The sequence below is a fragment of the Lepisosteus oculatus genome, chromosome 8, assembly GCF_040954835.1.
Source record: "Lepisosteus oculatus isolate fLepOcu1 chromosome 8, fLepOcu1.hap2, whole genome shotgun sequence".
Lineage (NCBI taxonomy): Eukaryota > Metazoa > Chordata > Actinopteri > Semionotiformes > Lepisosteidae > Lepisosteus > Lepisosteus oculatus.
In genome coordinates this window covers 14,808,687-14,952,865 of record NC_090703.1, presented here as the reverse complement: position 1 = coordinate 14,952,865, position 144,179 = coordinate 14,808,687, and the positions used below count along the sequence as shown (strand labels likewise).

The following is a 144,179-nucleotide window of genomic DNA, read 5'->3' as shown; positions in this document are numbered from 1 at the left end:
TGTCTGAGCCCAGTGACAGATTGAAGAGGAGAGGAGTCCAATCCTAGGACACCTACAGGCAGGTTCCTCAGTGTTTTGAAAGATGTTTTATTGTTTGAAGAGCAACTGCTTATGATCTCAGAAGATACTAGCAAGCAAATGAACATGTGATACTGTACTTTAAGAAGGAGATGGTGGACAGTTTTGAAACCATTATTGTGTCATCGGAAAGATGCATCTTTTCAGACACTTCTAGTCTGTTCAGGCAACTGCAGAAACAGCCCTTGAAGATTACAAGATTAGTGTCAGCATTGCTTTGAGTTGTGTACATGCAAAAGTATTGTATGTTCACAGGCCTTTTCAGACATCACATCTTATGCTCAGATGCGTTCAAGCTGAACTTTAATAGGATACCTAGTTAACCACCACATCAGATGTATTGAGATTTAGTGCACTCATAAACTCACCAAGCATCACTGGGACATCAATGATCATGGGACATCAAGACTTATGCTTCTTGAAGAGAACTAAAATCCTGTCAGCACTTGAGCAGGAGCTTATCAGAGCATGGGTCACATTCAAACTCTGATTAGTTCAGTGAGGCACACACAGGTCATACCTGCCAGGGGTGGACATGCCCTTTGCTGAAATTGTGACTTGTCAATTTTGTCAATGCAAAATATGCCCAAACAGCAACAGAGAAGTTGAAGTGTAGTTGAAATTTAACTATGATGATTGCCTCTGTGTCATAAAATAATTTCAAATATGAGATCCTGGGCAATGATATTGCACGTTATTTCTTTTGGTCATTGTTGATAAATCAGTAAAAAATTCAGACGGTTTAAACTAAAAAAAACCCTTATGGTTGCATGGTGTTTTCTTCTGTTGTTGGTTGCATGGGCAGTAACTGTGATGTGCAGTTCCTTTGGTGCAAAACTGGTGGAAGACACACCTAGTAAATGTGTTAACACTGTATATGCTGAGGTTGACCATTTTTCTTATTTTATTCAACCTGATACTCATTCAAGGGACATTTAATGATTTCATTTCAGATGATTGGCTGATGTGCTCTCTTAGATATATGAAATATGATATGTTGCATTGTAATTTAGCTCCACAATTCACTGGCAGATTCAATGGCCAAGTAAACATCCAAGACAAAAATATGGATAGCTAGATAGACAGAAAAATAAAATAATTTTAGGTTGGAAAAATAAAATGTGTAAGCGCCTACACATTGGAAACCTTTTATAGCACAGTGCCCCACGGTGGGAATGTTTCTTTCTCTCCAGATAATAGGTTTACTTTTTCTGCAGGGCATTAATGGGCAAAGTGCACACAGGCAAAATGGTGGAATAGCGACTGAGGTCTGTGGGTCTTAACAAAATTAGATGTCATTTATAATACAACTAGATGGTGGGAAATTATTTTTCATGGTGATGTATGGGAATGCGGTGCCACAGGGCCATTCAGTGCTGCTAATCTATGGTATTTAGTCTTGGTATCTCATGAGAACCCTTTTAAAGTTTTCTCTGCACTTAGGTAATATTTTCACTATGTTATTCCAGTGGATGAACTTGACTCATTGAAAGTATTGAAAGGATGTCATAGATGGATATTTTTTTACGAATTTCAGATATCTCAAAACAAAACAAAACAATGCCTGCTTATAATTTAGATCTAATTACTGAATCAACTAGTTTTAAATGTATGTACTGTATTTATTCAGAGCATCACCATTAAGGCATTGTCACATTTAGCTTATTGGTTCTTCTTCAACTTCTAAGCTAGTGAAACATTCTCATACATTATTGATGATTTACAATGAGAAATGCTGAATGAGACAGATATTGTGAATACGTGCGCAGTAGATTAATATCCAGACCTCCGGTGATTGATTTCTTTTGTCGTAGAGAAGCTGCATCATTTAATTCAGACTTCCCTTTTCCTGAGCTATTTATATAGTAGTGGGATTTATTAGACAAGTAGAGCATGGGGACTTTATGCTGATAGAGGAAGCCTTTTCAGTTTAGGATAGCCTCTACGATGGATATGAAGTGTTGTGCAGTATTTTCCTCAAACTCAAGTTTAATATACTTTTGCTACAGGCCTGTTAATACTTCGTCAGGTATCTTGGTGTTACAAACATGGGGCACAAAACCACAGTTCACATAACATACAGTATTAGCTCAAACTGCTAAAGCTTTGTTAATATCTGTGTCGAAATGCAGTACTTCAATTGCCCTGTCATTCAGCAATGACAGGGGATAGTGGGATGGGAGCTTTCTGGGTCAGCACCATGAGTTCATGAGGAAAACAGTAGGGACCCACTTCTTTCATAGACAAATCATTGAGTCATTGAGTCAGGAGTCACTGGAAGCCCTTTGTGTGTAAATTGTAGCTTTGCTGGAGCCTTGTTGTATATTTTCAGTTCTGAATTCGAAATCCTTTTTTTCTTTCTAGAAACAAACAACAAAAAAAGGGTGTTGTAGTAAGTGTTCTGGACTTGCAACTAGAAGGTTGTGGTTGTGAACCCCAGATGAGACACTGCTGTTTACTCTTGCAGTTATTTCTTTTTAAGAGATGTCAATTCAAAGATGTAATTTAAAAGATATCAAAATACTGTAGGGTTTTCTGTAGTAAGGTCATTGAGAACAAAATAATTACTTCTTCAATAGCATTTTGTGCTCTTGGTTCAAATAAACCATTAAAAAGGAAGGATTTCAATGCATATTTTAAAGTGGTTTATTTTATTTTCACTGCACTATGGTAATATAATTATTCAAGAATCACTGGCTTTTTTTGTGGCTGCCAATTATTTTTGGGAAATATTATTGTCACCGCTGAAACATAATGCAGAGGGCTATAGTATATCATTATTGAAGCTAGTGTAATAAATAATAATAATAATATCTCCTGTCCTTCAGTTTTTTCTTTGTAAAACTATGAGGAAGTGTTGTGTGAGAACAATATTGCAGATGCACAAAAACACAGATTACAGCTCATAATGATGAGAACAATATTGAGAAAAGACTATTCACAAGAAACAGGCCCGTATCTACCACTTGATTAATGAGGAGAACTCGCTTTTAAATTTAATCTCTCATTCTGAGATTGGTCTCCTTTGCTACGTTTGTGCGCAGTTCTCAAAATAAGGGATGCAGCTTGCCACTGTGTAATATCCTGTTTATTGTTCCATTCATTGCTTATAGATCATCACTGACTCATTGTATTGTTTACTGTTTAACTCAAGGTGAACTTTATCATTCTTTAAAATGGTACAAAACATTACAAATATTGTTGCAGATTGTTGCAATTTTGTACTTTGTGTGCAGTCTAGCAAAATAAATACAAACTTGCTTTTTATGTAACACCCATGTTCATCATTTAACTTGATGTGTGATTTAATTTGAATGTGTTGGAAGTTTTATCAAGTAAATATCCCATTTCTTATGCTATAATATACTCTTGACTTCTCGAGTTCTTTAAACAGATGTGTATCATAACCTCAGTAGTTCTGTTTACTGTGTGAATCCATTTGGGATTGATTATAAACCTAGTATTTGGTTTGTGCATTGTAACAAATTTCTCAGATGACTTTTAAAATGGTCTGATAGAGTAGTTTTCAAATCTGGTCTCAAGGATCAGAATCCAACAGGTGTTCCATGTCTGTTAAAGTTATAAACAGCTCTACACCTTGGGAGAATGGTTAAATTGATCCAATTAGGGTTTGAATTGTTCAGTGCGGTACTTTTCCATTGTTTTCAGCCATTGAGAATTTAAACAGGGATAAAAAATCTCTTGGGTTCTGGACACAAAGAGCTAGAGTTGAGAAACCATGTGTAAAGATTTGAGTTTTTTTTCAGTCTAGTCCTATCACAGTTCTAATTATTCTATTTTCTAAGAATATACCTTATTTTAATATGATTTGGCTATCGATTTTTCACAGTATTAAAGTTTGAAAATCAACAGTGTACATATGGAGAGGCTTTGGAGTTGTGCTTTAGGGCTGTATGCTCAATAAAAACTAAAATCAGCACTCTCTTTCCAGATAGTGTATAAACTGTGTCAAAGAAGTTGAAAACAGGGAAAACAAAAAAGTTAGAGGATGTTTCCCTGCATGTTTCCTTACAGTGTGCATTAGTTTCCTCTTTTGACTTGATACTAAAACCCCATTCCCGGGCGCCTCTACTCAGATGTGTAGCATTTTAGGAGAAATCAAAAAGTGTCTTGCTATTTCATTTTAAGAAGTAATGACAAAAACATAAGAGGCAGTAGCTTTCTTCCTTCATTTCTTTCCCTTTTTTATTAAAATCTGATCTTTTTTTTAAAGATCCAGGCTTTTTGATTTAGTATTAGTGTTTTGTTTTTTTTAATCTGCACCCAAGTCAAATCTGTCATAACCTAACAGCAGTCTGATGGCGCTGCCCACTTGCTGTGCTGCCTTCAGTGATCTTCTGTCTCGCTTATTTGCATTTGTACATAATTTTTCCATTGTGCTCGCACAGTGTGCATATTTCCATGTAGGAACTTCCACGAGCATATGACACTGGTGCATAAACTTAGGAAATATTATTTTTTGTTGATGTTGCGGTAGCGGCATGTTTATGTAATTTTACAAATGTCACTGGCATTATAACAACCAAGGACAAATAGAGACTCTTTAAGTCTTAGTGCAAATTCATTAGATATGTTGATGCTGACATATTTAGGCTCTCAACTTCTTATGAATATTACACAGAGTGTATAAAAAGATGGTTACCTAATTAGCTGCCCTCCGGACGTCTTGTCACTGGTATTACACAACTGAAACTGGAAGGCCATTGGTCCAGTTAGCCGAGCCAAGCTGATGATCATACTGTCTCCACATGTTTTTATTTGAAACTTATGGGCTGTTTACTACACACTGTATTCTATGGTCTAGTTCCAGCTGCCTGGAAACCTGTTTCTTTTATAAATAAGAGATATGAAGTGATGTCTGGGAATCCTTTTCGCTGTTTCGATTTCCCCCTAGGGCTCATGACACATGTACTGTAGCAATTAGACCGACTTCATAGACTCACTTTCTATAATAAATCTGTAAAGTTGTAGCTGGGGAAAGCAGTGCATACTTTGCCAGGCATTCTCTCAAGGCATCATGTGGAGTTCCTTAGTGCAGCCCAAACATGTAATTTAACTGTAAGCCCTGTAACACATCAGTGAAAAGCATTACTTGGGCGAAACTGCTTTAAAGTAATGATTCTGTACTTAAGCTGAAGTCTAGCACTAGTGCACCTGTGCCATTACTTTGAAGCAAGAGGACAGTAATAGTCTTTTACAGCTGACTACAGCTGCAGCAGTGTCATAGTCTGAACCATTATGTTCAGACTAACAACAAGTCAAGGTTAATTGTCCCTCGTCTGTAAGGGTTAAAAGGCTCCAGACTGTACATATTCTGCTTTATCATTTTTGTAAATTACCATTGAATGCAGACAGAACATTAATAATGGATGATTTTTTTTGTGTTAGGAGGCAAAGAGTGAGAGGGCAAGGGAGAGAGAGAGAGAGAAAGAAAAGGCTCTTAAGAGTGGCTCTGCAGAATTTGGTTTATTGAGTTTCAGGTCACTTTGTTACAGCAAGGTGATATCCTGTTTCTGAGCTGCGAGATAAAAACGTGACCAGCCAGTGAGGTGTATTGTCATCAGCAACCCCCCACCAAGCCCTTTTCCAAACTAATTTGCTTTGGAGCACTTTTTTTTGTTTCCATAGATACAGTACTTCTGGTAACAAGTGTTGGCTCATCAGTCCCCCCTCCCCCTGCCTCAGCCTTACCCTGAGCCTGGGAGCGGAATACTGGGAACATTTTTCCATGTGAAACACTGAGGTCCAGCAGAGGGGTGTGACGCCACTGCATTGTTCGAGCAGCAAAAAAAGGAACCGCTTGTGATGAGGCCAATTCCTGTTGAGTCCAAAAAAACAGGCACTTTCTCACACTGGCTTCCTTCCTCACTGGACAGCGCAAAACAATCCCAGACTTGCCAGCCGAGAGGAGAGAAGTCGGGATGGAGAACGAAGGGGAAACAGTGTTTTGTATCAGTCCATACAGACTGTTTATCGCCCATTGAAAAGTAACAAAACGCCAACCACAATCTCCATGATCCACCTGACACCCCCCCAACAAAAGACCAGCAAATTAGAATCCTGTCGGTTTGAACAGACAGAGCGTACGTGTGTGTTTTCCTATTAGTGCTTAACTGTCATGTTGACCACCAATAAGAACCTGATTTTACAAGCTGTGTGGAATGGTTGACAGCTATATCTGGTCGCATTGAACAAGAATTTAAACAGCAGTTAACTGTGGCCCCAGTACTGGTATATCACAATGAATCTTTCGCACAATCAGCCTGTTAAGGACATATTCAACTCTAGGTAATATAATCTGTATATTGTAATCATATTGAATGCATTTGATTATGCAAGCTTTGTATTTAATATGGTCATGTTTTATGAAGAAAAAAATCTTTTAACCTTTTTAAAATGTACAGTAGCTGTTCATTGCCTTTTCCTTTCTTTCTACAAATAGAACAATGTTTCTTTAATTTCAACTTTGTAAGAGTTTGTAAGAGTAGATTTGTAAGCAGATTTGTAAGAGTTAAATTGAGAATGAAGGCAAATATTATGGCAGTTTGAAGAGAGGCACAAATATCTATGCACAGTTTATGTTAGATTTTTAAACAATTTAAAAGTCCTATTGTAGGTCTGCGGCTTTTAGCAAAGCTACATTAAATTAACTGGACACGCATATTTTAATTTGCAGACATTTACTTTGATAGTACAAAAAAGTCGTTAGATCTTGTGTTTGCTTTTTTGTCTAGTTTTTGAGGCTTTGTTTAGAAGTTAAATAAACCAGGAAGATGTCTAGACCTGTTGGATTCATTTAGCAATTGCTGTCTTTCTTTTCAGTGATACTCAGGTCACAAGTTTAATGAGTTCAAAACATCTACATTAAGAGCGGTCATGCTGTGTATGTGCACATTACTGTCCTTATTCTTTTATTATGCAATGTATTCAATTGATGTTGGATTCCATTATTCCCTGCTGACTTCCCATCTTTCTACTGCAGAACGCACAGGACTTTATATTGAAAAAATGCCATGCAGATCTGGTGTGTAAAAAAAACACATCTCAGGCAACACTGTCATAGAAAGCTGTATTGTGCCCCATGTCCTTTCTTGAATTTAACATCAATTAAGATTGAAATAATAAATCACACTATATTCTGTTTTGAGCACTATGCCATATAAAGAATGTACAGGGAATTTTTTGCTCTTCTGACCTGTACTAATTAACTAATGTTTAGTTAAAATGTTTTGATTAAAAGCACCAGATTGGTATAGAGATTATCCTTCATCACTGGAAATTCTTAATCCGTTTCAAAATATGATCAATACTTTCTCCTCTAATCTGGTTTTGAAATGGAAAGAGTTTTCACTGAAAGTGTTGATGTCATGTTGATGCATCATAAACCTTATATTTAGGATATATTTTGGTGAGGTTTAGCCCATGGGTCAAAGGTAGCCCTCAACTGCAACTCTATTATACGTCAGTCATGCGTTTGAAATAAGTACACTCTGCATAACACTACTGTAACTTCAGTATTAAAAAAATGCAACTGTTGTTGCTTGCTTCAAGGACACAAGCCTAATAGTGATAGCAAATTATGAAACTTAAAAAAAAACTGTTATGAACTGCACTTATGCCAAGCTGGATAAGCATGAAACCTGCAATTCAAAAGCATCCTGTTGGTGATAGTGAGAGGAAGTATCAAGAGAAGTGGGGTATTTCTTTGTTGTCCAAAAATATGCAAAAGTCTTGATTTGCAAACAAAGGCTAACTGTGATGAAACACTGCAATGTGAATATTATACAACCGCAGGAACAAGTGAAGAAGCATGGCAATGAAGCACATTTCTTGGCTTGCAAATAGTTTCAAATCATTCAAAAAAGAGGTCAGTGCTTCTTGAATTTCAGGTCCCAAAATTTGTCATGTTTCAAGGTCCTTTAAAATTCGACTCGGAAAGAGCTCCAACAGATATGCAGTTAGAGCTCGTTGGCTTACAGGAGAGTGCCGAGGCAAAGCTATTATATCATAAAGAAAGCTGGCACAATTTTCTAAAAGCCTCTTACCATCAGCCTACCTAGCAATTTGTCAGCATGCCCCTTGAATGGCTTCTCTCTTTGGAAACAAAACACACTCTTGCAAGAAAAACATCTCCATCTTGAACAACAATAAATTGAGAGATCTTCATTCCATCCCTCTGAATATTTTAAATATTCCTTCCTTCGAATAATCCTTGCAGGCTTCGAGGATTCTGCAAAAATAGGTGAAAACAGTCAGCTTCCTAAATCCTACTCAGGTAGAAACCAAATAAGTTGCATGGAATAATAATGTCTTGCATCTTAGAATCATATGAAATGTTGTATTTTCTTTCTTCTCTTTTCAGCATGGAATAAACCTATTACCTGTTCCGCCATACAATGAGGCTTAACACACTTTAATTGAGACAAAATATTTGCACATTTTATAGTTATCAAGTATAATAACTCCCTGTGCTGTCTAAATACTACCGTTGTAATATGTCAGTGTTGAGTCATTTTAAGTGCTATTTATTTTTTCACATATTTTGTGATCAGTTCAGACAACATATCACTTTACAAATAATCTGAAGTTTTAAATCAAGGACTTACAAAGGATTTCAGAAAACAAATGCTAAACTTTGTCAAATTAAATACTGTTCAGTTTAAATTGTTAATAATTAGGATTAACGATCAATATTATTGTAGTCTGAGTGCAAATGAAATCCATAACATACTTCAGGATTGTATTGGGATGTGTTTAGCTTTAGCTTTAGCTTTTTAGGCCAGATCATCATCATCATCATAAATGATCAGGATGTAGTATGTACATTACAATTACAGAGATACTAGAGTTCTTTAGAATTTTAAAAATAATTTAGTTCATCCTGCAAAGTATCTATCAGGAAATAGATTTCTCACACTGGCGTCTGAAATTTTCAGGAATAATATATGAGTGAAAGCAATTCAAGGCTTTTTCACAGGATCATAGAGCAAAATCCAGACTGGAAGCACATTATTGCTCTCTCCCTGGATGGTCCAGTAAACCATCACAGGGCCATGCAACATGGGACAATTTAGGATAAGTAGTCAAATATTAGTAGCATGTCTCTGGGAAGGCAATGGGAGCACTCAGTGAAGCTTGGACAACATGCAGACTCCACACAGACAGATAACCAAGGCTGTGAGGCAGTAGCATGAGCTGTAATAGAGCTTAAAGCAATGGACTTAAAAGCAAGTGTCAAAACATTCTGTGAAGTTGTAACCCTGGAAGAACCTAATGCTGATTTACTGTAGTATGTTGGATTCAGATGCTGCTAAATCTGGAAAGATAACAATAGAACTAAATGAAAAGGTAATGTTCACTGTCTTAATCATTTGTGAATCATAATGTGCTTGTTCTGTCTTTCGTCTCGGAGTCATATCCCTTCTAAGGATACTGTGCCTTTAACGCAAATGAAAAAGGACATTGGGAAGCGGTTGTTTGGCAATTGATGTACGAAAGCGAGGTGGAACTGATTTAGTGCAGCCTGCAGGAAGCACCTGCCTGAGGGCCAAGCGGCGCGTTTATCTGACCTCAGTCACATCAGGTGGTTTCCTTGTTTACGTTAGCATGGACTCCCAGTGGCCTGGCCTTCATTGGCTGATCCGGCCACTCCTTTTTCCACCACGTTCATTGATCTTGAGAGAATTTTCACTTCCACACATTTTTTCCCAGCACATCAGCTTCACGGAATCTGTGTGATCTCTTCCTACCGAGCTTTCTCCTCTTGGCTAATGACTGTCTGCACCACATTCATAGAGGCTTGAAGTTCACATTGAAGTAAACCTTAATACAACCCATAACGCGTGCAAAACCCATTGAAAGAAAAACTGAGGGTTCGCTAGTCCCATTGAAAGCTCTTTCCGTATTTATTGAAGTTAAGGTTCTTGTCTGTGTACGATTTTGTACGTTGTACACAGTGCATTCTTAAAACAAGAAATGGTCATCAGAATATTTTTGTGATGTTCAAAATCTGTATGTTTCTTAGCCAGCATGTCACCACTGAATCTTTTGTATTTGTTTAGCTTTGAATATCTATTTACTTTTACTTTTCTGAAGGTAAGAAAAATAAGATGAAATTATTTTTCACGTCTAAATGAACAAAAATCCTAAATGTGTATTTAATCCTTACCGGCTATTGTGGTCTCAGCCATTAAAGTATTTGTTCATTTTATTTGTGAGTGTCTCTTCTCCCGCTTTTCTTGTACGTCTGAGTAATATGCCAATTTTATTTCTGGATTATCTAGTTAAGACTACAAATCTAATGGTGTCTGAAGAAACTGTGAGAGGTTTTTTTTTCAGATCGTTGGAATTGTTTTTAGTAAGGAGTAATTTTCTTATGTTGAATCAAGCTTGGGTGTAAGCACCTACAAGACCAACACAAATTAGCACAGGTATTGACAAAGAAAGGAGCATGACAACTTAAAGCAAATGAACTGTGCACAATTTCAGCATGTTTCTAAAATGGCAGATAATCAAGACTTGGCTGCTCATGTATTTGGCAGGTATTACACTGGTTAGAAAGAAAAGGTCTTTATCAACCAAAAAGCTGCAGTGAAGTACTGGGTTTATAATGTGTGATTGGTGTGTGAGGTACAGTTTTAATATTGTCTAGGCATATTTCTGAATACTTGTTTTTAGCTTGCAAGAACTGTAAATGAATAACAATATACAAAAAAGTCATTGTCTAAAATGCTAGGCAAAAAATGGCATGGAAACCATTACAGCATCAATCATATCACCTTTCAAGAAGCTGTAGCACCATTTGTAAGGTACAATACCGAAGATGAAGCTTCTTGAATAAGTCCGAGTCATCAGCAAATTAAGTAGCTTTGCAGGAACTGAGAGAAAATACTTAATAGCAAAATGAAAGTGAAGGTAACTTAATGTGTTAGCATTGTGAAGAGCACATAGGTAGCTGTTATCAGGGTGATCCATTTTGTGCTGTCTTTTCTTTAAATGCTAAGAAGGATGCTTTCCTAAAGTCTATTTAGTAACAAGGGAGCTGTAATTATATATGTGCTTAATGTAGCAATTCAATTACCTTCTTCTTGTCACTAACATTATCCCTTTAGCAATTTTAATTGCAGCTAATTGCAGGGAACATGTTAAATATAAAGAATGCAGGTGGTCCAGAATGCAGGTGCTACATTTAATCACCCAACTGATGATGAAGAAACCTTGAATTGCTGTATCATCACCTAAATATTATACAAATTTCACATTTTATGCTACTTAAAATTTATTATTATTATTATTGTTTTGTTGTTGCATAGATGTTGCATAGATTTTCATTTTTCAAATTTAAAAAATACTGTAATTTATTCCTTAATCTCATTTATATATACATACTGTATATATAAATACCTCAGGCCCGAAGAAGGCTCCACAGCCAAAACGTTGTGTTTCCTTGTGTTCCTTTGGAGCCTATGCATGCTGACGCTGCTATCCACCTACATACGTATAAGGATTTCTATATATACAGTATATACACATTTACAGTGTATATATACAGGACACACGAACACAGATAGGGCTTATATAACAACTGTTTTGAAGGGTGATCTTGAGGTGAACTATGTCAGTCCACACTGTTTGTCCTGGCAGAGGTTGGAATGTCATGATGTCACAGAACGCAGTTCAGCCAGGCAGAGGCCGAAGACACAAAAGTATTTTTGTGATAATAAAAATGGAATATATTTCTCCGTGGGACATGGAAGTCCCTCCTCCTATCACTGCACTGCCAAGACATGAAGTTGTTTCTCTGCAGTTTGTTCTTTCATCTCTGATATGGCTGGGCAGGCTGTTGTGTAAAACTTAGTCTTGGAGCCAAGTCCAATTATCTCTTTTCTTGCGATTTTCAATTAGCTTTGAAGCAAACAATAATAATTTCTGTCTTATATCTGTTTTGGTCATTTTAGTCATTCATTCAAGGGATCTATAATTGTAAACAATCATTGGCTTGGAACTGATATTAAGATTAAGCGCTTATTTGGATGGGCTAACTGCTGAATTGTAAGGTATAGCATGCAGCTGTGATATTTTTTGGAGGGACTGGGCTTAGAAGAGAACAGTACTATGAAGCGGGATGTTTCATAACCTTACTGTTTATGAGCTCAAGAATCCCCATTGAAGACAAAAAGCCTTTTTTATTTTCTTAATCAGTTATTTTAAGTTTAAACAGCTAACTATAATGTAAAGGAACAAGGAATAGGTTTATTCCATGCTGAAAAAAAGAAGAAAGAGAGCACAACGTTTCGGCCGTGGAGCCTTGAAGACACCTGAAGAAGGCTCCACGGCCGAAACGTTGTGCTCTCTTTCTTCTTTTTTTCAGCATGGAATAAACCTATTACTTGTTCCTTTGCAGCCTACGCATGCTGACGCAGCTACCAACCTAAGTATAATGTAGCTTTTAGTTTAATATCCCCTGGGTTATTATATTGAGATAAAAGAGTTTTCCAATTCCTGTCTGGACGAATCAGTTTAGAACTGAAAAATAAACAAAAATCAATTTTAGATATATCCACTTTAAAGACATTTATAAAAAAATGGAAGAGAAAAAGGTATCTTTCCCAAAATATACGATGTTCAAAGTTTTGGAATGTGAATTCGTCAATTAGTTTCATCCATCATCCATAGATACTTCATCCTATAATAAATTGCGTGAGGTGAAGCCTAGCCTAGCAAGACTCCCCCCTCCAAAAAGGCACCATGTGACACACACACCAATTAATCTACCCAGCATGCTATTGGAAAGTGTGAGAAAACCAGACCTCCCAAAGAAAAAACAAACAGAAAAACCAAGGGAGAACATGCAAACTCCTCACCGAATGCTCCTCAGCATGTAATTGTACACAAGTCGAAGACCTAAGAGGCAGCAGCTCTAACTGCCACACAACCATACCCCTGCTTCAGTTCTAGAAAATATGGAAATGTGTTGTTACTGAACATCACACAGTTTGAAAATACAACATTTTTCAGAATGCTACCAACATCATGAAGGTAATGTCAGTCGAACAAAATGGTTCTTAAAAGCATATGTGTCCAGTTTTACCAGTTTGACTAGTAGGTATAGTTAATACATAAATATCTCTACCAGCTTAAACCGGACAGACATATTTAGGTATTTAGTATTCTCTTAAATGTGGTCATTTACATTATTTCTTGCTGGCTTTGTTACTCTCCATTTCACAGAAATGGTGCTGCTTATTGCCCGCTAGAGACACACTGTAAAAAACAGGTTTGCTGATATTTCCCAACCTTTTCCTTCCTCTTCCGCACCATCTTCTCCAGCTTCCTTTATCTTGAGCAGTCGGTGCCCTCCCAGTGGTGCATCTTTCTTCACTATCTTGTTATCTCAGCAAGTGTTTCCTGAAGCCAGTTTTTTTTAACCATTTCTCTCCACATCTGTTCTGTGCTTCAGCCTCAGTGTGTTACTCTTTGTTCGTCAATGCAGTGGAGATTTACTACAAATGATTGCCCGGCTTTGTGAAGAAAACAAAATGGTAATTAGCTTCTCCTTTGAAAATGAACACTGATATGTAAACGGAGTGCTCTCTCAAAATGGTGTAATTTAGACCACTAAGAAATATAGAATATTGAACCTGGGCTAATTAGCTGTTTTTTTTTCTTTACCTTTCTAAGAATGTTTAACACTATTTGTTCAAATGAAGGCTGTAAGCTTTAATGGACCATTTTAGAATGGCTTAAGCCATAAAAGGCACTTGTAGTTTTAGTTGTTATTCATAAAACATTCAGACTCACTAAATACTCAATGATGATCACACTGCCAATGAATTCAAATTAAATCACAATAGTGTTGTTTCAATGCATGCTGATCATGCATTATTAAGGTTGTATAATTGGCTATAATCTGGAGCCATATAGTTGCTTGCCCTGCTCTCCCAGATCATAAACCTCTTTTCTCAGCATTGACTGGTGAAAGAAAGCCTTTGTGCTCTAAACTGGGTAACTTAAAGAAGAAGTTCAGCCAGACATAGTAGGGATCACATTTAACATACTTTACACATCCAGGTGCAGCACTGTTTTTATTAGTCGTAGCCGTAATATCAATAGTAGGAACAGAAGGAATAATAATACTGTAGAAATGGTGGTAATGTTTTTGTTGTTTATACTAAGCTTACTTAATGACCTATAATCACAGATTCTGTGGAATCCTCCTACTCAGCCCTTATTATGAATTATGCCTTTTAATGGTACACCGTCTTTAATAACTGACGATTGATTGTGACTTGCAGGTTTCTACTGATCCAAACGTTGCATCCCATAATGAAACTCCTAGAGTGAATTGTTTTGCAAGAACTGTCCTATGCTGTTTGGGATTTTGGGTGTTTGGGGAATATTTCATAAGGTAATACAGTATACATACACAAAAAAAAATTACAAAGTACAAAAAAAACATCCAAAAGGAAAGAATGTTAATCTGCTTAATTTATCAAAAAACATTATTTCATTACCATGTCCGACATAAAAGATGTCTTCAACCTTTTGAACTACAAAATATTTTTTTGTCAGGACAAAACAGTGCAGACAGCCTCCATTTTGACTTATTTATATACTATTGATTAAACACAGGTGAGAGAACAAATGTATAGGTAAATATATTATTTTTTCTGATGCCTTCGACTGTGTTCCCATGATTCAGAAGATTTCTCCTGGAAAGAAAGCATAACCTACAGCCAAGGGTAGCCAGAAGACTGGTCACTATATCATCTAATGTAACTAAATGCCTAAAAACTACAAACAGGGCATGCAATGAACCAACAAGCTAAGAGACGAAAGAACACTGTAGGTTTTGTTACTTTCAAACTATAACCCAGAGCCAGTATTTTCAGCTGCGGGTTGGAATAAATGTCCCTGGGGTGTCCCACAGTGGTTGAAATATTACAGCACAATTTTTCTTTCAACTCCTTTAGAATACCAGACAAAGCTATTATTGCCTTTCCAAACCAAAATTCTTTCAGCACTCTAGTTTTTAAATATGTTCTTGGCTGGGATAAAATTTCATTTGTTTCCTTCTTCACATTTTTGTGACTTAAATGTGCAATTTAGGGTGTGCTGATATACCTTATTCAATATTTTACACCATATTTGTGCTCTTTTACTCTTTGTATTTTAAGATCAATTAATCTTTCAATTTTATATGGCTAATATGATTTAATTTGTATTATTTAGGACTTTGTTGAAAAATAACATTTTAGAATACTTTTCTATTGTTTCACATGTCCCATTTATCATACAGATTGATCTAGATGTAACCTATGGGTTGTCTGAAATCCCACACAAGCATACGGATAATGTTGAAACTGCATATCAATAAGCATCGCGCATTTGGTCTGTTCCAGCTTATCTCTTGTTGTTCCTGTACAGTCATGCCAACTTCAAGTAGGTTTCTTTTCATGTACGATTCAAGTAATTTGTTTACTGAAAAGTGTCTGGTGAGTGCAGATTTGTGTTGGGGAATTGCTATAGAAGAAAAAATCAAGCTTCCGTCCATAATTTCTCTCTGAATAAAAAAGAGTATTTGTATAAACAAGCATAAATAGTGTTTGATTACAACCATACAAATATTGTACAAAATGTATAAAATATTTGATGGGATGGTTCTGTGTCTTCTGGAGGACAACACACTTCTCGTATTTCTTCCTTGTCTTTTTCAAATTTTCAAGTTTTTGCCTGTGTGTAAGGCCTTCTTTGCAGTATCTGTTGTCATTGGTTTTCTACATTTGTAAATAATGTTGCGTACAGTACATGTGAGGGGGTAGCATCTGTTTTAGCAACTGTTTTAGTAATTAACAATGTTTCAAATCTTTCTCATGGGTGGACATTTTGCTAAAATATCATTAGATAAGAATTAACATAATTCAGAAGTGCCAGTGGGAAAGAGAAATATACATTGCTTCTTAATGACATATTTGATTAAATAGTTTCAGATAGTTTATTTGTTCTCCCAAACTGTTCCTTCAAAAGAGATGACAGACAATTAATATCAAACTCAAGGCTATTTTATTTGGAGCCAAAATGTAAGAAAGTGAGATTGCTTTAAAAAATAGTTGAGCCAGTAATAAATTCCAGAACCCTGGAAAACTGCATTTTTTCATCTGGGATCCCAACCAAGACAAAATAAATCAAAAGTAATAAATACACTTTCCCCCTTAAAATACTACAACATAGCAAACTGAGGGGGAAAAACAATGGACAGACTCTTTCACGTCATTCCTTCATGACAACAAAATTAATTGGTTTTAGACAACTAATCAGTTTATAGGAGGCATTGTTTGCATCAAACCCTGACATTGTTGGTCTTGTTTGAAAATACAAAATGCGTATATTTTGATATACTACAACAGTTCTCTACAACATCATGCCTGTGGTTAATGTCAAGGATTTTACTAGGACATTTTTAATTTACGAACAATGTCTTTTAAATGAGAATTGCAAGTAAAACATTATATTAAATTACAAAGTAATCTTTGCTTAAAGCCATCTTTGTAATGGTACACTTGAGGCCTGTTAAGCGGATAACAGACACTAATGAAGCCTAACTGTTTTTCTCTAAACCTGTTTCATTTTTTCAATTTATCTTTCAAAGGAGGGCTTCTCACTACATATACTGTAGTTTTTGCAATATTTCAGAAAGCTAGACAAATATGGTGTGTGTCTTTAATTTACAACTCTGTTATTTATCTGTCTTGGCAAACACATTTAAAACAGATAAATGCCAAAAGAGGAAGCCTCCCATTTGGTACTGCACCAGGTTCTCTGGCCACTTTATTGTATTGGGACATATTGTATTTATATTAAACCATCTTCAATTGCCAGACACTCCCTTTTGTGAAAAGCCAGCTGCTGCTAACAGTGCATCTAACTCCCATCTGGCCATTTCTCTGGGCTGCTGCCCTTGTTGACAAGCTGCATATAGTGCCCACAGGAGGATGGGGTTTTGTTCCCCCCATTGATATCTCCAACATCTCTGCCAGGCATCTCAGCACCTGCTAGCTGTGGCAGCGGAGGTATGTTTCCACAGCCAAAGACTGCTTGCTACCACTTTTGCCATGATGTTAGTTTAAGCTGGAGAACTTCATATGTGCTGTTGGTCTTGCACTGGAATTGAGTTCTGAATTTCTCTCTATGGATCATGTCCTGAGTAGAAGGCATATCTGTGCATAAACCAGCAGCCTATCTGTCGCAGGCCTGGCTTGACCTGTGACTGTGCCATCATCCCTTGTTTCATTCTATTTGTGCCTACCTTCATCTGCTATAGTTAGCCAAAAGTTACAGTTGAAAATATTTTTTTTTTATCTTTGGGCAATTGCCAGTGCAAGAGGGGTGGTTTTACGACCCCAGCTTCTCTAGGGGTATAGGAGTGTGACATTCAAACTATTTGGACACTGGAGGGATTTGGAAGGGAACAAACAAATGAAAATCGGGTGCAAGGGTGATTTACTATACACAAGTGAATATGTGGAATATGAGACTATTTACAATATTTACATACAAACACACAAAGATACATGGGGAAAGGAACATGAGTGGTGCCAAAGAAAAGAAAATATCAAGACCAAACAAATCTAGCTAATATAGTGCAGTCTAACCTATCTATCCCAAACAAAACACAAACAAAAAGGTTTCAGCGTCTTGGGATGCCCTAACTTACCTACATTAACCAGTAAAACCTAAATACGAGGGTGGCACTTGTCCCTTAACCTAGTGTGTCTAGACAGTCGAAACCAAACCTACGTGTGTGCAAAGTGTATGTCACATGACCTTCGTACTTGTTCACTCCCCCAGGACGCACAAAGTCACAATCAACAAGAAATACATACCAGCAGAAAAATCACAGGTGACTAATATTTACAGTCACAGGTAACAGGTAACAGAAAACAGGTAACCCGCTGACATACAAAAAAAGCTAGCAAGGTAATAGTGATAATTAGCAAAAACCAAGAAAATGAAGACAAGCGAGCAAAAACCTGGGGGAGGGGGGAGTCAAAAGTTCTTCTGTTTTTTTAAACTTGCGGTCGTGGTTCTGATTGGCTGGGGGTAAGGTGGTGACAGCATCGCTAATGAAGAATGGCAGGAAGATGTAGGTGATGAATGAGGTACATGTACAGAGAATGTGAAGAGAGAGACTAAAAGAGAAAAAAACAAATACACACACACAAACACGTACAGGCATGTAACAGGTGGGAATGGAGCATTCCCAAAGCAACCAGTAGTGACTGTGGAACTACAGTGAAACAGAACCAAATGAGCTTAATGAACTTAATGGCCTTTCTTCAGCTGGTGTTCTGATGGCACTGTCAAGCTCCAGACCTCCTGCCCAAGATCTTTTAATAACCAACAGGCCGGCATGCTTTATGAACTGCATCTAAGTACTTCACTGAACATTGAATCAATCTAAGTGCATGTCCTGTGTGACAACACTGACCACCAGGTCTGAGCAAAGATGGAACTTTCATCAATTCCCCTTCCTAACATTTGATATTTTTTTACTTCTTAGCAATCACTCTTCAGATGACAGATTATATCTCACATGAGCACTTACTGCTATTCACCTTCATGACAGATGTTAATTCACAACCACTGCAAAGTCTTTCGGTGCTTATTTATATAAACTGTAGTACAATCATTTTTTTGCCTGTTTGGCATACCGGTACAACATTGATTCATACTGCATTGCATTTCATCCCTTCAATTTGATTGTACGACAGTGCCAGAATTCTGAGTAGTATGGTTTGTAGCCCCCTTCATTATACCACAATAATTATAACTGTATTTATAGTATGACTTGGTACTTTACAGATAATTACCTGAAGTGGTGATTAAAGATATTCAGCTCTTATGGAAATGTTGATAGCCTAAAGCACCATGATGCACAGGTTTTGGGCACTAAATCACAGTGTACATTATTCATTGTTGGAAAAACCTTTTTCATCTAATTTATTCACTATATGATTATTGGAGTCATCTCTTGGCCGAGTGTAAATGTAAACCCGTGTCCAGTTTCTTTATCTACATTTCGGCCATTACTCAAAACAGCCATTCACAGCTGTAGCATCCTTGAGGCACAATGTAGAATGAAGAAAACAGAGCTGAAGTCTTAAAATTACTATGATGCCCTTGGATCTGCCAACATGGTAAAGCCTGCCATTGCCTCAAGCCCTGTTTTTCCTTTATTGTTATGTTTGTGATGCCCTGGCTGAAGGGCCTACATACATCGTTACTATGGTATCCAGCAATTTTGAGCTTTTTAGGGAAAATGGCACGAGGACAAGAAACATTTGCCTTGTTGGGTGTCCAACATGCTGGCCCATTTCCCCCTGCCTCATATTACAGGTGCAGTGCTGTGATGAAAAAGAAAGCAACCACGCAATATGGTTTCATTCAGGCTGCTTGTGATAGGATTTAAAAATGAAGAGCGACGGAGAAAAAATTCATACAATAGCAGATGTAAAGCAGAATGTGCAGTGTAAGTAGAATTAAAATTAAAACTTACTGAACCAATGACAAAAATAATGTTGGGTGTATTAGGAATATTTTAGAGATCACATGGTGAACTGCAGCATGATTTCCACATTTGCATTTGGTGCTATTCATATGGTGAGGTGAGACAAAGGTATTAAAAGAGCCATTTTCTCCATTTAACAGAAGCCTTTTCCTCAAGGAACTGATGGAACTGTACACTCAGTCTGAAAATATAATTGAGCAGTTCTATTCCAAATGAATATAAAGTGATAGAATTTAGAAATTAGTACATTAACATTAAATGTGTTTTCTCAGCTGGTGTCCAGCACTGTTAGCATTCATTTCCTTCTCATCCTTTTTTTATTTCTAAATGAGTATGACCTGCATATGTAACAGCTATTTTATTCAGCCTGTTTGTAATTAATCCTTCATTACATTCTCAATCTATTCAGACTCTGGTTTTGTGAGGTAAAAAAAAATGTTTGTTTGTCCAGAAGAAGTGTTTTTAGTTTCCAGGGACCTATTGGGGGGAAAAAAGCTAATAACTTTTTTCTTAACACTATCCTCACCTAGTCTATCCAATCAGATATCTACAATCACCCCCATTAGGGGTCCTAAATCCATTTCATAAAGCCATTCTTGCTATTATCAATGATAAGCTTCAAAATAGTTTAATCAAAAGTCCCCTTTGAGAATGATTAACTTACAAACTACAAGGTGCTTTCCATCCCAAGCAAGGCAAGGTTAGCTTTATTGTGCTTATGTTTCAGTATCTGTCTGACTTCGGAAGTGGTTTTGCTACAGATTGTTAAGCAAGGACAAATGTTAGGTTCTCCATCATTAGGGGTATAATTAGGATGGCGATGCTGCAGAACATGGAGCTGGAAATGTGTAAGCTGAGGGAGAGACTGGGAAACGACAGAGTTCCGTGCTTGTCTTGCTTGGCTGCACCCATGCCATTCATTACCTCCAGCCATGTGGATGATCTCGATCCAGAGACTGACTATTTCTTGTCACGTAATGAGGGGAGAAAGCCTAAAGGGAAGCTGGCTGGTGCACGGTGCCAGTTTAGCAGCTGTCAGGTGCCAGTATGCTGTTCCTCCCACAAACCACGCCCACGTGTCCATATGAGTGACTGAACTGTATTATTAATGAGTTCCTAAAATGGGCTATACACATGCATACTATGTATACGTACATATTTTCTGTATGACTGTCACTTGATCCAGAGTTGGGTGAATGCCTCCTTGAGATTATTCCGTAGCCTATTCAGCCAAGTAGCTTGTGGAAATTTCGATTTTGTCTGACCATCATTGAGGAGATATTTTCTCAGTTTCTTCAGGCAGTGTTTCCTTCGTCCAATGATGTTCCATTCATTTTGCTGTATGTGCAGCCCCTTTCCTTTCTAGTCTCTTCAGTTTTCAAATAATGTCATCCATTTTAGTTTGTGCTCTAACCCATTCAGCATTTTTCTTCTGTACTGTCTGTGCTCACTTCAGTTCTAATGTACATATCAAGACATCAACATATCTCAAGCATACCAGCTCATGTTGGTTCTTTTTTAATTTTGCTATTTGGGCTTCAGCTGATGGTCTTAATTGACAAATGCAAAGAGATAAGGGTTGACTTCTTCTAGCTTTGTTCTATTTGACCCATTTAGATGTGGATGTTTGATAAATATATACAGTATTTTTTAGTTTGTTGTCTAACCAACTTTAATGCTACCTTCATGTAGTTTGTGGTTTCATAATTGTTTTTCTTTGGGCTTCACAGTAAATTTACTTACGTCATATGCAGTTGTGTCATCAGTGAATTGCGTATCCTTTACATTTCCATTTGTCTCCTGACCATCTTTCCTCCCATTCAAGTGATGAAATATTTTTCCAACATGAGCATAAACTGCTTTGGAAAATTGTACGTCTTTGGTGGAAATGTTTTTATTTCTAGTCTTTGTGCTCTCTTTTGTTTCTATCAATGACCTATTTGTTCTGGCATTTCAAAGGTTTTGTGTCAATCTAGATAATAATTTACATAAAACATACCTGTCTGTTGTTGGGTAATTCAGCTTAAATTAAAAGTGGGCAGAAGATGAGAGATAGCATGTAACTCTACGATTTAGCAGTGTATGTCTTAGAATTGATATTCATTGTTCGGGAACATGTATTCATCATAGTACTGTATACTGTATGTTTAAGAATGTGTTATTTACTGATTGGTAGCTAACTTGAAATTATTTAAGACATTAAGACTTTCACACTGTTTCATTCTCCCTGTTACACACCAAGAAGGAATGTCATTGAAAAGGGCAGGACTTTATCATAGGAAAAATACAAGACAATGCAGCAATCTGAGAGAAATTGTGTGTTGCTGTTAGCACTTACTGTAATATCCCTTGCTGGTATGAGAAACCCATGGGTGACTTATGTAATCTTGATCTGGCTAATTATGTAGATGATATTAATTAAAAACACAAGGTTAGCAACACTGCAGAGTTATAAGACTATCCAGTGCCAGAGAGTAATATAAGTTTTATGAACAAAATAAAATGTTTTTTTTTTAACCCCTTTAAAATTAAGGACCTTCTAGTGACACTCTGTTGATTGCTCTCTACATTATCTGAATATTGTCAAGGACAAAAGCAATAAATACATGAAAAAACAGGGAATATTCCTTTTTTCCACCAAGGGGTAGTGTCTCACAGAAGCGTTCTGAAAAGACAACTATTTGTGCAATTTAATATACACTTGCGAGTTTTTCTTCAGACTCCTTTTAATATTGACTGGACATATTTGTTCCTATTACCTTAATTTCAGATGTTCACTGACAAGTAACAATGAGCTGCATTTAAGTTCTGCTCTTTTGCTACTACAGTATCTATGACCTTGTGACCACTTCATCAGGGCTGCAGTTTATGTTTGTTTCTAAAGTGCGGAACCATTAACTGTTGAGAGTGGTGAAAGATCTCAGCTGAAGCATTTATTTTTCCAATAGCTTATAAAAATACACCAGGGGCCAGCCAAAAATGGATGAAATACTTTTTATATGGCCCATGGTGTCAATTTAAAGGGGAAAACCTTCATTGCATGTTCTTAACATAGCAGCAGTATACCAGCCAAATTTGTGAAATACATTTTTTAGCAGGGCATGGTTCCATTTTGGTGTTACATTTGCTACCAATCCCTAGAAAAAATACAAATTATACAATTTCTTAAAGGGAAAGTGCCTATGAAGAATTGCCTTGAAATGGCAGGCAATTTCAGTTTTCTAGCGCAAAGACATGCAAATATTCTTTATGATCAATGAAACTTAGTAATGAAAATTGAATTGAAGCCATAAAATTCTGTGACTCTCAAAAAATGATTTAGTTATATGGGACAGATATATACAATTTTCTCTTCATCATGTTTGACCAACCAAAGGTAATACTAATGATGCTAAAAACAGCAAGGTCAGAATTTCCACACATGTTCTGTACCTTGTGTGGTAGGAATGTTGTAACCATTAGTACCCTTTATGAATGTTAAATCTCTCAGTAAATCTAAAGACTTGGGAGTAGATATATATGAAAATATATTTGACTGATGTTTGGCTTCACAGACTATCAGTAAGTTAGGGTTTGTACCATCTATTACCGCTTTGGTCATAAAACAAATGATGAACAGGATTGTGATACCAATGTAGCAATTGATAAACAGAGAAATGATAAGCAAACTCCATTAGTCAAACATGTCCTCATCCATCTAAGTGTAAAATACATTATGGTTTATTGCACTTCTTGTCAAGCTGTAATGATATCAATCACACCTTAGTTTCACAGAATTACTACATTGCATATTATAGCCATCCAACAGCTATCTAAATTGAAAGCATACTGTATATCAAGTTAACAGCTACAATTATCTTTTAACACAGGAAAACCCTAATATAACAACACAAGAAATCTGTGCTGTTATATTAAGGCTAAAAATTATAATTATAAAAAATAATTTTCTTTTAATTAACTATTTCACTGGGAACCGCTCCGCCCGGGATCGCAAAGTACTGCAGAGGGTGGTGAAGTCAGCGCAGCTCATTACCGGCTGTGAGCTACCAAGCATCCAGGAGATCTAATCAGCTAGATGTCTGAAGAAGTCTGGGTCCATTCTCAAGGACCCCAGTCATCCCAGTCACAAACTGTTTTCCCTCCTACCGTCCAGTAAACGGTACCAAAGCATACGGTCAAAGTCCAACAGATTACAGAACAGCTTCTACCTCCAGGCAATAAGACTGTTAAATAGCCAAGCTTCAGCAAATCACCCATAATGGCTACATGGACATACAGTTTTCACTGTATTCGGCATACTGCACTACTTGGACATAATATATTGCATACACCCTGGACACATACAGTAGCAGCTCTATTTATATTGAGTATTGTCTGAGTTTATTTTATTCAATTTCTATTGTATTATTATGTAGTAGTATGTAACCTTCTTTTGAAACTTTAATTTTGAGATTTTTCTCCCCTCTTCCCCCTCCGGTGAGCTCGTAGAAAAGACATTTCATTGCCAGCTACTGCTGCTGCATGCTGTATTGTTGTGCATTTAATAAATAAACTTTGATTTGATTTATTTGTCATTGGGAAATAATATGGTATAAACAAATGTACTGTTTGATTCCATTTGGGGTGAAATTACTAGAAAGGTGATATTATAAGTGAAGCTATAATTATACTGCATGATAAAAAATACATTTAAATTGTACAACAAAAGGAGTGCAAGGTTAGTTGAATGAAATATTTATGTATTGCTTACAGATTATATATTGAATTAATCACATACTGTATGAGAGATTACAGAAATTTGGTGACGGCCTTGTTAGGTTGAACAATCAGGGCGGGATAGTATTTTTAGACTATAATATTTATGGATGAATATCTTAACCAATATATCATCGTATTATTTAATTCAAGAGCAGTTTAGTTTCACTCTATGAGGTGTTTTTCTGGGCTCTGAAGTGAGGAAGGAAACAGCTCATTGCGTTCCAGATTGTATTAGCACTCTCATGTGGAGAGACTTCACGAGTGTAATACAGTTATAGCAGAACACAGATACCAGCTTTTTGTTGTACTCAATGTTAATGGATCATATTGTGTCAGTGTGGAGTCCATTGGTTTGATTGAATTGTGACTTTCATTTTCACCTCCTCTGTGTCTTATTTCATTAGCAAAATCAAGATAAATGAGATGTCAGCATTAACTTGCAATCTGTTTCATTAAACCTTCCAGACTCAGCTGGACTTGGGACCAGCATGGTTCTGAATAAATTGTCGCCACAGAATAGTCTCTGTCTTCAGTAAGGCACCACAATGTAGAATGAAATATGTTAATAAAGATTAAGGATAGTATTCCAACCTTGAAACCTCAAGTTGCAAAAAATGTAATGTGAAATAATCGTCAAAACATAGGATCCAGTGACCTTCAGTATTTTGCTTATATATGTTCCCATTTATATTTAATTAATTTGTGAAAATGTACTACAGGAAAATGGCCTACCCTTGGTTGAATTGTCAAGTGACAATGCAACCTCAGATAAACCAAGAAAAACATTTATAGATGACATGCATTGATCTAATGCAAATCCTTTTCCAAAGAATTTCTTTTGCCTTGCTCTTTTTTCTTCAATGGGACCTTTGACGCCGTAATGAAGACTGTGCAACAAGATCGGCATCCTGTGGAAAAACTAGCTGGGCTTCTGTAGATAACATCTCCGAAGGTGCTGCCTAGTAATATTCACGTAACCTTTATCAGAATGATCTACTGTTTTCAATTACCGTTTCACAGAACAACCCAAGAATTGTAGTGGCATGAATTGTTTTGTTTGACATTGTTTTAAATTATTTGGGTGGTCCATTACAACATACTGAAGGAAAATATGTCTGCTGACTTTGTGCTTTTTATGAGTGGAGATATGCGTCTCTATATAAATTTATTTTGCAAGAATTACTCTAAATCTGTAAACCTATCAGTAAGAATTACATAAACCACAGACCCCCAGGGACTAACTGCTACCTCACTGAACAATGAAACTTCTCAAGGACATTGTGGCCTGGTAGCGTGACACAGTTATAACCCAATCAACATCAGGGTCATTGGGACAGTTATTTTTCAATGACGCTACAAGGTTTTATTAGGAAGTGGGTTTTAACGTGGTTTTTGAATTTAGAGGAGAAGAATGAATCTCATCTCTTGGCAGGTGGTTTCCTTGCTGACAAGGTCGTGCTGTTTTGTCCGAATTCATATCACCAGCAGTAAACACAGAGAGGTTTAAATGATGCTGAAAATGTTAAAGTCTTCACACTTTTGTTTCATTTGTGCTGCTTCAATACGTATGTTTCATTATAAATATGAATGCAGGCCCTGACCAAATCTTCAGAATTTAAAACAATTTTTATTTCAAAAGTGTTTTCAGTGGAATACAGTGTACGAATTAAGTTTAATACACCTATTATAAAAAAATAGGTGTTCTTTCTATTTGATAAATCATAGCCAAATTAATGCCTACTCCTCTTAAAATCTGTCTTTTTTGTTATTTTTTGGAACCAGGTTAACTGTTTTTCTTGCAGAACATTTTTCTTTCATGTCTTTGTAATTCATAAAAGCCACATGCTTACTGGAAAAGCTCTTTACTTCTTGTTTTTTGGCCAATTGAAAATAAGATCTTGCTGTAAACTATTAGTTTGACCAAAACACCATGCCCTACTATTCGTTTCTAGTTTGATGCCATATTTTACAAATAGGAAGGGAGCTACATGTTGATGAAATGAGGCAGAAACAGAAGGACCAATATGGTATAGCTGCTTAAAAAGTCACCATCTGAAGCAATCTGCACTTTGTCCCTTGTACTGTGTCCCCATATGTGCCCAATATGATCAAACATCTGGTACTTGGATCATGCCATAACAAACCTATTTAGGGAGAAGGAAAGGCTACATAATAAAGAAAGAAAAAGTTGGATTTATTGCTTGGAGTGAGGCTTGATTTCCTCCAAGAACACATATGCATGCTGAACAACATTAGTTAGATCAACAATATTCACCTAGGTCTCCCCATTTCTCATGTTGCCATGACAAGTGTGCGTCTTTCATAGATTAAGCTGTATCAGTAGTTTAACTGGCACCCTGGAGGGCCAGCAGCTGCATGGCTATTTGAGGACTGTAACTCACCCAGAGCTTTTCTTTTTAGGATCTTGCAGAAAAATTACCGTCCCCTACAAGTACTTAAACAGCCCCAATTCATCTCACATCAAAAAGGCTGCACTTATGCGTTGCTTTCCAAGTGATTAAAGGAAAACCTGAAAGCCATTTTACTTCCTAATTTTCACAAATCTTTTATAATAACCCGGAGGGTGGTTAAACAAAGGGAATGAAAGAGCAGACTTGAAAAAGAACAGGCTAGGGGTGAAGAAGAGGTCTCCTTGTGACTCTTAGTGTTTGCGGTAATAGTCAATTGCAATGGCAAGGCTGAGGCATTGGCTACCTGCAAAAGGCTATGGTATGTGGTTAAAGAAATGACTAACATTTTAAAAAACATTATGAACAGGCCTGCAAACATATGTGAAAAGGGTTACTGAAGGTATATGACTCTAAATCAGCAATTTCTAATTGGTATGAAAAATGCAATTAAGTTACTCTAATCTGTTTGAATAAAAAAAAAAACTGTTGAATGAGAACTATAAATTAAAACCAAAACATCCACTTTTTTAAATTTCTTTTGCAGTATCACATACAGTACTGTATCTATGAATACAACCCATGAGTTGTAACAACCCATTCACAGGATCTCTGATACTTTCCGACTACCTCCCTGACTGAACTGTAGGCTGCAGGTGCACAGGGTGGTGGCACTGACTAGGCTCACCATCTGCTACCTTCAGTTTTTAACATCACTGTAAATTACAAAGCAATTGATTGTAATTAAGATCTAAAGTGAGTTTGGAGCCCTTACTAAATGGATGTAATTATTTACCATAACTGTGTTGACATTCTTGAGTGGATTCCAAAAACCATTCATAAAAACCTGCTGGTTATAGTCTTTCAGTGCTAAAGCTATATTTGTATTGTATGTACTGTTTTATGTGAAACGCACCTCTGTTTTGTCTTGTGGTTTTTCAGATTTGAGAGCAACTACTGGTTGTAAGGACCTTTAGATGCTACTGTACCACACTACCTACAGAGGCAGAAAGAAGGAACTGAAAACACTCAAATAACTCTAAGAGCCCCGTCAATATTTTATAAATAAGTTCATAAACTAAGTTCTTACAGAGGTAACACAGTACATAGAATTAGACTCAATAAAAAGCTGATTTTGGTTAAGCCCTTTGGTATCTGGGTATAAGGTTCTGTATTTATGTAGCTTTGTAGTATAGACCTCAATCCAATTTATATCACAACCAGTCTGGCTCTATTTATTAAAACTCTGCTCAAACTCTGCTATGTATAACAGGCTGTGTTCTTAGCTTCCATAAATTCCTTTGACTGCACCCAGTTCTCTGCAGAGAATGTGTGTATATCGTGTGCTGGATGGGCTAATATGAAAAAGCCTAGTGACACAGTGTTTAAGGAGAGTGTATTGGTATGATGTTCCAGGTCTGTCACTGATCTACCATGTTAATCTTTGCAGATTTATTAATGATGAGGTCTGACCATGAGTGACTCTGTAAGAGCAGACGTTGATGCATAGTGTACGGTAGTCACTATAGACAAAAGTGTCAACTTAATGTGTGAAATAAACTGAGTAAGTCTGTGGTTGGACAAATGCAGTGCCAAGGTAGCCTGACTTTCCTACAGCTGGGAAAATTATATGGGATATGAGATATTTTATCAGGCAAAGTCAAACTTAATATATTGCGTTTTATTACAATTTTATTATAGTTTAAAGTATACTTAATTTAAGAAAACATGACTCCATTTTATTATAGTTTAAAGTATACTTAATTTAAGCAAAGTGAGAATATTTTAAAGGAATTGTTCTTTAATATTTTAAAAGGAATTTTAGAGACATTAGAACAGGTCAATTTGAACATTTTAATAATATTAAACACTAAATTTTACCTTTTCACTACTGGTTTTGAGTTTATAATTGTAGAGATGATGAAAATTAATCCATTATGGCAGGTGCATTATGCTAAGTGCCACTATAAACAATTTTCACACTTGGAGAAACTTGTGTTCACACAGCAGCCTCTATTTTCCATGCACACATCCATGATTCATTTGGCAACTGCTACCTAGGGAATCTCAAAACCTATTTATTGAATGTGCTTTTTACCTTGGAGGGCTGGTGGCTGATGAGACATTTTTCAATTTTGCCATATGGGGGTGTTGGGGAGGTGCTTTGGGGGTGGGAGGTGGGTTAAGGGGGTGGGGGTGATCCCTCTGGGATGGTGGTGTTGAATAAACAAATCTGCTAACAGTGAGGTCAAGCAGATTAAACAAACAGGTTGTGTTAAAAGGTTAAGTGCTCCTTTTATCTGTTCCCTTACAATGAGAACAATATAGATAATTCAGAATTGTCATCTGTTGGATAGGAGTAAGTCAATACATCGAAAAAGGGTTTTTCTAAAGTTATACCTCTTGGTTGTCTCAGATGATCATTGAGAAATATATAAACATAAATTGATTTATGTATCTAACTGGGAAAGTTAGCTCAAGTTGAAGCCAAGGCCAGTGTTGATAGAGTCTGTATGTTTCCCTTTCTTTATCACCAAACGTACTTTTTGTGCGATAGAAATTTATAGTCTGATAGGCCTATCCGTCATCATAACAATGTAAGAAATTATTCACTCTTCGTGTGATTTTATGTGTTCCCATGTTACGAGTTTGTTATGTTAAATCCGCAAGGGAAACATTAAGCAAGGCTTACCATTGTTTTTACTGAGTCTTTACGGTACTTAATGACTGACCAAGTCACAATAGAATAACTTAACACTTCTTCTGTTATAATGCTCTTTGGGTCCAAAAACTTAATTATTCCCTTAAATGCCTTGAGCAAAAAAAGGTCATAAATTGGAACTAACAATGTCACATTTATTTCAATACGAAACTTCATGTAGTCATCTAAGGTGGGGAAATTGTGACCCTACAATGAATTCTACAAGAACATACAATTGTGTTTAAAAACATCTAAACAGTGACTCTGGGCTTGAGTTAATGGTGGCATATTTCTAGCTGTGCATTAACTCATTTTATCCCTGAGATTACATTTGCTGATTGTCCTGCAGTACCTGGAAGCCAGGCTGCTGCTGCTGTAAATGGTGCTGGACATGTACTGTTGGTGGCACTTTTCCCTGAGGCTTTCTAATCCAATGCCTCTGCATGGTGCCTGGGCCATTACATTATAGTACATCCATCCTTTGTTTAAAGGAGTTCTTAAACAGAGGTCCTGACTTCTTGGCCATTAAATAATAAGTTGGTAGAGTAGGGGGCACTTTCCATATGTTAAACACTTTGGGCAATATGAGTGCTATTACATCTTATAATTAAATAGGAAGTTGAGCATTACCCTGCTCATAGCTTGGTCTGTTTTAATAATTATGTATCATATTTGCTTACACTTATATAGTGCTTTTCTGGACAATCCACTCAAAAGTGCTTTACAGATAATGGGGACCCCCCTCCACCACCACCAGTGTGCCACATCCACCTGGAGGATGTGACGGCAGCCATAGTGCGCCAGAACACTCACCACACATCAGCTATTACTGGGGAGAACAGAGTGATGAAGCCAATTCATAGTTTTGGTTCCTCCCTACTATTATAATAAATATTCTGTTGTTGATGAATGACGAGTTAAAGGAAAAACATTGATTTGATATTCAACTACTTTTCAACACAAATATTTGCTGCAAATGATCCTTTCCCCTTTTTTCCATGTTAGTGTGAAAAACCAACATGACTTTTCTCAGATATGGAAGTCATCTGCCTTTCTTAGACGTTGGAAGTGAAATTGGAGATTTTTTTCTCATCTGTCTCCCCATCTGGGAGGTGGCATAACACAGTGCACAGGCCTTTGGACTCACGGCTGTCAGGTTGGGGTTTTAATTCCCCAGTGTGACACTGCTGTTGTACTGCTGAATGAGGTACTCTAACCCAGTTTCTCCAGTCTATGTTTACCCATAGATTCCAGTATAAGTGGGGACCAGTATTATTGGGGCCAACCTCTGCAATGGACTAGCGTCCCATCCAGGGAGGGGGTCACATTCTCTCTAGTTCTCCTAATGGTACAGAAAGCAGAATGAGCTCTTGCCCAATTAGCTGCTGTAAGAGAGAGAAGCAACTTTCATTATAATAAAATAATGGATGAAAGAGTATAAAAAATATTAGTACAGTAATTTGGTGGGTTATTTATAAAGTTTCTACATACTACAAAGACTAAAGAGTAGTGCTGGTTTGTGATTTAAAAAACTAATCTTCATCAGAATGACCATAAATAAAAGAAGATACCTCAGCCCATCAAGCTTATCTGACTATTTCTCTGTAGTCCCAGAGCAACTACTGGCTGTATTGGGATCCCAACCCCATCCTTCTCACACACTACCAATCCCTGGATCAGGAAATGGGCCAAGGTTCATGGAGCTGTGAGGCATTAGTGCAAACCACTATGCCAACATTCTGCCCCAAACATGCACAGAGATGAGCAAATAATTGCGATTGCACCCTTGGATTAACTAAGTGGTCAAAGACAACTTTTGAACGTTTTGGACAATGTTGGACTTTTCATCAATATCAACCTTCTGTGAAAAATAAACCCCCAACGTTTAGAAAGTGCACTCCTTTTTTGAGACCCTCATTATGAATCTGGATTGATTTTTGCTGGGTTGTGTGCTTGTGGAGCTTAGTGATGAATAATTTTCTTCTGAATGTTAAGTCTTAGTCTAAGCTTTTCACATGCCTAAGGAAATATTGTATGTTAACAAATGTCTGTTAAGGCATATCTCAGATTATATCTTATCTTATATCTTAGTTATAATTATAAGAGGGTGACCATTCGCAGACTAGACAGTGGCACAGAAAATGTTATCAGGCATTTGTGCATGTACTTACATTGTTTTTTTCACAGAATGTTACCGTTGTTCCCTGGACATACACAGGACATTTAAGATCTGATTTCTGGAGAGCTTGAAACAACCCCATTCACCTTTGCAGACCATTTATACGTTCAGTTTATATGCGATAAACTCACTTCCCGAAACCAATCAGTGAATAATCCTCAGAACACTGAGTCATCTTTCAGCACTGTACTGTACATCAGTTCCAGCCCTATAGATGTTCAGGCATTTTAAATGTGGATCTGGTAGACGATTACATGGAAATGTTTTACTTTGTTCTTCTGAAAACCCCCAAATCTGAAAAAGTTCATTAAGTCCAGCTAATTTGTTTTGCGGTCACAAAAGCGCAGCACATAATGTTTTTCAGATGTGAACCTGACACTTTGTTTTTATTCTACAGCAGCTCTGTAAAAGACTGGTATTTGTGTCCAACATATTTTAGCTTTAATTTTTATTTTCCTGTTAAAGATAGTCCTATTAGACATTTAATGACCATTGCCTACAAAGGGATGTCTGCAAAAGCATTCCACATAAATAATTATTTCCCCCCAGACATGTTTTCATCAGTGCTTAACTCAGAGGCCAGACATGTGATAATGGTTCACACCATCTTAAAAAAAAAACAATTGACAAATCACAAAATTATGACAAATTTAAATGCTGTATATTGTAATGATAAGAAGTCTTATCATAAATTTCGTTTAGTTAAGTCATTTTAGTCATTTGAAATAATATAAACCTACCTAATATTTAAAAAATGAGTTAAGCTTCCAACAGCTACAACACAAGTGGTAATATTTTCAAAGTCATTTCTTATGATACATGTCCATCTTGTATTATCTCATGAAAAGCAATTATGAATGTTTAGATATCAGCATATACTTGGACTCTATTTATATTATTTTTGGATTACAATTTTAGTTGTCCATGTATTAAGAATAATGTTTTTGTTCTAAGTCTCAGCCTTACATTAGGGTTGGAGAAAAAGCCTTCTAGGCATTTCAGTCCTACATTACTTTAAGATTCTTTGTCTCTATGTTGTTATACAGAAGTACCTGACTGAAATGTTGCTTTTATCAGGATAGAACCATTAATTGATTTGAAGCAAATGTCCTTGGAAATGTTTGGTATTGATATTTTATTTAGCTTTTCTTGGTTTTAAACAATTAATAGGTTTAACTGTACAACTATTTTTGCATACATTGTGCACTTCAGTTTTCCAGATGCATAATCTGTGTTATGTGCAGTTTGTGCTGACTTTGTTCTTCTTTATGCACAAAAGTGTTTTATTAGAGCATTCTGGCTTTGATTAAAAATATTCACTTTAAAAAACCGTGAACACATCATTTGCAATTCAGAAAAATGACAGTGAATACTTTTTGCAAGACACTCTAGGTATTTTAGATTTATAGCATGTTGGTTCTGAACCATGAACTTTGTTGTCATCAATCTAATAATATTGTATTATAACAGATGCTCTCTGCATCTGAGTTTTGCGAAATTCTAAGTCAAATGTGAAGTGACAGTTTTTACAGCATCTAACTTTATATACGGTATAAATACATTTAGCTGTGCAAATGAGCTTTAATTAGAATGAAACACCTGGTTTTGGAGTTTGACAACATATATGCAAAAGCAGAATGAGAAGTCTTTTACACAACGTATTTAGCTTTCTAGCGTTGAGAAACGGCCAAAGCTAAATAATATTCCGATTTCCACAATTAATACTGAGTGCTTGCTCTTTAACACATCAATATATATTATAATTTGTGATCATGTAAATAGTAATTAACATATAATGTCATTTAGAAATGCATGACATGTATCTCTAGATGATTGCCATGTGTTCTGTATGTTTTTACATTACGTATGAAAAATGCATTTTATGAAAACAGCTGAGCTCTTGGTGAATGGAGCAATTTTGTTGTTGACTTTTTTAATGATCCACTAATCCATGGGGTCGTACTATATTTCAAGCATAGAATTTGCTCTTTCTGCTCCATAGGCGGTCTGATCTCACATTAATACAGCTAGAAATCCATCACCCAGTGCTTAACATTCAATATGATAATTTCCTTATTTGATTTGACTTCTCTTAATGCAGGTTTCTGTTTGTTAAACTCTATCTTCAGTCCTATAGCTATTAATACAGATCAAGAGGGTATAAAATCAATGTGTAAGACAGAGTAAAGTGAAAAACCATGGAGCGATTTTATCAATGGTCAAATACATCATCCCTAGTGAAAATTCCAGTTAGGTGCAGTACAAATGAACCATTGGTTTCTAATAGTATGAACAAGTTTAAACAGTGCACTTAGAGAATGTGCAATGTCTCTTTAACCGTTGTGTTGTAATAAACTGTTATTTCCACAAGGGATCTCAGGTTGTCAAACATGGTTTAAAAGAGTAACTGGAGTCAGTCTGTGGACTGTTGATAGACTGGGAATGAATGGGTCTTGATACAAATGGAGCTTGTTGGGGGAGTACAGTAAGTGCTCCATAAACTTAGACTTGCTTCTGGGTATGCATCCTGCCTATCAGAAAGTTGCACTTTGATTCTGAGTGAACAGGAAATACTTACACATAGGAAACAAGTCTGGGAGAGTGCCAGGTTGTTTTCCAGCATTACTCACTTTAGACATTAAACTAAGCAATTCTAGGATTTAGAGATTACCAGGGGATGCACGCTTTTTGAGGGGAATGAAGTTTCCCCGGACACCTGTACTTTTTTAATAGCAAAAATCCAAAGTCCTGAGATGACACATACAGTAATCGCTTCTCTGAAGGGGCCATTTCCACTATCTATTGTCCGTCAATAGTTAGTGTTTTTCCTGTCCAAAAATGTTATATGACAAACATCTTCCAAAGCAACAAAAAAAAAATACAATGATCATTACAGTACCTAAACAGATATAACTGTATATTCCTTTGTCTAGCTCTAGAAGGAAAAAACAACAACACTGGAAATAACAAGAATGAAGCTGAGATTTGAATATTGATATTTAGAGAGTTTTGTTTGTTAAAATTATAAGAATACATAAAATGTTTTAGTACCCTTGTTAGTGGTACTCTACCCTATGGACATTTCTGGGTTTTTGAGTGTGTTTCCTAAGTTTGTCTAAAAATCTATGAAAAATAGATACATGAAATTTCCTGATTGTATGACAAAGGCACTTAAGGTAAATGTCCCATTGCAGGGATCACTTTAAGTCTTATCAGACCTTGCTTTAGTTGTTTTTGAGGGTGACATATACTGCATCCGGACTGTTTATGTTCTCAAGCATAGACTCTCAAGCATTTCAACACAATTAAGATGCTAACTACGGGAATTTTAGCGGTGAGGAAGCATTTCCCAGAATACAAGGAATATTTTCCAATCCAAAACATAATGCATAATGCAGAACAAAATCCAAAAGAAGACAACAAAGAAGAAAATGTTTATAAAATTGTAAGAAATCTCAGTGTGATTAAAATGTTTTGTGTTCTTTGCTGTCTCAACATATTCAATCCAAAATTCTCAGAACATCTAACTTCACTGTAGATAGGAGTAAGCTTGGAGCCATATTACAGTGATACCGATTTTAAGTATAATTCATAATGTTGTCTTTTGCATAAGAATAAAGCCTAGGTTTTATTATTAAAGGTTCATCCTTGCATAACAACTAAAAATTGATTTTTTAACCAGTTTGTAATTGTAATTGACAATGCAGAAGACTATAGGCTATCTTCCATTGTGAACAAGAAAGTGGTATTTCAAGTTTCAGCACTTCATCAACCCTTCCATAGAAGTGATGATTTGAGGTTCATTTACAAATCAAATTAATCGATATTTTTTCTTGCCTCACGTATATTTCTCTTTTCGCATTCTGGATCACTCATTTATTTTTAACAAGTTATTTGGCAGTGAGAAGGTTGGGAAACAGTATTAAAATAAAATGGTAAAATTATTTTTTAGCTTTTCACTCCAGACTTCATACAAAGGATTGCATTAAAGAGCCAGCCAGAAATGCAGTTTAGCCAAGACATTCTTCCCTCTCATTAAACAATAAACCAGGTAGATGAGCCAATTGAACTGTTGGTGAGCTGTTTTAAGAAAAATGATCTTCCTTACCACTACTCTTTTACAAAAACCCTAACTGAACATACAGTATATGACATAGGACCAGCTGTATTAAATACTGGATAACACTACAGTATGTCCATTTACTCCATTGAAAGAGTTGGGTTTTAACAGCATGTTGTAGTGTATCAGATTAATTAGGTCGGCAATATTTTCCCCTAGATGCAACAGAATGTGACAGTAGGAGCAGGTGGCGGTATGCCTAGGGGTAGGAGCTGTTTATACAAGCAATTCTGTACAAAGCATTAACCTTTCAACCACCCTATTCCATCAATATGACAATGCATTACTGTACAATTCAATCTAATTCACTTTTATTTGGTTTATCAATACCTCTATGATTAATAAGACATATTACATTCAAAAGAGATCAACACTATTCCAATTAATGCTGTTTCTGTCTTATAGGATGTAGTAAACTCCAAACTTCCTAAGGCACTTACGGCATTTCATTAAAACAAAAGCTTACTGCCTTTTTTATTCTTACTCTTTCTCCTACATGTTGTCTGTGTTTCAGCCTTGTAGAGTGAAATAGGATTGGGAACAATATGATAGACTGTCAGTTTGGTTTGAGATTTCATGTTGTGATACCATAAATTCTGAAGGAGGCTGTGGTTTGTCTTTCTTGTGTGATTTTGTCCAACAGTGTGTTCTCACATCACCGAGAACGTCTCAAATGGACTTAAGAGTTGTAAAAGTATCTAGGGTCATACTAGTGAAATTCTGAACCACACCCAGTTTTCAGTTTCATAATGAAGACCATTGCACAAAAAGCTGAAGGTGTTTTGGCTTAGGCCACTTTACTATAATCATAAAGAAGGCTTTCTTCATCAATTTTGATACTACAAATAACAAAGCCTTAAGATTGATATGACTTTCTCTAGTACAGATGTCTATGACATTTCATGGTAAAAGACAAAAAAACAGTAAACTCACCAATAATGCATGATTGTGCCATTTTAGGCTTAAACTGAAGAGGAAAATGTAACAGAACTGTGCTACAGTTTAACTCAAGTTTTTTTAAAGAATAATGCAAAACAGACATATTATCAGGGTTTGGGGGTAATGGGTCACACATTTGTATTTATTCTGAAGTATATTTATTAGGATGTGGAAGCAGTGCAAGTAGCCAATAGACTCTAAATAATGAAAGGACATCTCATTTTCAAGTGTATGTTAGGATAGATACAGGTAGAAGCAAATGACAGAATCAAGTTGTTACATTACACTTGTACCAACATCAATTAACAACATTAAAGTACACTGTTGGCTATCGGGTGGCACAGCAGGAGAGCTGGAAGGACTATAAAGCCAGGAGGTGACATTATATAACCTGACATTTGAACCTGAAGTAGTGCTATGAAAAAGCTCATGGTGGAAGATGGAATTTTTTATCTGCATTTATTGCTGTTGAAAACTGGTGATTAATGCACAGCAATCAGCAATGATGTAAACGGAAAGTCAGAGATACTGTATTCCACTCTACCATGTTTTTCAGCTGAGAGCAGATTTTTTTTTAAAGATTTTTTTAAAGCAACCTATTGTATATCTTTTTTATTTTCACCAGTGTGGATGTCTGAAAGTTGAATTCAATTTCTTCATTGCGTTTTGCAGACTGCCTAACCACAGCATCACATTCTAAATGGGAAATTGTCTGAGAGGCCATTGGCTCTTGTTCACTGTGTTTGTAAATGAAGTAGTAACATTTAAATACTACCAGGTCTAAACTATCTTTATATCTGACATTTATTGAAGTTTTCACTCTCCTGGTATTAACAAAAAAATATATAATGTAATCACAGATACTTTGTGTGTAATACTCAATAGCTTTTCATAATGCTGGAGGTGATTGAGAAGAAAAAAAATCCTGTCAGTTTTTGGAGACTGCAGTCTTATAATAGTTCTTTATTCACCAGTATTGTATTTATTACCAACTAAAACAAAAGAAACTATTTAAAGTTTCACACTTTATTTTATTTAGTGTATTGGCTCTTGAAATGTCTACACATTTAAAAAGTTTAGTTGCTTATGCCAAATTGGGAATACATTTTACTCTGAAATAAAAACTGTTATTCATCCTATGACTGTAAGTTTTATTTTCTCGATGAGAAAAAATGCATTTTTACTTTACACTAATTAGAAAAGACAATTAAAATTAATTTGGAATGGGTGGTGGTAGCTAATTATTTCAATACTAAAAAATGAAAACAAAAAGTACTTAATTGCCATATATAATGCATCATTTATACACTCTATAGTTGAAACAGTCATAATTGTGTATAGTTAAAATATATACCAGACATCAAGTTTAAAATAGGATTGTAAGTGGAAGTCTAGTACATATGAATGGTGTGATTATGTGCTGATGAAGTATGTTAAGTGCTTTTTAGGTATTGTTAATTGTGCATCAAGTACAGACATCTAGATGCTGTCAGATAGCTTCTCATGATCACAGCAATTTGGAAAAGAATGAAGGAATGTATGCATGCAAGGTAATCCGAATCAATTGTCTTGGGAAAACTGAACCAGACTAAACCGCAAGAGTTATTAATTATTCAATGTACCTTGGCTTAAAACATGGCTACTTTAAATATCCATTAACTTCAGCAAGCACCATTACTTGTGACTGAACCACACTGAACTGATTTTCGGCAGATGTAATAGGAGACAAGGGGTTGTCATGTGTTTTAAATCAATAATGAAAATGTGGGTGTAAAAAACAAAGATTTTTATTATGGATTTATTCTTTGTCTATAGTAGTGTACATTATCCTCTGCAAAATGAAAACTATTTCTGAAACGTTATTTCAGCATTTTTTGTTCTACTAATGTGGAATTGACATTTAAGATGGAAAAGGGATTTCAAATTCTTAAATCCACTATTTGTAATGGTAATAATTCAGCAACATAATATACTTTTGTCTGTAATTATTGTTGGATTCAGAACAATGCCCAAAAGTACACGATTATAAAATAGAACTAGTAATAAATCAATTTATCACTTGTTGAGAGATAATCTAATTTTAAAAACATTAAAAGTTCTTCTGTGTCTTAAGTTGAACAAATATAGTTGTGTATTTACTTGACATATTTCCCCCTAGCATTCAAAACACTTGGCTTAATTCGAGGTTTAGTTGGAGATCCTTTAATCAGTAATACAGTTAACAGCAAGGACCAGGATGGATTCCAAATGTTCTGAGCCTTTCTTATGTTTTTTTGCTATTATCATGTTAAATGGGGTGCAAATTAATTACAGTATTAAACGATCCATGGCTTTGCATAGATTTATATAGCAACTCCTGACGTCATGCCTGCGGTACTGAGCCAGCTACAATAACTTTGACTAATTTTCTAGTGTCTGAAAAGGTAGTGCTGTAGATATGAGTGATGAGGATTATAAGGTGTATTAAAAAATATGAGCACCTATCAAAACCAACACTGTGTCCCCAAGCATTTATTAAATAATTTATGCTTTTCTAATGAAAAAACAGAAAAATCATTTTGACTTTTATTGCAAATCCTTCAACCTCTCTTGGGGTTCTGGGAGGCATTCTTCCCAAAACTTAATTTTCAGGGAAAAGCTGAGATCTGACCATCTGCTCTATCTAAATATTTCCTAGGATCTACTTTTCCCCCAGTCTAATGCACCAATTTCATGACTGTGCCCAGAAAATTACACTCCTAAATTAGCGTTCTATCCTTGTACACGAGGCTGGGTTTTATAGAAGGATGGCCAAGTTCTCAAAACAGATTGTTTGAAAGCAGCAATGCTCTGTTTGTAGTTTTTAACAGCTCGGCCAGGGTTCTTTTTCACAGCTTATTGCGCTATCTCCTGCAGGCAGAGAATTTTTTGGATCAGCAGTGCAAATGCTGGACAATTTACTGTTGCTACTCCTGAGTTCTTGTTTGGAAGGTTATTAACTGTTAAACATTGAGGCAGCATCTCAGCACCATGTACTGCCAGTATCTCCAATGATGTGAAAATCCGAGGATGAGCTCCTGCTCACCCAAAGAGAAGCAAAAATATACTGCACTGATTAAATTACAAATTCTAATGTGTAAAATAATTTTCAGATTTTTATGTATTTAAATGGAGTGAATAAGTAACTATCTGCAATCACCTGGTAAGCATTTGGCACAACAAGGCAAGTTCTGTGAAGGATTTTTGTGCAGTAGTACATAATTGAGAAAATTATCTACTGTAGTTGGTGCAGCAATAATATCCACTACACATTTACAGCCCATTCTGTGAGAGGGGCATTGAAATATCACCAGCAAAAGTGAAATGATTTGCTTTCAAGTACTAAACTACCAAAGAAAACATTGTAAAAATATTAAATCTTACTGTAGGTGCAGTGTATTGCTTTGCTTACCACTTGTAACTAGGATAATCTTCTCATTGATTCACATAAATAATAGATCACATGGAATAATTATTGAAACAATCAAACAAAATTCATACACAAAAGTGAAATCCTATCTCTTACATTTGTTTTGACAAATACCATATAATGTGACAACATTGTTTTGATACACACCAACAGTTGTAAGTATATATTCAGTGCTGGTACACTGTACAACTGACCTACTTTGGTTTGGAACAAAAAACAATGGGCAAATGTGAATCATTAAAAATGCTTTTTTGTTCAGGGAACTTTATTGGCATTTGGACACCAAATAAACAAACATTAATCTCTGCTTTTTATGAATATTCAGACACAGCTGTCTGTGACGGGGAGATAGCAGCTGGTGTGGCACTGCCTGCTGAAACCCTCATGATGTCCCTGGACAAGGGGCCCAGCATCTGGCCCTGCTGAGCGCCAGGCCTGTTCACTAATGCTTGGAGCTGTTAGATTGAGCCCCCCAGCACAGTTTACAAGCAGAAGGTCAAAGACTTAATCAGTGAAGTGAGGAAAGGGACTTGAATCCCACAGGGCTGACCAGAGATAATTTGAAAAGGGCACATCTGTAAAGCAGATAAGGAAAATTATTTTAAAGAGACTTGGAAATTCTTTTGCTTATGTAAGAACTAGAGGCAGAGATTAAAGATCACATCAAAATATGTGAGATACTTTTTTACAGTGTTAACACTGCTACAGTTTAACTTTTGAAACGGCAGTAATTGCAGAATTGTCACTGATGCTTTAGAGTACAATTTGGTGTGTGAAATCAGTCACATTCTCTGGAGTTTAATGTAGCCTCTCCAGGGTTTTATGTTCAGAATGCAAACTTAGAATGGCACATGTGCTTTCCTGCAGTCCAAAATCATACACTCCTAAATTTCATTGGTTAGGTTTAAGAGCAGAAAAGACTACAGTACAGTACAGAAGCAGTACAGTATATAACATACACGTCTTGTGTTTGGAACATTGGCAAGGTTCACAAAAACCTGTTTTTGGTTGCAGACCTGACATAAACACTTTATTATTGACCACTTGATGCTTGTGATGTAGAAAGACAAATGTTTTAGGGGAACAAGGGAGTTACTATTTGTGCTGATGTAACATGCAGTTACCTGCTAAGACTGGACCCACTTGAATACATAGATTGTCTCCTCTTACAGCAATCCAAAATTATATAAGAGGACAACACTTTGTAAGTCCAAATAGCCCCATACATTTTTGTGCTTCATCAAATATGTCCTTTACCTGGATTGCACTCTTAAAAACATATTGAACAGAAGCTAGAATAAATGGAATTAAGCTCTCTTTGGTAATAGATGTGATTCAAAGCCAAATGCATAAAAATGTACTACAGTAATTTCTGACAAAATAGTCTTGTGAAATTAGATGCACTTGTAACCACTTTTCCAGTAATCACTAAGAATGGCAGCTTGCAATTTCTGGAGATACAGCTGTGATTATGAATCACAGGATCAGACGATTTTGTAGCTTTGAAGTGTAAATTCGAAACTCTTTAAATAAATACCCAGTACAATACATTCCTATGTGTACCTTATTCTGGCTAGCTGAAACAGAGGCACCTTTTAAATGTATGTGTGTGGTTGGGGGTTTCATCTTGTTAAGCTTTATAGGCTGGATTAGATTCATATGTAGAGTCCTCAAGATTCAGGTGGAATGGAGTAGATCTATTCTGTATCAGGTTAGCTTTGTCTACAACAGTACTGTCATTTCAAATACACAGATATAACATTGCATATTTATGAGCCTCTGATAATACTGCTAATTATTGCTATAGTGAACAATGCAAATCCAAGCAGTGTCAATACTTCATAAGACAATTCTGAATTTAGTTATATAATTAATGATAATATAAATGACTACTAAGGTCAAGCTGGGACTATATTCTGTTTATCCATTTAAGATTGAGGACTGTTTATGCATAACATCAGAAGTAAATTGATGGTGTTCCAACCTCAGTTCTACAAAAGAGATGTTCTCTAAATTCCAGGATTATACAATATGCCCATTAACTATCTAGTTTTGCAAAGCTAATTCAGAATTCCAATTTTCTTTTTTTTTGGACGGGGGGGAATGTAACAAAGTGAACAAACTGAATCCAAATATAGAAAAATCAGGGCAATACAACCTTAAAACAGTACCAGCATGCTTACAACTTATTGCAGCAATTATATGGTTCTGTCGGTACAACTCAAACTGTGGTGAATGTTTGGTAGTGTATGCATGCTTATTAGAGCTGGGCTGATACAGTACATCTATTTTTTTAAATATCAAAAGCAGGGCCACTCCAGACATACTGGGTTGCACGGAATGAGGTCTAAAGGTTTAAACTCCAGGGGAAAAGCCTTCAGAACTCTCGGCTGCAAAACAGTGTCTTTACTTCTGTTCTGTTTAAAGCAAAAGAAGGTTTGCCTTGTAGTTATTCACGTTACCTTTAGTAAAAAATGCAAATGATGTTGTATTATCTTTAGTTCCATGTTTATCATATCTTGTGTATCACATCTACCTAGAAAAGGTATGGTTCACCTTATACTTCCTAGTATAAGGAAAATAGGTACACAATTATGCAGTTTGACGCCTTTGAAGTTTAAACCTATCATTTAAAAAAAAACACAAAACCTAAATCTGGTTGATTGTCCTTTGAGCAAGGAAAAAAAGAAGAAAATTAAAGGAAAGAAACAAAATGACAGCAAGTGCAATGGCTGCTAATCTGTTTTGTGTATCATCCTGCGCCCCACAGAATCACTGCAAGATGGCCTAGGTGTATTGGCTCCCATTCTCTCTCCTGTCAGCATGCCAGGCCTGAGATGTGCTCTGCCAGGCCTCAACAGCAGGCTTTAATTCATCCATCTGCAGCAAGCAGTTTGCAGCCCCTTTCCATCACAGCTCCCCACTTGGACAAAACAGGCTCTCTAATTACACAAACTCAATCTGCAGGCTCTGGCCAGAATCTAATCTACCGTTTTTTAATCAAACAAATTTGTAACAGAAGATGGTGCCAGCACGCAGGCTACTAATTACCAGACATTCTAGTGAATAAACACCTTCTCACCCTGTTTATCAACCGAACCATTTCGCAACACCCACCACTCCTCATGAAAAGCACTGGCAACACTTTTAATGCTGTTATGAGAAGAAACAACTCTCATTTACATATTTTATTGTTGTTGTCTTTTTCCAATGAAAGCGACTTAAGTTTGAAAAAATAACCGTCGGGGTGCATCTTTTTCAGTTTTTCTTCTCTCCAAAGTGAAATGGGGTGAAACTGCAAATGTTCATTTAGAAGTCGAAAATATCATAGTTTTAATCACGTAGAAAAATGTATCCTCTGAGAGGGACCAGCTATAAAATTATAATTTTGCCATCAAAATGTATTGTTGTAGAACTAATTGTGTACTGTTGTAGCCAGTTTGGATCTACTGTTGCACTGTTGTGTATTATTGTTTGATGCATCTTTGGACATGAAGAAAGTGATCATTATTATACATATTATACTGTTATATCATAACACATATATTGGACTTAAATGACGTTTTAACACTTTTTATTGATCGGCTGAAAAGAGAAATTGCTTTGGAAATAAATATGAATTCCTGAAGGATCTTCTTGAATGAAAAAAAAACACAATATGATTTCTCTTAATTCTGTATGACAATAGACACTTTCTACAAATCACCTTACGAAAATGTACCTTTATCAAAGTGCACATTTCAAATGACAACCTAGAATTAATTACTTAATAAACCTGCTCTTCTATGAAGATATCCAATTCACATTGTTCTTTCCTGGAAGGGGGCAGTTCATGTTTGAATTTCTAATCATAGCGTTGTGATTTGCACTTCAATCATTTAGCTAAGACAATATCCATAACGTTGTAAAAGGGGCATTTCATAATTTATTAGCTTGAACATCCAATATCCTGCATTTAAACAGGCATGCATTTAAATGCCAACAAAATCATAAAATTTATTCTTTAAACATTTTAGATACCCACACTTTTTCTCCTGGGTTGGGAAACAGATCTTATTTGATGGCTTTGTTAAGTGCTTTTTGGCAGTTTTTTTTTCTTCATGCTGTCAAACTTATCGAGTGCTCTTACGGTTCCTTTATAAAATAGCTGATGAATAATAATTGTGACCATGACAGCTAGCCACTCTAACAGACAAGTCTAACACCAGCACTTCTAGCCACTTCATGGTGCTAATTAGTTCCTACAATTAACAGAGAAAGGATGGCATTGATTGCTATGTCCCTTTGAGATGCATTTCACATTCCATTAACACAGCCTACCACCTTCACTGCACCTTGCTAGAATATTCCAGGTGGATTCATTATGTTGGTATGCCTGATACCAGCTCTATCTGTTTTTTTGTTTCCTCTCAGCAGAATTTCCCTTTGTGTCGACCACCGGGCATGGAATCACTGGAAATACTTTTTTGTTGTTTATTTGCTTTCTTTGTGGGTGCATCCATGCGCACAATCTGTGTCAGACATCAGACTTCATCCTGCTGTTTCGATTTATCAACTATTGAAAGAAATGAAGGAAGACAGCAAGTGGTGTTTTTTCTCATTAACTCTGATGCACTTAACTTGCTTGTGGGGTGTGAATGTGCTCGCATGGCACCCAGACAATGCAAAATATCACAGACTGACTATGCAAGGTATGTCTGCTGCCCTTGCACTTTGTGCTAAAAGCATATGCTCATTCAGTCTGAAATTTAGGACTTACGTCTACCCCATGTTGGTCTTTTTTAATAAATACAAGTTAAAATGTGTTTTTTGGAAAGAAAGCAACAGAAGCGAACCTCATATTAAAACCTTTGAATAACTCAATTTAGGATTTTTTAAAGTATGGCTAAATCTGAGAGATTTGGTTTAGTACCGATAGACTTCTTACATTCACTGACAACACCTCAGATGGTTATTATAACTGTATGCTCAATGTGTAGAAAAGTCATTCATTTACCCATCCAGGCACAGGTAAGAAAAGTAGTTGAAAAGGATTCATTTACATCTATTGCAAAGGGCTCTATGTATTTAGTTGATTGTTCATAGGGAATGTCATGTGTGAACAAAACAAAAAAGGAATTGAAGCAATAAAAAGCTGAATTTCAGGAGTTGTGTAGGATGCTGGAATGCACGAGCTGCCCATTTTATTGAAGCTACCCATTCAATTCCCCCTCCTAGATATGTGAACATTGAGCAAGTACTCTCCTCTAGGAAAGGTGAGATTTTGCGCTTGGTAGTTTTATAAAGGGAGGCAATTTGGATTTTCTTCTTTTTTAAGAATAATTGACTCAATATTTGATTTGATCCCAAACCATTTCTTTTACATATCATCCATGCTGAGAATTATTCTAAATGCATTTTGTGAAGGATGTACTGCATGGAAAGTGAACCTGTAGTAGTGGCTTCTTAACCTCATTATAAATGAATAAGATCTTCTGGTCTTGGCATGGTGAGATATTTTGAAAAACTTAATATTTTGTATACATTTGTGATATGTCCATACTAATGTATTGTTTGTTAAAATGGGTAAATCTGAAGCATTAAATCTGTCAATTTCTCAGAAATACTTAAGGGAGGGAGTTCATAATTATTGAATATATATTACATTTGGATAATACACATGTAAATACTGAAATGCATCTTGCACTATATTGTAATCAATTTCAAATTTTGTACTTTTTGTAATGTAAAATACTTTAGAAGAAAAAAAATGTTTCCATTAATTGGATATAGGATTTAATTGGCATTTAATTTAATTGAACTCTTATAAGTTGATGGTGTAGTGATTATGCATGAAGTTGTTTTAAATAGGGAAGATAAGTTTTCTAAGTGCCTCATTTTCACATGTGTTGTATATGGCTGGGCTGGTAACTGGAAAACTGAAACATCACTAGGTGATAAAATACTGTTGTGTTATGCACTTTTTTCATTCCCTGATGAAGGCCTGCTTCAACGTATCACGAGGAAGTGGAACAAAATATGTACAGTATGATTTATTTACCCCAGTTGTCTTTAGTGGAACAACACTGCTCAGCAACTCCTTCAGGCTGAGTGTGAGATTTTGTTATGGTTTTGTACTGTATGAGGCCAGCAACATGATCATGCCGGACCCTGCCTCACTCTGAAGAGCTCTCAGTAGCCCCCACGCCAGCACTTTTCATCACCATTGTTTCCCTTGATACTTTTCCATGTTTTTAAGAGTAAAGGACACGCAGCTGGTGATAATTAGTTCCTAGAGAATCAGTAACATAGGCCTTGTGAGTAATGAGTATCTATTATGAAAGATCAAAAAGAACTATTTCCTTATTTTGTGTTCCATTTTTTCAATGGAAAACATGCATCTATGCCATTTTCATGAGCAGCTCAGTTCTTTTTAAAAAAAAAAACAAGCCACACACCGACAGCATTTTGTCACTGTAATGCACAACAGCATCAAAATGTTTCTCATAGCTTGTTGGATGGCTTTGAGAAGATTAGTGGGAAGTAAATATGCAGAACGATGTACTAGCTTACTGATAATCCCTTCCTAAGATGTTGTAATTGTCCTAGTCCAACAATACCAGTCCAATTGCAGCTTTTACATTTTGAGAAGGAACACATTTTTCAGTACTCGAAAAATCCAGGGAAATGCACAATTTGTCAACATGAAAAGCTATATAGATGTTTCTATGTTTAACTTGCATTGCACAATATGTCATTCAATCTGTCATGCATTGGATTACATTGTTTTTAAACTATGCCTTATTTTTTGACAATTCAGACTTCGTGATTCCCATGTTCTCATTTGCATTATGTTTAAAAAATAAATGAACACATTGTAGAGCAGATGATGGAGAAATACCAAATGACCAGTGTGCCGGCAGCAACATTTTCCTGTGTTGCTTTAGTTTAGTTGCACAGTAATCAAAATGGTAAAAACAAAGTGATGCTTTATTCAAGGCTATTGCTTGCTTCAGTTCCAATGTGTTCAGCCAGTGTTAAGGACATTGGACGACATGGTGGAGTGCTAGTCAACACTGCAGCCTCTCAGCCCTAAAGGCCTGGGTTTGATGCTACCTTCTGTGTGGTGCTTGCATGTTCCCTCCACACGTTCTTGTTTTCTTCCCACCTCTTGGAGACATGCTGTTATCTAAGGTATCCACTTTGACCAGATGAGTAAAGCAGTTTGCTCCAGACACCTACAACCCTTTACACAAATGTTCTTGGTCTTCTTGTGTTTGTTGTCATCGGGCAGTTTTATAAAACCACCACCACCAGTTTTTATCCTGCAGAGGCTGATTTCATGGCATAAGCAAAGGAAGATGGACAAGGTACCTACGCATTTAGCCACAGGACAACAGCAGATGGCTATCAGTGCACAAAGTGTTTAAAACTGATGAAAAGGCTCAGCTGGCTGTGGGTCTAGAACAGAACTCTTTAATTTTACCAGAGTAATGAAACTTGTATCCCTGCCCTTCGTGTTTGCCATTACCTCGCTCCCTTTTAGTGTTGGAAGGGTACCACTTGTCCTGAAGCGTTTGAAATGTGGATTTTTGGTATGTTGCCACAGTTTCCATTAGTGAAAGCCTGCTGGTTCCTTCACTTGAGTTTCTTTCTATCAGGACGGCAAGCTGTGAGAAGAGTGTGGGTCTGGTCAAAGCTTCTAAATCATACTTTAGTTACAAGTTTCATCAGTTGCCTTTTCTCATTTAAAAATATGTATTAGGGATTCTGCAGCAGGTTGTGTAGCATCTACTGCAACACGTGCCACAGTCACCTGCTTTGTTAGGTCTTTCCCCTCTGGGGGGTCGGTGTTAAAATTTGATTCCAAGTGAAAAGAGTGGTGATTTCAGCTCAGCTGCCTCAATGGCAGGCAAGAGAGCATAATCTGGCAGTGTGTCTGGCGTACTGTCGTTGAATGGAAGAGGGTATTAAGGTCAAGAATGGATGGTGCTTACGAAGATGTCAGAGGCTGCTCTCACGTGCCACCTGCTGGCCCTTTGCTTGACAAGATAGCGCCATCATTCTACAGTACCTCATCAGAGCTCACAGTTCTAAAATCACAACTCGTATTATGTGCAAAGTCCTCGGGGGTTTCTAAACATTAATAAAATGTTTAGTGGCATGGCACTACCAAAACACTATTTTAATATTTTAACATTTAAAAAAAATGCTGAATGAATTTATTATGTAATCTGTGGAATTCTTTACATCTTAGATTTGCACGTGGCTACTGACTTAAAAAGTGAGAAACAAATTTGTCATAAAAATGTGTTCGTTTTTGGTACCTTCTATTTCAGTGCTTATTCAAAAAGTAGATAGTACATGAAAGTACATGAAATTTTAACTTTACTGTTGAGAATAAGACTTTTGGCACAAACATGGCCAAACATACTGTTCATATCAGAGCATACCTATTTAGGAAGATCAGTATGAAAGAGCACTGTGATGGCGTCAGTTTATTTTCTGCAGCTTTGCTCCAGCAGAGAGACACACCAAACCCTCAGATTGGGGCAATTACAAGTCTGTGTCCCAAACATGCCAGCATCATCTGCTTGGTTTTTGCACATATAGTTCAGGCGTCACCTGTTATTCAATCTGTCGGCACAAATGTTTGATCCTATGCAATTTAGTTTTTAATTAAAATATGGCAGTTTACTGTTTTGTAGGGCTTCTGTTCCAAACTGGTGGCTGTTGCATGACTTCATTACTTGTGCAAATCACAGGAGTAACACCAGACAATCACATACGACATTGCCTCTGCTGGCATGCTCTAATGAAAGGGCTCTTGCTGGAATTAATTTAAATTATTTCATACTATCATATAGAGGAGACCATCATTCTGTATTAGGATGGAAGTCTCAAGGGCTGATAAAGGGGCTTATTGATGCCTTTTTGCTAACACTTGAATAATGCCACCCGAATAAATGAGCACATGCTTAAAGCAATACAGTACCTACTCTCGACAATCCATGGAACAATGCAGTAAAATCTGTTAGCTGAGTTAAATACACTGTAGATGTTATCCATGATTTTCCAAATTTCTCTCTCCATGTAAAGGCTATGATTAACACGTTTAGAAGTATAGCATGAAATACCCAGGTTTAGTTATCTGATTTAGACAGGCTGAATTATACTCTGATCGGTGGCCCCCCACATGACATACAGTACATAAGGATTAACCACAATCCAGAACATGCCTTCTGTACAGTATATCACAAGCTTCATTGCATGGAAAGGAAGTAATTTTAAGCTTTGCACCTCTAGAGATTAATTCTCTCCTATTCAGAGTTTTAGTTTTTATATGTTGTATATAATTTTGCAAAGTGTTCTATGGAGAGAACTATAAAAATATGTTTACTGAATGATGTATTGATTTATTAATTGGTTGAGCTTGTATGAAGTGGTTCAGCGATGCATTATTTGCAACATTAGTTACTGTAGTTACTGTATATGCTGTATGATAGTTACTGTATATACTGTATGACTTTTCAATCACATTCATACTGATCTATATATTTTGATCCAGAAGACAGTTACAAAAAATCTAGAATAAAACATGATAATGAAGGTCAAACACAGCAATGATAAAGTCATCATGAATACTTTTGTCTAGCCTTTTTTTTGGTTAATTTTCTGTGTTCGTTATGCTTCACTGCTTCATATGACTTTATTCCGGTGTTGTATTTTTATTGGTTTGCTGCATAGAGATTGGATTTGTTTCATATCCAATGTGCCATACATAAATTATGGCATTAAACTAGGTCATTGGGGTAATAATCTCCTGTAGATCAGTATTTGCTTATTTTTTATAATGGTGTACAGCTGCAGCAATGTTCTGAACAAAGTGTTAACACCATTGAATCTGTGGAATTGTGAGAACACTAAACTGGAGATTTTCTGGAAAGTGGAACTAAAGCTTTTGACTGTAATTCAGCCCTGTTGAAGGATGCTGTGTAATTCTTAAAACCTTCACTCTTAGTGCATACAGTATACAGTACAGTATTTGAAGACTGTAGTTAGTTACTGATGTGTAACACACATGGTACATTTTCAGGTTTCTAACATTTGACAAATTGGTCAAAGCAAAAATGTATTTTCCAATTACGTGTGAGTGTGCAGAAAAGCATTGTGAAAGCCTATGGTGTACATTTTGCTATGGCTTCTGTTGAATTACACTCCTTTTTCTTTTTACAGGTGATAATAACTGCATCCATTTTCAGCAAATAACAGTGAACTAAGAATAGCATTTTCAATGCTGAGTGTTTAAATCACTAAAAGAACACAAATGAAGTGGATGAAGGAATGTACCAGAATACAGGTCCTAAACAAAGTACTATATATTCCAGTTATTAGCTGTTTTAGACAACAAACGTTTTCTGAACCTCCAATAGCTGTTAAAATCATTATGCAGCATGTAAGAACAGTACAAACAAGTGCATTAATGCACATTTAAATTTAATTGACTTGGTGTAGTAAATTAGTAATCTGGGTAAAACTTTGAGTGTAAACATATGACTGTATTTCTAGGTCAAATAAAGTATTGATATACAGTAGATTAATTCATTGCATTTATGTATTTCCTACAGTATGTTTAGTTATAAAGAACCTACACAATTTTTACAATGTAGCAGGGTTTCTGGTCTAGATGAAAAGTCCCCACAGACCTGGTGATTCGTTCAGGTCTTAGTATGTCCACATCTTTATGGACATTTGAAAATTACATTTTCATTTTTATATACTGTATATGTATTTGTGTTAGTACAAAGAAATAATCTGGGAATCTTGTCATTTTTCCTTACGCATAAGAACAATTTTGCAGTGTTGTTTACTTTGGAAAGAAGAAAAAAGCTACAGGGTAAATATTGATGAATTTTTATTGATGTATTCAATTAAGCACTGAAAAGAAAAAGAACTTGTAGAAGGAAGTTATTAACTGAAGTTCCAGAGGGATAAGGACAATAAGTCAATCTCCCACAGCTGTACCAAATCACCATCATTATGAAATTAGGCATATATACTGAACTCCAACACCTGTGCAATTCACTTCTGATCTCTACCTTGCAGTCTACAGTATGTCTTTTTGTCTAAATGGCGTTTGAGCTACTTCATGCTGAGGCCAGAAGGCTACCCATTAACCAGGCAGTTTAAGTCAAACATATCTCATCAAGTTTTCCAAACATTCACACAGTCTTCAATTTGTGGATGTTGTTGTCCCTCGTGAACTACAAATTATGACTTATGTGCCACTTTTATAAAGGAAAATGATCTGACCTCCATGATGTAATTTGAGTGTATAGTGCTGTATTTGACACATTATGTTGTACTGTGCATACATGTTGGTGACAGTATAAATGACAGACTGTAATAATGAAAGTAATAGAATCAAAATACAGTCGAGCAATGTAAATCGCTTAAATAAGTTAAATAAATCATAAAAGACTAATGCCACAAGCATATATCAATTCCAATCATTCTTATAATTATTATTTATAGTGTTCATATTTGTATAAAAATCCTGATCAAAATATACTGTGCTTTAACACTTTGCCGCTAATTGTTCTCATTTTAGGGCACAGAGGACTGAAAACTTGATTCATACTCCAAAGTCTAAAACCAGAAACCTAACTTCAAGGCCAGTTTATTTAGTATAAATTCTGTCTGTAAGTTCATATTTACAGCATGAGTTCCTCGTACACTAGACACAGATGTATAACTGTACATTCACATATATATTTCTCTTCTGCAGCTTTGGTTTTTGTCAACTGGACATCTTCTTATGATTAGACTGTGAATTTCTGTTGCACTGTAAAGACTCAGGCCTGCGTGTGTGTGCTTGTACCATACAGTATGTACAGTACATCATATTCTACAAATGCAATGTTATTTTTTTGTTCGCTATTTATTTCTAGAAGTGGGGTAGCGTCCAGGAGTAATGGGAAGAGGTCGTTGGGCAGCACTCTTCTCTTGTAAACGTTGTGTGCCTGTCGTGTGTGAGTTCAGTGTGTCACTCTTTTGCTGTCTGCCTCCAGATGCCAGGCATGCTGGTGAGCTGCTGATCAGAGGCCCACACAATCCAACCTGTCTGACTGCTGTTTAATATGTAAATGGGGAGATGTTATCTTTTGCGCTCATTACCTCGAGTGCTTTGTGCCATCTGTCGGTATTGCAGTAACAAATATTCATCCAGTAGATTCATTGTTTATTAGGAATTCTCTCCTCACTCTCAGAAATAGTGTGTGCTTGGAGGGTACAGCTAATACAGCGCATCTCAGCTGGAAATAGGTTTGAGTTGTTTTTTTTCCAGGTTGTTAGTTGTTCTGCTTCAGTCGGAATTACAGTAAAACTCCATCTTGGGAAAACCATAATTTAAAAAAAAGTTATTGATTTCAAAAGCAAAGAACAAGACAGTCCCTGACTAAGCAGGACTATTGTCACTAAATGTAGACTGCCCTCTTTAGAATTTGGAATCCCATTGTTGAACATATGAATACGCACAGAAAAGACTCATTACCCATTCTTTCAAAACCACAACTCCCATGACATGACAAAAGAGTGTTTATCACAGCAATGACAACAATTAAGAACAATGCAAAGCTTCGAAAATAATAGATTCTATCTGTAATATATAGCTGGGAATAATTTTGAACTTCCTTGAATTACTAAACTTTGGCATGAGTAAGTCTTCTTAGACAAGGATTACACCAAGGAGCATAGTAAAATAACCATAGATTTATAAAAGGAAAGGAGGGAATTTAAAAGTTTGGCTTATTTTAAATCTGTAGCTGGAATCAACATCCTGCTCCTATGCTGTCTTTTTAAAGACATCAATTAAATTTAACTAGACTGATCTGATTCTTAATAAATGTGTATTTATTGTATTAACCGTCATAAAGTTATCTACAGTAATTGAAAACAATATTAATAGAAAACTGTGCAGTTCATATTATGAAGAGTCTACGATTAGACACATCATGAATACAGTGAGGGGTAGCTTCAAATCATTTGTGTGCACTACAAACCCAGTTATATTGCATTATCTCTACATACTGGAATCACACAGAGAAATACTGTACAAAGCTGAAAATTATTTTCTTTTTAAGAATTTACCTAATACTTAAAGACTTGCTGTGTCAAGATGATAGTGTCGTTTTTTCAGAAGCCTACCCTAAGAAAAAAAACTGTTTGAAAATATAAATATAACTTCCCAGCATGTTTAATTTAATTCTTTGGAATTACATTAAAGTTTGAGGGAAGTAATTGGTGAGATGGATTTAGACAACCAAAAATGTATAATTCATTTCGTACACTGTGACAGAGTAGAAGCAGTGTGCAAAGTTAACTCCAAATGTTAGGGTGAGCCAGTGGTTTAAATGTTGATTTAAATGTGTTAACATATTGCTTGCATCCAGATCATCATGCCAGCTACAGACTGTTAAATACCTGCTGTCTCTGGAGCTTTCAACTTGACAGGCAGGTACAATAAATGTACTACCTTACACCGGGGTTAAATTGCCTCTAGGCTCTGATTTACATGACATTAAATAAAGAACCACTGCAGGTGTTAGGCTCAGATAACAGTATGGTAATATGTCATGTTTAAAATAAAGAGAACAAGAGGGCACTGCAGATCTCATTGGGAAATAAAGCTTCATCCATCTTGCACACAAGAAAACTCAATTTCTCAACATAAATGATTTGAATAATCACCATATTCAAGCTGTCATTGTAATTTGTCTTGAAGAAGTCATTGAGTCTGCTACAAGAATTAAAGGGCTTATCACTTCTTTGGCCTGTTTTTTATGCACTTGCTGTAAGAAGAATAACAAGTGCCAGTTACAGGCAGACCTTATTTTTTAAGGTTTGCCTGCCCCGCCTAAAAACTCCTGTTGCTAGACTCTTGTTTTGTAAATGATATGTTGTTCTCCAAACTCTGATGTCAGCACATCCTCACTAGATGAGATCATATCCCTCAAGACGTATTCCCTCTGCAGATTACACCTTGTCCTGCCACTTAGTACAGGAGCAGATAGCTAATTCACAGAGTATTTTTCATTGTGTGGATTGTTAACTTGTCTACAACAGCACTATAAGGATGTTTATTCAGGTATACCTTTCTCTAGGTAATTGACTAATAAAGTAGGATAAGGCAGTTAATTACGTTTGCTGTTGAATTCACATCATTAAACTTGTAAGCCTAGAGCCCATGCATTTGTATTCTCCTTTAGAAGTGTGTTCTGTTAGTGTGCTGAGTAGAAGCAGGAATAATATTATTTACATTCTTTTTGTAAGTGAGGTAAATGTGAAGTAGACGGTATGTTTAGAGAAGAACATAAGTCCATTGCCAACACATTTTCCCCTCCTTAGCAATCAGTATTATTAGTCTCTGACAACTTAACCAAACAACAAAAGGCATCAGTCTACAAATCTGTTCCAAAAAAGATATTCTGCTCCCTCAGCTTTCTTTTACAATAATTTAGAGCACATTAACTATAAATGTGAAAGCAAGCTCCTTTGCCCAGCTTTAGACTATTACTGCAAAGAATGAAAAAAGTCTGTTAGTAACAGTTTACAGAAGCAAGCCTCTTACATTGTACTTTCCAGACCCAATAATTATTAATCAATGCTGAAGGAGGAATACTGTAGCAATGGATTGTCTGAAATCATAGATATGTGTTATATGGATTACTATGATCTATGTATATCTACATTCTAGAAAATTGTCTATTTCTTTTTCTCTGCAGGTGGTCTTACTAGCTCACTGTTATTTGTGTTCTTCCCAGCAGCCAGTTGCTCATATTTGATCTATTTGTCATTCTCAGTTATAATCCATCCTTAGATCATTAGAACATAGGAAAACTTACAATCTTGAGCTGTTTGATCCATTTAGCCAATCTGGTAAAATGGGCCAAAATCTCAAGAGCACTTCTCTGTGGGTCCCTGATGATGATGAAATATGTCTCCTTGTGCTGTGGATTAGGGAACTGTTGACAATTGTTAATTTATGCCACATTCCCCTTGTAGTTTGCTTTTAATTTTCTGCTGTTTTATACTGTTTCATTTGATAGATTTACATTGCCAGTTCTATTGCCAGGTTTGTACATACATTTTTGATCATTAACGAGTTGTGGTGAAATTATTTATCAATTAACAAGGTTGAGATTCAATGTATTTCTTTGCTCAAGGGACAGTTTCCTCCATAGTTAAAAATGTCTTGAAATACATATATATATAATATATATATATAATAGGTTCACCTGACAGATTAGAATTTGGTGCACCTGAGTTCCTTATTAATTAATAAGGAATTAATTTAATTAATTGCTTAAACTTATATAGCGCTATTCTGGACACTCCACTCAAAGCGTTTTACAGGTAATGGGGACTCCCCTCCACCACCACCACGATGATGCGACGGCAGCCATAGTGCCCCAGAACGCTCACCACACATCAGCTATCAGTGGGAAGGAGAGCAGAGTAATGTAGCCAATTCATAGAGGGGGATTATTAGGAAGCCATGGTTGGTAAGGGCCAAAGGGAAATTTGGCCAGGACACCCTGGGATTTTTAATGACCACAGAGAGTCAGGACCTTGGTTTTACATCTCAATTATGGCACCTGTTTACAGTATAGTGTCCCCGTCACTATACTGGGGCATTAGGACCCACATAGACCACAGGGTGAGTACCCCCTGCTGGCTCCACTAACACCTCTTCCAGCAGCAGCCTTAGTTTTTCCCAGGAGGTCTCCCATCCAGGTACTGACCAGGCTCACACCTGCTAAGCTTCAGTAGGTTGCCAGTTGTGAGTTGCAGGGTGATATGGTTGCTGGCCATATTATTATTACTTTATTACTTATTTCAGTCAGTTAAGAAAAAGAACCCTGAAGAGCTCATAGGTCTAAGGGAAAAAATAGTATTTCTCTTGTTCATGAATAGTTTTCACTGTACAAATGGCAAAAATTATAGACTATAAAACAACAATAACAACCCATATTCTTTGGGTTCTGCCGAAAACAAACTCCCTCTTCTGCCCTCAAGTATCTTAAATTATTAATCAAAATTAACATTCAATAATCAAGGGATGACAAGCATCTAATTTTATTGAAAGCCTTGTGCTACTTCATTAGCCTGGTCTTTTTTTTTCTACCACGTGAAACCCAACCTTTGTCATCTGCATTTGAAACAAGCATACCTTTACTCGCACTTCATCAAATATTCATGGCTGTATTTTCTGCTCATTTTTTTGCTACCTGAATGGGGCCATCTGGACCTGTTAGTCTTGTTCCCATATTAAAAATTAATACCCTGCTGAATATGACAAGCAACGTATCAAACGCTAATCTCATTATAGTAGAGAGACCAGAGAGCTGGACATAGACGTTCTGAGCGCAGGGCTGTAATGAATAGGTTATGAAAACAGATGGAAGATGTGAGAAGTTGGGGTCATTACATTTCCCCCCATTTAGTCCTCCCTAAATGCTACTGAGAAAGAACAGGGCTGCTGCCTGGGAGTTTGAATACCACCAACGTTCACCATCCATTAAATACTGAACCAGCCCATCAATACAATTCTAAATTGAAAAAAGAAGATAGATTTAAATTTACCTACTGTTAATTGTGTTGCTTTCAAAATTCCTACCAATGCTACAGTTAAATTATAAGATTATCAAAGATATCGGTTTACCTGCTTCTTGCTTCTTATGAATGAAATCATAATTTCAGATTAATACTGTTTGTCTTAACAGCCCCAAATAGGTGAAATTTTTTTGTATATATGTTGAATTTAATTTTTTTAAAATAATATGCATATAACCATAGAAATGAGGACAGGTAAAGGTTTATTCCACGCTGAAAAGAAGAGACAAAAGGTGTCACACACCTGACGAAGGCTCCATGGCTGAAACATTGGGTCTCTTGTCTTCTCCTTTCAGCATGGACTTAACCTTGACTTGTTCCTTTTCAACCTACACATGCTGATACAGCTACCGGCTCGAAACTCTGTCTTATATATATACAGTATACGATTATATTACACTATATAAACCGTATCTTTTCTGATAATGGCTACAGTACATAATGAATGCATAATGATACACAAACAACGCAATAGTCTCAGTTTTTCATAAGTAGTTTATTGAACAGAAACATGATGTTGTAAATAGTGAATAGGTCAAATTTGTACTGAATAACTAAATTCTGAGCTCAAGTCATGTGATTTTATAAAAGTGATTGGGATTTTGATTTATGTTAAAGTTGGAAAAATGAGCTGAATATGAATTTGTTTAAATAGGCTGAATGAATGCAAGAAGAGAAATAGATACAGTCATGCTTGCTTGTGTGATGAAGAATGCTGGTTTGCTATTGGTATGATAGAAGGCGACCTTCGTGTGAGAGAATTTTCCTGGAAGATGAGGTCTTTTGGTTCAACAACCAGTGCTGTTCTCCCATTGCACTGTGATGCCCATTTCAGAGAGGTGTAATAAAAGCAGATGCCAGGGTAGACTCCAAAAGAAAAAGGGCAAAACTAGCCTTCCAGCACAAATCGATGAGAGAGCCTGTGCATAGGCTGTACAGAACTGTGCACATTTAAAACAGGGAATTACATTGAATAAAACCCCTCCCCACAATCCCACATGCCAACGACTGGGTGGCACTAGACAGGCTGCAACACTGTGAAGAGGGGAATCCACTCACTCCCACAGTGTGGCAGCCCAAAGTGTTCCAGATGAGCCATGGTCAGGACAGATAGCCTCCGGAGCAGCAGCTGGTACAAAATATGGTGGGTGAGGGTCTGTGGTATCAGTGAGTCAAGAATAGGTAACAGCAGAAGGTATGGTTAAGATGGACTTTTTGCTTTCTCTATCATGGATGTACCATCTTCTGCAGTGTTGTTATTGAATGCTAATTAATATTCATAGCCATAGTATATTTAGGATTTGCCCATGAAGCCCTGAATCCAACAAACACAAATGTCTTCATTATGAAATTATTATAGCATTCCACTATTTAGCTCTTTGTAATTCCACAGTTAAAATGTATTTATTCATTTATGGAAACAGAAACTGAGAAACTGAAGATTGATTAGGTCTCATTGTGAAAGCTATTCCCTGGCAGGAATTCCTGGCTTTCTCACACAGCTTTCTACCTGCAGGGTGACTTAAAAAAAAAATTTAAGACTTTGTCTCACTGACAGCCTCTGACCCCTGCTGGTGGAAAGAGGAACACAAACTTTTGTAACAGGGCATGCTTTTGTAATAATAATTATAATAATAATTGCTTACATTTATATAGCGCTTTTCTGGACACTCCACTCAAAGAGCTTTACAGGTAATGGAGACTCCCCTCCACCACCACCAATGTGCAGCATCCACCTGGATGATGCGACGGCAGCCATAGTGCGCCAGAACACTCCCCAAACACCAGCTATCAGTGGGGAGGAGAGCAGAGTAATGAAGCCAATTCATAGATTGTAAGCAAGCTCTTGCTATTTGTGCTTCATCTGTTTTGCAAAACAGTTGCTAAAAAATTCCCTGAGTCAGGTTCCCATATACCTCTTCCTTTGAGACTCTTTTATACTGTGCAGTTCTCAGGTGTTTCCGGGAGTAAAATAAATGGACACCATACCAACTAAAAGAGAGAGCTAATAAAATATATGATGGATATTTGTGACTTAACGTTTCATTTAAAATGTTCAACTATCCCATGATTTCAATGCAAACTTTATTTACAAGATTGGCCAACAAGCATTACAGTGTTCTCTTTGAAACTTGCCATATTAACAGCATATTTACATAATGCTAAAATAAATACAAGATGCTTCTTCACATTGAGGAGTGTTTTTTCTTTCTTTTTGCTATCAAAGTACTGAATTTACATGGAGTCAAATGGATTCTGCTTAAGATTAAAAATAAAACAAGTATGCAGAGATAGAAGATGACATTTGATGATATTTTGCTACAGTCTTAAAAACAACCCAGCTCACCACAGTGTAACATTTCATTGTCCAAAGACATCAGTATTTTAAACATCCTGTATCAGTTTTGCCATTCACCTGCTGTTGCTTTTCATACTAGAGATGTCAGAAATGTTGAGAGTGGAGCACACTTCATGTTATAAATTATTCCTCCACCACGATAAGTGGACAATGAGTATGCAAAATGATCTGATTGTCACCACTGGGCCATAGATATTTATATTAACCAGAACAGAATCACTTGAAACAGAAAAGATTTGTTTTATGTATGTGTGGAGGGAGATTCGCAAACAAAAATATGTTTACTGCAGTGAGCTGTGCCCATTTTTTATGCTCAATCAATTTAACGACTTCATAACGAACATGAACAGAAGCACATGCCTCACCAGTTGGAGTGTGAATATGTATAACAAACCTGGTGTAGATGCGTAGAAAAGGAAAATCAATGAACTGGATAGCATTTGACACTCCAAATAAGGAGGGGGTTCAGCAGTGTAAGCCATCCTTCTCTTTAATTAATATTTTATAACATCCTATTAATTATAAACTGATCTGTAACCTAATACTGGTCAAGCAGGTTTCTGGTTGCTAAGGAACCATGACCCATTTTAAATACCACCCCCTTGGTTCCATTGTTACTGGTAACTAGAGACAGCATCCTCCTGGGTGTTAGACACCAGGTATTGTTGTAGAAAGTAAATAAACTGGGACCATATAATAACATTTGTTTTGGATTAAGTCACAAAGGATAAACAAGCTTGGCTAGTTAATAATGCAGCAATTCTCCTGCTGGGAAACTAACTTGTTTTAATAAACATCAATATTATACATAAAAGGTACCCCAATTCATATTAGCAATTTTATTACATTCTTGTTTCTTAAAACATACTGTGCACAAACCTATAGCCTGACAAAATCCCCCCATGAATGTTTAAGATTTGCAAAGAAGAAAAGGTTATTTCAAGCTTCCTTGACCTTGCAGGTTTCATACAAACTTTCCATTGTTTTTAGTTAGATACATGTAATGATGAAGAGGAATATTTTGTACTTGGTTTGTTGAAGTATTTTCTTATCTAAAATTAAGTAAAAACATCTGGAAAGACTAGTTAGTAGATCAAATATGACATTCTGGAGAATATAAAGGACAATATTCCTTATCAATCATGCACTACAATGATCTGAGACCTTCTGCCAGTGTCTACAAACAGTCTGTTTCCTTGGTATCCACAGGTGTGAAAAGAATATGACTCGGGAAATAGGAGGTAACACTACTTATCGTTAGTCTTAATTTTTAGTCACTGCTGGTGTACAGATCAAAATCAATTCTGGTATTCCAGACTCGAGATAGACGAGAAAAAAATCGTTATTGGTCAGAAAGAAAATATAGAGTACAGTATATATTTTTGAAAAACACACTGGGTTCATAATTATTATTTTTTTGACTGTCATATAACAATCAGGTGATTGTGAAAAGCCTTTTATCATTGTTTGTACACTGTATTAATGACAATGTAAAACGGCCTCTCAATTATGCTGAAGAGCACTAGAGTAGAATAATCGGTTAAGGAAAACATCGTTTCGTTAAACAACACTGACTTTACCAAAAGTATTTAAGAATTCATTTTATTATTTGGCTTTATGTTTCCTGATTCAATATCTAAATAAGAATGTATTTGCGGCATTTCCTGTTGTAATGAAACAAGTAAGGTAATCTTTCCACAGAAGGATACAGAATGAGTTTGTAAGGCATAGGAGGTAGGAAGCAATGACTACCGTGTGACCAGTCTTTTGTTCCTTCCTCACTAGCCTGAGAAACAGGAAGCAGTGCTCATTATGCATTATTGTGACTGACAGGAAATGCAAGGTCTTCAAGAAGAGACCTACTTAGCATCAGTCAACAGGCTCAACTGATCACTAACAACAAAGTGAAGTGATTGGCCTGATGGACTCCTTAATTTTGCTTTACATGTGGTGTACTGTATGAATATAGGGAATACAACAAAAATGAAAATCTAATTTCCCAGTCACTTACTAGTACTCTGAATTTCCCTGCACATAATTGTGTTGTTTTTTTTCGGTTGGTGCAATGGGATGGACCGAACCCTGCAGATTGAACCGATAAGCTCTAAGATGATTACTGTGATGTTCTCGGGAAAGCAATGTTCTTGAAACTCTCTGAACGAGAGATGTTGAATGATCACTTAAGCACGGATGAGTGGTACATGTTGAGTAGCTACATTTTAATCCAGCACCTTAAATTATATTGAACTTGTTTATAGGTCTCCTTCTGTCACTCCTGTCTTCTTGGTTTCCAGTTGTTTGTCAGACTAAAAGGTTCAACAGCTTTTTAAAGGTGTCTAAATGACATCATCTTCATTGGAGGCTTTTGTATACTGTATAAGCTAGGTCTTTTAATAATAAGAGCACCGTTTTTCCTCTCCAGACATCCTTAATAATGATAACATGCACTATGAAAAACAGTGAATCCAATCTGGAAAACTGAATACTAAATTAAATATTGCATACATTTCCTCAGGGGCATTTTTGGAACTGAAAAAGCTGTCAGTTGCTAAGTGAACTTTATTAACCTCTTTCCTAGTTAATTAAAATCTTGATCTACAGTATGTTGTGGTTTCAATTAATGAGACTGGCATTTACCCAAGACACAATTCTTCAAACCTGGTTATGTTTTAAAATGAAGATATCCATGGAGATAATTTCTGGTATACGTTATACAAATGTCTTTGTATTCCTCTTTAGTTTTCAGTCACTGCTTTGAATTAATATTCTGACATGCTCTAATTTTCACCTTCCTGTCCTACAACAGTTTTTTACCTGATGACAAAAACATCTTAAAAGCTGTTCCTCATATCTTTCTTTGGTATATCCAGTTTTATTGCAAAAAAGACAAAATATTTTATAAAGATTCTTATAAACATAAACATGAGCATGAACATATAACATCTTTTATAACTTTTAATAATTAAAAAAATATTAATTCCAGAGTTTGAACACATTTTCTTGTTTTCAACCTCTTTTTTTAACTTCTGTTCCTTACTAAAATGTGAGGACTTTAACAGAATAAAGTGAAATTTAAGTGGAGAACGTGAAAAGCACACATTTCTGTTTCACAAAGTGTTTGCTGTAGCCAATGCCTTTTACACTTCCACTATTTAAAATGATTTTATAAATTGGCCCTGGTGTGAATCTGTGCCCTGCAAGGGACTGGCGTCCTGGTCAGGGTATCCTGCCTTGTGCCTGTTGCTGACCAAGAAAGAATTCAGGAACCCCGTGACCCAATATTGAATAAAACCGAAAATGGAAACACCTTTGTACAATGATTTAATTATAAAGTCAACTATTAAAAAATGAAAAAAACTTGCAGATCTGTTTTCGTTTTGAGATTATGCTCATTGCTGGTACAGGCTCTGGTATTGAGGTACTGCTGAAATTAAGAACTTCATGGAGTAGTAAAACCTTTGAAAACGTATAACAAAGCTGACCATACAGTAAACATAACACTACTGCATCCTGTGTGTGAACAGCACAGTGTGATGGTGGTTGGAGTACCTACCGCACAGCTGGTGGGTCCTGGGTTACAATTTCTCCAGGGCACATTTTGTGTGAAGTCTGCATGTTTCTTGTGCTTCTTTTTTCTCCCACAGTCCAAAGACTGCTCTTAGTGTTGACTAAATCACTACAAAAGAAGTCCCCTGAAATGAGCCAGCAGTCCATCTAAGGTTTATCCCACTTTGTGCCTATTGCTTGGTAGGATAGATTTCATCCTACAATGGCCACTTATTGTACTAATCAGCTATTCAAAATGCATTGTCTAGTTAAATTACAGCATAAAACACCAGTTCAGCATGTACAACCATTCACGCACAACACACAAGAACCCATATGACAAATGCTTTATTGAAAAAAAAATGGTACTGTTGGAGAAAATTTTAATTCACAGTATTTTTCCATCAATTTTGAATAGTGATGAAAATGGCAACAGAACATAAGCAGGCACAAATGCTTCTCTCAAACTGAACTGATCTTTATATGCAACCGACACAGAAAAGGAGTTTTCATGTTACAAACCTAAGCCAAGTTAATGCTTTTAATAGGGAGTATACATGAAGAATATGCGTAACACCAGTAATAGTATCACTGAAGTTCCAGTTTTTTTTTACTTTGTTATAAACCTAAAAAGAAAACTTCAGTTTTCTATATACTTAATACATTACCACGTATGGCTTCTTAAACCCACCGGGAAATTCCACAATCCAGTAAGTGCAAGTATAACAGTTCCATAGATAAGATATTTGATCATTTGATCCAAACCAAATTAACTTAAAATTAAAACCAAGGTCTTTGAATTTCCCCTATTTAATATACACCCTTCATGTTTTTTTGTTTCTCTCTGTACAATAACAGGCCACAGTGATAAAAACCAACTGATCATTGTATTGTTTGATGTAACTGAAAAACTGATTAAACCCAAGTACCATATTTTATTAAACATATCAAATATGACTATTTTTAACACTCTACTGCCATCTCTGGGCTGAACTCTGCTATTGCACTCTGCAAAAAACATGGAAAAAAAACCCTCTGTACTCCACCCCCAACAGACAACATAATAAATTATACATTCTACTATTGAGGATCTAAATTGTTTATCGTATAAAAATAATGTATCACTGCTGATTGAATAAAGAACATGTAGAGATCTAATGAACATAGTGTTTAATGTTTAAACTACATGGACAGCAGTAAAGTCTGCTCAAAGTGGAAACTTTAAAGGGCTCAATTTGCTATGCATACAGTTGTATGCAAACGTCTGGGCACACTTGGTCAATTTGTATCTTTAACTGACTCTCTAATTGAAAAAAAGTTAACCTCTGCAGGACACAAACTTAAAATTATATATTTCTGTATGTATCGGCAAAAGTTTGGGTCCCCTTCCAATTGATTCATTAATATGTTTTTAAAGCCTCAAAACTTGATCGACTCACTAGACCTTAAATGAACCCAGGGGAAGACAATTCCAGAGCTGAATATATACTCTGACCCTTCTAACCTCTCAGGATGTTGTGCCTACTCTCAACAACCATGGGCTCCTCTAAGCGGCTGACTGAGGACTTGAAAATAAAGATAATTGACTCTTACAAAGCAAGGGAAGGCTATAAAATGATATTTAGACACATCCAGCTCGGAATTTCCACTGTAAGAAACATCATTAAGAAATATAAGTTAAGGGGAACTGTTGAAGTCAAGGCAAGATGTGTAAAATCCAGAAAAATCTCTGATGGAACTGCTCATAAAGTGGTCAGTCATGCAAAGCAGAACCAACATATCACAAAGAATCAGCAGAAAGATTTAGTCGACACTACTTGTCCACAGTATAGCGTTGCTTACACAAAAATGATCTGCAGGAAACATTTCCTAAGACCTCATCGCCAAAGGCAACATCTAAAGTATGCAAAACAATACTTAGATAAGCCAGAAATGTTTTGGAACAAAGTGCTGTATCCTGATGAAACAAAAATAGAACATTATAAAACTTTAAAAATAGAACAAAAACATTTGGAGAGACACAGGTGAAGCATTTGAAGAACACCTTGCCAACCGTTAAGGATTGGGGTGGATCTATTGTGCTTTGGGGTTGCGTATTAGCCAATGATACAGGAAATATTGTAGAAGAATGGATTCAACTAAATATCAATAATTCCTAGAAGCTAATGTCCCAGAGTCAGTGAAGACATTGAAGCTGAAAAGAAGATGGATATTTCAGCTAGACAATGATCCAAAACATACATCAAAATCAAACATGAAGTACTTACAGGAAAAAAAGATTAAGGCTTTCACAGTCCCCAGATGACTATTATTAAAAATCTGTGGGGAGCTCTTAAACATGCAGTGAATCCAAGAAGACCTAAGAATGTTTCTGAGCTAGAAGAGGTCTGCAAGGAAAAGTGGGAAAAATTCCTAAAATTAGAACAGAAAGACTCTTAACCGTCTACAAATAGGATTTGGAGGCTGTGATTTCTGCCAAAGGAGGTATTACCAAGTACTGACTGACAGGGTGCCCAAACCTTTGCACATGCAACATTCACAGTTTTATTTTTCAATGTTAAATTCAGTAAATAAAGAGTAATTATGCATTAAAAAGAGCTGAAATATATCCTGCAGAGGCTGCGTTAACTGCTTTTCACTTAGAGAGTCAGTGAAACATGCAATTTGACCAAGCTTTTGCATATAACTGTATATACTAATGCACTGATAGAGTGACTTTTTCATTTTCCAGTGTCCAATGTGTTTTGGTGTCAGAAATACAAGTGTTCCAAATATAACTGATTTGGTAAATACAAACAGACTTTGTCAAGCATAAAAAACAAACAACTGCACAAGGAAAACGTACAAACATTACTTCAATTTAGAATACCAAGTACATTATGGAGCTTTCACAATATATTAGTATTTTTTTTATTTTGCTCACATTTTATTAAAGATTAAATAAAGCCCTGCAGTCTTAAGTCAAAACCAAAAACCTGATGTGAAGTCCAGGGAGTCCTGACGTGGAGTTGTTCTCTTTTTAAGTGAGCTGAAGGATAAACAGTGGCATAAAGGAACTTTAGGGCCTCTGAAAAAACAGGCCTCTTCCAATTGAAAAGCTATTTTCAAACAAGGATCCCCTCAGTGCAGTACAATCCCACCTGGAACCCTGTCCACCAGCGCAGATCTACTCTCTTCTCCCGTATTGCATAGCAGCTATATCTCCAAATTCCTTCCCATCAGCTGGGGCTTCTTCGCTCTATTAACTCCTTCAGAAGCATCAGATTTTAGAAAATGAAGGTCCCTTCTGATGGATAAGTAAGGAAAAGCCGATTTCTCTTCCTTCGAGGTGCTAACTTTGCAACCTTCCTCCAACCTCTCACATTGCTTCTCAACAGCAATCTGTATTGGTCTGCTCTCTTCTAAAAAAAAAGGGAGGTCTCCTTCCATTGCTCTTTCCTTGGGGATCTGGAATCTCTCGTCCGTAGGGTTTCCTTGAAAAAGGATGGATCTTGCAGAACAAGAAAGATTCTTCATTGAATCTGAAATATCCCACATCTCTTCTGCTGCATCATTATTATACCCTGTTTTACCTTGAGCTCCTGTTTGATCAGATGTCTCAGAGACACAGCAGCCTTCTACAAGAGTGGACTCACTCCCTTCTCGACCTCTTACTCTTGTGTGTCCTCTTGGCCCCTTGCCTTCTGTCTCACCCACCCCCATCCTGTCCATTTCTAGACCCTCAGGAGCACCACCTCCAGGTGTTTGTGTGCTGTGATCAGAAGGCTCATCTGGGACTTGAGGGCAGGACCTGAGGAGGTGACCCTCTACATTCATGGCGTACTTCTTCAGAGCCCACTGCCGTCTCTGCTTCTTCACGGACTCCAGCTTCTGCAGCTCCTTTGGAAGCTCAAGACCAGTGTTCTGGGTAAGGAATGGGTCATTGTATTATACTCCAAGCTTTTCTCCTTTTTAATTTAAGCTTACCAACAATTTTAAATTGACATACTCTGCCTACTGATTGATAAAACTTTGCCACACGATGCCTTTTTGAGGATATAACTAAGGGTTGTATAGTCACTTAACTTCTGCCTCTCTCATGATTACAAAGTTTTCAAAAGATCTCCAAAAGGTATAGTTTAAATGTGTTTTTACCACAGTTACTAAATAATTAATTGGTTTCTTAACACAAGGTTATGAAGATCAGCTGCCAAACACCAACATAAGTGTTAGGGTATGATGGAACTTTGTTCTGGTGTGCTATTTGTGACCATTGCGGTATGAAATCATCCCTACCTCATAGCCTGTGTGCACACTGATAGGGTCGTCTCGGTATGCCCCCAAGTAGGAATCCACCAGGGCAGTGTAGTCGAGCATCAGGGCATCCAGCAGGGCCAGGCGCAGGGGGAGCAGGTGAGTCACTGAAAGGGCCATCACTTTCAAGAACACTTCTGGACATGGGCGCATGTACCATACCTGCAGTCAGGTAGGAAACAAAGCATGTTATTGCACGATTTGCAGCAGGAAAAGAAAACGTTCAGATATTCGAAGAGAGCCATCTCACAGAGGGTAGGATCAAGTTGAACTAATCCTAACATGAGTTGCCAACTGTGATTGGGGTGTCCTGGCAGCAAATAACTGGTAGATCACCACTAGAGAAAGGGTGGAAAGATTCCCCTCAGCATTTGGTGACAACTGCTACTTGCTACAGTATATTCCTGCAAGCTTGCTGTGCCTTAGGAGAGAGGTGTTGCTGCTCCAGTCAGTGTGTTAACTCCCCTGCAAGACACTGTGGAGTTCTGCGGCAATTCAAAAGACAACTGTCTGACAGAAGGACATGTCTGCAAGTCTTCATTCACCTGTGCAGTACAGGGGTTGTTGCTTCAATTATGCATTTCAAAAATGTTTTGCAGAGGGTAACAAAAAATACAGTTGCAAGAAAAAGTTAGTGAATGCTTTGGAATTACCTGGATTTCTAAATTACTCATAAAAATGTGGTCTGATCTTCAACTAAGTCACAATAATAGATAAACACAATCTGCTAAAACTAATAACACAAACAATAGTACTTCTTCTTGTCAATATTGAATTGACATTGTTTAAACATTCACAGTCCAGGCTGGAAAGAGTATGTGAACCCTTGTATTTAGTAACTGGTAGAACCTCCTTTAGCAGTAATAACCTCCACCAAACTTTTCCTGTAGCTTCTGATGAGACGTGCACAATGGTTAGGAGGAATTTTGGACCATTCCACTTAACAGAACTGTTTCAGTTCATTGATATTTCTGGGATTTCTTGCATGAACAGCTCTCTTCAGGTCATGCCACAGCATCTCAGTTGGGCTGAGGTCTGGACTCTGACTTGGCTATTCCAGAACATGAATTCTCTTCTGTTTGAGCCATTTTGCTGTTGATTTACTCCTGTGTTTCGGGTCATTCTCTTGTTGCATCACCCAACTTCTATTAAGCTTCAGCTGATGGACCACTACCCTGACATTCTCCTGTGAATTTTGAATTCATTGTTCCCTCTATGATAGCAAGCTGTCCAGGCCCCGAAGCAGTAGAGCAGCCCCAAACCATGATGCTCCCTCCACCATGCTTCACGGTTGGGATGAGGTTTTGGTGTTGGCGTGCAGTGCTTTTTTTTTCCTTCAAACATAGCGTTGTGCATTTCTGTCAAAGAGTTCAACTTTTGTCTTATCCGTCCACAGAACATTGTCCCAGAAGCATTGGGGAACATCCAGGTGGTCTTTTGCAAACGTGAGACGTGCAGCAATGTTTTTTTTGGAGAGCAGTGGTTTCCTCCATGTTGTCCTTCCATTAACACCTTGTTCAGTGTTTTTCTTATAGTGGACACATGAACAGATTTTGGCAAGTTCAAGAGATTTCAGCAGGTCCTTTGCTGTTACCCTAGGGTTCTTTTTCACCTCCTTCAGGATTGCACGCTGCGTGATCTTGCCGTGATCTTTGCAGGACACCCACTTCTAGGGAAATAGCAACAGTACTGAATTTCCTTCATTTGTAGACAATTTGTCGTACTGTGGGTTGATGAACACCCAGGCCTTTAGAAATGGGTTTGTTGCCTTTTCCAGCTTTATGCATCTCTACAATTCTTCTTCTAAGGTCCTTTTGATATTGATATTTGATATTTATTTTGATCGGGGCATGGTTCACATGAGCAGCTCTTTCTTGAGAAGAGCAGACTCTGTCAGTAACCAACCTTTGTGTGGCTTTTCTATAGGGCAGGGCACCTCCAACCCACACCTCCAATCTCATCTCACTGATTGGAACACCTGACTCCAATTAGCATTTGGAGAAGTCATTAGCCTAGAGGTTCACTTACTTTTCCAACCTAGACTGTGAATGTCGAACTCAAATCAGTTATCATGAAGTTCTTCGAGAGGCCAGTCATGAGCCACATAAAGTCCAGCCTCCCAACCCCTCTGGACCCCCTTCAGTTTGCATACCGCCCCAACCCGTCTACTGATGATGCTGTATCTCTTCCCCTTCACATGGCCCTCTCCCACCTGGATAAGAAAGACTCTTATGTAAGAATGCTTTTCATTGACATCAGTTCAGTGTTTACTACAATCATCCCTTAGAAACTGACAGAAAAATTGAGCTTGCTGAACCTTAACACCTTCCTCTGTAACTGGATTCTGGACGTTCTCACCGAAAGACCTCTGAAATTCCAGCTCAGAAATAACATCTCCAGCACCATCACAATGAGCACCGGAACTCCCCAGGGCTGTGTGCTCAGCCCACTGCTGTTCACACTGATGACTCATGACTGTACTGCCACAGTTCAAACTGCATCATCAAGTTTGCTTATGACACGACAGTGGTGGGCCTCATTAGCAACAATGATGAGTCACCATACAGAGAGGTGGAGCAACTAGTGGACTGGTGCACAAACAACAACCTATCCCTTAATGTAATCAAAACAAAAGAGATAATCATTGACTTCAGGAGGGCCTACACTGATGAACTTCCCACTGACCTGTACATCAACGGCTCCCCTGTGGAGACAGTTAGAAGCACCAGGTTTCTTGGTGTACACACTACAGATGACCTCACTTGGTCCCTCAATACCACCTCCATAGCCAAGAAAGCACAGCAGCATCTCTATTTCCTGTGGCGACTGAGGAGGGCAAACCTTCCCCTGCCCATTCTTACCACATTCTACATAAGCACCATTGAGAGCACCCTGACCATCTGTATCACTGTTTGGTTTGGGAATTGCAATGCTTCAGACCGTGAGACCCTGAAACGAACTGTGGAAACAGTTAAAAACATCATTGGAACCTCCCTCCCTTTCATTTGTCATCTATCACAAACACTGCATACACAGGGCCTCCCATATAGTATATGACCTCTCCCATAAAGTGCCTTCGTATCATCTGGAAAAAGATATCACAGTGCCTGGGCTTGCTCAACCAGACACTGTAACAGCTTTTTCCCGCAGGTTGTCAGGCTCCTCAACACCCTGGGATCTACCTGCTCCCACTCCAGTTCCAGAAACAGGTTTTAAATTCCCCCAGTGTTTTGTGCATATTGTATTATATATTTGCCTTAGTGATTTGCACTCTCTGCACTTAGCACTACAGTATGTGTATCCTGTCTACAATGTCTATGTCAGTGTCCAGTCTGTCCTGTCTGTATTTGCACCGTGGAACAGGACGATATTTGGCTTGTGTATGGCTGGAATGACAAATAAACATGATAATAAAAAGTGAACTTGAACTTAAAGGATGTGTTCAGTACTGACAAGAAGTACAATTGTTTGTATGTTATTAGCTTAAGCAGATTGTGTTTGTCTATTATTGTGACTTAGTTGAAGATCAGACCACATTTCTATGAGTTATTAATGCAGAAATCCAGGTAATTCCAAAGGAATTCTAGCAACTAATCTTGAGTTTGATATTTATAAAAATGCTACAATATTAAAACTACTGAAAATGTACAAAAACAACTGCAATATACAGTACATTATATATAGTCCAATTTACATCAAAGGTTTGAATTTTAAGCACAATAAAAATGAAATTGGTGCTGAAGCAACTGCAAGATATTTATAAAAAGCAAATATCTAGGTTTAAATAAACCCAGTCAAAATGAAAAACTGATTGCCGTACAAAAGAGAATATCTCAAAAAGAGTAGATTTAACACTAAGAGCACAAAATGACATATTCCATTTCACCAATGAAAAAATTATTTGAAATTTATAATTAGAAAAGGGGCAGAGAGAATTTTAAATGGCAACAGTCATTATTCAACAAAAAATTTAAATAAATGCAAGACAATAATGTAAAATATCTTAGTCAAAAAACTTAATCTGTTTGTTCATTCACATTTCTTCAGCCCCTACTAAAATAAAGGTTCTGAACCTGTTGAAATCTGTAATCATTATTATTATCATCATGTCCTGCCTCTCGGGGACTTCATACCTTGTTAAGGTCAGTTTTAATCTTCAGGGAGGAGAGACAGAACGGCATTTTCAGGTGAAGGTTTATGCACTCTTGGAGTGTGCTGATCCGATCTGGCAGAAAACCACCCGTTTCTGCGTAGAAGTACAAAAGATCTGCAACCTAAAATGAAAACGAAGATAACTGTAGTTCCTAGGATCTGGGACATGCGGGCCTGTCTGTTCTCTTCACAGTGGCTGAACTACTGTAACTGATAACATATATACCTGGAACAAACTTAATTAATCACAAACAAGGTTGTGCACATGGGGACAAAGGAGTCCTTCTATTAAAGAAAGACAATATTTGCCCATTTAAATTCTTAGTGGAAGATAAAATAATCAGTGGCTGACAAATAGTGGTGAAAAATTCTGTTCACAATATTCTTTATTATTTGTCTAACTACTGTATGTATAGGTGCTCCACCTGATTGACCACAGCATACTGTTTCAGTGCAGTACCTATTCTTGATTCATTCTGTTGCCTTCAAAGCCTGTGAGGTTTATTAGCACTTGTAGAAGAAAAAACAAGACAGCTTATTTTTTGCAAACTGATTTTGCAGCAGTTTGTTTTTTTACCTGTGTATCAAAAACATTTGTCAAGGTTACTCCAAACTGATGGTACAAGCAGCCCGAGATGCACCGACAATCATGAACAACCTACGAGACAATTTCAGTTTAAATTACAGCCGTTTCTGATAACCTGATAGCTTGGTCCTGGAAATCACCACATTACAGAAAATCACATCATTGATTCAATAAGAATCAAGGGGATAGGAGGTAGAGAGTTTGGTTTGTTCACAAACACAATGGTATTTTTTCTATATTAACTGATTATTACTTTGAATGCATTACTTCTGCATAATATGTATTTTTAAGATACATTTAAACAGAAAGCAGTAAAAGAATAGATAAATTAAGGGATAATATGTATCTGTCTTTACATCGCTAAGTGATTAGATATTCTGCAGTGGAGGAGGGTGAGATTAGCTCTCGTAATCCCAGTTTCAACAAAGACTTCTTTCCTTCTGAGGGTATGATATAATAGTCTATAATTTGGCATAATAAGTCTCAAAAAGGTTTACGGTCTGCTGTAGCTCACCTTCAATATGCTGTTATTCTCCAGAATCATTGACAACCCATTCTTAAATGCTTTTGCCCCAAGGTTCAGGATGTCAAAGAGATACACCATGTTCTTTGTGGCAATCTGTGAAATAAAACCTCCTTGAACAATGTGAGAGTTTTTGCTACATCTAGAATGCATTTTTTTTCTTTTAGAACTGGCAGCCATTTTTCCCATCTCAAGCACCCCAATTTGGAATCAACACAGTTCAGCACTGCAGGGGTTAGCAGAAAAAAAGGCAAAAGTGAGAGCATACACCTTCTAGAATCTACGCTTCTAGGTCACTGCTTCTCTTGCTTTTCTTCTATCACAGCCTGCCAAAAACACTTAACAAGAGAACAAGGCCTTTGAAGAATGGACAGATGCTGTCCTCACTGGTAACAGTGTGGCCACTCAGACAACTGACAAGCAAAGGGGGGGGGTCACCCCGGCCAATGTGAGCCCACCAAACCTAGATTCACAGTTACAGTATAATGTGGCATAGACCAGATTCAAACCCGTAATGGCTGGACAATAGGAGACAAACAGGCTTAACCAATTGAGAAACCTGTTTGAAGCATCTCCGTAGAGCCCCAGTCTGGATCTCTTGTGGACTACAATCACTGCAAAATGGCAAAAGCTCAATGGAGAAAGCCCAGCATTCCATAATATCAGAATAAGTTATTTGTTTTTTACTTTTTTATTATATATCTCATTGATAGGCTCTATGTCCCACCCCATAAAATTCCAAACAGTTTAATTCATGTGACATTCACCGTAAAACTAAATGAATAAACAGATGAAAAGCAGAACACAACTATCAGACGTGTCAAACCTCCTTCCAATTTACCTGGATCCAGCACAGCCTTTCATGCTGAAAGAGACCAATTCCATTGGCCCCGACTCCAATGACTTGCTGCTTCTTAATGTGCATTATCTAATGAGAGTGAACACACATATGAGAATTCTTCCAGTGCACAGGTGTGTAGGGACTGCAGAGAAGGATATCACGTGGTGTAGAGATTTTTATAGCCATGAAAGGTAACCAGCAGTAAAACTAATACATTCAATAACCATCTGAACACGGGTAAGTATAGAACTGGATTCTAGTCAAGTCCCTCTACCTTCTTAACCTTTTCAGTTTTCACTTGGTGTCAATATCAAACAACTAAAATGATCAAAACCTTGGCAAGTATACCCTATCCCTGGAGAAGAATTCTCTTAATGCAATAAATATTTTAAAATACACACACACGGTGCCAATACTTCTGAACTTTATAGCTGCATGTTTTTAAAATTTTAAGAAGCTGGGGAACACTGTAAAAATTCAGTCATATACTGTCTGGAGTGTGTATAATTACTATACAAAAGCAGTTTCCCCCAACATTTTAATTGAAAGAAATTCATTTTATGAGTACTTTGTTATTACAATGGCATACAGTACGTTTCCCTGTATACTATAACTAAGTTCCCCCATATTGCATGCTGCATGTGCCAATTTGCATACTGACACTGCTTCCTGTTTTTCAATTGTGTGAAAATATAGTTGTTCCTTTATTGACAGGATGACTTATTTTCTCACTTAAGTTATGCAACCAGACAACATAAGAGTGCATCATTACTGACGCCAACATGACGAACTGCATAGTGCAATACAGCAAGCTGTTACACGCTAAAAAGAAAACTTTACTCACAGCAGGTCCAAATTTCTCAAGAAACTGATCAACGACTACATAGTGCACAAATTCACTGTCATCATCTGAGGGAAAGAAATCATATTTAAACACAAATACTGTATTTTGTTATTTGTCCAAGCAATAGACCTATTTCTAACAATTTTAAATTTATGAAATGTCAGGAGTCTTTTTTATGTTTTTATGACTCTTTTCTTATTATTTGTAAAACTAAAAAGTGACTCCACAAAATATGCCTTGCTACTCATACTGTTAACTAATTATCTACTGGTACTGGTGTTGGCCTTTGAAGAGATGACGGCACAAATACACTGTGGGTCTATCTGAAGTGTAACGACATTCAGACTTGATAGGTTAGTCCGTGGCCACCTCAGGTCAGCATTTTATAAAACCCACTGACACTTGAGATTTAAGGTGGCTTAGTGTGTACATACCTGTGACTATAGGAACAAACTCAAAAAAGGTACTTTTCAGGCTTGAAAGCACGCTGTAAACAGACTTGACAGAAAGAGGTGATAAAACATGAACAAAACAAAACCGTGATTTCCATTCCTTGCAGTACTGTTGGTACTATATTTCTTCCTTCAAAAAGTATAAGCTACGTAAGAACTTGGGGTCTACATGATTTGACAGGGACTGATGTTAAGTGGTTTATCCACCACTTTCTGTTTCCAACAGTATTGACAAAGACTTAAGAAGTAAAATACTCAAAATGGAGTGATGTAATTATGTGATGTAAACTTCAAAACACAGTGGTATTAAGAGCACTGCTCTTCCTGATTTCTATCGATGATACTGTATAGATTCTGGCATACTTAGCAAACTAGTCCAGGCTTGTGGACTATAACAAAATAGAAAGATAAGCAAATATTGTAGAAACTCCAAAATTCAGAAAGATATACACAGACTGAATTCTGGACTGGACAAACACCCTGCATGCATGTACAGTACATAAAAGGAACTACAAATCTAAAATGCAGAACACTGAGCTTGAAAAAGCTACTTATGGGATATATGGGCATCAACAGAATTATGTAAATGTATATATAATGTTTTTTAAAAGGACAATACATATTACATACAACTGCATAAACTTCAAAAACATGAACAACTGTTGATCAGGTTTACTACAAAAAGTAGCAGTCATCTTCCCTACAGGAAATAACATTTCACAGAACCAAAAAAAATATAATTTCAGCAACGGTGATTCTAACTGCTAACAACTATTACCCTCAAGTAATGCAAATTGCCATTACATGGTAAACGTCTGAGGCAGATGCTTGCTGAAAAACCTAAAAGTCCACAAATTTATTTTTGGACAACATGTCTGTGAATCTGTAGGTGGGTCAGAACTGGTTCTGGATTATCACAATGTGCAGCAGCAGTCAACAGAACATACACAATGATAATTTCACAGGAAATCTTCCAAGCAGTCTTGTAACAGGACTTCTTTTTTTCCTAATTATAAGTAATTCAAACGGTTCCCAACCACGACTACTGTTAATCTATTTAATTGGATAGTTTAACTGAATATCTTTTTTCACATCTCTTAAACATCCTTAAAATATAGTATTGATTAAAACATGTTGAACTTGTTGATTTAAAGTGTTCATTATCCCAATGCAACTGTACCTTTGTTTCCAAGATTTGCTCACTAGAGAATTTAGGACTGCTCTGTTACCAGCATGCTCACATTGGTAATATAGTATGAAAGGGCACACCAGGACCAGATGTATCTTCACATGTTAGACCAGCCCTGTCCCTACAATTGCCATCCCTGAGCTGCATGAAAGAGGTCACGTCAATTAAAGGTTAGCCTAAGACCACTTTTTCATTTTGGGTTCTGATATGGCCACCTTGTGAAATGTGAAACAGGTCTGTGATCCATTACATACATACTGTACTCCACAAAATTTTGAATTATGTATTGACTTGTTTAGAGGTGAGATTGTAAGAAAAGATGCAATTCAACCTATCCAGATTGATTGGTTGTTCTTTGCTAAGCAATCCGAAGGTCTCATCTCATCCACCAGGTTGTCAGCTTTACCAACAATGCAATCCCCCAAAACCCTTTGGATAAAAAAGAACTCAGATATCAGAAATGTTGTGAATAATTAGTCTCTAAGTCTATACCTCTTATTTCTCTGCTCAGATAACTGTACAGTACAGCAGACTGACATTTCTGCATGTAAATCATACCTACCTGGAATTATATATTTTCTGCAGGGCTGACACTCTGCGACTGCCAACTGACCATCGGTTACCTGGAGCTCTTCAGAAACAGGTTCACACTTCCCTGACTTTTCTCTGAACAACAGTGCAAAATTAAAGGGAACACATTCACACCTCCTTTTGCTTTCATAATACAGAAATGTTGTCTGTATCTTCACTGGAGATTAAACAGACATGAAAGTAAGATGCGGAATCAACTACAGTTTGTAACTCAGCTGCAACTCCATGGTTAATTTTATCAAAATACTGCTAACATCCTCTACTTCTTTAAAGCCTCTCACTATAAGGAAGAATGTGTAATATCACAAACAAATTACTTTAAACTCTTAAAACACTCTTGATCTGAAAACAGTTTACTTTGCTACGTACCCATTTTCTGGACCACTGCAATTTTTGGAGAATGGTAACTCAACTGTGAACAGAATATACAATGTAAACAGATTAAATTTCTTTTGAATCAGAGTCCAATGATACCTCTCATTAATTCTTCCAAGTTTTACAGTGCAGCGCCAAGACAGAAATAATTGGAAATGTAAATTAAAATCTAGATGGGATTTTGGGAAGACGGGAAGATGTCAATTTTGTAGAAAATACATAGAATAATATTTAGGTTACTGGGTAAATTTGCTTATCCATGTATTACTACTATATAAAACTAGTAAATAAGTACATTATAGAACACAAGGTAAAATTAATTACTCCTTGATCCAAGAAAAAACAGTAAGGTCTGAGCATTAAAAAATATACCATTCTTGATTTTTTCACCCAAGAAAAGTGTTGGTCCCAGCAGCTTCCTTCCAGTATCAGCATTTACAACTGAATTTAAAAACAAATGGGGAAAAAAATGTTTATCAAATCCAATAACATAATTTCAATCTTTGACTTTTCCTAAAAAAAAAGTAGTTTTAGTTTGTTTAAACTCTTAGGACACAACTGTAGGGGAATTACAGTGCTCTTGTAAGACTCTACTTTTTAAATGTTTTACACAGGAGCAGACAGAGCCTGTACCATACACACCTATAAATGTGTATTAAAAAAAGCAACGAATTGGTCATCAATAACAGACCGCGATTTACTCAATCGCTTTGTCTTATTGCCTAAGCAAAATGGAACCAATATATCACGCTTATGAAAAGAAATATTTCATGTCATTAGTATGGTGTAGCAAAATCTTGATTCATCCTTGGCCAGTACAAATGAGGACTAGATAATTAAAATTCTAAACTTCACCGAAAGAAACACAACATGGTTAAATACGTTTTAATTCTGGTATGTTAACATAAGTTAAACTAAGAAACAGAGAAGAACATCGCTGGTACTTGAATATGAAACGCAGTCTGCTAAAGAGTTCCCGTGGTGAGAGCAATCGAAAAAATGACCGCATGAGATTTTTTGTTTAACCAAATTCTGAATTGGATCGTCACTGAAGCAGGTTTGGAAAGGCCATGTGAAAACTAGCGGGAGCGCACCCCTTATCCTGGTGTTATCAGGATAAAACCTACACACGAGTTTATAGATGAGAAATGAGAATCAAGAAATGAGGATCAAAGTAGCACTGAAACTTGGACAATGATTAAATTATTGTAGAATTTAACAAAAATGAATTGGTTATGCTATTCTGCTGCTTACTGTATAACAGCAAAGACGCGATCATTCGCGTGTTAACCGCCGTGCCCAGCAACTTGCACGTTTAGCTTTTCGTGTGGTTTAATAAACAAAAATAAAATACTTGTTACAGTTCTACAAAAACAACACCTGTATTGCATCGTCGCCTTTTGTTTTTGCTTTAAAATTTAAGTTCATAAGCTATTACGTCGTAAAATAACCTCCGTAATCTTTTACGTCTTTTAGGTCTAAGTATAAATATCTTACCTTCTTCTAAAAGTATTGTTTTATTGAGGTTAATACATTGCACGGTACCAACATAAGACCCCCCGTTTACGGTTAACTTCACTCGCTTCTTCTTGAATTGATCCAAGAAGTGTTGGTCGTTTGAGCAGTCCATTTGCTCTGTGAAGTCTGAATGAACGATCAGAAATAGTCTTTTAGTCTCTCGTTTGACAAACCTGTTGATGCGTTTTAGTATTGCAATGGCATTGATTTCACTAATTTTATTTGTTCCTGAATTCTTTAGCGCAGGTTCTGCATCCGGCGAGCATGAAGCGGACTGGCGCTGCCAAGAACCAGGAACTGAGGACTGGAAGACTTGGTGCGACGTTCCACATAATGCACGTGGTTTGAAGAAAGCGTGCGCAGGGCTAACGAGATAGGACTGGCAGGTATATTATTTTGCATAGTTATTTTACAAACAGGGATCACATTTACGTTTTGATTAATACTGTTTTCATAACTAAGTAACAGGACTCCAACTGCACAGTCTTTTAGGCCTTTGTGTGGGCGACACTGCAATACCTTAAGAATCTATTATCAATTAGTGTACAGTCTCACAATTAAATGATTTTTTGGCTACACATTTAAAATGAACTGAAGAGCAATTTGTACCAGAATTTAATTTTTATAAAATACCTTTTGGTTATTGTGTCAGGTTTTAAGAACATTTCACGGCCTTAGTCTGTCCAGTCGAATTCGTGTAACATAAGACAATCGCTGTATTTTAAATGTTAATATTTTTTTTCCAAAAATAGAAAACACTTTGTACATCCGTTTTTTTAATTGTAAAGTTTTTCATTTTTAATTTGTTATTTTACTTTATAACGATGACATTGTTAGAGTATATGAATTTAAGAAGATGCTTTGCATAGGGTGTAGTAAAGCCAGTTTTAAGATTGTGTAACTCAATAAATACTTTGTATAGTACGATATTCATCATTCATTTCCTAACCTCTAGCCAGTACAAGGGCCCTGGAGCCTATCCTGCAAAGCATCAGATGCGATACAGTTTGAACAGGACACCTGTCCACTGCAGGGCACACACAGACCATAGGATAGATAAGATCACTTTATTGGCCATATACAATTTCTTGTATTAGTAATTTGTCTTTTTGCATACCCCAACTTGCTCTACATGAGACACACAGACAGGGAGAGAAGCTTGGGGTCAGAGCACAGGGTCAGCCATTTATATGGTGCCCCTGGAGCAGGTGGGGTTAAGGGCCTTGCTCAGGGGCCCAACAAAGTAGGATTCCTCTGCCGGCCGCGGGATATGAACTGGCAACCTTCCAGCTAGAGGCGCAGATCCTTAGCCATAGAGCCACTGCATCTGCCCACCCCCATCGACCATGGCCAATTTTACAGAAAATAATTAACCAACTAGCGTATATCTTTGGACTGAGAGAGGGACAGGATGGAGGGAAAGCCACACAAACACAAACATACAAACTCCATCCAGATACCCCAGGACCTGAACCCTGGGCCCCTTCGCTGTGAGGCAGCAATGCTAATCACTGCAGGCAGCTTCAGATTCATTAAAGCTCAATAAAAGATAAAGATTCAAAAAGGATTATACCTGTTTGCCCTGTTTCATGGTATTGTACAAAACATTATTACAAATGAACTTCATTTTCAGACAAAAGGAGTTGAAAGCAAATCTGCTTCCTCTGTAAACTGTGTACGCATGTGTAAATCTGCAGATATTTGTTACGTTTTGTTAGAAACCAACACCCAGTGTGGTTTTATACTTTTGCTTCCTTTACCTTTTAACCTTGTTTATCCACTGTGGCTATTTATAGACTGAATTTGTATAAACATTTACAAATTCTGCTCTCAAAACTTAATGCTTACAGCTGCTTTTGTGTGATAGTCGAAATTAGCACCTTTCGGTGAGAGCTAAAATAAGGAAGTGCAAGGTTGCAGCTTTTATACAATCTGCTGAAGACACACTTGCTTTTCTGAACATGTAGAATTACAAAGAGCTTCTTTCTGGCTGTGCTAGAGGAGCCTGTGACCAACACTGAAGGCTTAAGCTTCCTGTCTATTGTAGCATTGTAATACAGTACAAGCAGGTGTAGTCATTTATTTAAATGAGGAAAGTTAACTTCAAATACACATCTGTTACTTCCCAGGCAGCCAGTTTAGAATAGGATTAAAATTGAATGCTTTGTGAGATGGCGGAATTGTACAAGTGTCCACGTATATAACGAAGCAAACAATACAATTGACACATAAAATAGGGCTAATTTGTGTTATTTACAAAAAAGGGTGCCAGATTAATTACTTTTGAGGATCCATATCAAATATTTTCTTTGTGTAAAAAAATAAAGTCAAATGAATATTGTAGTGTAAATATTTTCCTATGTGTATTTTTAAATTAGATGTGTACTGGAGTAAATGTTATTATTATCTGCAACCCCAGAAATGTGGTACATGTAGTCTATATCCAGACCTCATATCTTTTTCATTTAGCTGTGGTTTTAGGAAATGCCTTGGGTATATCATACATTTGCCGGTGTCACTAAAGGGCTTGGCAAGCCTTTCTGTCACTTATCTGCGTGCCAGAGCAGAAGGGGTTTTGTGGAGAGGATCTGACCATTTTCAGTTTTTATTCCCCAGCCAAATTGAACTGAACTCCTTCCAAAATATCAGCAAGACAGTGCCACCAGCGATCCATCTTATCAACATCAGCAAGACAGTACTACTTATGTAATTCCTCTTATCAAGCATGTTCTCACAGGGAGTTTCTGACTGTGCTTGTCTCTCCAGGTAGATCTCTAGCTCCAAATACACATTCAAACTGAGAATTTTTTAACAGGGCATGCTTTAACTGTAGCAGGATGTAACTGCGGCAATGGATGTTTTTGGTGACGTTTCTTATCATGTTCTTTAGAGTTACTAAACCCTATTAATTCTTGACATACAGTAGCATGACAGTAGCCTTCATGATATTTGCTTTTATTTTTCAGAAGTGCTACCTCTTTTCTGTATCTCTGTTAACATGTTCTCTTGACGTTTCAGAATGTGGCATTGTTTAACATGCTATTAAGAATAGCAGCATTGTTTACTGCAACTCTTAACCCACACATTGATTTTTACAACAAATCCCAAGGTTTTATACATAGCACACTATAGTTTCTATCATGCAAATTCAGTGTCTGCTGTTTTGTGGGTGCATTTCTAAGTAGTTGCACTCCGAATGAATACACTGAGTTAGAAATTGTTACATGAAAGGACTTGCCCAGACCCACATTTGAGGTCATCTTACACTTTAAGCTTTTTAATTATGTCATTTTGTTTCCAGCAACCGTGTGAAGAATCCAGAAACCAAGTAGATGATTTTTATGTTGCAATTCTAAAGAGTTTGGTTGGTAACTTCCCTTATGGTGGCTCAGAAAGTGAATGATACAACTAGACATTCAGTGAGAAAAGGTGACAGTGTCTTCAAACAGAAAGGGAACTTCAGTAGCACTAGGGAACTATTGAGTTTCACTGTATTAGTCTGGGTATCACAAGTTGTCAACCACTAAGCAAAACAGCTTTACACCACAGACATTTAGTTTGCTTCATCTCGTTGTGAAAGAGACTGCATTAGTAAGAAGAGCCTGATCTGGGAGAGAATGGTAAATGTTCGAAAAGGTAAGATAAGACTTTTAAAGTTTCGTGCAGGACGGTTATTTGGTCTCTTTCAATCATTTTGGTTCCTGTGATATTTTGAAACCTACTTTTCCTTTGACAATTGTTGGAAGTAAAACCTGTAAATAATGTATGATCTGTAAGTTAAACTTCCTTTCATTGTTGTTGGTTTTTTTTTGTAACACTTGCAATGGTGAAATTAAATATAGACTTGTTTTTTGGACTAAAGTTATATTTGGAACAGATCAAAGGCTTTCTTACTCACATTTCCCCTTTTAGGTTAAATTTTTACATTTGAGACCTCCAGGATCTTTTTTTTTAGACTTTTCCCGCATATGCTTTATATCTTCATTTCTGAACCTAATGGAGAAAGTGGTGCTTTCTTTCTTGTCTTTTCTTTCTGAAGTTGTCTTCCTTGTGACTAAATGATCGTATGTTTTGGTAGGTGCAGATAATTTACTGACAACAGGGATATGAAGAATGTAGTGCTCACTACTTTTTTAAAAGAAAATGGAATTGGCAGTGTTTATTCCGTTGCAGTTTTTGAATTTACCATTTCATAATTAACTTGATTATAGGGCTAAATCTCTCATAACCCTCAGCACAGATACTGTACTTCTACGTTGTACAGAACCAGGGGTTAAGAAAAAATATTTTTATAGACAAACCTACTTCTAGGGGAATTCCGGTTCCTGTTGATAATGACATATCCCTATCCCAAACCTAAACCACCAAAGTCTGCACTACAGGACATAACCCACATTTCACCTTTACTGATTCACATAGAAACTGTTGAGGAAAAATATCCCGTGTACAGCAGCATTCTGACGTAATTAAGAGAACATTTATTTCCCAGAAAATTAACCTTTGCTTGAAATGCTGGCCTCTCTGACAAATGTTAGGATTCAGGTATTCTACAGTGATGCTGTTTTAATAGTCGTTTCCTTCAGTGAACATATGAAATATATGAAGTATCATCTGTCAGTGTAGAATTGAAAAAGCATTCAAAAACTAGTTGTTTCATAATAAAAAGCTTTCAGAAACTGGTGAAAACCTTAGAAATAATGGTTATAATTAACAAGAATCATCAGTTTTGTTTAGATCTGAGGATTCCTGCACAGTCTACACTGCTAAACAGCCTTAATAGGAAAGGAATACATTAAAGAGAGTCTGTTCAAGCTATCATACTGTATGTAGTTGTCTAGCTGTCTGAATTGTTAGGGTAAATAAACTATTTGGTTCTCTCTTCCATTTTTTCCAGTTGTGTTTTCTGTTATTCAACTGTGAGCTATTTTTAAAATAGATTCTTTATCTTGGAAAAATTATCAACATGTGCTGATAAATCACTTTTTATTTGAAATTAAATTGCTGTGCTTGTAGAGTTTCTTCATTATTTTTCTTTCTATTTTTCACAAATGTTTCTGTTCAGTTTTTCTGTTGTGCCTTGTCATTTAATTTTACTAGTCTTCAGTAGTTAATGAGTTTCTAGTTATGGCTGAATGTTAAATACTATTCTTAGCTTACCCCAGTCTTCATATACTGTGAGTTATTTATAGAAAAAGACCTTGAGTTATTTTAAATTATGAGAACGGTTGCTACAGGAACTTAATTGACTCATAGCATGTAGAATACCAAGATATAGACCTGACATATTTTACGGAGTGCAGAATATGCAGTGTCAGGCTTAGAACCGAAACTAATTTTTGTACAGAGTTTGAGTTTGGATTGGCAGTATACTGTCCGTAGAGATTACCCTAAAAAACAGCTAGGTCCTTTCATCTATCACAAACAGAACAGAGAGACATTTCTAATGTTTGATTTTAAAGATCCTGTGAAGATTTATGAAAAATGTTGATGTGAACAATAAATGACAGAACTGTGGTCTGTAAGGAAATGTTGAAGTTCAGTGATCTGTGAAAGGGTGCTAGAATAAAAAACTATCCAGCAACGACTATTACAGGCATACTGCATAGTCTGTACGATTTATGTTGTATGTACAGTACAATGACTAGGAATGTTGTGATCTTAGGTCAGGGTTTGCCAACTCCAGTCATTGGAGTCTATAATCCGGCAGGTTTTCTTTGCGCTAAAGGTAGAAAGTCCCTGGAGAAATGTTAAACCGATTGAGTTAAGTTTTAACTGAACCCGTTCATTCCTTTTTCACAGACTTACACCACGGAAAATGTAAACAGAAATAGAAGTCATAACTAATCCTGGAACCTGAAGTCTAGAGTTAGGAACTTCTGCCTAAGCTATTGAAAGAAATGACAAACAGTAATTGTGTCTTTTACTACAAAGTTCCTATTCCTTGATTGGTTTCAGATAGCACAGTAATATTTTCCTGTATGTTAAAGCACTATGTACGGTGGCTTTCTTTCAAACCTGAAAGTTGGAAAAGCTGCCAAACCTATATTTTCCTTGATAGAAATAACACCAGGGGGTTCCTGTGGGGGTGCAGGTGTTATTCTTGTGTTGTTAACTAAAACAATTTCATAAATCCAGCATGCTTTGGTATGCAATAGGTGAACATTTTTTATGGTAAAAAATGGGTAAACTTCAATTGGCTGTCATCCTTAAAAAGTGGTGAAATAGGATTTTAGCAATAATTTATGCCATATGCATTACTTTTGGTTGTGTTTTGGAATTAAAGCAATGGACAATTCATGTATTTCCGAAAACCATTATATTTGATCTCTTTTTTAAATTAATGTACTGTATGTCCAGTTTTCCAGAATTGTTAAAATGAGATAGGTTTCACAGAACTATTTAGTGTTTACCTTGTTCATTTCTTTTTCCTTTTTGTTATTCATGAAAGAACCAGGATTCAGAATAATATTTGTCTAATATATTTAAATACTCGCATTTCCTTCAGTTTTATTTGCCTTATTGTCAGCTATCCTGTGATTACCCATGGCTAGCACATAGTAAATGTTTTTGTGGTTAAGGTTCTGAACATTACTTTTCAGAGTAACCATTACATCTGCCATTAAAATATTCTTACTTAGAGAATGATGTTGCATTAGTACTCTAATTGGCCTCTTTAAGCATTTTTGACAGCTTTCCATACAGTTAAGTCTATGATGTTCACTTTGCAATGTACTGTATTATACCAGTCTTTATTTGTTGCATATCTTAAATATGATGGAATCATCACTATGGGACTCTTGACAGGTACTTCTTTTCCTGTGCAGTCCAGGAACCCGATGGCATCACAATCGCTAACTTTCCTTCAACACTACTCTCTTAATTGACTAAGGTGGGTGGGGTCTTTATAAGGTTCTCAAGTGGGTACCCCTCCCCCACCTCGAAGAAGGCTTAATGGAGGAACCCAGTGTCCTGGGACCACCCTCTTGGGACACCACTCAGCTCTGCTCCATCTCCCTACAGTCTGTGCTAGTTTGTCAATGTTCATTCCTTCTTATCCAGTTCCATCTGGATTGCATCTTTGCTTGCTTACTGACCTCAGCCACTAACTTTTTCCTTGCTGCTCCTTCAACACCAAGCAAACCCAAAGCTCTCCACAGTGACTGCCCTACAAAACCCCTACAGCCAACTTCAGCTGGGAGATTCCATACCCTCCGTCAGGTTTTGCTGATACTTCAGGACAAGGGACTGATATTTCCTGAGCTTTCGCTCACGTGCCTCCTCTATCCACACCTCTCGTGTTACTAATAATTCAATGAGTGCTACCTGTTTTGCGCCTTTTAACGATGTCTGGCCTAAGAATCGTGCTGCATATTTCCTCTGGAAACTTGGGCTGCCTCTCAAGGATTGTCTTTTGCTGTTGCGAGGATCCCTTTGTCCTTTGCCTCCCTTACCATACCTTGTCCTGACCTGACAAAGCAGGTAAAATTGTTTTGGGTAAGTTGTTTTGACTTGCTCTTTGACATCTCTTATCTGGTTGACAGATGTGTCAATGTCTCGTTATACTGACACCTAAATTTCCCATCTAGACTTGTCTGGCCTTCTATACAGTGTGCAATTAGGACTCTCTACCAACCCCCATGTATGGAGGTTGGTTAATGTGGGAAAACATCATACAATAAACTGACTTAAGCAGAAATTTGATCAGTTGCTATTCCATGTTACAAATGTATTGCCAGGTGAATGATCTCTAATTTATACCATCACAGTGTTTCTAGCTGCCCTGCTTCTTCATTGGCACTGAATTAACTTCCTAAACCTCAACCTTCCTAATCTCCCTCTGTGCCATGCTCCGTTGTTCTGTTGTGTCAGCTGTCTTCCATCTAAGCCTGGTTATACACTACAGACCCGGCCCACTCTGGTTCACTGACCCCACTACTGTATATGGCCATGCTGCAGCCTTTCCTCTGCCTCCTTGAGTGCCTCACTGGCTACCAACTTGTGATCAGTTCTAACCACTGTTCCAGCCTTACAAAGCCTCTCATCCTTGCTGTCCCACAGCATCATGACTTGGCGTACCTTAGTTGCTTAAAAACTCTTCTACCACTGATATTTTTGGTTCTGGTAACTTGCTACCTGTGCTGTAGAGGCCAGGGGAACATCAACTTCTTGGAATGTCCAGCCATCGCTTGTTTTTTCACTGCAGTACCTCCACTGTTGACAGGGGTATCTCGTTGATGAGCAGAGGCCACAGGAGTCTAGCAAGAACTCTGTGTTAATAACACCAGGCCTTAAACGTGTCTGATATACCACTCCTCTCCAGAAATGTTATCCAAAGATCAGCTTGCAAAAGTATTTCCTTTACACTTTGCTTGTCACACATTGAGATGAGCTCTGTGCCATTTCCCCAAGCTCATTATTGGTTTCTCGCTGACAGGGGGAATGGTATCTTCTCAAATCAGAATTTGACAGATACCAAAATCCAGTTGTCCAAATTCTGGGACTGACTAAGCTGTATTTCAAGGGGCATCTTTAAATGCTCTAACTGAGGCCTGCTGGATGCCACTTGCCAAAACTGCTCCCCTGCTTGCTTTCTCTGCTGATTTCACGATGAGGTTAATTGCTGCTGAAACCAGAATGACTGATACAGTGGATCCAGTAAAGATGCCTACCGCCAACCTCTGCCAGGTGGTGGTAAAGTCCCCTGTTCATGAAGCACATGGAGGAAGTAGTCTTGAAGGAGCACTTGAAACCTAGCTGGAACATGGTGATCACCAGCTGAATTGTCTCAGATTACAGGTCATAATGACACTTGAACCTGTGCCCATTTTTGTTTTTAATATATGATGGCATGCTTTAATTCCATGAAAATTATAGTCTGTGTGCATCACAGCATGGCATCATGGAGCATGGAGCTTCTACCTTATGAAGAGTATTGGAATCTATTGTTGATATGGCCCAGAAGGTGTTTTTCAAAAGGAATTTATGTAATATTTGTAATAGTTAGGTTTTTATCTATAAGGATGTCCCACAAATTTCTTTTGTATTTTAATAATCTTAAACGTTTTATGTTCCTTAGATAAGCTTTTACATTGTATAGGTGTGTTTCAGATTACACATCTACAAATCACCAGAAGGGGGCAGGCTTGAAACAATTCATGGTGAATGGATTAAACTCAGCATCTGCATAGCTGCCTCTTTCACAATGACTTTTTAATGCAGCATATGAGAGCATTGGACACTAAAAATATAAACAATTGTATGACAAGGTCTTTCAAAGTGTGGTGAGCAAAAATCATCGCATGCTGTCACCATCAAACTACTACCTGAAATATGTACTTGGAATAATCTGTTTTAACAGTCTTCTAAATGTTAACACCTTCTCAATGTGAATTTGTTCTCAGCGAGGTCTGCTCCATAAGTGAAACCAACAAACATTTGTATATAGCAAATCAATAACAAAATGCATGCTTTGTTCATACTGAACTACAGTGGGAGAGAATAACTAGCTAAAGCCCAGCAGATATATACTCAAGATTTCTGTCAGGAAGATGATTTTTACTATATAATGATTTATAAATATAATATGTTATATTTTGTGTTGTGCACATAGGTCACTTATTTTAATTAAGTATTTTTTATATTTGCCATTTTTATCTTGTGTAGTTAATAGACTACATTGCAGACATCTGTATCTTTACACAGATTTTAGTCTAAAACACCACCCTTTTGTTATTTATGTTTTTGTTTAATAGGAGGCTTTCACTTTTTAAAAATTGAAATGACAGAAAACAAACAATGTAAGTGCTGAATGGAAATTCACCCCATTTTGCTAAACTAGAAATATGCAGCTAGCTGGTCAATAAAATAGAAAATAGAAAGTTTTTGTCATTCACAGTATTACAGCTTTGCTCACTCCAGTGTTATACCATTTACAAAATGTGTTCACCCTATTTGCATATTTAAGAATGTGCTCATCTACCAGGTAAAGGTGCACCTTCTGTTTAAAAATGCCATTTACATGTTGTATATTTGACAGCTACAGTAAAGGAAATAGTTTAAGTCCTTTATGATGTAGTTTTATATATATTTTAGACCAAGAGGCTAAAAGATACATAAAAGCCTCTTTAAAACAAGAGTTGTCCCAACAGGAAGGAAGTGCATTACTGCCAAGGAAAAGAAAGTCAGAAGTTATCTTGCAATTATGAGAAAATTATCTTGTTATTACAAGATGGCAAATTATCTCGTAATTACGACATAGCAGATTGTCTTAACATTCTAACCATTTTTTTCCTTTGACGGCAGCAATATGCTTCCATTCCAATTATATTTTTACATACAAAAATAATAATTATAAATAGTAAAGATGTTTTTTTAAAAAATATTCTATTCTATTTTCATTGATTGCCAGTAAAAGAAATCTCAAGATCGATTCAAACAGGAGTATCCAGGCCTATTCTACATTTGTAGGGAGCTTCTTTGTCATGGCAATATTACAGTATGTTGTGTAATTTAAATTGTCTAGTTTTCATCTGATTTTTAAGCCTGAAGGGGTTCATCATGGACAGGATTTGGTAAATAATGCAATTGGCTCGTCTTTAATTCTTAATCATTTTTATTATATTTTCTCTTCAAAGTTATTTCCACAAAAAAATGTTCCAGTGGGCAATTGTTTTCAGAGGCAGTACTGAAAACTACATACAGTTTTACAGAGTATACAATACTCGCAAGGAATAACTGCCAATTTGGATAAGAAGCTTTGCCTTAACCCACTTGGCTGAGGGCCAGCCCTCTGGCCATAGGACATGAGGAGAGAGCCAAGGGAAAGCTGTAAAGGTAGAGATGGGGTGCAGGAGGGATGCAGAAGGACGAATACAAGGAAGTACAGGGCTTTCTGTGTATTTGAACAGGAAGTGACATCATCAAGGATTATGAGTTAGAGGAGCAGAGGTGAAGGAGATACTTGTTGGTGTCATCCTCCCCGAAACTTCCATAAAAATACCATTATGCTTTGTAGTTTATTAACCTTAAGACAGCCTTCCTTGCTATCACAAAATACTGTTTTTCATTCTGATAGCTTGAATTCATGCAGAGCTGGACTAAAGATCCCTTTGAGACAATCTCAGATACTTCTCACCCCTGCTAAAACCACTGTGCCTCCTCTGTTCTTTATTTTCCTGAATAGCTGTTGAATTATGCATGGTCTTAAAAAAAACCTTTTAGTCTAAACTCTTTAATTTCTTTCGAATCCATTAAAGGAGATGGAATAGCATTTAGTTGCTTGCTTAAACTTTCAATGATCAACACTTCTCTCCCTCACACTGCCCTTTGAATTTGAATGAGATGAGGGCATGAGGTGGTTGAGCTCGTCTTGTATTATCTACAGTATGTTAGTAAAGGCTTCTAAAGATGAGTAATTAACCCTAGCGCTCCCTACAGTGGCTTGAAATGAAGCGGCGTTATCCTAAATATACTGGATTAAAACATCTAATATTGTAATATTGCTTTTTCCGAGCAACAAAATGCTCTTATTCTTGAATCTCTTGTTGCATTAACTGGAGCTAGTACAACTCTTGGAATCACGTGAAAGACTTAAAGCTAACACTAGATCTTTGCATTGGCCAGTGACATCTGAAGGCCACATACATGAGTCCATGACAAGCAGCACATCTTTAAGTTAAGTTTATAGGTATTCAGGTAATCAGTACATTATGGAAAGCAGGGTAGATGAAGAAAGCTGCATATACTGTAGGTTTGGACAGTGATTTAATATGTGCATGGAAATTTGTAATCTACAAAGTCTGTTTTCCTTAAGGTATTACGCACTGTATTTGAATAGCTGTAGTCACCTGTTGGGACAAATATCTGGAAAGGTAGTCCTACAGGTGCCTGTCTTAAGAAACATTGTTTTTCAATAGCAAAACCACAACCAGGTTTATGGAATCGCTTGTCATTTTTGTTTAACTACTGGAGACGCCAGACAGGTCAGGGAGTTCCACATCCTGCAATTCAGTCAGCCATCTCCAGTAAGTAAGACTAATAATGGAAGCTTTAACAGCATGAGATAAGCCACACAGGAGCCTCTTAGTTAAAGAGCTGTAGCAAGACGGCTCCATTATTTTTGCAAAGTGGACATCCGCCAAAAGAATTCTGGAAGGAAATTTTAGAGTTAAAAAAATTATATCAACTTAAATTTCTCTTTCTAGTTTCTAACCTTTCAGATTGTTTCCCTTGTACTCTATAAAATAATTTGCATTAAAGGGGAAATTGTCTTTTCCGACGGAACTCAGTTCTTAGCATCTCATTTGTGCCTGAAAGTATATGTCTCAATGTGTGAAACAACAATGTTTTTTTTTAATATATGCTGTATAGCCAACAGCCATATCACCCTGCAGCTCTCAACTGTCTACCCACTGGCTACCCACTGAAGCTAAGCAGGTTGAGCCTGGTCAGTACCTGTATGGGAGAACCTCTTGGGAAGCTGTGGTTGCTGCTGGAAGTGGTGTTAGTGGGACCAGTGAGGGGCACCCACCATACAATCTGTGTGGGTCCTAATGCCCCAGTATAGTGGCGGGGACACTAAACTGTAGTGGGTGCCCTCTTTCAGATGAGACGTTAAACCAAGGTCCTGACTCTCAGTGGTCATTAAAGATCCCTGAGCATTTCTCGATAAGAGTAGGGAGTTATCCCAGTGTCCGGGCCATATTTCCCACCTCGGCATTTATCATGGCATCCAAATTGTCCCCATGTACGATTGGCTTCCACTTGCCCTGTGTTGGATTGGCACCCCATCCAGGGTGGACCCTGCCTTGCGCTCGTTGCTTGCCGGGTAGGCTCTGGCTTCCCGCGACACCGTATGGTATAAAGCGGTTTGGCAAATGACATGACATATATTGTATCTGTTATTTTTCTTATACAGTACCCTTCCAATTACCAGTAGTCAGTTGTGTGTTTTTCACCTCCCATACTGCAGCTGCAAACCTCACTGCCATACATCTGGGAGACTAAGGAGATATAGGCAGTCTCCTCTGACCTGCCCACATTTGAGCCACCCTAAAGATGAGTGGCTCAAATGTGGGCATCACATCACAGGCCACCCAGCCCTGCAGCAGGATGACATGCTAACTAATCCCACTCTACCTTCGGAGACTAATTGCATGCCGCCACTTGGGGAATCGCAGTCATAGTCAGCTATTCAAGCTGAAATTAAACCCTAAAACACCGAGGAGAGGAGAGGAGAGGAGATAAACACGAGATATATAAGTCCTTCACAACATACATCGACAAACTGTTTCATTTTGTGCATTGTGGTTCTGGAAAACAGATTTGGTGTCAATGGAGGATGGATATAATAGCTTACCCAGTTCTACAGCAACCGAGCCAGCAAAGGGCTGTTTTACGCAATTCAGGATTACCCAACTGTGGCAAATGTGAAGAACAGCTGAGAATATCCTGGTAACATTTGGGGGAAAAGTAGATGGGGAAATCCCAGTTACATTCAGGAAGTGGCATACTGTAGCTGAGATGTAAATGAATACCCCTAAGGTCATTTTTACCACAATAACTGCTCAGGAGCTCCTCCAGTATGTGGGACTTTGACATTTATAACATCTCTACTGAAACTGCTAAAAAGTTCTCCATGTCTGCGTGAATTTTGGAGATTCCTGTAGTTCCACTATGCCGTGACAATGTACGGTATGTGCTCTTAAAGGATGTGTCTAACCACACATAACTCACTCTTCCTTGAATGTAAAATACTCTCAGCAGAGATACAGTATGATTACAGAGGTGCTGAGAGAGGTCAACAAATGCAAATATGTCCTTCATATGACTCCCTGAAAACATTCATTTGTATGAAGCACATCAGGAAGTGTGCTGTTTAGTAAAGTTACCCTCTGCAAAAAAAATATTTCCAGAGAATTGTCTTTTCAGGATAATAATGTAATCAGTGCTCTTCTACAGAGGTTTTAGCATAGGATAAAGAGGTTCAATCAATTAATGCATGTGTGGGTTTGTTGAGGGCCGGAAGGCAGAGGGAGAGTATGAGTGTGTCGTTATTTTTTATTAAACTGATAAAATACAAAAAATAATAGTTCATACCTTGGAGGATACAAAGGAAATACTGTTTAAACATAACCAAGGATAAACTAATAACCTGTACATTTTTTTCACTAAAGAATATTGTACTCTTTCACTTTAAGGAGCACAAATGAACATATAGTTAATGGGCTTGTTTTTGAAGACAAACAAGATGTACTGTAATGCCAAGGCTGGTTTTGTCATACAGTAGGTAGCTGGGTAAGATCCATACCAGAGCCACAGCAGCTCAAAGCCCCAGGTTTCTGTAGCATTATTAAGGCAGGCATGACACCCCCCTGGATGGGATCACTCCCTACTGTACAATGCTGGTCCCTACTTAGACAGCTGGGTGGACTGGAGAAGCTGGGCTAAAGTGCCTCTCTCAAGTGTACGACAGCAGGGACTGGAGACTCAAACCCACAACCTGTCAGTCACAAGTTCAACATCTTATGCACCATGCTGTCACCCTGCTTGAAAAATAATAAATTTCATATTTTAATGTCTAGCAATCTGAGTTGTTCCCCTTCATAAAAGGCACCAGGACTGATGCAGGAAATAAACATTAAATAAAAAAATGGTGCAAATATTCTGAAAGAAACGTGGCCCATGGCCTGAAGCAGGTCTAAATTATCATGTTATAATACACTTTGTTTGTTCTCTTTGATGTTACTCTGTTGAATCTGTATATGGATTTGTGAAGATGTCATGATCTCATGTATGTGCCATACAAGCGTTATTGAGCGCTTCCTCAATTCAAACTTGATTCATCCCAAACAGTCTGCATCAATCTCCCAGCAGATGAGAAAGTTATTCTTTTAAATCTAGGAAACTAAAAAATAAGCCTTCCAGGCTTCCTGTGCTGAGGAACACAGTGGTGTCAAAAATATTTGTTTTGCTATTTTGCTTTGAAAACTATTGAAAATTGATAGAAGAATAATAGAGAAAATGCAATCTTTTTCTTGTGACTGTCTTGATTAAAAGCAGATTCTCACATTTCTAAGAAATACTCATCAGTGTAAATGAAGGTTGACAGAGGACTTTTCATTTGCGCTTCATGTCAGGGCTGGAAAGTCTTTTGCTATGGGACACAGCCCACATGATAAAGACATCAAGCTGGAACATGTGCTGTCTGGTCTCTGGAGACACCACTATCTTTCATCATTTGCATGTTTTCTGGAATGTCAATTAAGATCTACCCTCTTTCATATTGCTTTTTTCTTTGGAGGTTTGGAAGTGTATTCAAAACAAACTCTGTGAGACTTGGTGAACACAGATTGGGAAAAGAAGACTCCACCTTTCCTGACATGAACTCTAAGCAGTGTGAAAGGTTGTGATGACAGAGCCGATAAAAGCTGCCCGGAAAATTAGTCTTTAGTCTTAGAAAACACCCAGGGCTTTTCTCTCTCTCTTTCTAGCTGCTTTATCTAGCAGGGGATCCCACTTTTCAAATAATTGCTCTCAATAAGGACTCTCAATACAAAATGTAAAGTTTATAATTATTAATACTTTAAATATTTATTGGTATATATTATGGGAGGCACAGTGGGACAGTGGTTAGCACTGGTGCCTCATAGAGCTGTAGTTCTGGGTTCAATTCTGAACCTGGGGTGCTCTTTTTGTGGAGTTTGTATGTACCCCTGTTTTCAGATGGTTTTCCCCCAGGTGGATTCCTCTGACATCAAGAAAACAAGCTGGAACATGTGCTGTCTGGTCAATGGAGACACTACTATCTTTTGTTATTTGCATGTTTTCTGAAACTCGAATTAAGATCTGTTCTCTTTTGTATTTTCCTTGGAAGTTTTGAAGTATATTAAAAAACAGACTGTGAGTCTTAGTGACCCAGCAACATACTGGTAGGTTAATTGGCTTCTGGAAAAAATTGGCCCTGGAGTGAGTGAGTCCTATGTGCAGGTTTTTAAAAAGTAAAATCCCACATACAAACTTCATTTTTTGTCCAGAAAATAAACTAGGGTTTGAAATGGGTGAATGACCCGTTTTAATATTAAAGAATACACATCCGACTGCCTCATTTTATCGTACCCATTTTTATTAACTACCATCATATATTAATAATAATTGCTGACACTTATATAGCGCTTTTTCTGGACACTCCACTCAAAGCGCTTTACAGGTAATGGGGACTCCCCTCCACCACCACCAATGTGTAGCATCCACCTGGATGATTAACATCATTGATTGCCTTCAAGGGGTTTTCAAAGCCTTGTTAATAATCGGAATGTAATTTATTTAGAAGAGAATATTTTGCATTTATGTAAACTACAGATTATTAGAAAACAATATTTTAGGTTTGCAAATTTCTTACGCTCGCTCTTACGTGGATCCTTACTACAGAAAATTTGTTAAAAAAGATTTATTGATCTAGAAAATGGCATCTGTGAAATTGAGAACTAAAAACAAGTTCATATTCCATTATTTTTCAATATAATACAGTATAATGATTTATACATGTGGACCAACCGTGTTTGAAAGGGGTAACACGGTAGAAAACTTTTATTAAAACTGCGTTTTAACTGTAGCATGTAGTTCTATGAGGAAAGGATGTTGACTTACAAAACAGTACCGCCTCGATCACTAAGAAGAGTTTACCTTGAAAAAAAATGTGATTTGAAACAGCTGCCAGGAGTACCCGCCCACTTCCTTAGCAGAGCACGATGCATCTTAATTCGGTTTATCCTCAGTACCGAGGAGGCAGAACAATGATGATTTCCTCTGGAGCCAACAGAGAACACAGTCTGATATGATGTGCGCGGAGTAGGTAGCGCTGAAATGGACAGTCTTGTAGGGCCACTTGCTGCCCAATATTTCACCATGGGGTACAAGCCAAAAGGGAGTAGCCAGTGCGACCGTGTCACCATGGGAACAACCGGGAAAGAAAAAGAAAATACGTGAGTCACCAATAACTTTTTTTAGTTAATGAAGTTCGGATGTGGGTGCTAAAATAAATCGTAGTCTAAGTTTTGTTGCACTGCCTTGTCTCTCTTGAGCTTTCCGTGAGACATCAATTACCTTGCTAGTTCTGAAGGTAAATAGTTATATTTAAGCAGCCGCAGCTTGAGGGACATTGAAATCTTGATATTATCGCGGTATGCCTCGTTTTTAACAAAGAATTAAGTTGTGTTATTTATAACTGCGTTTCCTCTCTTTTTAAAAATAACACATGTATAAAAAACTGTGACGTGTAAACAAAGAAGGGAAACTTGCGGATTCTCCTAAAGTTGGTGACATGGTCACGAACAAAGAGAGACTCAAGAACTTAGCAAATTATTAAATATAGACTTACCTTATCTTGTTACGTACGCAGAAAACAGGTGATTAAGTTGACAATACAGTTAAACGTCAGACTGAAGTCAGTACTTAAGTAATATTTAACTCGCTAAAACTTGACGACGGCTATATAGTACTTGATACGGTTGGATAAACTCAGACTTAACCAGAGGTATTTATGTTACACACGCCTATAAGTATATATTTTTAGAAACAGTTATCCTAGATACAATATATAAAGAATAACAGGATTTGGGAGGGATGCATTTTTGTCAATAAGGAGGAAAGTTATTATTGTTTAGTTCCGCAATTCCTAATGCCACAGTATAATAAATCACTCCTGTAAGGACTAAGGTCAACACCTTCTGAAATTATGAAATAACTATCTTTAAAACATCTTTCTATACGGCTAAATATGTGATTTGATGGTTTTGTATTGGCAGGCTCCCCATCATCTTTACTAATGGTTTATACCTTGAATCATTTTTGTTTTTTCTTTTGTTTTTAAAAAAATACATTTAATTCCATAGTGGCTTGGAAAGGACCAAGTCACATGTGCCTTTAGGTGCTGTATAACAAAGAAGTCTTGGTCACCAACAGAGCTGACATGAATTAGAACCATATTCCTTTCTGTTTAATTTAGATGCACCAGTAATTTTGTATAGGCTGCATCTGTTTGTACTATCAGATATGTGTAAAAAAATTAGAAGTAGCCTCATCGTTTTCAGAGAAATAAAGAGGCTATAAGTATTTGTGTCTGTAAATGACAGTTATAAGAGAATAAGGCAGAGGTGACAGTCTTGGAAAACAGGGAAAATGAGATAAAGTGCAAATGAACACATCTTTTACCTGTTGAAAAAGACCGTTGCAAAACTGTAGTTGCTAAGTCATTACCTCAGTTTCATTATCCTGGTGCAGCTGGAATGAATAAACAGCTATTTGTAAGGATATTAGTAAATTCATTATAAAAGTCTATACCCTTTTAATAACATCAATAATAATAGTAAAACATTTGCAACAGTATCTTTAATGATTCAACAGCAAATGGAGTACAGTAGTGATATCCATATAATTACCAATCTGAAATACAGCATCTCTGTCAAATACTGCGCTATTAAGTTGGAGAGTGAATTTGTTTGCAAATCGGTTATGATTTAGCTAAGGTCATAAATGACATTTGTTGTCCTATCCCATCTGCAGGCAGCTACTGTTTTAACTCAGAAAATGTAGTCGATATGGAACAACTTGTTGGTATTCAGATAAGAGGTAGAGGGGTTGAAACATGCTGTTAAAACTGAAGTGTGTCCTTCCTTTAGGCAGGGATGAGCATGATGGACAAAGTGATATGGGGAACCTCACATTGGTCCTGTCTGCATTGTGCTTCCTGCTGTGCAGTGCATTGTTTTCTCTGCTGAATAATTAGTAAGGAATGTCCATAAAAACACCAGTTTACATTCTCCAGACAAGCAATATATCTTAATGCCACACAGTTCACTTGGTGAGGTGTTTTTTCTCATTAAGACTACTGCATTGATCCCTAAATATCTTGGGTTTCTTGAAATATTATCCCCTATTTCTTTCCACATTTCTGATAAACTCTGCCTCTTCACAGCCCTGTGGTTCCTTCTGTGTGTTGTTTGCATGTCCTTACTTTGTTTGCGTGGGTTTTCACAGGTCCTTTAGCCTTGCACCCCCCAAACACACGCCAGTTAGATTAATTGTTACCTCATAAGCATCCCTGCGTGCACGTGCCCAGCTGCGGACTGGCATCCTGTGTGGGATGTGGTCTCACCTTGCTGCCCTGTGTGTGCTGATCTATGCTGCAGATCACTGCAGTCCTCTATAGGATGAATTGGTTATGGATGAGGATTGGATAAGGACTCAATCGTATGAGGTCCTTGAGTAAGAAACTCCAGACAAACGTGGTTCACAACAGAACATGTTTTGTAGCCCTGTTCGTTGTGCACATACTGTAGTATGATTCAAGATGGGGTCCATTGCAATGGTTAAATGTGGATATACTGTAATTTTAACAGTTTAATATTATCCTATATTTTTATTAACTATTTAACAGATGCCTTATGCCAGGATAGCTGATAAAATAAATGTATGAAAGCTCAGTGCATGCATGGAAATAAATGCACTGCATTCACTTGAAAGGATGTTGCCTCATGGGTACAAATAGCAACTTAACAGGTCTGCCTTTTTCTAGGCAATGTTTGAGAGTGAGAAACAAAAGGGGTCAGAACAAGAAAGTAAGAGCAATGAAGTAGAACTGCTGTTTTATTTGCCATTGGAATTACGAATTAGTAACATGCGCTATTAATGCAAATGCTTTAGGTACACTGAAATCAATTATGTGACTTTGCTTTCTTACTGTTAAACCTAATGTTATGAATGATTAATGATTTCTATAATGGACGGTCTACATATCAAGCCCTAGCATGTACAAATCCTAGGTGGGCACACTGCTGTCATACAGCTGACCAAAAGGTACTGTAGTTAATTCAGATTATGCCAGTAAAATGTTCAGGTGTGTAATAGGGACACATGGAATTTACTTTGAATAAACGTTTCAGATAAATACATCCATCCATTTTCTAACTGCTTTGTCCTGGCAAGCAACAGGCACAAGGCAGGATACACACTGGACAGGATGTCAGTCCATCGCAGGGCACACACAGACACAAACATACACACTGTCACACCAGGGTCATTTTTCCTAGAAGTCAATTATCCTGCCAGCATTTCTTTGGGCTGTGGGAGGAAACCAAGAGCACCTGGAGGAAACCCATGAGAACTGCACAACTCCACAGATTTCCTCTCTAGAGTCCTAGAAATTGAACTCGGGGTCTCAGCATGTTAGGTAGCAATGCTTACCACCATATTGCACCCAGACTACTACTACTAATAATGTTTTCATTATAATGTATTCTACATCTGAATTTCCCAGTTACATAAAGAAAACAAACAGCCATGTTCACACTGATTTCACAATGGCATACTATTTCTAGTAGAAAAAGTATTATATTAATGAACAATAATAGGCAACGCTTGTAAATGCAAATGTTTGTCCATAGTTTACTTCCAACAAAAGCAGACTTCATTTTGTTTAAAATAAACAAAACATAATCTGTGCATAAGCAGAGTGTCATTGTCTTTGACCCCCTTATCTGGGTTTCTTGACTCTGTGCTCCTTGGATTTGCATATGTGATGTCCCTTTAACGGCTACTGTTGTGTTTGGTTGGTTTGCCAGTGGGAGGCGATGGCTCCCACCAGCCCAACTCCCACTGTCTCCTTTCATGTCTTTTCCATCCTCTGACCAGCCCTGTGCACTCATGCGAGCTTCGGCCGAAGTGGTGCGCCCTCACTTCTCTCGCCTCACCTGCCTACCTCTGTTATTTCAGGAGGCTCTTGCAAGGATGTCCTGCCATCTCTAAGTTCTCCCCTCACCTGAGGCCTAATCGTCACCGCGTCAACAGGCCCAGCCTGGCCCAGATCAACCAGGTCAAAGTCATGATGTCTCTGGGGCATTTGGCTAAGGGGGCCAGCTTGGAGGAGCTCATTGAAGCGTGCATCCAGTCATTTGGTAAGTGAGCTTTGTTTCATGTGTTGTCCAAAAAGGTAATTGTCAAGTGAAAGACATATGAGGGTTTGTCTTGTTTGCATTAAGAAATACTGCATCTTGCTGTTAAGGATCTAGAATTATTTCAGTTACACATTTTGTATTTGTATGTTTAATACAAATGTGTGTGTGCAGGTATATTTGTGTACCCACTCATACTGTACAGTCATGTACAGCCAGCAATACAGTGCTACTGAGATTCAAAATCAAATTAGGATAAAAACAGATAAGGGCTTTTTGGGCCTCTCCCCCCCCCCCCCCAAATAATATGTATTTTCACAATGTGGGCATATATATATATATTCCTGAGCATTAACCAAGAGTCTTAGTCTCATCTGTCTGTGTTTTACTATTCTTATTTAATGAACAATATGGGAAAATATTGAACAATATTTTTTTTTCTTCAAATAAAATGTATTTGACCCTCAGTTTTTAAGCCATCAAAAACGGTAAAATATATTAGTAATAACTAATTGTAATATATAATGTAAAACTTAGCACACAGTACTAAAAGCATTTTGGGTGACTACAGCAGCAAGAACATTAACTGTTATGCAAGAATGTCATGTTACGAAGTAACATTAGACCTTTGTTACAGTACTTAATTGTGGTGTTTTTAATGCCTTTCAGCATATTAATACATGAAGATGAGCTGGTTTAGGGGACCTAATTGATCTTAAAGACAGGGTCTAATGGTTTGCTTATAGAAACATGTTCTATAAGAATGTTTGTATAATCATTCTCTGTCGCTATTGCTTTCTGTGCCACAGGTATTGCAGAGTTTGTGATTGGACATGTCTGTCAACATTGTTTCATTTTTGTGGGCACTTTAAAACAATATCTTTTGCAAATTCTCTTCAGACTATTTCCTCAATGATTTTTGTGAGGAAAAACTAGTTTATACTGTATCTCAAACGATAACACTATGTAGGATTTAAATAATCTTAAAGATTATCTTAAAGATTATCATCAAAAGTATGCATGAAATGTAGTTGACCTAACATTTAATATATTTAAGTTTAGGTTAAAAAAAGGTTCCTCTTAAGAGGAGCGTGCATCACTATGAGAGAACACATTTAGTATTTTCTTTAAATACTAGGCTTATGGGGTAAACAATGCAAGTACAGAACTCTTACCTTTAAAAACTCAAATGTTTGTTTTGCCATAGTACGATCTTCAAAAGATGTTACAAGTGACAAACTGAAACCTCAGTTGATTTGATATGAGTTGCAGACCTTTTTTCCAGGAAACACCTGCAGTAGTTCAGTTTTGTTCTTTAAAAGCTTTCTTACTGTAATTTTTGTGCTTTACACTTTTAGAAGCTTCTCGTCACAAAGGTTATAGCAAATGAAAGATAAAATGCTTCCTCTGTAAAGTGTTTCTGTTTCCTAAGCATTTACACATTGATGTGTCTTAAAAGTGACACCATGAAGGAAGTTCTTTATACTGGTGAAGCATGAAGTTCTTATTACAAAACAAAGACGAGCCTCTTTCTGTCATGTATTTTTTACACACTTGAAACTTTTACAGACTTAAAACATGACTCTCTTTGGAGATCAAAATAACTAATAGAGAAAAGCTTTCCCCAAAGCTACAAGATTAATAGCTAGTTGGTATAATGTCTTTATAAGTAGTGTCTTAGCCAACTGATAAATTCAGTTTTCTCTTTTCTACACACATACACTGTATATAAGAACTGAAAAAAGGACTCAATTTAAACTACTTATTTCACATTGTTTTGTCTCATAAAATAAGTGGATACCATAATTTGCAGATTTTTTTTTAAATCTAAAGTAAGTCACATTCCTGTTGGAGTGCATTTCCGTGCATTTTTGCCATCTCAGCCTTAATGTTCTCCCAGAGATTCGCCACGTTCAATAGAGGTTTCTTTTTGATTTTCCTGCCAGGATCATGTATACCTTTTCAGTGGTGTTATGGTTAAGTGGCACACCAGTTTTTATTTTTTATTTTAGCAATTTAAGTATATTCTAATTATTATTAGACAGTATCATGTAGCAAAACAAACTGATATCTACACAGTCATGTTTTACTCTACACTCCACACAAAATAAAACATTTATTAACAATTTTCCAATTTAACAATTTGGAGGTGAAAATCTCAACTTTCACTTTTCTGTTCCTAGAAACAGAAAAGTGTTTCTTTTAAGGACCATATTTAAGGTAGTAATAGCAGGATGAGGGTGATAATAGAGGTACAATTGTTTTGGTAAAGTTCTATATAGTATTTTTTTAAAATATGTTCAGTAAATATTGTCTTGGTGTAAGTACACCTGAATTTGATGATTCTTGGGTGTGCTAGACAGTCATCTTAAAAGTAATACCACCTGATATTTGCAGTAGTTATTTCTATTATTTCTAAGTCAGAGGACCAATGGTGGTTGAATGACAAATACATAATTTGAGAGTACATTATGTTTTTTCCTAAAGCATTGTCAAGAATACTCCTAAACTTAGAGTGATTAAGTCTTTGAAAAAGCATGCATTAAATTTCTGTTGCTAGGAGACGGAAATGGAGTGAAATGACTGATAAAAAGGAAGCACAAAGCATAGGGATCAGGCTGAGTGAATTTACAATAATCTTTTGTAATTAGACTTATTTGTGAGGTTAATAATATACAGATAATGGCTGTGTGGCTAGTCAGGTGAAAAAAAAAAAGATTGTTATCCAAGAAAAATGACCAGTTTTAAACAAGAAGGATAATGATGAACGTCTTAGAACATACAAGAAATGCTTTAAATGTGTATTGTGTAAAACAGCTTTTAAAGCAATGCAATTGTTTAGCAGAAAAAAAGCAGAAAAAAAGTGTAAACGATATCAGACCACTTTGCAACGTAGTGCCTATATATTTTTGTCCTTCCAGAATATTGTTAGAACTGAGTGTTGCACATTGCATTTGGTCTAACTTTCATCCGTGTTGAGATTTTGTTCTGATCTTAGACGGATACAAGTGCAATCAGCAGACAGCATTATCGGATCGCTGGGAAAGAAAGAATTGAAATAAAATCCACCAGAGACTCGATGCCAGGAGAGAGAGCTCTCCAGCTGCTCCTCAGTACATCAGAGATGTAGCTCAGAGGTCCTGGGGCTTAGCAGCTTTTAAATGTTAAAATGTACGCAGGGCCCATTTGAAGGATTATTCAGTGCCCAGTTCAATACATGCAGAGATAAAATGTCAGATCTCCAAATGAGGTACCTCAGTAGATTGCTGCTCTTTGAAATGCGAAATTCTCTGAGGCTTCGATCAATATGGTTTGACATCACAACCCTTCATTGCACACATTCTGAACTTTTGCCTACCTTACTTGTCCATGGAATAGGAGGTCATTGTGATAGATTTACAGTATTTACACCTGGTGTTGAAGGGACTCAGGATCTTAATGATTAATGCAGATGTTTCTAATTGCCATTTAACCATAAAAATTACCGTTTGAGATTTTGTATGTGAACAAATTAACAAAATATTTTGAACTTATTTGATTTTGCTGCAGTATACATATGATAAAGTGTAACTACAGGCAAAATAGTCATAACTAAATAAAGCAGCTTAACCTTTTTTTCTTCCACACTATTGTGCTTCTGTTCTATTTCAGAATGTTGTGAGAGTTTATACGGTGTTATGGGTTTCAGAGGTCTGTAGTTAATAAATGGACAAAACCTTTCCTTTTGAGCATCAACTTTATTTAATCTTTGCAATATGTCAGGATTGATGCAAATGCTATGTTATACTGTAGATATTTCATCAGAAAATCAGGATGGAACTGGGAATAGAATAATACCAAGTATCACTTCTTTGGAAACGGGGGGAAAAAACATGATCAAAATCTGATTGAAGCTCCTAAATTAGAGAAGTCTATCATCTTTATCAAGTTCAAGAGGGGCTCATCCATAAAGAAACCTGTGTCAGTCTTTTAACTGTGGACTGGATGGACAGTCTTGTGTTGACAAGAATACTTTCACTAGTTCTGGACCTCCATTTTCTATTGATCACAAGTATCATAGGAGTATAAGATTTAGAAAGTTCAAAGGAGAAGATGAAGTGTACTCTTCAACTATTGATTGGCATCTGACATTTTCTATTTCTTTCTATTGTGCCACTTACAGAATGTAAGTTCAGTCTATAAGGAATCGCACATATGCAGACGTGGGTCCGCATATTTTGAACAGTATAGGAAAATTGCTTAAATACATTTTTAGGGGCAGTGTCCGTGGAGCAACCTGATGCTCTTGCAGTGAGTTCTGATTTGCCCTGGAGGATTTGCCGTGTTCCTCTGTGGCATTTATCAAAATATGCTGATTAGGTAGGCAACTTGGAAATTCACGGGGAAATTAGATGGCCTGACAGAAAATTGAGTTGGCAGATGAAGCCACTGCAATTACTAAATAAAGAATAATTTAGGAACACATCAGACACTCATTCATTAAATCCCCTACAAATAAGATACAGTTGTGGCTTTGATATCTTAGGTACTGAATTACTAGGTACAGTCTAGGCAATGGTCAAGGGATGCAGAGATGCTAAATGTACATTATACACTGTTTGAGTTCCATAGATTCATTGCATTGTGCATTGAATTCAGGTTGATGTCATTTCCACTCTTTCTGTATGTCAGGGCAATGAAGAGAATGCTCTGGAAGTGGATAGAATTGGTACTGTATGTAATAGCCTGACTTTTCTCTGTTTGGAGGGAAATATCTTTTTTTGTTTTTCAGTTAAAACCATGCAGAACGTGGATGTGCACAATGGAGCAGATTAACTAAGAAAATAAGGGCCTTGGCACATAAGTAAAGGGCATTTTAATAGCACATTTATAATATAGGGCCTTCATAATGTAGTACCTTAATAATAATAGGGGCTTTATAATCACCCTATGATGAAACCAGATGTGCTTTTTTGTTTTAGAGGCAAGTACAGCAAGGAATAAGCTTTAACAAGGAAGAAGATATGGAGGTAGAATATCCAGTTGCAAACAGCTCATCTAGCTTGTTTGGCTACTATACTGTATATCCAGATTATCACAATATACTGGGATAGAAGTACCTCCTGTTCTTTTTTCCAAGTGCCCTTCGACCAAATTTCTACTGATTAGTTTCTGATTAGAAGATTTTGAATATTTGAACCTTAACAGAGGAGAATAGGATTAAACGGTTCTGTACTTATCATTTAAGCCAGTATGTGAATGTACAGTAGGAGGTTGCTCTTCACAGCAGTGATTGCAGAGCAGCAACATTAGTAATGCATTCAAATTGGGCTCCCACAATACTCACATGAGGTCTTGTTGTAGTGCACCAAAACAAAACACTCTATTTTGTTTTCTATGAAACAATCCAGAATATGTACAATATTGATATGTATGCCTATCACCTAATATTTTAGAATTAATCTTTTCACAGAATTGTTTTTCCTTCTAAAACTCTTTATTAAAGCATTCATATGCTCTGTTTGCATCCATACTTCTGTTGCTTGATCAGTACATTGCAAGAAGCAAGACTCTCCATTCGTAAATCCCCTTATACCTTACTGATGTACAAACAGTCCTCCAGATTTATTTATACTCGAAATAGCCTCATGAGTAAAGAAAGTAACACATATTGATCTGTAATTACTCGGTGCAATTTTCTTGCCTTTTTTATGGATGGGATCTGTGTTACAAATTTTCTATGTCAATGGATATTACTCCATTTTGAGTGATGTTTTGTTAGCGACCAATGGAGTAAGTACACATTTTGTTTCCTGAAGTACAATTTGCATATTGCCATCAGGTCCTGGATATTTATTCCAACTTGTTTTAGTACTTTTAGTTCTTCTGCCTCTTCTATGCTTATATGATTTTCAGTAATACAGTAATGATGCCTTAGCGTGAGGCATGATGTTGATTTCCTCTTTGTAAACACCTGAGTAATGGATTCTTTGACTACATCAGCAATTTCCTTGTCATTGTCTAAAGGTTGCTTACCCCTTACTTTAGTTTTTGTGTTGTAATACTGGGAAAAAGCTTTCTTTGCTGCAATCTTCTTCTCTTTTTCAGTGTAATATTAGTGTAATGTATTTTTGCCTGTGCTTGTGTTCAATGTATTATATTCCCTTTTCTTTAATTATGTTATTTTTTTATCAAAGTTCTTTTGCCTTCATTAAAATTATTACATTAGTCCATAGGCATGTGAGATTTACCCATTATTCCGAGCATGGACCACGTTTTTCAACAGAGGAGGGCAGGTGCCGATAAGTTACTTTTTAGTAACTGTGATGGTAGCTGGCATTTTAACAATGCAAATGTCTACACAGCATTTTCCTGTTGTATATTTTACATCTCCTTCTTGCTGTTGCTGAGGCTCCAACGTTTCTCATGGTTCTGTGCTGTAAACAGTCACTGACTGTGGTTTTTAGTTTGTACAGAATGCGGTTATCACCAGGTAGAGCAATGAGGGTGACATCAAACCTGCAGATGTACTAAATTTAGTTGCTTGAAAGCATAGACTTATGTTTAGTCTGCTTAGATCGTATGTGAAACTAGAAGACTGTTTGAGATTCTAACTGTAATGTAATTGCAAAAATGCGAGGCATCCATTTGAAGCTCTAATATGACTACACTTCATTTTAAAAAATCCCTATTGTAATTGGAAAGTAATGTCTGCATTAACCTATGATCATTAACATCATATTTATATTTTGCTTTAGTTTTATATTGCTGCCTATATACTGTAAAGAACAATAGCACAGTATCATTTTGAATCATTTTATGCACATTCTCTGCAAGGCTATTGTAATTATTTTTACAGAAATGAAAAGGAGGAGCACTCAGTGACACAATATACAGATTTCTTTGTTAATGTAGTTATTGCTTGATAAATGTTTTCAAATCATCATTCTTAACAAAATATTCCACATTCATGGTGCATCACTTTTCTGTTTCTAACCTAGAGGTGGACAGATTTGGTTAATTAAATCCATCTGTATGCAGGGTACCATGTTGTTGTTATTCAAGGCCTGATGCTCTTGATGCTGATGAATGTATGTAAAATAACTATCATAACCTAGGGTGGACCTTTTGAGCCAAATCTATTACTTTGCAGTTTTTGTGTCTTTTTCCTCAGCTAGTAACATTTGGGCAGAAAGGGGGTGATGTGTCGCACTGTTTCTAGCTTTGCTGCAGATGTGAATTGTGTTGAAGGATAGTTAAGTTTTTCCCCTAAACGCTGTCACACAACCCACTGATCTCACTTTGTCATCAAGAACAGAGCCATGGTCAGATGGTTTCTTGTATGGATAATGTGAATCACAAAATATTTTTACTATATAGGTAGGAGGATATGTTCAGGGTGTAGATGGAATATGATTGTTTCCATTAAACAATGTATAAGCCTGAAATATAAAAGTTCACTTGGAAGGCCAAGTTCTATAGCCAGTTAGCCATTTACAATATCAAAGCCTTGAAGTACTGATTTTTGTTGTCAATCTTTGATTTCCTCTAATTTACGGTTTTAGAGATTTAAGTTTTATAAAATGTAACTTTTTAAAATAACATTTTACATTGTTTCCTGTTGGCTATTAAATGTTATGTCTTGGTCACAATGATGTGAACACACTTTACTTCCCCACAATGCTTGTGCGATAAGTTGATATTAAGCAGTTGTGTTTATTGACCTGGAGTTCAGTCTGCCTTAACTATTTAGACAGCTCCCTCCTTTCCCCCTCTGCCTTCGCTGAGCCTCTATATACCACATTGATTGAAGATGATGTGCCATCTGCACTGATTATAGAGGTAATGTGTATTGTTTTCCTGCTTGTTGAGCTTTTCATCAACAAAATTAACGCAGACCTTGTGGTGCTCCCCTCTTCCTGCACAATTCGATTTTTTTCTCAAGAAATTTCTAGAAATCGCAAACTGATACTTGCTTATGGGAATGTTTTCATCTTTGCTGTTCTAGGCCGTGCTTTTTGCCACGTGTTTTTTTTTTCATTTGGCCATTATACATTCATAATGGTTTGTGTATGAAGAACAGATTTTTTTTTCAGGGAACAAAAAGAAAGAGGTGGGATTTCATCAAACCGTTGAGAGTAACATAACTGGAATCTTCTATAATTAATATATATCTTCTATAATCGGGTTATAACAGGGACTTACTGTTGGAGAGAATTCTGTTGTAATCTTGTGAAAAAACGTTATTGGAGTTATAGAGGATGGATCCCTGGCTTTCTGAAAGAATTTCTAATGTGAGGGTTTCCTCCATCCAAACCTCAATTTCCTGACCTGTTTTGCTTGTCGTTTGAATTGAAGATTTAAAGGCAGCACTCCGACACCATGATTATTAAATGTCACCTGCCATGCTTCAGAGTGGCATGCACAATTTGACTAGATGTTTGAGTGTAGAGGAGGACATATCTGATAGGTTCAGATGAAGCAGAAATTCCCAAGCGTAAGACATTCTACATAATAATTTTCTTTATATTTATTTAAAAGATTAACAATAACTTGCTTGAGCCATTAACATATTGTAACTTAGAGTAAGGACCACATAAGACATCCATTTTCTTACATTTGAACAAGTTTTGGTTCAGTAGCTATGTGAGAACAGCTTTGGGGATTTGTAATATGTTGCAAAAACAAGACCACAAAAATATCAGGTTCAATTCATGCTCTATAGAAAAATGATTTATTACTCTATTTAATTGACTTTTCTTTGTTTAGATACTGTAAGAACCAACAGTCCAAGACCTTAATTATATATTATCTAGACACAGCCATTGCACACACTGTACAGCAATCTGTGGACTTTACTGTAAATTTCTTGCCCTTTTATCTTTGGCTCACTATGATGTTGCTTCAATAAAGCTGATGCAACAATGGGTACAGAGACATTTATGTTTATACTTAACTTTCTTCCTGAAGAAAACTAACAAAAACTGCTCCCAGCAGTAACAGTACAGCTATTTAATGTACTGCATAATTGCTTACATGGTGCTGGGAAGTTGTGATCACTACATTGTTCTCTGTGACTGTTTTTTTTTTTAGATTTGTGGCTACAGCCCATGTCAAAGTCCCTGTAGCTGTCCAAAATGTATGCCGGCATTACCATTCCTGCATTGCAACCTCCTGTGTACAACCTTTGCAAATGAGAAATGTTTGCAATTTGTTTCTTAGTTGCAATACTAAGCCTTTGTTTCAAGGGTACAGATATAAACATCAGTCCATGGAAACAAGCATTGTGTCATTCGATGAGATTACTTGACAGCAAGGTCAGTCACGAATATTTCTTTTTATAGCAAAATTCAAGGTAGGATTTCTTTTAAATCAACGTATGCTTTATTTTGTTTTTACAGTAGCTTCATGATGTTTTTTACAATGTAATGCATTTCATTAATCAGTTTTCCATAGTTTTTTAACTTTGTTTTTTAAATTAAAAAAAATATATATACTAACCTGTCTGAACTTTAAGCTTCTATATTTTACTAGTTCTTTGGTTTCTTTTGTGGTCTAGACAGGTTCAGCTGGGAAAATGAAAGAGAAAAACAACAGCATCTAAAGTAGATTGGACTTTGTAATGTGCTGTTGGCTTGTTTTTCATTACTGGAGTGTAAATGGAAAGAATGACGGTTTTCCATATCACAGTGTGAATTATCTGGTACCACACTCAAGGGAGGCCTGCTATCAGGGAGTGAGACGAACAGAAAAGCTTTTTTATCACCACAGATATAAATAAAACCCGTAGGTTTGTATGCCTTTAAAAAACACTTGTTTTAAACAACTCATAGCTTTGTTTTCAATTTGGATGATTTCTGCCAAAGTGACTAGTAAATCGTTGGTAAAGATTATTATTAAAGCCCCATGATTTGTGACTTTATGACGTTTTTTCAACTGATACTGTGCTATCCAATTTTTCTACCGTGCGGTAATTTATAAATGCTCTGAAAAGTGCCTTACAAAACTACTCAAAGAGATGCTTCTGTGTGGTTTATCCAAAGATGCCATCTATTCTAGGATGTAGCTGTATAGCCATTTGGTGAATGTCGCCTGGAATATCTGTCACTGAACTGAATTAGCTCAAGAACAGCTGGGATGGGATAGCTGGTGATTATACCCTTTCAGTAATATAATAGTAATATGTACTATATAAATGCACGTGATTATGACTTTCTCCCCCCAAAAAAATCTCATAGCATTGAGATTGTAACAGATTCGGGTTCTTGGGCTTGTGTCCTCGCCGTTCCCAGCCCCAGTTCATCCCTCACCGCACGGGCTCGAACCCGGGTCTCCGGCGTCGCTCAACAGCGGTCTTGCCGGCCCAGCTAAAGAAGACCTTCTTCAGCCCAGGCAGTCAAGATCCCTGTTATGCACAGGGGCGTATTCGTTACAGTATGTTGGAAGGGATCCACTTCGTCCATCTCTAACGTAATGCCACAAGACCCAGGCCATTAGTTTCCCCAGTACAACATGACGGAGAGAGAAAAGAGTGATCATTACGAAAATCCAAAAATAGGAAAATGGATAGTACATGATAAATTATCTCCTTTCTCTGGAGCATGTTTTTGGTTCCATTTTCTAATTTCTTTTTCAATGTAGTCCACATACTGTAAATACCTGTAGCCATTATGAAAGTTTTTTCTTTTGAAAATCAAATCAGCTCAGCACTTGTGATGATTTAAATCATAAATCATACTTTAACAAGAATTGAATTCTAGCATTTCATAGTCTTAGGTGAAGGAGAGATGAACACTAATTTCAGTGTGGGCAATAGATGAGGAAGTGGGTGATACTGTAGGTAGTTTTTTTTTTTTAAGGAAAATGTAATTTTTAGTTACAATTACAGATGAGAGTCCAGAAATAAACTATGGACCACAGGAAGAAGAACATCAGATAGTGTCAATGTATAAATGTTTGTGACTTAAACCACATTAACCCCTGTTTGAAGGCCAGTCAAAACAAAAAAAAAAGCATTTCATTGGATGAATAGTGATAGTTGGCTCAGAATTTACAACTAAAACCACATCCTTTGGTATCTTCCTGATGAAGAGTGATGTCCATTAAGAGGGCAGCTGAGAGTTGGAGGCAAAGTTTGTTACTTTTTGTACCATAGGATTAGGTACTACTAAAAACCAAGTTGCTTGTTCTTGTATGGATACTGTTAAATGGGCTGATGCAAGGATCAGATTGAAGAGAGGTCTTGAGTACAGACGTTATATCCATCTCTGAAGAAAACATACCTGCATACCTAAATTGGTGAGTTTTAAATCCTATGATACCTAAAGTAATCATTTTGTAAAACATCTCTAAAGCAATTGTGACATTCTGAAAGAATGTACAGTGTATATTGTGTTGTATATGTGTATATAGCACACATTTGCAGTTGTTAGAATGAAAGAATGACATTTTTAGAGTTTTCAAGTTAAGAAGCTGAACCATTGAAAAGCTATTTAATTTAAATTACTGGAAATGGACTCTAAAACTTTGTGTTGCACTACAACAAATGTGTAATGTACATTTACATTATAACACAAAATGCTGGTTTCACGAGACCAAATTAGCAGTAGTCTTGAACTATCTGAAGTTATTTTAGGTAAATAAATTCAGAGATATGTCTGATCTAGGTCTGTGCAGGTAGCATACAATTTCATATATGAAGGATGAATGGGTAGCGTATTTTCTCCTTAAGAAATCTGCAAGCCTTTGCTGTCAACATAAGCAGGATATTTATATGTGAGAAAGGGATTTGTGTTTTTTTTATTTAGATACAGCACTTTAATTTTCCAACAAATGTCGCAACTTAATTATTGTTAAAGCCAAATAAGTGAAAAGTGTTCTCTAAGTGGCAGGTCTTGTGGTCTTGAACCAAATAATCCCAACAGAAGGCCACTGACATTAATAAATATGCAAGTACACAGGTTAATACGCATTATGTTTAGTGTGGCGCTTAGAATGTCTCTAATTACATGGCTTTTCAATCTGTACTTTTCTGTGGATAAAGTTGTACAGTATAAAGACTTCTAATACACTAGAACACTATCTTTTTTTACCTCTCGTTCCTTTTCATGCTATATGTCGATCAATTAAATCAATGTTTTGAAAGAATCAAGAGATTTGGTCTCTATTGGCTGTGGATTTCACAAGCAATGTTGAAAGCTGAGCAGGCAGATCATTCAGGAGGCCAGGCATTTCTTTTAACTGACCCCGCAGCAAGAAGTGATAATGGTGTTAACTCGCTACGTGTGCTGGGGTTGATTGGATGTCCTAGACAGTCAGGTTATTTATTAGCTGTGGCGTTAAAAGCAACTTTTCATGCTGCCAGGTGCGTCTCATTTTACATTATCGGTGATGACTGCATCTGCCTTCCTTTAGATTCCTTAGTTCTGCGGTTGATGCTTTGAACTCGGTGTAGGCAAAAAATGAGTTAGAGGTTACTGGCAAATGATCTTTATTGATGTAGCACAAGGAGTGTGTCAATAGGTTGATAAGAAATTATTGTTCTAATTTGGGGGAAGGGTATAACATAGAACCTGGAATAATCTGAACTCTGCTTTTTATAAGAGATTATCATGTTCGCTGGATTATTTAAAAGGACACTTTAGGCACCGCAATTCATTTGAATTAAGTATACTGTGGTACCCTTTTGTACTATTGAAATTTTGTGCGTTTCAGATTCAAATGATAATCTTATCTGAAGTCTTTATTTAAAACTGATTAACATTGTATGGTAAACCCGAGCTGTGTCTGAAACAATCTGTACAATAGGTTATTTCTTTATCTGTGGCTTTAGAATTTGGCATTAGTTTTTTAAGAGGTTCCTTTCGTTATGTTCATGTGTATCTTATCTGTCATTCTTGCTGAACAAACAGAATTCATAAGAAGTGTTTAGCATGTTTGAGGAAGCAGGAAACAGTGCTATTGTGGTTGTTTAATTCCACTTGAAGTTTGTGCTGCATTGATTTTTTTTTTTAAGCTCTGGTGATGAAGATCTGTGATGAGATAAAATAAGCAACAAAATAAAGGTATATTTTGCACAAAGGCTTAGCTGGAAAACATACTGTATGTACTGCAACACTTCAGAATTGGAAAAACCCATATACAGTACCCATCCCTCCTGATTATTTATTGAATTATATTAATCAACTTTTCACTTTTCAAGTATGATATTATAAGAATTTGTGGTACACCTGTAGAACATGTAATGGTTCACATACTTTTTTGCCCTTCTTATTACTTTCTAATAAGGGAGCAGGGAATGACAAGATTGTGGCAACATATGCATGCTTAAAAATGCACATGTGAGTATGTTTGTGCACAGCTGATCCTCTTAAACCTTTAAAGGCTCACAGGTTCACTTACATGGGCACACACCAATTTTCCCAGAAGCCAATTAACTTTCCAGTATGTAAGGACTGTGGGAGGAATCCAGAGCAAAAACCTGTGTGAACACAAGATAGCATACTGTACAAACTCCATGCAAATAGTACGCCACGTCTGGAATTGAACCCAGGGCCCCAGCACTGTGAACAGCGCTCACTACTGTGCCACCAAGCTGCCTGCAAGAGAGGCATTTCCTGGAAATGTTTCTTGCAGGTAACATTGCAATGTATAGCCACAAGTTGGGACATTCAGGGTCCATCCATCTAGATTACTAGACTTTACAAATGCTACATATCATCCGAGAAGTAATACCTATGATTGACTTATATCTGTTAATCATTGTAACTGCACAGTCGGATTCCTCTTAGGCAGGGGTTCTTAAACTAGATGCCCACACCTCCTAGGGGTGCAGGAGTAATATACAGTATTATTTAAACATAGAGGCCACCTAATATACTTTAAACATGACGTCACCATGAGAAATTAAGAAGGGCAATACATATGCAATGCCCTTTCATTTTATATACGCTTTGGTCAGTATGTTTTTTTTTTGTTTTTTTTATAGGTGGAACAAACTTTCGCAATCCACAACAAGTGAAACTTAAATTCCGACAAATTTGCAAATAACAGACTACTGCCCGTTACTGGTCAACACTGTTAATATTTCTGCCCAGTTTGCTTCTGTTCTTCCAGGTGCAGATCTTTCTGTTGCTTGTGCTATAACTCTTGTTCTCCCGCATAATCTACTCAAAACTTCAAATTTCCCCTAATTAAATTGTCAAAATATTGTTTTGTGAATTGAAATGTTTATTGATTCTTAGTTTTGGAAATACTGAATTCCAAATTGCATTGAGGAAACCAAATGTAATTTGTAATAAATGATTGATTTGATGTATTATACAGTATCTTTAGCAAACCATGAAACAGCCTACAAGCGCAATCAAAATTGATAACTGATTGTTTTCTTAGGGGGTGTTGGGTGGCCTTGTAGGTGGTGCAGGCCTCTAAAAGGTTAACTTCCAATGCTCCAATCATCCGATGTCTGCATAATTCCTTAACCTATCAACATGATAATGCTCATCAAAGTCATTCACTGGCCTACTGAATTGCCATTTTATGTTCTGATTGAGGAGTCCTGAGATGCAATGAATAGTTACATAGTTGCTATCACAACCACATAACATTACTTCCCTGCAAGTTGCTGTTAAACTGTCCATGTACAGTACATGTAAACAGAAGCTACTGCCAACATTATGTAGGGGCATCTACCAGCCATTCATCATACTGTATATACTGTACCATACCAAATGAAACCTTTGAGCTTTCTTACTGCTATTAGTAAGTTGCTTTTGGTTTGCACTGCATTTTAGTACTTGGCTTTAACTGTACTGACAAAAAACATTTTTCTTGAAGATGTTTTCTGACCATGATTCTTCATTGTTGCATTTCTTAGGTTTTTAATGAACTCTATTAGCACAGAACCCTTTGTTATCTGGATATTACTGTGACGCCAACCTCTTTTTCATTTTCTTTGTGTTTTTGGTGAATGACGCACTGAAAAAAGGCTTTTGTCGTTAACAGTGCAGAAAAGGATTATCATCTGGCGAATGCACATTACATTAATTTTTTTGGGAATGTCTGTGATAATCATTAAGACAGCACACGCCTGTTGTTAGATACAGTTCATTGAGATACGATGATGAAACAGTTCAATGTTGTATTCAAATGCCTATTTCCAGCATCATAGTACATCACTTTTCTGATTATAATACATTTTCTAAGTATGAGGGTTATGCTCCTCTGTGTTAAGTTTATGGTCTGAACCCTGTCCAGATGAATTTTAGAGATAAACCACTTGCACTGTTGCTGGACTGTGAAATTATCAGACGTGTATGTTCTTATTTGCTTTTTATTACAGCAGACGGCCCTTTGAATTATTTGCACTTGGGCATCAATGCATGTTGTCAGGTAGCCTCTTCAGTGAGTCTAGAGAGATGTATTGGTACGTGAATGAGGAAAATGATTTCAATTAGAATTCTAGCATCCAGCAAGTTTGTTCATATAAAGCAACGCTGAAGGTTCATCCCAAGCCAGAATAAACAGATAGTAGTCTTTTAAAGGTGTCCCTTGAAAACTTTTGTTTTGGTGATCATAAAATGAATGCAGTAGTCTTGCAGCCTTGATCTTTCAAGGAGTCTGATTTGTAGTGTGATGGAATGGAATGCTAGTTGACTGTGCAAACACGCCCATTTTAATCAGTATGTCTGCAAGGGGGTTTTGTCAAGACAAGGTCCTTCTGTAGCTCCTCTTTCCTGGAGCAAATTCTTGTCTACATAGTTTTTGTTGTCGGCTATGTATGGCTCTTCCTCCCTTGCTTCCTTTTCCTCACAATGGTTTATCAGTGATTGGATGACTTGTGTAAAAAAAAAAGTGGCGCATTCCATTTTTTCTGGCTGTTTGGATTGGTGTCAAATGTACAGCAAATTCTCATTATACAGTACATGACAAATTTCCAATAACAACCGTAATTGTGTAACATGCAAGAATAACTAGTTTAAATAAAAAAAAATTCCAAGTTTTAAAATGTACAGCAGTTTCTGAAGAAGAGGAATCTTTTCATTCCAAATCATGAAATTTTGCTATTCCATCACACTATGGCTAACCTCTGTTTCATTATGGCTTATTTTTGGCAGTCCCATATTTGGTCAGTGTCAATCTAAAATTCCTATAAAATAACCAATACTGGTGGTCTGTATCTCGATCTGTTTTTTTATTTATTTTATTCCAGCCTGCAGGTGCCAGGCCTTGCATGTTGCTGATGAAAGGTGGCTTTCTGATGCTAACTAAAAAAATGAAAGATCTAGGGCAATGACGGGACAGAACGGAGCAGGTTACATATCTGAAGTAATGATATCCGTTTTTTTTTTTAAAACCATTTTGATTCCTTTCAGACGCAGAGGGGAGCCTGTGTCGAAGTGGTCACCTCCTGCAGATCACACTGACTATGCACCGACTCCTCATGTCATCGTCTGAGCTCTTGGAGAAACTCATCACACTATATCCTTTTCATGCAAGTATATAGAGCACACCATTTAGTTGTAAATGCTGAGATTGGTTTGTAATTCTTAATTTTTATTCTGAAACAAATATCTCCCAGTCCATTGTGTCAGATACTGTAGATATTGAATGTGACGTTTTACATGTATTATGTGCCTTTGCACTTGCTGATTGATTAGTAACACCCTCCTTGCCCAGCCTGAAAACTGTAAACAAGCAATTCTCACCCCGAGCACTGAAATAGAATCAAACCAAATCGCAACAGAATTGACCAGATTCTGCTTGCGCAGTCTTGAAAACAAGCAATTCTCACCTTGGGTACTGAAATAGAAACAAACCCAAATCACAACAGAATTGACCAGACGCCTGTGCAGGTTTGTGATCGGAACCTCTACTTGAATTTGTTCATAATGTTGGGCCAGAACTCTTCAATTCTGTACAGTTCGTGCAGACTAATGAGGTGTTCTCAAGACGTCTGGCCCAAAAATAAAGCTTCCTTTTTTGTCCTTGGGCTTATTTTTAATTTTGTAAAAAAAATAAGCAGAAAAAGTCACATCAAACATTCTTAAGTGTGGTGGAGATCACCATACAGCTCTAGACCTGTTAATACGTTTTATTTTTAGTACTCCTTCTGTCAGGATTTCTGTGGGCTGGAGCCACTTCGTCACTTATGACGCAGTTAGTCTCTTTATGCGCATCTAATCATGCTAATTTCTAAGAGCCCTGTATTCCACACAGAATGAAAGAGTGGTGTCATTATTATTATAGTTTGTTTTGAACGGTGGGTCAAATTTGGGCATTAATAATGAGCCACTTCAGTGTGGGTGGACTTGTAACCTTTTGAGTGGTCTCTGAGTTGCTGAAACTGTAACTTCTCATGCATTTTAAAGAAAAAGAGAAAGCTATTGAGATTGCAGCACATGTGATTATTAATAACTATACAACATATTTACAACAGCTATAGATTATTGGTGTAATGCTCTTTTAATAAGTTGTTTTATATGTATCACTGCAAAATAACTCATCACATTCTACTTTGAGACTAGTATAGCAAGGATTGTACTACTTTCAGTAGTAGGTTCATGATAATGATAATGAAATTAACTGTGTGAGAACTCGAGTTTAAAGATCTTGCATCTAGGAATAAAAACCTTAAAGTTGTGAATTATGATTAACCAGCCATTTAAGAGAGGGTCTTATTAATACAATTTTAGAAAAAGCTTGTCATTCTCGTCTCTTCTAATTAGAATTATCTTTTATTCTAATTAACACATCATCAAATATTATACCTTTTTGAAAAGGTATCTACTTATCAATAATACATTTAACCACATCCATTCATCTGTAGATTGTGATTTAATCAATATAATGCCCACAGTTCACAGTTCATAATAATGTTTCATTAAATGTTCATATCAAATATTCTATTAGATATTGTATTTAATGAAAATAAACTCCTGTCCAAGATGACAGAAACAGTCTTGTGATAGTTTTGTATGTTATAGCAAGTTGATCAGAAATATGTGATTACACCAATCTGAAAATCCCTTGTTCAAGAAACATCAGTGCAGTATGCAGCAATCTAATTGATAGCAATGTCATCTGCTAACTGCACTGTCTTTCATCTTTTGGAAGTATTTTGTTTGCATTATTGTTTATCTTCCTGTGTGTGGAAATCCCCACATAGTGAACACTTTTAGGGGTTTTTGAAAGGTGACAAAAATAAAAAGAATTCCTGTTGTACCGTTTTCATAAACCAAAAATAACACTTAGTAGAACTGGTCTTTGTAACATGGGGCTTATTCACTATTGCTGGAGACGGTAAAGCTTCATAAGTAATCAGGTCACACAGAAAGGAAGAAACTTTAGTCTTTTGTTCATGCTACCAATAGAATTGATTAATTGTTACATAGTTCCTAAAAATACTGATTAAATTGGCAAAGATACTTATATATTATACGTATATTTTTTTCTTAAAGAAAGCCCAATGATGAAGTGCTCTATGTGCAGTTGGTAAAAACATTCTTAGTTATATCTCTTAAAATTCAAGTGATTTTTAAAAATATATAAAAATATGGAAGCAATCATCTGCAGTGAAGTATAGTGAGGAAACTAACAGACAAGCAATGGCTTCGGTTTTTTAAAGGAATATCTTGAATTCAGTCCAATTAATAACAGAGTTTTCCTTAACAGCGGTCTACTTACAAAAATGCTTTGGAAAATGAAAGATCTCTGGATTGCCTGAAAATCTGTTATCTAATAAGGTAAAGTTAATCCTATGCATCTGAGAACCTTACTCTGTCCCAGTCAACTGTGGAAAATCTTAGTAGGTTTGCAGCAAAGTAAGCAACTTGAACCAATTTCAGATAAATTCATAGGTAGAATATCGTTGTTGTTGTTTTTTTTCAGAGATACTGTAGGATTACATTACCACAGGACATAACATTAATCCCCCAGACAGAAATCATTCAGGAACTTGGTTTTTCCATGAGAAATTTATTTTTTAAAAAGACTTCAATTTAAAATGGGGGAATTTGTTTTATTTATCTACATGATTGTCAGTTGTTTTCTGGGAAACTTCTTTAAAAAACAAATGCCCATGTAAAAGTGCCAGTATGAGTCAGACTCTGATGCTAGTCAGCTGTGAAGTATTTGCCTTCTGTTGAACTATTTCTGTGTCCCATAGGGACTTCTGTAGAACCTTCGGCTCGAAGGGAACCGTGCACCAGAACTGCACTAGCTGAATTTACTTAAATAAAAAGCAGATTGTTCTTAAAAAATCAATTCCAGAAACCAATACCCAAAGTACTATTTTTAATTAGGTCTATTGAAATGTTTAAATGTCATGTTCAGTTACTTTGAAGCCCACTGAATAGCTCTCAGAACCTGAATTTGTCTTGAGAATAATCTGCATTTCTAAAGACATTCCATGTAGGTAACTGTAGAAATAGAATTGTTAAAATCCATTGACTGTCTGAGAAGGACTATTGCTTACCTTATGCAACCGAATTCTACGTCAATATTCAGTCTTTCTTAGATGCATACATTTTCTTCATTTAACAACAGACTCTTTTATGTTTGTGATATTATTCATTTTTTAAAATCCTTAAGTTTATAAAAAAAAGTGGAGTGAGTCTTAAAAGTATTATATTGTATATGTGAAATTCACGTGAAAAATGAGATTGATTTGAGGGCATTTTTATAATCTTTTATTATTTCTCTGTGTGTGATGAAAGATGACTTTATTTAATATATATATATATTTGAATTGTTCAGGTACTGGATTACAGAATTATGGATAATGTTTCGATTAGACACAGACCTCGCCGACACCATGGAACAATTTCAGGAACTGGTCAGAGAGCGAGGCCAGGAAAAGCATTGCCGTCTGGTTGATACAACACAGATGTAAGTATAACATTTTAGATAAGAGCCCAAATTTGACCCACCGTTCAAAATTAGTTTAATTTAACAGCCCTGATGTCTTTTATGTTTGTGATATTATTCATTACTTTAAATAAATTGCTATCTGATCACTCGTGGTGAATTACAACGCATGAAACAAACTGATTTCAAAATTCTAGCATTTTATATATACAGTAGCAAAAGTGAGCATGGAATATTTTGACCCATGCAACACGGCGAGTCACAGAAGCCAATAGGTATTTCTGTTGGTTACGGTTCACAAGAAGCCATGAATGAGTCATGCAGAAGTGAGCCCTCCAATCTGAAGGAGTTGGATGGTGTACAGTGGGCATGTGTTACCCCACAGAGATCTCCCTGAACAGACCAGGTTTGTGTGCTGGCTAAGAAATGTGGTGGACTGTGGAAGCTGCTGTTTACCAAAAGTGTACGCAGACATCCGGTATGATTGTGTTAATAGTGCATCCTCTGGCATAATTAAACATAACACATAGAGAGACTCTTTTAATGTTAAAACTTCCTCTAGCCTTTTCCTAGTTGAAACTGTAGCTGAGAAAAATGTCAACCTTTCTGGAGTGTAACCTTTTTTTATTTTGCTATCTGCGGTGAATTACTACAAGTACCAGTCGTGGGCTGGCCTGCACTGCAATCACAGGCTTTAACTGCTAGATGATGGTGCGAGTTATGAGTACCTAATACTAACCATTGAGTCATCACTATGGAAAGAGATTTGTTTTCCCTTTTGAAGCTGTTTGGCAGCTTGAGTGAATGACTTTTTCTAGGTTGGAGATTAATTCTTCTGTGTTTTTGATCTTGCAAACTGAAGAACTGAGAGAAGAGCTGACTTTTTAATTAAAATGGTTGTGTGCCGCGGTATTTGCTTCAATCTCAAATGATAACAAGAATTACTGAAATGATCTACACTCACAATTATCTTGATTCCCTCCACCTCCTCCGACATCTGAACCTTTGCATGGTGATCCCTTTGGTGTCTTCAAACTGACAAATGCAGAACTTTTTTTAGATAAATCATTTGTTTTCAAACCCACCCCTGACATTGGATTTTTCAACATCCAACACATCCCATCAAATCATGAACCTGAGCCTGAGCCAGGTTGCTTGTTCCAAGTGTTGTGCGTGTCTGGTACAAGCAACCCTGCCATGCTGATGAAGCAAGTATCCTGGTTTCCTGCAAGAAACAGCTAGAAGAGATCCTTGGATCAATTACTGTAACTAAAAACTACCAGAAGGGCTAGAATGGCTGGGTGGCCACCTCTCACTTGTAACTTTTCTCAAATTATGTTGTCATAGAAGAATAGTGATAGAAACAGTACAGGACTAGACTCATATGTAGTAGTTCTAAATGGTGGTATTAATCCTAAGGCATGCTTATAAGGTACTTATTAAGTACCTTAATACACCTAAGAAAGTAGAATCTTCAGTTACATGGTATATAAAAACAGAATCAATGGACAAGTGGTTTAAGAGATATTATGAAGACTTTATATATGATTGGCATTTTGTCTTATATTCCCAAGTTTCCCCTGTTAAGCACAAATGAATGGTTTACATCAACACCTAAGATTATTGTAAGCTGTTCATATCCATTACTCAATACGTATTTACCCTGTATATGCAAATTGCATCTTTGCCAATATCAAATACAATCTCCATAACATAGTGTTGATGTTATGAAAGATTGGACAAGCTTCCATTCACCAATTTCATTTCTTGTCTTCAGAAATGACAGAGAATGGTCCCGGAAGATCACTCAGAGAATAAAGGCAAACAGCAGTAAGAAAAGGAAAGTGTCTCTGCTCTTTGATCACCTGGAGCCTGAGGAATTAGCTGAGCACCTCACTTATCTTGAGTTCAAGTCATTCCGTAGGATATCAGTGAGTACTATTGAAAAGCCTGCTAACTTCTTTCAGTATTACTGCAGTTCTTACGTGTGTGTATCTGAAATCTTTTGACCGTTTATCACTAAGCCCTCAGCGGAAACGGCACAGTTATTATATGTTGTAGCTCCTTTTAGGAACGTGATTTGAGTTTCCAGAATTTAAAATAATTTTTAGATGAAGACAGCTTACCGTAAAAGTGTTCTATTTGTCTTTGTGTAAAGTACACAGATTTCTAGGACACCAAACAAAAATTTTAGGATATTTCACTGTGCCTCATAATAGCTTCAGTGAACATGCCTGCAGCAAGTTTGTAAATGCACAAAATATTCTGCATTTCATATGATAATTAATTTAATAAGGAGTTTCCACATGCTGTATGTTATAAGTGTCTAAAATGACTTGCTTAGGACAGTAAACCTACCTCACCACCATGGTCTTTGATGTGACAGTTTGCAGACTACCAGAATTACATTGTCAATGGCTGCATGAAGGAGAACCCAACGATGGAGCGCTCTATAGCCCTGTGTAATGGCATCTCACAGTGGGTCCAGCTGATGGTTCTGAGCAGGCCCACTCCACAGCTCCGTGCTGAAGTGTTCACCAAGTTTATTCATGTTGCTCAGGTAGGAGAAGAAGAAAATGCCGTTCTCCTCGTTGCGCCTCCAGTTAGTGCTTTTCTTTCTGTACAAAACAAGCTTTTCTTTTTTTCCTGAAAGATTGAAACCCCTCAGAACTGGCATTGTTCAATTCAGAACAATGGTAGTTTTGATGGGATTCAGCCTTTACTTCCTTCTTCCTTGCTTGACATTTACCATTTCAAAATTTAGATATCCCTCATGTTTTCTCTTACAAATCTTGTGTAGGTGTGCACATATATTACATCAGCTTTAAGACACTAGAACTTGCTTGTAATGACTCATGTTGTCAGTGCAAAATACAATATTCATCTGCTGCACATTAAAAGCATGGAACACTCCTGGTGAGATTATAATGACTTTGAAGTGCTTAGTAATAATGCTTTTACAGGATCAAAGAAATCTATCAAAAAAAATGAGAGAATTACAACAAAAACAGCTTCTTTGAGTATTGACCAAGTCGGGACATACGCTAATGGATTAATTTGACAAAAAAGTATATAGGTAAACAATATTTGGCTATTTTCCTTTGATAGACTAAAGATACGAAGAGATAACTAACTCTTACTGTTGCATCTTTCCAAATTCTATGAAGACCTTATATACACTGACTTTGAAAGGTTTGTATTATTTAAATTCAAACACCTTCCTTAATCGGGAAAGTGTTCATTGTGTTTACTGTTTTCTCCTTAGTGAAGGAGTGAAAATCTGAAATTAATGGGCTCTTTCAATTACGATGGCATACTAATCTGATCAAACAGCACAGGTCTTTTTTCTACTTGTTTCAGGATAAATACATAAAATAAAATGCATTGCATTTTTCAAGATAATTGTATAACAGCAGACTGCTTATACGGGATACAGATATTATCTAAGGTTAAATTTATATGATTTTAACATCTAGAGGTGAAACAGATGTTATTTTGAAAAAGCCACTAAAAACAAGCTGCTTCAGCCATTGACCAGAATGTTACATTGTTAGCTAGGAAGTTGCTTGCATTTTTAGATCAAATGAAATAGTATTGTCCTGAACAAAGTTTTTAATGTATGATATTCACTAGTCTTAATAATCTTAACATTCAACGCTTGAATGTGCATAAGTTCAATTTAATTTAATTGTTTTTTTCAACACAACTAGTGTTTTTCTTGTAGAAAACAGGCACACATCACTTCCTGGAAAAAAAAAATTGATACACAAGCGTCACATCCTTTGTTTTTGTGTTTAGTGTTGTTACTTTTTTTGCACAGAAACTGCATCAGTTCCAGAACTATAACACACTAATGGCTGTAGTTGGGGGGCTTTGCCACAGTTCTATCTCCAGATTAAAGGAAACCAGTTCACATGTACCCAGTGAGGTCACTAAGGTAATTATGAAAAAGAGTTTTCAATTTGCAACATAAAAATGTGCAAGCTCCAGTTTTATTTGATGTAAAATGATGTGAAACTTTTTAAGATAGCTTTACATTTTAATGACGCCTTTAGTTTATAAAATCCATAATCATGTAACTGAAATGTTTTGCAAGAAACAGATATTAGCTAGACTGTTCTTTATTACTTAGCATTTTTAGAAGAATTCAGCATTCTGTGTATGTTTTTAGTTACCCTTTTACTATTTGCTAGTTTATTGTGTGCCTATCCGTCATCATCAGAAAGCTGCCCAATCCTGGAAAGGATGGGATGCCAGTCTCTTGCAGTGCATAGTCACATAGGGACAATATAGACATGAATTTACCTAGTCAGCAAGTCTTTGGAAGCCAGAGCACCCAATGAAAATGCTAGGAGAGCATGCACACTCTTCACAGAAGTCTTTAATTAAAATCCAGGACCTACCAGCTGTTAGGCAGCAACAGTATCTGCCATGCTCCATACTGTCCCACATTGTTCTTAAATGACATATAAAATAGACCAATGGTAAAACTGAGTAATATACTGGCAATATTATGCAGACTTCAGAGTATTACACTGAGTCTGTGTAAAGTTCTTTGAACATGGAATGATGTCTTTTGTAATACCCGGTAAAGATTCAGACTGGTGTGTAGCTGCTGCTTCATTCTTTTTACATTTAGTATTTTAATAGCATCTTTGTAACTCTGCCCATTCCTCTTTGTTGTTTGCACCTTTAGATGGGAAATCGAATCGATCAATAAATTCAGATTAGGAGTTACTGACAATGTGTTTTGTCTCTCTGTGAAGGTGCTTAATGAAATGACGGAGCTCCTGTCATCGTGTAGAAACTACGACAACTACAGGCGTGCGTACAGTGAGTGCACAGGATTCAAGATCCCAATTTTGGGCGTTCACCTTAAAGATCTCATCTCGGTATACGAAGCCATGCCTGACTACGTGGAAGATGGGAAGATCAATGTGCAGAAGCTACAGGCACTTTACAACCATATCAATGAGCTCATCCAGCTTCAGCAGCTAGCTCCTCGCTTAGATGCCAATAAAGACCTTGTTCATTTGCTAACGGTTAGTGAGATAATCTGCCACTCAGGGCTTTCGTAGCTTTACTCTTTCATGCACAGAAAAAGACAAGAACAAGACACATTAATTCTTCACTTTCTTGAAACGTCGTGGAGCAGATGGAAAAATAATTTACAGAACTAGGTCTTTTTTTTTTAATACATTTTTTGAGTTTAGTACATGATCTCTAGGGTGGCACACATTCATTTCTTATGAAAATTTTCTTTTAAAGAAATGTCATATGTGCATGTGCTGTATACATCTTACTGTAGAGGGTTTTGAAAGTGCAACCATCATTCCACAAGGCGAGAGTCAGTCTTCTAAAAGGTTGTCCTTGGTAATCGACAATAATGAGATTCGTTACTTATGGGAACGTTTTGATTTGATGGAAATTCTTTTTTTATTTTAAACATAAATTTAACACACCATAGAGCTGTTCCGATTTCTGAGATTCACTGGGGTCCCAAAAGGGGTCGACCAGTAAAGAAACCTGTTCACTAATCTAAGCATCTCTGGTTTTTTATTACCTGTGTGAGACTGGGACTTCCCAAAGACTGGCACACAACTGGGTAAAGTGCCGCCATAGTTTTGTTTGCCAACTTATCTGTTGCAAAACCTGAAGAGTTGATTGGAGATTGGGCACTAATTATATGTCAAAAGGCCACAACCAGCTACAACATTAGCAATTTTCAGGACTGTTAACAGAGAGTTTTAGACATGCAAATTGCCAAACAGTTTCATGATTGTAATTCATAATGTAGTGCTACCCAGCCACTAGTGTGGTCATTTTCACCATAATGCTCTTTCACTCTATTGCTGTGATTGCTGATTTCTAAAGTTGAACATTACCACAAATAAATTCTCCTTTTATGAAATGTGGTCATGTGCAGATGTACTGTAAGCACTAGATATCTGGAAAGGAACTGGGGGAGAACAATTAGGAGATGGAATGCTTTAATCACAGTAATGATGAATAGGAAAGACACAATTTCACTGCTGTCATTCAGTTATGGTACACAAGCTCTGTAACTCCTGTGGGACATGCACATCATAGTTATTGTGTTGTTTTTATTCATCAATTCGGTGTTGCCTGAGAAAAGTGAAATTCTGAGGCTGATCTGAAAAACTGGTGGTACTGAGCTTGTCTGGGTATACTTGTCTTGCTGGGTATCAGTAGCTTTCAGTGTTACAGTGATCATTTAACATCCATTTGATGTTAATTCTGCTTTGGACACTGTGGCTTAAAGTGTAGAAAATGGCAGACAACTTAACAATTCACATGTCGGAGAAACTGTTCTTTAATGGGTCTGTAAATCTCAGTATATTTTATTTACCCTTCCTATAAAGTTAAAATGTATTTGCTGCCCCTCTCTTTGAGAGTTACGCGGGATAACTTTATATTGACCTTTTTGTTGTGTTTTGTAGCTATCTTTAGATCTTTACTACACTGAAGATGAAATCTATGAGCTGTCCTATGCACGTGAGCCCAGGAATAGCAAAGCACCAGTGAGTCACGTTACTTTTCTCTAAACTTGTGAGGCAAAACCTCATTTATTCCAACTGCTTGAAAATGTAATTGCTACTCAGCAAGATTTTTTTCAAAGCCTTTTCACAAGCACTATTTTTAATTTTTTTATGATGCAGAAACAAAATCGCCTCTTTTCAATGTGTTAACATGAGAGAGTTAACATGTTTTTCATGGGTCTCTTTCCATTTAAAAAAAACTACAATGTAACAAAAATCTGTATAACTATTTTTATGAAGGTTTCAGGTTGAATGTTTCAAATGTGATGAAAAATTTCCAGAGATCTGCAGTACAAATAAGCTCTTTACTACTACTAAAGTAAATATTTCAGCAAAAGATATACTTTGATACTGTAGAGTGACTGTGAACAGCTGTAAGTAATTAAAAGGTAAAATTAGATAATGGTGCTGCCTTAGTGCCTTACGTCAAACCATTGGGTTTTCATGGAAAATCATTTATAATATTTTAAAGGTACATTTGGAAATAAAAGTGCAACTTGTGTTTTTGATGAAGAACAGGGCCCTATTTTCTCTGCATGCTTGTTTTCTACTTATAAAAATGAAGTAACAGATGAGAGGTTCTCAATAAAATGCACAGTCAAGCTTACAAATGAGAAGTAATATTTTAGAAAACATTTTTTAAAGAGCATGAAATCCAGAATAGACTGAAATCCAAAGAAAGCTTTAAGGATATGCAGTGTACAATGTGTATATATGGAAAGAAGGAAAGATACATACATTTTTTGATCTCGCTGATTTGAAACAGCCTTCAAAATAACTTGAAAAACTGCTAATTTATATCAAGGTTTAAATAGGGTTGAATTCAAGGCTGTCTTTGGTCAGCTTTGTCTGTCTGCAGCTCTCAGCTGAAATTGTTTCTGAGCAACTGTAGTGACAGGCCTTCGTTTGTAAGGATTTAGACATTTCCATCGTTTATACATTTGGGAATTATGAGCTGTTTTTTTGAATTAATTAAAGAACCACGTATTTACATGATTTTCAGGGTCTAGGTCACAGTTTTAATTCTCATGAATGGAATGAGTAAAAAACCTGTTCTTAATTTACAAGACTGAAACAATAAATATTTTTGTTTTATTAATATTGTGAGTGCTGAAATGACAATGCCCCCAGCAAGAGGTTCTTATATTAATCACTGTTTGTTTCAGTAGAAGATAGAGATGCAAATATTGTATAAGGCTTTTAATCTCTAAAATGCAGTGATAAAACTTCCATAACTCCATTTTCTGCTGGAAGAAGAAGGTGGTTATAGGGTCTTCTGCAAAAGAAAGCTATGGTATCTGCTATTAAAGGGTTATTTGTTAGAATCACATTTGTAGAGTGACCATTTTTTTTGTCCACAGTGGACATTTTCTGTCCATGTTGTGTAATATTTGTTCTCTGTGCACTGATGTTTTTTTCAGCCAGCAACACCTTCCAGACCTCCAGTAGTTGTGGACTGGGCATCGGGGGTCGCCCCAAAGCCAGACCCAAAGACCATCAGCAAACATGTACAGAGGATGGTGGATGTAGGTCTTTTCAGTAAAATTAATTGCTTACTACAGTATTATTAATCTATACGCAAGTGAATCATTTCATGGATGAATTCTATCAAAGATCCTTAAAGGAGAATTTTTCTCAAATTGTGATTTTGTTTGAAGGTTATATACCTTCAAAAGTCAGAACAGGTCTGGGAAAATAACTGCCAAATCAAAAGAGGGCTTTGGAAGAGTTGGTCATTAATTTATATTTGTTGTTCTTCGTACAGATTTCTGTGAGTTACATTTACTTTACCATACAACAAAATAAAATTGTAGAAGCAGAAGCGAAACTGGCTGGTTTAATGATAAATAGCTCCTGTTTTACTGCTGCTGTTCACAGTCTGACTGAAATCCCTTTTTTTAAAAAAAACTTTTGAAACCAAAACAGGGCTTAAGATCAGTGTGCATTAGTTGTACAGCGTATCAAAAAGTACAGAGAGATTTAAGCACCGTTGTTTTCTCACTAATGGGATGTGTTTTCTTTTGCAGTCGGTGTTTAAGAATTATGACCATGACCAGAACGGATATATTTCTCAAGAAGACTTTGAGAAAATTGCTGCTAGTTTCCCGTTCTCCTTCTGTGTCATGGATAAAGAAAAGTGAGGAAAACATTTCATCATCAGTTCATTGCCCATATTAGTTTTGCCACATTTATATGAAAATGTATACCATGTTGTAAATGAAAATGAAGAGGTCAGCTATGAGTTACATTATATTTTCTTAAAAGTGACTAATGAGCTTTACACTCAGTGCTACTTTCACTTTTGAACAAACATTGTTACAGTACATAAGCTGTTTTAACAACCTGTTGATATCCAAACAGACATACAGTACATTATTTTTTAAATGGGAAGCTCGCTGAGCCTTCATGAAAGGTTCTTGAGAGGTAGGGTGAGGTATTAATTTGTTCAAGGTGTACTGTAAGTCTTAATTTCCAGCCCTTCTTGCTGCTTGCTCAAAAAAGAATTGTAGAAAGTACCTCCTAAACCTGACACGATACATATGCACTCAATACAACCATTAGGTGGTAGCAATATCTTTAATATTTCCTCTCTGGTTTCACTTCTGTACAGGGAAGGGCTTATCAGCAGAGAAGAAATCACTGCCTATTTCATGAGAGCCAGTGTCATCTGTTCCAAACTTGGCCTGGGTTTTATTCACAACTTCCAAGAGACTACTTATATGAAGCCAACGTTCTGTGACAACTGTGCTGGATTTGTAAGTGTTTAGTACAAGTATGTTATTCATTTCCCAGTTTGTAAAACATACGCTCTAGTAATGCATTACAAAATTACTTTAAAAAGAGAAAAGGTATAAATCGTGTGATAAGGAAAGACCTCCTCTGATTACTTCTGCATTTCAATGAAGTGGCCTGAGTGAGATAATTAATTCAGCTATTCTTTTTGCTTTTATGTATAGGGTGTCAGAAATGTATTTTATAACATATTCTTATTTTCTTTTGCAGCTGTGGGGTGTTATAAAGCAAGGATACAGATGCAGAGGTATTTATCTGGTTAATAATTTACATATGTGTAAGTGTGAAAGAAGTGAAACATCACTCTTTTTTATACCGTATGAAACTATGTATCAAGTTCACACACTTATAACATCATGAGCACTTACTACTCTAACTGAAAACTTAAGAACTAAAAAAATCTTAGTTTAACACGCATTCGAAATAGAGTTCTGTAATTTTAACAGTGACATGGATATTTTTGCATACAACAGCTGGTCAAAAGTCCTATACATTTCTCTGTTATACACCTTTATCCAGAGTGTAAAAGGTAAGCTGTCTTGTGGAGACACAGCCTGTGGTTTTTGTAGTAGACTGCAAGCTGAGCTCTGCAACTCGCATGAAAGAGAGCTTTCAAAGCGCAAGCCGATTTGAGAGCTGACATTTCAGACAGCACGTCGAAACCACAGTGACGTGCCTCAGTTTTTTTTTCCTCTGTCGACCTGTCTACAGACTGCGGAATGAACTGCCATAAGCAGTGCAAAGACCAGGTAGCATTTGAGTGCAAGAAGAACCCTAAGAGCAACACAGCAGACAGCAGCCCCACGTCAAGCTCCACCCCGACCGCACTCTGTCCTCCAGAGGTCAGAGGTTACGAGCACGGTGAGAACAGCTTCACACTTTCTTGTAGAACAAGTGAAAGTTAAAAATGTAGATCCTCATCTACAGAGCAAGGTTGGCCTATTAGTCATCAGAGAACTTTGCTACTTTGTTGCAATGCAGCATTCCAAGAAGGCCGTTTGATTTTGCCCATTATATGCCTTTAGCTGACATTTGGAATACATTTTGTGTTTGTGGAAATTAGCCTACAGACAAAATGCATATTGTGTCATTTAAAAGGGACCGTTGTGTAAGTATTTGCAAGGCAATTCTAAATATAAAGAGTGAAAAGGCAGTATATTTTAGCCCATGTCTTTTTTATATATTTTGATCAATGTAGTTTATGAAAATGCACAAGATTCAATGAGTTGTAAAAATGTTCATATATGCTCAGTATAAAACACTTAAGTTTTCATAGCTTCTAACTGGGGGATTTAGAATACTTTGTGAAATATCTTTCCTCTAAATCTAAATAACATCTTAACATCTTTCTTTGAGTTACTGTAATTGATCAATGAGCAAGGAGGCCCGTAGGGTAATTTCCCTGTGTAGGTGGAACAAAAAGGTCATCACTGCCTCCAGCAAGCTGCACGTATAGTTCAGTCATAAATCTAGGAACTGATTAACTTACTGAAATACACTCTGTATTCCAAGAACAACTCCTTAACAAATACCTTTAAAGTTTATTTTGGGATGTTTATCATTGGATGATCAATTAAATGGTAAATAGTGTAGTATGTGTTTAAAAACTTTAAATATTTTTATTATCTCTGCTCAGTACATTTGAAACCATTGTAACCAAGAAAAAAAACAGCCACACCACACTCCAACTCCTCCTTAACTTGTCTCTCACAGGCTCTGAAGAAGGACAGTTTGCATATCATAATGGCGAATTAAATGAGCACGCTGACAAAGGCAAGGACTGGGAGCCAGCAACTTCAAGCGTCTCACAGCTGAGACACCCAAGAGAGCAGCACACCAGGGGAGTACATAAAAGCACCCAGACTGAGTGGCCCCTGACCCCGGAGCCCACACTCTTGCTACCCTCTCAATTGTCCCCCAGTCCCTCTCAGCTGTCCCCTGGTCCCTCTCCCCTAACCCCCTGTCCCAGTCCTGTGCCACAGCGCAAAAGAGCTTATGCCAAGTGGGAGAACCGGGCCTCCACCGTGCAGAAGCCAAAGGAGCAGGATGAACTGAACAAGCCTACCTATCAGCAGCTGGAAATGGTAAGTTGGGGGAGATGGGACATTTTTTGTTCCATAATGTAAATATGTATTGAGTATTTGATTATGAGGGATAAAACTCTGCATCTTGGCACTTAAAATTCACATTCCCCACGTTGGATCTTTTATAAAGAGACCTATACTACTAACCTGAAGGAAACAAAGTACAAATGCACTGGAGACCAGGAGTGAAAAAGTGATCGTAAAGTTCACTTTTTGACACACAGCTGAGTGACATGAGGGAGTTGCAGAAGGAAAGGTCAAAGTTTAAGAACCACAAAGCTAGTGGACATTTCTGTGAAAAAAAAGACAAAGTATATTTTTTAAAATATTAAATAATAACTGGGCTTATAAAAATGAGGTAAACAAAACTGCTGTAGTAATAGGCAAAGGGTGTATTTTGGCATACTGTTTATGAAACAGTAAATAATACAGTTTAAAAGATTATGCAACCTAGTTATTTTTCATTACAGTAAAAATAGATATGAAAACATTTTGATATCTTAAACTGTGTATGAACCCCAAGCTCGATAATAATAGCGTCCTGTGTACAAGGTCGAATCCTGTGTAGAAAATGTCTCTTGTTGAACATGGCATTTTTCCATGAAGCAGATTTTATGTTCATTGGTCTTTGGAAATGATACTGATTTGCTTCTTGTTTGGCGACGATGTCTTTAGTGTTCTTTTTCATACTAAAACTCTGAGCCGTTTCTGAGGAACACATTGAAACTGTATACAGAGAGGTGTGTCTGGCACAGGGAATTGCCCTGCTTTATCTTACGGAATCTTGATCCATTATCAGGAAAAGCAGAACCTTCAGAAGATCAATGAGACCCTGAGGAGGAAGCTGAAGGAAGCAGAGCGAGAGGTGGAGATCCTGAAGACCCTCCTGAAAAGACACACCCTCCACCCTGTGGAAGAGGACTCATCCTAACCCAGACTGCCAGGGCTGGGACTGCCAACTTTATTCAGGCACAGTTCCGACCTTTCTAAATGTCGACTAAACACTCGTTTGATATGCTGTTTGAAGACCCACCGCCTTTTGTGATGAGACAGTAGTGCTGTAAATCCAGCTCCTGTGTTTCTAGTCCTAATTGTGTATAGTACCAATCAAACCCTTTTTTGTTACCTACAGCCGTAGACTAGTTGTTTGTTTTTTTGTATGTTAGTGCCACCTCTGCTTCCGCATATGTGGAATTGAAAAGCGTACTTATTACACACAGAGAGCTGCAATTGTCACTCACACACACTCCAACTAGTGTTGTGTACTAGATAAGCTATATACAGTATGTATATAAATATGTAAATCCATAGAGATTTCAAGATCAGCACCCTGTAAAGTTATGTAGTTACATTTATTGAATGGAACAGTTCATGACTGGTTGTGACACTTTGTTTAATGTAAAACAGTAGGGCCACCTGGTGGAGAAAAGAAACCTGAGTCTTTATTTCTAGGGGATTTACCCACTGTGACTTGTTTAAAAGAGGGTCGTAACAAATGGAGATCATTACACAGTACAGACAACACATTAAAAACTTTTGGAAAGTTTTGGCAACAAGAAGAATTCAGCAAATGAAAAAAGAACAGACTGAGCATTGATCTGCAAATCAAAGCAACCCTAAATAATTTACAGTATTTGAGATATATTGTCGGATTCCATCTTTTTTCTGTCTTCTAAGTTGTGAAGTCATAGGGGAGAGCCCTTGGAGAAAACATTAACAGTAAATTGTGTTGACCGTGTCGCAGTGAGCAACTCATGGACAACACAAAGTCTTTCTTTAACTTGGAAAGATGTAAATAATTACAGAATTCATGCCTGGAACACAACTATTATCTTGGTAGAATCACAAAGCAGGAGTGATTTTTTTTGTGTTCCTTTTAATTATCTGCTCAGCATTCTTAAATAATTATTTATTTAAAAATCAACTGTATTACGACTAAATGTAGCAAATCTAAGGTTACTTTGCACTTGATATATGATTTTAATACAAATTAAGCATTGTGCACACATTGGTACTTGGGCAGTTTCATACATCACACAGTAGTGGGTTATTGTACACACAATCCCATCTTCCTGCATTACTTTTGTAAAGTTCTGAGAAATATAACCATATTTTAATATCCATTTATAAATATCTGTATAAATGTAAAACTTTTCTGTCGGTTCAGAACAAATGTAATATTAATTTAAATGTTGCTCCATGTGTTTTATGTGTTGTAAAATTATAGTGTATGTAGTAAGTCTCCTTCAGCTCAGACCTCCAGACTGCTAGTCTTCTTAGTAAAAGCACCAAAAGAAAATGTAAAAGGTGCAAGGTGACTTCTGTAAATTCCTTAATGTATTTTGTACTATGTATATATGTAAATTTCCATCCTGTACATATTTATGGTGTTACTGAACAGTCTTATCTGTGGGGTTCTTGAAAAGTATCAAAACTGTGGAATAACTAACAATAAATACAGTTCCATGTAATTCTGCTATTAATTAATATAACTACCTACTGTATCAACTTTCATTTGATTTTTTAAATATAAATCGGTGATGTTGTGTTGTGACAACACTGCTCTACTAAATATTAGACAGTATGTGCCCTCTGGTGGATGTATTCCAAAACTGTTTTGCTATCTTAAAAACAAGCCACAGCAGTAAACTACACCCACTTTCTTTTTAAATAGTCATCAGTTATAGTTTTCATTATACAAGTCTCAACTCTGGTTTCAACATGAGCACACTAAGAGCTGCATTAATTACTTTACTGGTACTGCACTTCACAAGTGAAATCATTTTGGTTCAATACATGTTCTAATTTTTAAACCTTGAAGAATATTTAAGCAAGAATGTAATGAGTTATGGAACATTGTTCAAAAGAAACTGTGCCTCGGTATTTAGATCAGTGTCCCTCTGAAAGTTGTTACCTGTATTTTTTTCCCAAATAGAGTATTCTGAGATGCAGGCTACCATTTGATTGGTGTTCACAGTAGCATGGATACATGCCTGACAAAATGGAACCAGATAGAATGATTCTTTACTTGTAAGTTTCAATAATAAACCTGTAGTAATTATTAATTTCTTAAAAAAATGATGTGCATGTGATGTTAGGATATTTCATTTCTAATAGTTGATAATTAGAAAAGTGCACATCTAAATGCATTAAGACACAAACTACATTTATTTTGACATTGACAAATGGGCTCCATTTTAATCTTTTGAAATTCTAAAGAAACTGAAATTCTCAGATGTATTTCTTCATACCAAAAAATACAATTTCACCAAAGACCACTAAAGCATTGTGTGAATTTTTATTTAAGTTCAGGAAAACACTCACGATGATACAAAAACAAAGCACTCTTTAAAACAAAAAGTTTTTTAGGACCTTCCAAACTCAAATTTCATTATCTTAGAACACCATACAAGCTCTCTTCTACTGTATTACTACATTCAGTTGGGAGGGTTCACAGTAGGAATAATCTTAATTCTGACTCTGTAGTTGAACAATTCAAACAAAATATTTCCCTCTGAATGAAAAAAAAAGATTCCCTCTTAAATAAAACATCTAAAAAACACAAATTGCAACATAATCGTTGACTATTATTTTATCATCAATTATTCCCCACTATACAAAGAAGAGTAAACATGATGGTCATATAGTGTACATAGTTAACTTCAAGAGATAAGGAATAACACTTCACCTGGTGTTTTGAATAGAATATAACAAATCAATAACGGTTGTACCCTCCTCTTCCTCCATAACCTCTTCTTCCTCCTCCTCCTTTTCCCCAGTGCCCGCCTCCCCCACCTCTCCCTCCCCCTCTGCCTCCCCAGCCTCCCCTCCCACCGCCATCCTGCCTCTTCTGCCAGGGAGGCATTTCTGGACACGGGGCCTCAATCTCAGAAGGTCGTCCGCCACGGTCAGGCACTCCTCCCATCAGAACCTGCGAAGAAAATCCCATCCCAAACGTCAGCTCAGGGGTCAAAAAACAGCCATGGTAAAGCATCTTCAGTGGCTCAGTCTACTGCTGTTGCACACTTTCTGCAGAGACACGCCAGACAAAATGATGTCTGATGCTTCCTTTGCTTAAAAAGTTTTAGAAGTGAAAGAGGGTTGAAAACATTTAGATATTTTTATTTTACAGACTTCCATTGTACAACTCAGATCTAATATCAGGCAAAAAAAGTACTAGAAATGTGTAAATTGCACTGATCATACCTTATTAATTGGGCATACTGTCCTTTCTCTAGTTGATCCACTGCTCGTCTTTACAACGTTGCAGATGTCTTCTCTAGCAGCTAGCAGGCGGGCAAGACCTACCGTGGTCTTGGAAGAAAGTGAATGTCTTTTGGGTTGATAAGCTTTCGCCATGTTATCTATTTGATCCTAAAAATGGCAACAAAGAAATACAGATGTGAACAAATCACAATTAAGCTGCAAGGAATAAACACTTTTTCATCTGCCTTGTAAACTAAAACTTAACGTGCACACTGTTATAGACCCTTGTATTTTAGTTATTCTTGGTAAACAGAACTCACAGATGGGGAAGAATTAATGTTTTCTCATTAGCAGAAGAACTTGCAACCACAGCATTTCTTTTACAGTACACAAATACCAGTAGAAAGATAAGACACATTTTTTTATCTCTGAAGGTCCAATCAAACAAATGTAAACTTAAACAGCATTGCACTTGTTTTGGTAATTTCTGAATTCTTTCTTTACAACTATCCTAGATGGACAAAAAATAAGTAAAGTATTTAAGATACAGTTACAACCCCATAGCACTGCTGCAAAGCAATCCAAAATACCAAATAACAAAAACCTCTAAGGGAAATAATCAACAAACTAACATTTTTGAAGACAGTAAAACAAAAGACTAACAGATGTCAAGATGCATAGTTTAGGCCCTGGCCTGGTTTGCATGACTGGTTTTGTAACTGTATTTCAGTCTTCCAGCCTCAAGATACCAGATGCAGCCTCCTCATTAAGCCACTAGTTGAGCAATCATTAACAATTATTACATTGCGTTACTTTAATCAACTTAATTACTCTTCCTATTACTATATATTCCAAACATCAGCACAGTGATCAACAGAGGAGTGTGATGGCTATAGACTCATTTAATCATGCATCCCAGTGTTAGTAATATACAGAATTTCAGAAACTGTCAATAATCTATCAAAAGGCTTTCCCCCTTCCATCAGTGATTCCTCAGCTATTCATATCTAAAATACCTACATATCCAAAGTCTAGAAAATCAAAACATGCAAGATGTATAAAAATATTACAAGAACTGTTAGCAAGAAGCAAATACAGTAACTGTCACTTATGGTGAAAGAAACATTTTAGTGCATAATATTTCAATATTATCAGTTGGTTAATCCTAATCAGTGTTCTGTCACATATTGACAATATTCTGTTAAAGCAGTGGAAAGTATAAAGAAGCATACTTATAGAGGATCAGATGTTTTGATCTGTTTTTAGGTTTTCCTCTTGCACAGAAGGTTTGGGTAAATATTCCTTTCGACCTGACCAGCTGTAGAAACTACCTTATTTAATAAATTTTGTTAATAAATGCATGTAGTTTGAGGTCACTGATTTTCTGTTCCAGGGGAATATGAGTACAGATAAAAGCCTATGTTAAGTCATATATAACTGCAGATTCAAGTTCCAAACCTTCTTAAACTTTCTGGGGGGTTTTCTGGAGGACACTTTCCTACCACTTTTGTTATGTTTTTGTGATCTTAGCTGACTGATACCTTGTGCATGAATTTGCTCAAATAATGTCAGTATGCCCATTTGTAGGTCTCTATTATTTATTTTAAATTTTAACCACAAAAACTATTTCTCATTATATGAGTATTTTTCTAACAGTTACTGAGTTGATTTCTAATTTATGATGTATGTTAGCTTAACCAAAAGGCTACAGGGACACGTTTAAGCATTATAAATTAAATATGGGATTCAAAAACAAGTCCTGCAAAATGCACGGGCTTAGCCACAGCAAATGAGACTTACTTTTGCTCTTTCAGACCAGCTGAAGGACTGTACAGTTACGTCAAGCCTTTTTATTAACATCCTCCGGCGACATTCGTACTCGGCAGAAAGTACTGAGTTGATCTCCTCTAGTTTTGCCTGCAAATTTGAGATAACGAAAAAATAACGCACCAGAAAACAATGACAAGCCTTGGATACATGCAGCACTTTTGCAGAGATATGTTTCATTAGAAGTATTGTCTTCATATCTAAATAAATTAAGATCTGACTGAATTATGCATGTATGTGACCAGGCTAGGTTTGAGTGACAGAACTGTAAAACAAATAGTTATCTTTAACTCTGAAATCTGAACCCATGAAACTTCTTAAACTGGAAATACTGGACTAATGCAAATCCTATTTTCAGTCATTTGACTTTGACTCATCATTGTCTTCATCTGTGTTACAAGGGAAAAGCAAACAAAAGTATACATTATAAACACAGAATGGAAATTGAATATTAAGGTTCTACAATAGCCCAGTGAGATATCATTTAGAATACTGCTAACAATTCTGGCTGATACACTGCACAAACACAAGAAAATCACAGTACACGTAATAAAATCCTGTCTAAAAGTCACTTAACCTCTTGAGGTTTGATCAGAAGAGATTGCAAAAACCAGAACTACTAAAAAATCTTGAATGGTTTTCACACCTTGGACAGGATCAAGTGTCTGAATTATTGCCACTGCATTCCATCACAAAGTGTTCAGTAAGTGTGCTTACCCACTGATCAGAGTTGAGTCCTGACTTCAGTACTGGCTTTCCTACACAGTCCGTTGGCGCTTTTGCAAACAAATCATCTATCTGTATTAAAAACAAGACAAAATGAAAAAGATCAAATAAAAATTAGTTTATGTCTTTCACAGGCTTTCTTCTGCTATGCTGACTAATTTAATTAATTGGGAGGGGTGACACTGAAGCAATTATCTCGCTAGTGTGTACTTTCCTCCAAAACTGCCAGTGCAACGCTCTTCCAGCAATTTTCAGGCTGCACATAGCACTGTACCTACCATAAACTTACCATTGATTAAGACAAATGATGCAGCTCCTTATACAATCTCCCAGGTATCCAAGGGCCTGGTAAGACAAAGAAATACCGGAAGGCTCAAGCCCACCTTTTCAGGCAGTGCTCAGCCAGTTGTGTGCCTTCACCTAGGGAATCCAGCCAGCCAACGACACAGCCCGGACATAAAGGTACAACATTTTAGCAACTAAAATTGACAACCATTGGTTTCATTCACCACTGGAGTGCACTATCCACCTGGGTGACGCATGGCGACTATTATTCAACAGCAGCCTTACAGTGCAGCAGATCATGTGGATGAATGACAAACTGCTTCACCAAATGAAACAAGGTAGAACTTTAAGAAGGCCAGACTGTACAAATCCTGAGTGAACTGTAGCCAAGGCACTAAGGTTAACACCCCTATTCTTAGAAACAGTGTCCCAGAGTCTTTAGTCAGCACATCAGTTAACATCTCATGCATTGTTTTTTGAAAATTCTGGTTCAAAGATTCTGCAGCAGTACAACTAAAGCACCTACCTTTGTCTCAATGCTGGAAAATAACTTTGCGTCGATCTCCTTTGGCTCAGGTAGTTTAAGTGTTCTGCAGATGGCCTTCAAATCATGTAAGGCTACGTTTCTTTGCTCAGGTGTGCAGCTCGGTTGTAATTTGCTTTCTATTATCATCGCAGCTTGAAGCTCTGAACTCAGATATACTGCAAAAACAGATAAAACAAATTCAACAACACTCTATTCTGGGGTGTTAGAGAGATCCATTAAGGGGTAAGTTAAAGGCATCTTTTTTACACTGTTACAAAATGAAGAACATACTGGCTGGGAAGTTATCACAGTGAACATTTTACTAAACTACAATTAATCTTTGTTCATCTGTCTTCTTTCGCATACAAGCCTACACACCCCACTGCTTTTAAAGTATCAAAACATTTTTAAAGAATAACCCTCACCTGAATGAAGAAAAAATAAAATTGAACCACTTCAAAACCACGATGCAAACATACAGCTAGTTTTGCTTTATGGTCTATGCACAGTGTAAACAGTAGTTTGCAGAGTCATTATATGGAGATTATCATCTAGAGTACAAGTGGTTAAAGGCCCCTTTCAAACTGGGCTAAACTGCTCAGGCTGCATTTTTATCACTCTAACATTGTTGCAACTGTACAGACATTCAGGTATTGCAAGGGATTATCAGTAAAAAAAATTATGAGCAGAAGGCCAGAAAGAAAATCTGATATGCAAAAGAAGGTTCAGCATCTACTGAAAAAAAAAACCTTACACCCTCGTACTGATTTCATGAGGGTGCATGAACTGGCTGAATTGTTAGAAGATTCCATTTTTAAGCAGTTCTCCAACTCTCATAAAATCAGTCAGTCAGCAACTGCCTTTTTAAAGACATGCATTGGGTTTTGGAAAATTCCCTCCATAAAATACCTATTTCTCTGGCTAAAAGGGACCTAAATGTAATTCGGTGATTTGCTGAAATACAATGCTAGCACACAGTATTTATACTATATGATACACAGGAATAACTGTCATCACATTACTCCATGAGAGAACATACAAGAAGTGCCTTATACTGTCAGAATAAAATATATACCACACCATTGTTTTAAAAGCAAATGGACATCTAAAAATACTGTACCTATAACCTACCTAAGACTTGTATACTATCCAAAACTTACATGAAACTCGTGATTGCTTACCAGACTCAATTTCCTTTGTAAGAGTTGAAATGAAAATTGCAACAATATGTAGTAACAGGGAACAGCTATAACAACAGAGTGTCACGAAATGCTGTGCTATAGTCCATGGAGCAGAAATTACCACCTTCTATTCAATCAGAGTAAGGGATGAATTAGCATAAAATCCCTGCACAGAGAATGTAAGTCTGTGTCTAATAAATTTTAATTTAAGAAAATTATTTTAAGCAAGGATTTGTGGTGAAAAGTTTAGAAAATGTAACTGACCCTTGTGTTCAGTACATCAAGTTGGTAAACTTTCCAAAACGTTTAGGCAGGTCAAGTCATAACACTGAAATAATTCAGTAGATATTTTGGTGTAAATCCAATTCTTAGAAAGCATGGTATTTTTTTTTATTTTGAAATTCACCTTAAGACTTCCTATTTTTTTTTAAAGAAAATATTGTTAAAACACAATACATTTCAGAAGCTTTGTGGAAAGACACTCCTAACCACACTTTGGGTCTCCCCATTAGATTTCGGCAAAGTGTGGTGCATTGGGGTCTTTCAGATTGTGACAAATCACTGAGAAATTGGGACTGTGTATTGTCATATTAGACTCAGGAGCAAACACCCCAGTTAACAGGCAATAGAGTGCTGACATTTACTTGCCTCCCACATACTAATGGCACAAATGAGCATTTTTCTTTCTAAGCAGGGCAGACTATTTTCTTTTTATATATTTCTTTATTTTCACCAGGGCTTACAATGAACAGGAAAAATCACCACATCACCTGTACACAATCAACTCACTAATGAAGCTTAGACAACTTTCAAAGTGAGTTTACAGTACCACAGTCACTTCTGAATGTTCAATTAAATTAAAATGCCACCAAAAACTAATATACAGAGTTCGATTATGAATATATTTTGAAAACAGGAATGAATGTCTGTTTAAGTAGAAATTCCTGGAGGCATAACAGAATATTTGACAATGTAGTTAACAGGAACATTTATGACTTACAGAGAAGCTTGAGACAGTTTGTTTTGTTCTTCAGTCTTCCCTGGACCTCTCCAGTAATGAGTGGAGGACACGGACAGCCCATTTCTTTTAGTAAACCGCTGATTTCAAGCTGAAGACCCTCGATATCATCTTTTTAAACAAAATCAATAAAAAGGATGTAGAAGAGAGGAAACTTAGTATCGATTTAATAAAAAAGAGGTCATGGATTAGGATATCTTCAAAAATTCAAAAAGAACAATTGTTCAATTATTTTGTGCGTAAAATAGAGAATAGGCTATGAATACTGTTTACCTGAAGCAGTTGTGATGTTCTCCTCAAGATTGCAAAGCTGTTTTAGCTGGGTTGTCAGCCACACACAAAGATTTACGTACTCGTGGGAAGACAAACCGCTTTCAGATGCTTTTATAAGCGTTTCTTCATCCAGTAAAGGCCCGGTATACCTATAAAATAACAAGTATCATTGCTGCCAGAACGCATACAAAACGGTGAAAAAAATAAAAACGCAGAGTTTATTTGGTCAACTATGCATTATTGAATAAAGAAAACGCAAGAAAGGTCGATATTTTGTAGTTTTTTATATGAATAACGTTTACAAGCAAGGCTATGAAAAGCAGCACCTGAAAAAAAACACTTACCCGAGTTGCTCTAAAGTATCCAGAATATCGCACTCCATTGTCAGGTATTTAACAACAGTCACAAATAACTATCTTTCCCCTCAATACGCCGCCATGTATAAATAAAAATCAATTTAACAACGTGCACCAAAAGCACACGGTGTCGCACAAAATACAATACAGAAGGCAACACGTACTCATATTCTATTGGTTCCGAGGTTAGAAGCTTTACGAGTTTCTAAACAGGCCGAGTATGTAGAAACACATATAACCACAATAATCCTTAATCTGCTTTTTTATTTTTCTTATATTCTATGTGAGGACAGAGTATTGTCCTCACTCCAGTTCCTGTGAGTAGCACTTGGCACGAAAAATATACTGTAGCATTAAAAAGTGTTCCGAGTTCTCCCGTAGGTAAATTAAATGTTTTGCTCTATAAGCAGCGGTGATTTACTATCCTCGTGCAAAGTAAAGTAACGCCGCGAACGGCAGCACTCCTTGACCACATCAAAATTGCCGTCTCGCTTGCAGCCAGCTGTAAGTTTTAGTCCAGCTCAAGGGGCTGTTACAGACGGAAATTAACAAAACCACAGAACAAAAACTCAAAGATAAATAATTACTATTCTGTCAATATCTGATCCCAACAGGCCCCACAGTGTAGGGATTTATTAAGTACACTTTAAGTTATGAGAGCGAAATATGGCATCCAGAGACCAGTGAACAGGCACAGACCATTTTCCAAGCTGTAGAAGTGAAAAGTGACAGAATTTAACAGTGACGTTTTGCAAAGCACATCACAGATGTACAGCTTATATTGCTTTCATTGGTGGCCACACATCCTACCTGTGATCTCACTGTAGGCCCCCTGTTGATGAATCCTATTTGAGGACAAATGTTAATCAGCATCATTTTCCTTTTCTGTGTTCAAAAATGGTACTGGGCTGGTAAAGAGGGGCTCTTCTTTTGCCAGCAGCTACACTACTATGCAACTCGCAATTGGAAACCAACAGAAGCTAAGTAGGTGTGAACCTGGCCAGTACCTGGATAGGAGACCTCCTGGGAAAGCTAAGGTTGCTGCTGTAAGAGATGTCAGTGAGACCAGTAGGAAGCGCTCACTCTGTGCGAGTCCTAATGCCACAGTATAAGTATGGGGACCCTATAAAAACAGGTGCTGTCCTTTGGATGAGATGTAAGAATAAGGTCCTGACTCTCATTGGTCATTAAAAACCCCCAGCTATTTCTTGAAAAGATTAGGGGTGTTACCCCAATGTCCTGGCCCTGGCCTTTACCAATCATGGCCTCCTTATAATCCCCATCTATAAATTGGCTTCATCACTCTGTTCTCCTCCTGACTGAGGAGCGTAGCATGTGGGGAGCGTTCTGGCGCATCATCCAGGTGGGCGTTACACACTGGGGGTGGTGGGGAGGAGTGCATTACCTGTAAAGCACTTTGAGTGGAGTCTCTAGAAAAGCGCTAGTTGACAGTATTACTATTAAAATTTGGGCCTCTGCCTCAGGTACAGGCTGCTGAAGAGAGCTTCCTTGCTCACTCTCCCATCCTTCAGGAGGTGTGGTGTCAGTTTGCAGAGCTTCCTATGCACGGGTTTACATCTAGCACTATGCCAGTCTCTGCAAGCAGGGGCAGCATGTCAGCACTGCTGTTGGAAGGGGAAGTCGAACTGTCTTCTTCGATGGCCCCTCGATTCCCAGGTCCTTTCCGACTGCACCTTCTGCTCTTGCCCCTAATTTGGAGGTAAATCCACGGTAAAACAAGATGTCTGCTTGAGTAACCTAATCAGCCTGACAGTAAGGGCCACTGTACGAGTCCTTTGGGAACAAATGGAAGGAAGAAGGAACAGTGAGTTACTCTGCCCACAAGGGGGAGTAATACCAGGAGGAGGGAGCATTCCCTTCACACAGATTCAAAGCACCAAACCTCTAATCCATGGAATATAAATTTGACGGGTAAAGGTTTATTCCATGCTTCAGGACACCTGAAGAATGCTCCACAGCCAAAATATTGTCTCTCTTTTCTTTTCCATTCATCATGGAATAAACCTTTAACTGTTCCTTCGCAGCCTATACATGCTTACACATACCTACATGAGTATAAACCTTGATGGCCTAGCATGCACACTCACTCTCCCACACATAGATGGTCAGAAACACAACAAATTGGTCACATAACACTTAACAATGGAAAAATAACAAAATGACCACCCTGTCAGCCACTGTCCTACAGTGCTGGGCTTCATTAATTGCAGTGCAGTTGCTGTAGTCCTATCCGCATTGCAAGAAACCCACCGGCTTCCAGGCACCACAACATTTTGTTTTGCGGCAATAGGAAGCTTGCCAAAAATGTTTACAGTACATCTCATGAATCATTGGCATTTTGAGTTATGAAAGTGCTTAGAACACTGAATAAGCAAAGAAAAGTTTTCCTGTCTCCCAGCTGTAGGTCTTAAGTTTTAACTTTTGCACAAACTTCAAAGCTCTACTCCACACCACTTTATTCAATCTTTATGTTTGTTCCACAATGGGAGCGGCCTCCAAATTCATTTCCCATAATTCTTCAATCTTCGGCTAACAATTGTCTCTTTTTGTGTGTGACCATTTTATTAATAAGGTCATTATCAATAACTACAATTACGAAGGCTAAGAACTGCAATTAGGTCCAACAACCTGTATATACAGATAAAAATGTATGGTGTTCAGAGTAAAGGTTTTAAGATAGAAGAAATTTGTGTGATCAGTTTCTTTGCCTTCTTCCACTCTTCCAATGACTCTGCATGTGATTGAGTCTAAAACCATTTTGAGCTGAGGTACAGTATAAACTGCTTTAAACTGAATTATTGTAGTCATGCACAAGCAATATTGCTCTTTAATCAATAGCTCCACATGATGTACTGTTTTTTACTCTTATAATGCAGTTATCTAGTCAATATAGGAGCTTTTTTGGAAAATGATACGTTGATAGGAAAAAATTAAACATCTCCACACCTTAACATTTATCAGCCATCAAAGACCAATGTGCTTTAAGAGTCATCCACATCATTATGTGTAAAATAACTTCAAAGAGACTTCTGCTGTGGGAATTTCTGAAATTTAACCATGGTATCTGGTGATTAATTTGTAAATGAAAATCTCTGTTGAAACAAAAATCCAAAATTTTTATCTACACATCACTATATGTGACTAGCTATCATTAAATATTTATACATCAGTGAATGTTCTGTGGCAGTGAAGTACTATGAATCAGGTAAGTAGGTTTGCATGCTGTAATCACTATGTGAAAACTTCCGGGAGAAAATAAAGCCTAGACTATCTCAAGAACTGTTAAATCATCTTCCTTTGATTTTCAATAATTCCAAAAACTATGGCTAGGTTTTTCTATTAAGTGGTGTGCATGAGGACTCATAATATACATTGATACCAATCATATA

General features: G+C 36.8%; 3 protein-coding genes across 6 annotated transcripts; 1 reads left to right on the top strand and 2 right to left on the bottom strand.

Moving 5' to 3' along the window:
* Positions 1 to 65,631: 65,631 nt before the first annotated feature.
* On the bottom strand, positions 65,632 to 78,446 carry exd1 (exonuclease 3'-5' domain containing 1). Its single transcript, XM_015350836.2, has 11 exons — positions 78,121 to 78,446; positions 76,996 to 77,064; positions 76,618 to 76,660; positions 76,220 to 76,323; positions 74,017 to 74,081; positions 73,173 to 73,259; positions 72,323 to 72,427; positions 71,800 to 71,880; positions 71,204 to 71,344; positions 67,053 to 67,232; positions 65,632 to 66,680 (listed from the first exon to the last, which is right to left on the bottom strand). The coding sequence occupies exons 1-11, from the start codon at positions 78,251 to 78,253 to the stop codon at positions 65,973 to 65,975; spliced, it is 1,716 nt and encodes a 571-aa protein (XP_015206322.1). The 5' UTR covers positions 78,254 to 78,446; the 3' UTR covers positions 65,632 to 65,972.
* A 3,064-nt stretch (positions 78,447 to 81,510) lies between these two features.
* On the top strand, positions 81,511 to 132,842 carry LOC102683591 (RAS guanyl-releasing protein 1). 4 transcript variants are annotated; one of them, XM_015350835.2, is made up of 17 exons: positions 81,511 to 81,777; positions 98,911 to 99,092; positions 115,442 to 115,560; positions 117,741 to 117,811; positions 118,824 to 118,955; positions 120,712 to 120,865; positions 121,321 to 121,494; positions 122,755 to 122,871; positions 123,701 to 123,976; positions 125,396 to 125,476; positions 126,916 to 127,020; positions 127,522 to 127,631; positions 128,106 to 128,250; positions 128,498 to 128,534; positions 128,999 to 129,148; positions 130,001 to 130,371; positions 131,171 to 132,842. In XM_015350835.2, the coding sequence occupies exons 2-17, from the start codon at positions 99,020 to 99,022 to the stop codon at positions 131,300 to 131,302; spliced, it is 2,247 nt and encodes a 748-aa protein (XP_015206321.2). In that variant the 5' UTR covers positions 81,511 to 81,777; positions 98,911 to 99,019; the 3' UTR covers positions 131,303 to 132,842. The 4 variants fall into 4 exon arrangements, with proteins under 4 accessions (XP_015206321.2, XP_015206320.2, XP_006632562.3 ...); XM_015350834.2 differs by lacking the exon at positions 81,511 to 81,777 and adding an exon at positions 94,877 to 95,123; XM_006632499.3 differs by lacking the exon at positions 81,511 to 81,777 and adding an exon at positions 94,878 to 95,123 and having other exon boundaries at positions 115,442 to 115,547; positions 117,749 to 117,811.
* An 813-nt stretch (positions 132,843 to 133,655) lies between these two features.
* On the bottom strand, positions 133,656 to 140,937 carry fam98b (family with sequence similarity 98 member B). The gene is made up of 8 exons (XM_015350837.2): positions 140,758 to 140,937; positions 140,414 to 140,562; positions 140,123 to 140,251; positions 137,942 to 138,117; positions 137,122 to 137,202; positions 136,378 to 136,494; positions 134,578 to 134,745; positions 133,656 to 134,302 (listed from the first exon to the last, which is right to left on the bottom strand). The coding sequence occupies exons 1-8, from the start codon at positions 140,793 to 140,795 to the stop codon at positions 134,087 to 134,089; spliced, it is 1,074 nt and encodes a 357-aa protein (XP_015206323.1). The 5' UTR covers positions 140,796 to 140,937; the 3' UTR covers positions 133,656 to 134,086.
* Positions 140,938 to 144,179: the final 3,242 nt, after the last annotated feature.

Coding starts and splice junctions, on each gene's coding strand:
- exd1 (XM_015350836.2), bottom strand. CDS start 78,253: ATGGACTGCTCAAACGACCAACACTTCTTGGATCAATTCAAGAAGAAG. Junction 72,428..73,172: donor AAAGGCTGTGCTGGATCCAG/GTAAATTGGAAG, acceptor TTTATTTCACAG/ATTGCCACAAAGAACATGGT. Junction 67,233..71,203: donor TTAAAACTGACCTTAACAAG/GTATGAAGTCCC, acceptor ACCTGACTGCAG/GTATGGTACATGCGCCCATG.
- LOC102683591 (XM_015350834.2), top strand. CDS start 95,005: ATGGACAGTCTTGTAGGGCCACTTGCTGCCCAATATTTCACCATGGGG. Junction 118,956..120,711: donor CTGGTTGATACAACACAGAT/GTAAGTATAACA, acceptor TCTTGTCTTCAG/AAATGACAGAGAATGGTCCC. Junction 125,477..126,915: donor CCAGGAATAGCAAAGCACCA/GTGAGTCACGTT, acceptor TGTTTTTTTCAG/CCAGCAACACCTTCCAGACC.
- fam98b (XM_015350837.2), bottom strand. CDS start 140,795: ATGGAGTGCGATATTCTGGATACTTTAGAGCAACTCGG. Junction 138,118..140,122: donor AAACTGTCTCAAGCTTCTCT/GTAAGTCATAAA, acceptor CTGTTTTTGCAG/TATATCTGAGTTCAGAGCTT. Junction 136,495..137,121: donor GACTCAACTCTGATCAGTGG/GTAAGCACACTT, acceptor TCAAATTTGCAG/GCAAAACTAGAGGAGATCAA.